At 57.6% G+C, this 127,084-nt stretch overlaps 5 protein-coding genes and 1 non-coding gene across 16 annotated transcripts in view; 1 reads left to right on the top strand and 5 right to left on the bottom strand.

Annotated features, from left to right (window-relative positions):
• Positions 1 to 13,724: 13,724 nt before the first annotated feature.
• Positions 13,725 to 20,099, top strand: OPRD1 (opioid receptor delta 1). Of its 3 annotated transcripts, none has more exons than XM_035562377.1 (3): positions 13,725 to 13,756; positions 18,503 to 18,852; positions 19,567 to 20,099. In XM_035562377.1, coding segments are annotated over exons 1-3 (885 nt in total). In that variant the 5' UTR covers positions 13,725 to 13,754. The 3 variants fall into 3 exon arrangements, with proteins under 3 accessions (XP_035418270.1, XP_035418268.1, XP_035418269.1); XM_035562375.1 differs by having other exon boundaries at positions 13,740 to 13,771; XM_035562376.1 differs by having other exon boundaries at positions 13,740 to 13,771; positions 18,503 to 18,873.
• An 8,293-nt stretch (positions 20,100 to 28,392) lies between these two features.
• Positions 28,393 to 36,636, bottom strand: RCC1 (regulator of chromosome condensation 1). Of its 3 annotated transcripts, XM_035562372.2 has the most exons (13): positions 36,600 to 36,636; positions 36,304 to 36,349; positions 35,854 to 35,899; positions 35,049 to 35,106; positions 32,581 to 32,665; positions 32,279 to 32,466; positions 31,778 to 31,957; positions 31,589 to 31,685; positions 30,870 to 30,992; positions 30,500 to 30,655; positions 30,043 to 30,162; positions 29,446 to 29,598; positions 28,393 to 28,867 (listed from the first exon to the last, which is right to left on the bottom strand). In XM_035562372.2, exons 5-13 carry the CDS (start codon positions 32,651 to 32,653, stop codon positions 28,692 to 28,694), a joined length of 1,266 nt encoding a protein of 421 aa, XP_035418265.1. In that variant the 5' UTR covers positions 32,654 to 32,665; positions 35,049 to 35,106; positions 35,854 to 35,899; positions 36,304 to 36,349; positions 36,600 to 36,636; the 3' UTR covers positions 28,393 to 28,691. The 3 variants fall into 3 exon arrangements, with proteins under 3 accessions (XP_035418265.1, XP_035418266.1, XP_035418264.1); XM_035562373.2 differs by lacking the exons at positions 35,049 to 35,106; positions 35,854 to 35,899; positions 36,304 to 36,349; positions 36,600 to 36,636 and adding an exon at positions 34,006 to 34,044; XM_035562371.2 differs by lacking the exons at positions 35,049 to 35,106; positions 35,854 to 35,899; positions 36,304 to 36,349; positions 36,600 to 36,636 and adding an exon at positions 33,264 to 33,325.
• On the bottom strand, positions 35,996 to 36,200 carry LOC118255852 (small nucleolar RNA SNORA73 family). The gene has a single exon (XR_004781044.1). It is a non-coding gene; the product is annotated as a small nucleolar RNA SNORA73 family (small nucleolar RNA).
• A 1,422-nt stretch (positions 36,637 to 38,058) lies between the features above and the next one.
• Positions 38,059 to 102,090, bottom strand: PHACTR4 (phosphatase and actin regulator 4). Of its 5 annotated transcripts, XM_035562362.2 has the most exons (16): positions 102,018 to 102,061; positions 84,565 to 84,712; positions 78,448 to 78,494; positions 78,136 to 78,337; positions 52,768 to 52,944; positions 52,242 to 52,322; positions 48,970 to 49,134; positions 48,482 to 48,841; positions 44,894 to 45,473; positions 44,015 to 44,238; positions 43,423 to 43,573; positions 42,736 to 42,791; positions 41,801 to 41,862; positions 40,877 to 41,014; positions 40,115 to 40,191; positions 38,084 to 39,544 (listed from the first exon to the last, which is right to left on the bottom strand). In XM_035562362.2, exons 5-16 carry the CDS (start codon positions 52,907 to 52,909, stop codon positions 39,529 to 39,531), a joined length of 2,052 nt encoding a protein of 683 aa, XP_035418255.1. In that variant the 5' UTR covers positions 52,910 to 52,944; positions 78,136 to 78,337; positions 78,448 to 78,494; positions 84,565 to 84,712; positions 102,018 to 102,061; the 3' UTR covers positions 38,084 to 39,528. The 5 variants fall into 5 exon arrangements, with proteins under 5 accessions (XP_035418253.1, XP_035418254.1, XP_035418252.1 ...); XM_050715165.1 differs by lacking the exon at positions 84,565 to 84,712; XM_035562360.2 differs by lacking the exons at positions 78,136 to 78,337; positions 84,565 to 84,712 and having other exon boundaries at positions 38,059 to 39,544; positions 102,018 to 102,090.
• An 8,045-nt stretch (positions 102,091 to 110,135) lies between these two features.
• Positions 110,136 to 124,153, bottom strand: SESN2 (sestrin 2). Its single transcript, XM_050715166.1, is given in 11 exon segments — positions 110,136 to 110,222; positions 110,311 to 110,455; positions 110,638 to 110,828; positions 111,043 to 111,158; positions 111,345 to 111,495; positions 111,735 to 111,944; positions 112,251 to 112,433; positions 112,846 to 113,043; positions 113,892 to 113,957; positions 123,574 to 124,134; positions 124,136 to 124,153. Coding segments are annotated over 11 exon segments (1,926 nt in total).
• A 2,036-nt stretch (positions 124,154 to 126,189) lies between these two features.
• Positions 126,190 to 127,084, bottom strand: part of FAM76A (family with sequence similarity 76 member A) — a 15,085-nt gene continuing 14,190 nt past the window's right edge. For 2 of the 3 annotated variants that reach the window (XM_035562366.2, XM_035562368.2), the window contains one exon: positions 126,190 to 127,084. This exon is cut by the window's right edge and continues 1,085 nt beyond it. The gene's annotated coding sequence lies outside the window, so the exon portion shown is untranslated. The other variant, XM_035562367.2, reaches the window with a different exon arrangement.

The raw sequence follows: 127,084 nt of genomic DNA, 5'->3' as shown, positions 1-127,084 counted from the left end.
ACACAGGCAAAGGATTTATTGAAAGGGCTCTGCCCAAAATTCCCGTGCGGAGGCACGAAGCGGGCTGTAAATAACCCCCGGGGCAGCTGCTCGGCCCCCAGGGAGCCGGGTGCTTTGTGAACAGGAGCAGGGCCAGCTGAGAGCACGGGGACCTGGGGTGTGCAGGGGGGAGCTGGGGACAGGGCTGGGGGGTCACTGGGGCTCTAGGGGGTATTGGGGGGGGTCTCTGGGGCAAGGGACGGTGGGGGTCCCTCTGGTTGCCTGCAGGGGTTGCAATGGGCTCTGGGTGGCTCCTGGGGACAGTCTCCAGGGCCGAGCCTCCGACCTGAGCCGGGGGATGCTGTAAGCACCTGGATGTGCTGGAAAAACCTGGTGCCCAAAGTGCTGCTCCGCAGACCGATGGCATTTGGGATCTGGCTGAGCCCAGGCAGGGTCCCTGTCACCAACCAAGCCCCCCTGGGGCCATGAGGTGACATCCCCAGGGCTTTCCCCTCTGCCCCCCACATCCCCCAGCCTGCTCAAGACAGGGGAGAAACCCCACAGCTCTGGGGGGACGGACGCTTCTGTTGCATTTTTATCAGGGCTTGAGGGGTGCAACCACTGCTTCAGGCATCAAATGCTTGTGCTTCCCCTGCCCTGCCCAGCTCACATTTTGGGGCACATCCTGGTGGAGCCAAAAACGCATCGAGTCCCGCCGAGGGCTGTACCGCCATGATGGGCATCGAGATCCCCAGAGGCAAGCGCGGCTCCAGAGAAGCACCGCTGCAGCACGTCCCGGCGGCGATGCTGCCCTTCTCCCCCGCATTTTTTCCAGCCTTGACAAAAAGAAAAGAGGAAAAAAAAAAAAAATCAGTGCTGGCGGTTTCCATGACAACCCCATCCCCGGTCCTCACGCCCGGTGGGTGCCCAGCCGCAGGGCTGGAGCTGAGAGGTGGGGAAATCTCGGCCAGGGCTTGCAGAGCACCCGGCTTCTTGGAAATGGGATGGAGAGGCTGGGGATGGGTCGTGTCTGGGTGCCCCTGCTCCTCTGGGAACGTCCCCGCCACCCCCTTGTCCCCTTTTTGGCTTTTCTCCCCTCCCCAGATGTTTTTCTGGAGAGGTTGTGCTGCAGCTTTGGGGTGGGGGCTCAGGGTGGCCATAAAACACACTGGGTGAGTTACGGCACCGCTCGGGTTTCAGAGTGGGGTGAGGACCTGGGGGCTGGCACCCAGTGGGGGGACAGCTCACGTGCCTTGGCATGGCTGGAATCCCCCCTGATATTTACCCGCAGCTCCATCAGCACTTGCATTTTCTCTCTCCTCGAAGGTCCGGAGGCTCTGCCTGGTGCTCCTGCCACGGCCCCACGGGCACTGCCCTGCCTTGTCCCCAGGACGGGGCAGAGCCACCGCTCCCCCTGCCCTCCTTGCCCTCGTGGTGGGGTGGGAGGAGAACGGCCCCAGAGCCCTACCTGTGCCTCAAAGTATCCCCCCCCAGAGGCTGCTTTGCTCCAGCCTGGGGGGGGAACAGGTTAAAGGGGTGTCCTGACGTGTCCACATGCTGTAGCCCACAGCAGAGGGAAAAGCTCTGCACCAAGAGCCTTGCACCAACAGCTGGGGGTGCACAAGAAGAGCAGACCCCAAAGCGCTGTCACCACCTCCTGAACCCCCTTTGTGGGGATGTCCCTCGTCCTTCCAGGGGACTCTTCTCCTGACTGTAGCCAGCAGGGATCACAGGTTTTATTTCCACATTGCCTGTGGCATCGCCTCCTGTTTTGTCCAAATTCCCCAGCTCTCCAGCAGGGCTGGGCTTTTCCCCACGGGTACCCGCGGACGTGCCCCGTCCCCGTGCCGAGCTGCTTCCTCGGCAAGCCGAGGGATCGATCCGTAATTACCCACCTGGCGCAGGTGCTGGCTGCCTCGCCAGCTCTCCGAAGCCACATGCAATATTTATCTGCACGGCCTCGCTGCTTGGCTGCTGTCAGGAGAAGGGATTTGTCTCTCCAGGGAAAACCATGCCGCTCCTGCCTTCGTGTCCCCAAGGGGATGCTCGGCAGTGCGGGGACTGTGTGTGCGAGGTGGAGACAGCCCAGCACACAGCTGCTCGGATGAGGAGTGGGCTTTTTTGCTTTAATTGCACCCAAAGCTCTATTTTCTCCAGCACAAGGTGCCTGCTGCCTGCGCTCTGGATTTGGGAGGTGGGGATTTGGCCTCGGCGGGGCTGGACCCATGGGCCCGGGGTGTCAAAGGTGCAGCAGGTCCCTAAATACCTGCCAGAGGGACATGGTGCAATCACACAGGACTTCCCAGGCACTGAAAAAATGCACAAATATGCATAAAGCAGGAAAAAAAAATCACTGAGCCTCCCTGTGCCTGCTCCAGCACTGGGCTGTGATGCAAGATGAGCAATTTCCCTTCTCCTTCATTGTTCTGCGCTGATTTTAGTGAATCAGCTGCTCCACGGCAGCTCCAAGAACAACACCATGATCACCCAAAGCAGCCCTGCTGGAGAGGCTCCACACCCCCGACCCCATTTTCTCCCCATTGCATGGCCCCCACAGCCCCAGCCAGGCGAGGGCAAAAGCAAAGCTCAGCCCTAAAAATCCCCAAAGGTCTCCACTTCCATCACCCAACCTTCGTGCTCAGCCCAGGGCTGGGTGCCCCAGCCCAAACCCATGGAGCAAAGCTGCTGACAGGGGCTGGAGGGCATTTCTTCTTCTTTTATTTTTATTGAAAAATATAGGAAAAAAACAACCAGTTTGTCACCTGCAACCTTTACAATCTACCAGAGGGAAATGGTTCGTTGAGCTGCAGGGATGCAGTGCCCTAAAATCACCCCCTGCCTCTCTGCAGGCCTTTTGGTGATTAAATGCATCAACTGAGACTAAACCAGACCCAAACCTTTGCTTCTAGGATGAAACAAGCTGCATGGAAAATTACAGGATACGACTTTTCCTGAAGACAACTCAGTGCCCTGTTATTTCCTAGCCAAGGTTTGCTGAGTCTGCAGAGCGCTTTGATCTCAGTCTTCCTAAAATCACAGCTCTTGGCAGGGATTTCTTTTCTTCCTCCTTCAGCTGAAGAGGCAGAGGAGGAGGAACCGAGCAGTGAGCCCCAGGAACAACCCAAAAAACACCCTGGAAATGAGCTGCTCCGCATCCCTCTGCAGCCATGCGCTCTTCCCTCCTGGGACCGCGGGGACGGAGGCGGCGGTGATGGAAACCGCTCTTGCTTCGAGTCCGTGGTCGTGCACGGTGGCTGTTTGTCCTGCAGGACCAGGACCAGCTTCTGCTCCCCTCCAAGTCCCAGCAGCAATGAGAGAAACACCCCAAGAAATCCCAAAATTAAGCAGATGCCCCTCGTCCTCCCCAGACAGCTCAATCCCCATCCCTGCACTCCCTGCACCAGTAAAACGACCTAAATAACAAAGGCAAAAACAAGCCCGTGGTGGCTTCTTCGCCTGACACTTGTTTTCCTCCCTGCCAGGAGCTCTCAGGCACTTGGCAATTACGAGTGGCAGATTAATCTTTAGTGATCTAATGAAGTGCCACGCAGCTCCCAGGAAGAGCAGGGGCTGGATGTGCGCTGAACTAGTGCCGTTTGCCCGGGGCCAGGCACTGGCTCGCGGGGCAGGAGCGGGGCAGGGGGGATGGAGCAGGGGCTGGGAGCATACCCCAAGGTTCCCACGCCCTGGTCCGCTGCGTCCCACCTGTCTGATAGCTCAGGGTTTGTGCTGCAGAAGAGAAATTATATTCGCACGTTTTCCAGCCTGGTTTGCCCATCTCCAGCATCCCCAAAGCATCCTTGCACCATCCCAGCACCTCCTGGCCACGCACAGGACCTGGCCAACCATCTCCTCCAGCACAAAGTACCCCAGGTTGTCCCCACAACTCCGTGCCCCTTTCCTCCAAGGTCCGAATGAGCCCAAAAGCCACAAGCAGCTGGCACACGAGGCCACATTCTTCCAGCAAGCTGCCTTGACTCGAGAAGTGGAAATATAAATAGCTCGTCCTGCAAGGCGGTGATTGCCCAGGAGCTGCGCCACCGCCGCCAGCCGCGCGCGGCAAAGCCATTACCCACAGCAGCCAATTTACTCCTGAGTCTGGCAGGGTCAGCGACCATCAGGGAAGCTAATGCTAATTAATTGCACTCTGCAAAGCAGCCTGGCCGTGCAGGGCATGTAATTAGTGAGTTAACTGCAGCCACTGCTGCTCAGGGATTGCGGCTGAAGGGGCGGCCGGGCTCCTGTTTGCTGCGGTAGGAAGGGACACGATCCAGCTCTGCTCGTGGCACTTGATGTGTCCATGAGCATCCCTCCGGTCCCTGCTTCAGCTGCTGGGGCAAGCAGCCAGCGCCACCAGGGGCTGTCCCCTGAGTCCTCTGCCCATTTGCTTGGCATTTTCTGGGGGCTGGAGAGCTGCCCTGAACATAAAAACTCCCGGTGAAGGGAGCTGCTGAGCCCCAAGGTCCCTGGAGGAATCGTGTGCTGATGCCCTCACATCGCTGCTGCTGCAGTGAGTCATCCCGGCCCTCCGAGGATGCGCTCGGATACAGAGGGAAGGAGAGGAACGAGGCGAGAGAAAAATTGCTCTGCTCATAAGGTATCTTGGCTACGGCAGGGGGAAAACGTCCCTTTGCCACCCGCCCACAGCTCCAGCCTCAAGGCCAGAGCGCTGCCGTGCCATGAATTCGGGGGGGCTGCGCTTGCTTCTTGGCGAGCAGCGAGGGAATCGCTTAGCGGAGCCCTGGGAGCAGGGGAACATTTCGAGCCGTTAATGGAGCACAATTATCAGCGGATTTATTCCCCTGGAAATGGGGCTGTGCATGCAGGGGGACGGGGCTGGCGGGTGCTGCCTCCTGGGAAGACGCTTGGATTCCCTTAATGCTGCCTGCTGTCATGGGGTCCCCAAAAATTGCTCCCTGGAGGCAGGTGGTCTCCAGGGGGCAAAACCAGTTGGAAAGGGGGGGGTCCTGGTGCCTCTCGTGAAGATGGGTTTGGTTAGGATCATATCTAGGTTGGACACAGCCTTCAGGATCACCACACCCAGCCCTCAGCCTGACCTGCTGCTGATGCCCCATCACAAAACCACCTCCCTCAGTGCCACATCCACACGTCCCCTGAACGCCTCCAGGGATGGAGACTCCACGTCCCGGTGCTTGACCACCCTCTCTGTGAAGAAATCCTTCCCGATGTCCAATTTAAACCTCCCCTGGAGCAATGTGAGACCTTTAATTTGAGCTGGGATCACGCTGGGGGAAAACACAGCGCCGTGGAGGTGGCTACGGGCTGGCACTGCCGTGCTCCAGCCATGGCATCGCTCCTGCCCGCGGTCATTCAGCCACACACACGTGGGCTCGGGTGCTTTGCAGGTTGCTGTGCGTGCCTCGTGCTATTGTAATTACTCCTGATTCCCGTCTTTGTCCCAGCAGCGTGGTTCCAAGCCTGCCATCGTGGTGCGGGGAGGGCTGAGAGACGTCTGCTGCTTTTGCTCCGGCCCTTCCCCAGTGCTCCTGCCACGGGGGTTGGCTCGGCTGTAAAATGCACCAGGAGCTAAAGCTGCCCTAGCACTGAGGCTGGAGTGAGGGTGAAGCCCAGGAGGGATGTTGGAGGGGGCCAGGAGCTTTGTCCCCCCCCCGCTGTTCCCTGTCCCCTGGCACCAAAGCCGGTGGTGGCAGCACGTGGGGCGAGGGTGCCGGGAGCACCCAAACCTGCAGCACCCCCTGTGTGCCCCATACCATGGGGAATGCCTGGCTGCCTTTCCATGGGAGAGGGGGGTTTAAAAAAAGACAACATGAAAAGCCTTAAATCAACATCATTTCAGCCAAGCCTGTGCCCTCCGTGGCCCACCCGCACTGCATGAGGCTGCTGGATGCGCCAGGACAGCTTCCACAGGGGAGGGAATTGCACACCAAACGCGAATCCAGCCCCAAAACAGAGCAGTCAGAAACTTGGGGGGGGGAATGTATATTCCCGGCCTGCTTTCCTCTCTTCAACAAATAAACACCTATCAGGAGAGCGCTTCCTCCAGGGCTTTAGGCATCGGTCATTTAATATGGCTTTTAAATACTTGTCTTTGGCTCTCAGCCACTTCACGTGGCAATTGGGCAGCTGGCTCTGAGCAGGGATGCTGGCATTTGGTGTTCAGAAAATATATGTCTATATTTAGGTGGATGGACGGATAGATGGGGAAGAAGAGATGCTCCAATCATTAAATCGCCGCTTTCAATTTTTCCTCATTACTATTCTTTATTTAAGTGCAGGCTGGGCTGGCCGACGGCTCCCTGGGGACCGGCCAGCTGGGACCTGCAGGCGTTCAGCCCCGCAAGGGCTCTCTAGAAAATAAAACCAACCCGATAAGTGCAGAATAAATCTCCCTTGCAAAAGCCTCCCCTGGGGCTGTGGCGTGCAGAGGAAGGGGATGGGGACAGGGACGGGGACAGGGCTGGGGATGGGGATGGGGACAGGGATGGGGACAGGGTTGGGGGGCTTGGGCATGAGTCTGTCTCCAGCTTGGTGCGGGGCTGGGATGGCCTTGGGGAGCAGGAGGGACGAAGGCTCTGCCCACCCGCAGGCTGGTGCCTCCTCTCCCTTGGGAAATACCAAAATACCAGTGCCAGCACCACTGGAGCTAAGCCCCAAGGAAGCCCCGTGGTGGAGGGAGCGGGGCCATGGCCCTAGAAGTGGAGCTTCCCACATTTCAGCTCCCCAGAAGGAGGCAGGGCCCCTCCAAAACCCCAAACACGCAGCAATTTTTGGGGAGACGCAGGCAGGGCTGGCACTGACGTCCCGATGCTCTCAGCCCTTGCTTGGGATCCGGCCAAGCCTGGCTCTGGATTCCAGCTCCCAGCCCCTCGGGGCTCGGTCTGAGTGCCGAGGGAAAACCCCAATGCTTTGCTGAGCTGTTCAGAGCGATCCTTTCCCCAGGAAAGGTGGGGGACAGGAGCCATGCAGGCGAGGGCTGCTGCAGCCCCGTTCCCTGCTGCAAGCACCAGAACTCCTCGCCCGAGCTCCCGGCATCTGCCACAGCCCCGAGCAGGGAGCAGGACCAGCCAGCTGGGAGCAGAGCCTGACTCAGCCCTATCAAGTGCCCTCTTAAGCACCAGCCGCTGCTCCCCTGACCTTCTCCACGTCTTGGCGCACTGCAGGGACTGCCTGGCACGAAGGCAGAGAGCCAGGAGCTCTTGGTGCGGCGCCTGATGCTGATGCCCCTGGCTCCCAGCCACGCGGCGCTCCATCCCGCAGCCCAAACACAAGCTGCAGCCAAACCTCTGGGGCTTTTCCACCCGAACACCGCACTTCTCCCCTTCCCAACCCCAACCGACTCACCCTGACTGTGCAGGGTAAACGTTTGGGGGCACAGGAATAAGTAAAGGGGAGAGCCGAGGTCTGCACCCAGAGCACGGAGACATCAAAGTGGGGCTGGGCTGAGCCCACTCAATTCGAGAGCAGCGGGATTTTATCTGGGTTAGCACTGACCTGGATTCCCAGCATCAAAGCCAACATCCCCTCCTTCCCCGGGAGAGCTCGGTGGGCACACGGGCTGAGGTTGGAGCAGGGCTGGGTGTCCCCGTGCTGGCCGTGTCTTGGCCGGGGGGACCAAGAAGCCGCCTGGGAGGGGACAGGAACAGGTTCCCAGCAAGGGGTGACCAGGGGCTGTGGGGACAAAGCTGAGCATCCTGCTGCCTGGGCAGTGTGGGCAGAAGGTGCAAAGCTGCAGAAAAAGGAAATTCTTTGTGTGCTGAGATGGAAAATTGCCTCCTCAGTGACCAGGACGGGGTGACCCAGGGATCTGACAGGATCCTGCCCCAGCGCGCAGCAAGGGGCACCCGCAAATCCCCCGTGGAGCCATAGGGAGACGGACAAACAGACCCCATTCCCTTTGGGACCCCGGCCATAAAACCCCTCCCCACCCCTGGGCTGTGCAGCATGTGCCTGCACACATGCACACAGGTCCCTCGTCCCTCCGGCGTGCCACAGGGTGCCAGGAGGGGCAGTCCCCATGTCACAGCCACCGCGCACCCCAGGGGACCTGGTCCCCATGAAAAAAAAAAAATCTCGGGGCCCTCCTGCGAGCTGGGGGCTCCTGTTCCCACCAGTCCCCCCTCCAGCCCTCATTTCTCCATCCTGGCAGCGTCTGGAAGCAGCATCCTGCCCTGGACCCCCCCTCCCCGGGGTGCTGCATCGAGGCGCTGACTCACTGGTTGTTAACGCTCCCGACGCGCCGCCGATGGAAAGCGAAGCGGCGACGCGAGTGCGAGCGGGGGGAGGACAGCCCGGGCCCCCCGAAACCCAGGCAGACGCTGCCAGTTTCCAATCAATGCTCCATTGTCAGCCGCAGGCGGCTCTGGGTGGGTGTGGGGGGGTGAAAATACCTAAATATGCAACAATCAGGAAAAAAATAAAAGGCTCCCGTGGGGATTGAAGGGTTCTGCAGTGCTGTGAGTGATGAGCCAGGCGCTGGCTGGGTCCCCAGCCCCGCTATGGGGCCAGGCATGGGGCTGGTGAAGGAAAAGGGGACGGTGGCCCCTCCAAAAAAGCAATCAGCTGCATTTCAAGCCAACCCACAGAGGCATTTTTTTAAGGAAAGTGTTTGTAAGGGTGGCTCACCCAATGCACCCAGCATCTGCAAGCTCTGGGTGGGAGCAGGGGGCTCTGGGCTGGCACCGTCACTGAGAGCCGACAACTCGGGGACACCGGGGGCATCGGAGACAGCACTGAGCTCTGCAGCAGCCTGGGGGATCAGCGCCGAGCGAGGGGTTCCCAAATCATCCCCTGGCCCCATCTCCAGCCCCACCGCTGTGCAGACCCCAGGCTCGGCTCGGAGGAGGAGCGCTGCAGAAATCCCTCCGGCCACGCAGCCGAGCGCAGCGGCGAGGCAGGGAAGGAGCTCATCTAATTTTAACTCCCCTGGCGGGCGGGCTTTGTTCTTTCCCAGCAGCTGCCCCGCAAGGTATGAAAACACTCGGCGCTGTTGACGTGGGAATACAAAGCACACCAACCTGCCTGCTTTCCTCTCCGAGGCACATTTACCTGGTGCTGCCGGCACCGGGAGGGGAAGGGCTGAGCCCTGGGGAGCAGCGCTGGGTTCATCTGTGCTCGTGGGGCATCTGGCTCGGTCAGCCCCGTTCTTGCAAATCCCGAATTCCCCTCTGAGACCTGCAGGGCGATGTGCTGCCCATCCCGCTGTAGTGCTGCCCTTCCTCGAGGTGTGATCCTGCTCCTGTCCCAGGTCGGACCTCTAACGAGTGAAGCTGGGGGCAAACGGAGCCCCCCAAAAGGGGCTTCACCAGCAGCAGGGATCTGAGTGCCTCCATCCCACCGACCTCTTGGGTTTCTTATGAAATGAGAGGAACAGAGAAGCCCCGAGCACATCCTACAGCCTGCCTGAAGTGGCCAAACCCTCTGGGTTCCCAGCCTTGTCAGCGTCCAGGTCCTGCCTCGAGCCTCCCATCTTTGCCCTGCAAAACCCGTGGCTCGCCTAACACATCTGCCTTGCGCCTGATGTTCCCCAGCTCCTTTGTCTCCTCTCATCACTCTTCCTGCTATTTTTAGGGCTTGCCACAGACCCCACAATGTGCCCGTGCCCTTGGGGGCAGACAGCTTTGCTGAGCAGAAGGGGAAGGAGCTGGTGGGCTCGACAGGAGCCGGTGCCGCGCTCGCCTCCTTCCCTGCAGGAGGGGTTGCGCCTGCCGCGAGCAGCAGAGCTGCCAGGACCACGTCCCTCTCTTGGCAGGGTGCAGATGAAACATTCGGGAAACTTCCCAAACAGCATCTTGTTCGGACTTGTGGTGCTGTGGGTGTGCTGAGGGTCGGAGCCGTTTGCTGCTGCCGTGGAGCTGCATTTGCCCCTCTCGAGCTCAGGCACCCAGGGCTGCTGCGCTCCATCAGCCAACATGTTGCTGAGCACCACGAAATGCTCTCAGGGCACGTGGGAAAGCAGACAAAGACAGAAAAAGCTTAAGGAAAAGGCCATCGGATACCTGTGCATGCCGATGTGCCCCTGCCTGTGGGTACCACCCAGCACAGGCTCATGCCAGGGCTTTGGGAAGGATCACGGCGAGCCACGGGGCCAGGTCACAGCACCCGCAGCGGTGTCACCGTCGGTCCCTGTCCCTGCAGCATCGATCGTGGATGCTGAGCCCCGGGTCCGAGCGACATTTGCCTTAGCAGCAAAACACAAACCTGCCTGTGCAACACTGGGAGGCGAGGCAGCAGCACGCAAACTGAAGGAAAAGCCAGGGAGAGGCCGTGCATCGAGCGGTGCCATCTCACCAAAAGCAGCTCTCGGCCAAACTGCGCGCCATGGCGCCCAGCTGCCCCAGCAGCACTTACAATTTGGGGCAGAAATCCAGCAAAGAGGGATGTCGAGTGCTGGGGAGAGTGAAGAGGCGAGGCGATAAAAAGGAGAGCGAGCTTCCTGTGCATCACAGCCACAAATTGTCGCAAGCAGGACTGAAGCTGGCTGCCACGCCGGGGTTTAGGTCGTTATGTGGATGCGAGTGGCTGTGCTGCTCTGGTGACCTGGGGACATCGGTGCAGGACGCAGCCATCGTGGCACTGCCCAAGCCATCGTGCGAGGCTGAGCTCCAGCAGGGATCTGGCGAGAGCTGGGGGTGCAGCGGGGCCCCCCAGGCTGGGAACCCTTTGAGGAGAGAAACCTTTTTTGCTCCCAGCACCCTGCCTCTGGCACTGAGGCTGAGCGATGCCCACGGCTTTGGGCTGGAGCCCTGCCAGAGCAGATTCACAGCCCCCGCGCGCTTTGTTTATTGCCTTTTTAATGAAAACCAATAAATTCCGGAGGGGAAGAGGGTCTTCACGTGGTGAAATACACTTTGTCAAGATTGCAACCTCGGAGTAAATCAAAGCACCGCCGCCAGCAGTCGTGGCTGTAAATTCCCCCGGATGGACCCCAGCTCGCCCAGCAGATGAGCACCATGAATTTTCCTCAGCCGCTGCTTGACAGCCCCAGGCACCGCCTCCCCCATGCCAGTTTGATTTTCACTTTGATTTTCAGCCCCCAAAGCAGGGGCTGTTCGGAGGGGACACAGAAGCAGCATCCCGGTGTTATCCAGGGGAGAAAACAGGAGCTAAGGCGATGCCACAGAAAACATCCTAAGAGGAGCAATCTCTGTATGAGAGCAGGATTTGACCCAGGACAAAGTGACACCCCTACAAATCAGAGTGGGGAGAGCAGCGGTGCGTGGGGTCTGCGGGGACGGACCAGCACCAGCAGCAGGGTCAGGACTCACACCAGAACTCATTCCCTTCACATGCACAGTCCTCGTGCTCCATGTGTGGTGACAGCCAGGCTGTGATGTCCCCTCCAACGTGCCCTTTCTGCCTCAGTTTCCCCACTTTTGGAGACCACAGCTGTGGCACGTGCCCAGCCTGCGTGGTGCTCAGCCAGCAGAGCAGCAACAGCCGAAGCTGGGCGGATGAGCAGTAAAGCCCTTTAAAGATTTTCAATTTGTTTTATGTATCCGCTGGGTTTATTTTTAACATTCCAGCTGAAAAATAAAAATGCCTGAGCTGAGCCAGGAGGACGCATTTGCTTGAACCTGCCAGGATGATTATTCTCTTGCAGAGAACCCCCTGGAAGAGGGTCAGCACCGGGTCTCCAGCCACGCAGAGAGCCAAGCAAAGGGACGAGCCCTCTTCCGAAGCACTTCTCAGTCCCTTGAAGCCACGCTAAAAGCAGTTTCACACTCCCTGACCTGGTGTTTTCCTCTTGCTGGGACAGATCGGGAGCTGAACTGCGTCAGAGCCATGCACATCAGGGCCTTGCTGCACTGCTCTGGGGCCAGGAGGCTGCTTTAGCTCCGGGAAGGCGCCCAAACACCACGTCCCAGGGGAGCTGCACGGGCAGGACGTATCCCTCTGCCCTGCCTGGGCTTTCGGTGCCCCCTGGCAAAACCCTCCCAGGGATGGAAGCACCCAAGGGGTTGGTGCATCCCTGCGACCCTCACTGCTGGGATGCGAAGCGCAGGACCCGGCGAGGAAGCAAAGATTGCATCCAGGCTGCTCGTGAGCACCCAATTCCGCCCGTGCCCATGGCAGCAGCATGCAGGTGACACCGCTGCCACCCCACCACGACAGCAGGGACACGCCACACGGGGCTGCCTCCCCGGTCAGTGGCCCCAAGGAGCTATTTATTTCCCGTCCGAACCGTGGGGTGAATGAGAAGCTGTTTATTCCCTCCCAGGTGTTTTTGGGAAGCTTTGGCTGAAACGGCTGGGTGCTTTGGCACCGCTGGAGCTTTGTGCTCGCGGAGAGCTACCCAGAATGAAAACCCATCCCCGGGGCTGGAGCAGCTGCCGGCGGTACCAGGCTTTCCCTCCACGTCCTGCATCCCCCGTGCCAGCCCTCCCGAGCCAAACCCACCCCAAACTGCAGCACACTGCCTTCCCTGCCCGAGCAGCTCCCTCCCTGGGCACCGAATGAATCCAGCCCCAAAGCAGAGAGACAACGGAGGCACCCCAAGCACCCCACAGCCCCCGCAGCTGCTGGGTCTCCAGGAAGCACAGGGCTCCTGCCCCCTGCTTTGCAGACGTTTGCCCCCCACCTTCCAGCACCCCCCCCCCCCAAATGTGCCCCATAGCATCCTCCAAGTCCCACCCTCAGCCACCCCCAAGCCCCCACCCCGCTGCATCCCTCCCAAATTGCCCTGCAGCATCCTCCAAACCCTTCTGCACCCCCAAAACCCCCACGCAGCCTCCCCCAGACCCCTCATATCTCAGAAAACAGGGGGAGGGAAGATGGGGGGGGGATCAGGGAGCCCCCAGCTTCACTATGGGGCAGGGGGCTGTTTGCCCCCCCTCCTTTGCCTTCTTCCAAACAAAGGAAAACTGAAGCAGCCCCTCAGGTCACACAGCACGGGGGGCGGCAGGGATCTGGGGGGGGCAAAACCGGGGGGTGAATGCAAGGACCGGGGGGGCAGCAAGAGCTGCGGGGTGCAACAAGGAGCGGGGTGGGGGGGAGCATGGATCGGTTTCGGGGAGGAAAGGACCCAGAGGGGGGCAGCAGGGACAGGGAGGGGGGCAGCAAGAGCTGGGGGATGTAATATGGACCGGGGAGGGGGGGCAGCAAGGACGGGGGGGGGGGGGGGGCAGCAAGAACTGGAGGGGGGAACAAGGACCGGGGGGAGCGGGGGCAGCAAGGATTGGGGGGGGTGCAACAAGGATTGGGGGGGAGATCAAGGACCGGGGGGGGGGAGCAAGAACTGGGGGGGTGTAAGAGGGACCGGGGGGGGGGGGGGCAGCAAGGACCGGGGGCTGTAACAAGGACCCGGGGAGGGGGCAGCAAGGACCGGGGTGGAAGGAGCAAGGACAGAGGCGGGGTCGACGGGGGGGGGGGTCGGGATTCAGGCAGGAGCCGTGCAGGGGAGGGGGGTGGGGGGGGGGGGGTGGGGGGGTCGGCCCTGCCCGCCCCCGTCCCCACGTGGCTCGGGGCCGTTTATAGGCAGCCCCCGGCCGCCGCGCGGCTGCGGGAGGCGGCTGCGCTGCCCGGGAGCGGGGCTCGAACCCGCGGCGCTCGGATGCGCGCTGCGGGCACGGCGGGGCCGCGGTCGCCCGTGGGCCATGGAGCTGCCCACGGAGCTGCCCACGGAGCTGCCCACGGCCTGGGCCAACGGCACCTCCTGGGTCCCCCTCCCCGGCCCCGGAGGCAACGGCACGGGGCAGCCGCGGGCCAAGGACGCCACCTCCATCCTCATCGCCATCGTCATCACGGCGCTGTACTCCGTGGTGTGCGTGGTGGGGCTGCTGGGCAACGTCCTGGTCATGTACGGCATCGTCCGGTGAGAGCGGGGGGCGTGCAAGGGCTGCGGGGGGGCAGCGTGCACCGGGGGCGTGCATGCACCGGGGGTGTGCGTGCACCAGGAGTGAGCGTGCACCAGGAGTGAGCGTGCACGGTGAAAGGGATGGCCACAGGAGCAAGTGTGCACCAGGGCTGGGTGTGCACCACGTGTGAGAGAACCAGGAGCGAGTGTGCATGGGGAGTGAGGGTGCATCGGGGGTGTGCATGCACCAGGAGCAAGTGTGCACCAAGAGTGAGCGTGCATGGTGAAAGGGATGGCCACAGGAGCAAGTGTGCACCAGGGCTGGGTGTGCACCACGTGTGAGAGAACCAGGAGCGAGTGTGCATGGGGAGTGAGCATGCACCAGGGGTGAGCGTGCACAGGGTGTGTGCGCACTAGGGGTGTGCACGAGCACCAGGAGTGAGGGTGGGTGTGCCCCGGGTGCTGTTTGCATGGCTTATCCCCCTGCCCAGGTAGCACTGAGCTGGGTGTGTCCAGCAGGGACGGGTGTGACGTGTGTGTGAGCACGTGTGAGCACACACGCGTGCGTGGGGTGCCTGGGTGAGGGGGAGCAGTGCGTGTGCCCGATGCCGTGCGAGAGGCAGAACCACGGTGTGTGCACAAAGCAGGACGGGGGATGTGGGAGCCGGTGTCTTGGGGGGACGCACCCAGACGCTGCCCCCACCCCAACCACAGCCCCACCCCGGTGCCAGATCCCCTGCCCACACCAAAGGCCCCTTTGTCCAAGAGGAGCTGCTCAGGGCCAGATCCAGATGCTCTCACTCCATCAGCAAACTCCTCGGGGGGCACTGCTGGTGGGGAGGGACCCCAGGGAAAAGCCACGAGCGCACCAAGGGCCCCGCACGCCCCTTCCCTCCCTGCTGGGGAGCAGCCCTGCACTGATCCTGCCTGGGTACCAGGGGTTAATGCAGCCACAGCTGCAGTTTATAAGGAATGAGAACCACAAGACCACTGGGGCTTGCATGAAATTCCCCGTTTTTTCCCCATTTCCCCCCACCAGCACTCCCAGCACAGTCACCATTACACAGGTCAGCGGCTGGTACCCTCCCCCCTGGCTCCTGGGCAGGTTTCCACCCCAAAATCAGGTGTGCAGCAGGCACCCACGTTCCAAACCCCATACAAAACTAAAGGGAACGGCTCTGGGAGCGAGGAAGGATGGCAGCGAGCAGGCTCAGCACGCGGGCGAGCTGCAGGAGGTGCGGAGCATCCTCACCTGCGGAACAAAGCCAGCTCCCGCCAGCTCCGCGCTCCTCGGGCGCCTCCGCTGCCTCTTTGCATACCTCGAGCTGGGGAGGGAGGACGGAGCGCTGGGGACCTGGCCCCAGCAGGGATTTTTCATCCACTAAAATCAGCCCTGGCCAGAAAAAGCAAATTACGGTAATTGTTGCAGGGACACACGGCACGGACAGTGTCAGGGTGAAGGATGCGTGCCGTCAGACCCCCTCCAGCCAGCTCAGCGCAGCAAGGGGAGGGAAGGCGTCTGCAAATGGAGAAGCCTTTAATGTGCAAACACCATCCTCTGTCATTTAACTCGCGAAGTAACCTGATTGCTGCACACGCTCACGGAGCCTGACTCACGTAGGGACCCCATCTCCATGGTTTCTGGCCCCCCCACTCGCCGCCCTGGCAGCTGACGCTGCAGTTCAGGACGACTCCGAGGGGATGAACCATCGCCATCCTCCGAGCCCCTCGGCTGCTGCTCGCGTGCCTGGGCCCTCGTGGGGTTTCTGCGGGGCTCGTCTGCATGAGACCCATTTTCTGAAAGCCGAGGTGGGCGCTCGGCCTCCCAAAATCAAAGGTCTCAGAGCTCCTGGCCGTTTGTGTGCGTGCAGCAGAGAGCGGAGGAAGGACGGAGCAGCTCGCTACACAAGCAGAGTTGCGCCCTGCTTGGGGGGTTTCCCTGGGACTGTGTTCCCCCGCTGAAGCCCACCCAATGTCCTGCAGGATCAGGCCATAAGATAGGATCATAGGCACGGCTCAGGATCAGACCCCGGTGCTAAGAGGATTTGTGCTCCTGGGGACACCTCCCCAAGCCCCTGCAGGCACAGCTGGAGGGCATCCCATGGGGCTTGGGGACCTGGGGACCCAGAGAACAGCACGCACAGCATCTCCTTCCCTCCACCCCACTGCACACCCCAAGAACCCAGCCCGGCCAAAAAATCAGACTGCTTCTTGCCCAGGGCAGCCAAAATGAGCTCAGAGCCAGCTCCAAGCCTACCCGGCACCCTCCGACAGCTCGCCTGGATTGCAATTAGCACCGCATTGTCAGGGCTTTTAAAAATACCCCTGGACGTCATTTGCAGCTGCACGCTCAGTGCGAGTGCCCGGAGCCGAGCAGTGGGACGGCAGCCTGCCTGCTGCCAGAGCATCCCTTTGCTGGGCACAGGCTTCCTAAAACCAGGCTCTTTCAGCCAGCAGTTTTACAAGTGGTTTATTTTACTTAGGTGTTTGGAGAGGTTTGGGGAGCTCGGGGGGAAAGCCGGGAGCGCAGACACCGTCTTGCTCCTGCGGTACGGCCGCTGCCATGCTGCGCCGCGCTCGCTTCAGCCCCTTGCGCCTCACACAAGCCTCCTGTCTCCCTCCAGCCCTTCCAGATTGCTTCTTTCAAGTGCCTAACTTCCCAATCAAGGCACTCGCTTAATTGCGATGGGTTTGGCAGCCCCGGGAGCTCCATCAGCACAGGCAGCTGCTTCACAGCACCGCGCTCTGCCGCAGGGACGGAGCTCCCGCCTGGAGCACCCGTGTCATGGGCAGCCCAGGGAGGGGGCACCACGATGGACCCCTGGTGGGTCCCAAGATGAAACCTGTCCCCAAATCCCAGCTCTGGGGTCCTTTCGAGTCCCCCGTTTTCTGCTTTGCCTCACCAGCACAGCCCCCTGTGCCTGGGGAGGGGGCCCGGGCCCTGGCCCCCCCGGCACATCTGGCAGTGGGCTGCAGAAGCGCTGACCCAGCGCTGCTGAGTGCGCCTGGCAGAGCACGGCACCGACAACGGATTTTCCACTTCACGCAGAAAGCAGAGATCAAAGAAGTGTGAATCTACCTGAAACAGCTATTTTTAACCTAGGTGAGCCAAAAAAAAACAACACCTGACAACGACAAAAATGCTCAGGTTTTTGTTTAACCTGGAATGAAACTTTGCTAAAAGATGCATTCACACACACACACACACACAAAAGACCCCAGGAAATAATACTGAAAAGGACTTTTCAAGGAAATTTCAAATTCGTGTTGCATTTAAAAAACAAATTCAAATCAGATGTTTCCCCCCTTGGGCGGGGGGGCGGCGGCCACACGTGCTCGATGCTGTTTTCCGCCAGACCCACTCCTGCAGCTCCTGGCTCTGCTGACAGCAGAACTGGGGGCCCGCAGCCCCCCCAGTGGGCTCCCCTCACCCCGCTGAGCTGCTGGGATGGAGCATGGGGAAGAGCCCTGGGTCGGGATGTTACGGAGGGGACAGAGCCCCCCGCAGCAGAGCAAACCAAAGCCCTGCTGATCCTCCACGCAGCAAGCCGGTGTGCTGCTCTCCAGCCGAGCAGCATCCGAAGGAGATGAAGCCCTTCAACCCCCCCTCAGCCCCCAAATTTGCTCCACATACCCCAAAACACACGGTGGGGCCATTCTACAAGCTGAGCCTGACACACGCTCACCCAGCACCATCTTCCCCCTGCGCACCAGACCCGAATTCGCTCCGGGGTTGCTGCAGTGCCGCAGCCCCCCCCTTGCTCTCAGACAGCCCCCCCCGTGCCTGCTGCAGGCAGGTCACCCATGCACAGAGATGCTGGCATCCAGGCCAACACTTTTGTTAATTAATTAGGCTGCATCTAAATGAGCCGGGGGCAGCGGAGGATGCTCCGAGCCATGGGGCTTGCTGCAAGGGAGCACGCGGGAAGGGCTGGAGCCGCTGGCGCAGCACTGACCCCAGCACCCCACAAACAACCGGGGGGCTCCCGATGAGCTGCCCCGACCCAGCCCCAGTGCGCTGACCCCTGGTGACCTTCAGATTTTGGGGACCTCCGGGTCTTGGCACCCAGCACCGGGTGTTTCTCCTACCACAGTGTGACGAGGATCGGGGCTGGCACCCAGCAAAAGGCGCAGGCAGCGAATGGCCCCGCATCGCCCGGCTGGGCACGGCCCGATGCAGCCAGGCTTCCCCCAAAAAGCTCCCGCCGAGCAGCTCCAGTCGGGCTCACGGCGCTGCTTCCAGATGGCCTCTTTTCCGGGGGTAATCGATCCAATTTCTGCAAGTAAACTCAACAGGGAAACAAGCTAGATAATCACGATTTACTGGGTGGAAAATCAGATAAAAGAGGTTTCGGGAGGTAAAGGACATTGTGCAACTGATTCAGGGAAATGGAGTAAATTGATTTAATTGGAAAAGAGACTTCTCTGAAAAGCTATCCAGATTTTTTATTTTTTTTTGAACTCCTGTCACCTCCCTGGCCAGGTAATGGCTTGCATAGGAAGGGCTTCCCTTGGCTTCACCCAATGCGGCAGCGAGTCCCTCACCCTTCCCAAAATGGGCACATTTGCTCAGCGATACTTTTTGTTTTCACTTCCTATTGAATTTGGAAGGGACAGAAAGTATTTGTGGTTTCTAAAGCTTTTGGGATGGACAGCTGGCAACATCTCATCCTTAAGAGCATTGGGTGCACACCCAAGCCTTGCGAGCCAGCCCCAACCCCCTGTAAGCTCCCGTCTCTGCCACCGCAGGTACACCAAGATGAAGACGGCCACCAACATCTACATCTTCAACCTGGCCCTGGCGGACGCGCTGGCCACCAGCACGCTGCCCTTCCAGAGCGCCAAGTACCTGATGGAGACGTGGCCCTTTGGGGAGCTGCTCTGCAAGGTGGTGCTCTCCATTGACTACTACAACATGTTCACCAGCATCTTCACCCTCACCATGATGAGCGTGGACCGCTACGTTGCCGTTTGCCACCCGGTCAAGGCCTTGGATTTCCGCACGCCGACCAAGGCCAAGGTCATCAACGTCTGCATCTGGGTGCTCTCCTCCGTCATCGGGGTGCCCATCATGGTCATGGCAGTCACCAAGTCGAAAGGCAAGTGGCTTCGGGGGAAAGGTCCACTCCTGTGCCGTCTGTCCTGGCAAACCCAAGCCGCCTGGTCCCGTCCCCAGTTTGGGCTCAGTGAAGGTCACCCCTCCATGGGACCAGGAGCGTGCCCTGCCATGGAAAATCATCATGGTATCACTTCCCAGCTTGGCTGGGAAATGGGAAAAGAGGTTGGAAACAGCCCCAGAAACTGTCCTCCCCCTTCCCCACCTCCAGTCCCTCCAGTGCCTCTCCCCAGCTCCCGCTTCTGGGGTGCAAATCAGATGCCTAAGCCCATGCCAGGGCTCAGAATTTGTTGCAAAGTCCCCGGCTGGCCCACATCACGCTCGGCAGCTCCTGTTTGGTGGGGCCAGACCCTGGCTGCTAGGAAAGCTCTGAGCAGCTTGAGGAAGGGGGGAGGTTTCAGTAGGTGGCACGGGGACGTGTCCAGTGCAGTGGTTGGGAGGAGACAGCGTGGGGATGGCCCAGGAGGCTCTGCAGGGAACGGGTCCCTGGTACCTGCTGCATCCCTTGGGCACCCTAAGGGCTGGTGGCACAGCTCCCGGGGAACCTCTGTGACGAGCTGGCAGGTGGGCACACATCTCCTTGTGTTTCACCAAGGATGGAGATGCTCAGCCACGACAGCTGAAAGCAGACTATTCACAGCAGACACTGTTTGCTCTCTTTTTTAACCCCTCTTTGACATCGTCCTCTCTCCCGCAGACGGGATGGTGCTGTGCACACTGCAGTTTCCTGATCCTCCCATCTACTGGGACACCGTGACCAAGATCTGCGTCTTCATCTTTGCCTTCATGGTCCCCATCCTGGTCATCACCATCTGCTACGGGCTGATGATCCTGCGCCTGAAGAGCGTCCGCCTCCTCTCGGGCTCCAAGGAGAAGGACCGCAACCTGCGGCGCATCACACGCATGGTGCTGGTGGTCGTGGCAGCCTTCATCATCTGCTGGACGCCCATCCACATCTTCGTCATCGTCTGGACGCTGGTGGACATAGACAAGAAGAACCCCTACGTGGTGGCCAGCCTGCATTTCTGCATCGCCCTGGGCTACACCAACAGCAGCCTCAACCCCGTCCTTTACGCTTTCCTGGATGAAAACTTCAAGAGGTGTTTCCGAGAGTTTTGCCTGCCCTTCCGAGCCCGCGTGGAGCAGAACAGCTTCTCCCGAGCCCGAAACACTATGCGGGAGCAGGTCTCCACATGCACCCCCTCCGAGGCCCGCACCAAGCCGGCATGACTAGCCGTGGGCAGCCAGTGGCGGGGTGGCAGGGGGGACGACCTGCGCTCCGAAGTGACCCAGGTGACCACCACGGAGCTGTAGCAGCGTGGCGGCCCCAGCGTTGCTCGATGCTGCTGAGACTGAAAGCAATTCGCTGCAAAGAATTATTTTTAACCCAAGATGGGGGAATGGGGACTCACTGAGCAGCAAGGAGCCATCCGCTGCGTGTGTGGAAGCGTTTGGGATTTCTTTCTGCCATCACCAGCCGGTGGGAATGGCAAAAGGAAAACCCACTGGTGAGCAGTGGTTTACTGGAGTCCTCCAAACCAGGACTGGCCATGGAGGATGACTGTTGACTGTTAATATTATTGCTGTATTATTCTGAGATTTCCAAGAGCAGCCAGGGCAGTCCTGCACACGGATGAGATGCCGACAGCACCAGGGGCCAGAGTGGAACACGCTCCCTGCCACCATCACTGGTGCCAAATTCCCCAGCCCCGCATCCAGCAGGGTGATGGGGTACTGCTCCTCATCTGTCTGCCTCCAAAGACATTAAGCCCAAGAAAGATTTAATTACAGGAGCAATTCATGGGAGTTCCTCACAGCACTAACGCGATTAGGATGGATGAGCGGTGCTGGTGCGCAGCTGGGGAGCGCGCAGCATCCAGCCTCTCATCCTCCCCAGCCCTTATAAACTCCCCAGCAGTTTATAAACCCACAGATACACAAGGCAGAGTTTAGGATTTGCCACCTGCCTTCGCTGTGCTGAAAAATAACCCTGGGGCAGACCAGAAGCAAAGATTTTGCCATTTCATGCTCGGCACTCGCCCGGATCTCCGTCCCGCTCTCCCAGCAGCCTGCAGCAGCTCGAAGGGCGCACATCCTGCGGCGGCACTGGCCCGGGGGCTCTGGACTGCATTTCCACTGCTAAATGCTTACAGATGGGTCCCTGGGAGCTGCAACCCTTCCTTCCTCTCACCTTCCCACAGCCACGTCTGCGCCCATGAGGTCAAACGGCCCACAAAGGACGGGGCTCATGAGGAACGGTAATAGCTTTTATTGGGCAAATTGATGCTGCTGGAGGAAGCAGGCGAGCACCCGGCTGCACCTGGGGCTCGTGGGCTGGAAGGAGAGGCTGGCTTGTGTCTCTGTTTTTTCCAGTTGCATCAATTTAGCCTAATAAAGGCCATTACCTCCCCGTACCAGCCTTACCTTGCTGCAGAGCTGGTGCAAATTGCAGCCTCCCCGTTTGGAAGGCAGAGCCGACGAGACAGCCGAAGCAAATTTGTTTTTCAAAGGACCAAATGGGGCAAAATTGCCCATTTGGATCTCAGATCAAGGCTCTCTGGGGCACGCAAGCAATCCGTCTCCTCTGCAATGCATCCCTCCCTGCCTGAGGAAAAGGCTCTCACACCTCCCACAAGGGTGAGCCTCAGCTCCACGAGAGGAGATGCTGAGCTGTCCAGAAGCGGTTGCAGATTGCCAGCTTCAGCTCTCCACCTCCTCCCCCCTTGGGGGAAGAAGCCTCAGCCCCATCTGGTGAAAAAGGCTCCTGGTGGGGAGCTGCTTCGTGCTGAGGTCCCTGCAGGAGGGAGATGTTCTGCAGAACGGGCATCTCAGCGTAAGCTCCAGGATAAGGCTAAAATCCAACTTGAGAGCTCAATTTGGGGATACTCCCAAAAAAATCAGATGACCCCATATCACCTTAGCCAGTGCCTCAGTGTCCCCTGAAGATGCCAATGCCAAGAGCAGAGTTCCCAACACAGCAGTGGCTGCACAGTGATGAGACACTGGGTGCTGCGGCACGGGGAGGTGACCATGCTGGGGAACCATTTCCCACCCCCATGGGGCTTTCTTCCCATCTGGGGAGCCCTGCCAAACTCAGCCTGCTGGAAAACATTCTGCGATGGCCTTAAAGCAGGTTAAAAGGCTTGTGGTCATTACTTTTTAAACTCACCCACGCTCTGGCAGAGCCGGAGCCAGGACGCAGCGAGAGCAGGGCGGTGCAGGAGCACGAGGAGAAATGGAAAGCAGAGGAAAATCTTAACCCCGTTTCCACCCCAGGAGCTGGGAACTGAAAACCCAAGATGCTTACAGGGAAAGGCAGAGGCTGTTGGTGTAAATTTGCTGGTAGCTTGATGTGTGCCAAGGTTTTGTCCCGGATTAGTGAAGGCTCCCCGTAATGCCCCAGCTCCCGCAGTCAGGCAGTTGCAGGGGGGTCGTGGCTTTTCTCAATTTAGGTTTTGCTGAATAAAAAAGGACATCTGTGGGAAAAAGGGACCACTGATAGCAAATGCTGCACGTGAGACTTGGGAGTGACACGGACCTGGAGCACCAACCAGCTGCACTTCTCAGCAGCGCCCTGCAGGCACCCGAGGGCTGATCCTGCTTCTCCCCGCAGTGACGCCTGCCCAAAAAACAGCCCGGGAAAGTGGGGCCCAATCCTGCCCCCGCTGGGCGCTCGGAGGGCACTCTGCATACTTATACATACCTATGTACCTGTACACCTCTCTCTGTCTATAGGTGCACGGAACTGAAGCGGCTCTGCGCCCCCCAGCCCTGTCCCCTCTGCCCCAGCTGCGTGGTGGGGACGGCGCCGGGTCCCCTGCCCGGACCTCGACCTGCTTGAGCCACCGCCCCCAGTCCTCGTGATTTGCTGGCATTGCTGTATAGGATCCATGCTTTCTAAATAATAAAAAAAAAAAGAGAGAAAATGAGGTTCCAGCTCTCCTTTAATTCTTGGATGCTGAAAATGAGTGGGGATGTGTTTGGGGGGGGGGTTGATGGTCGGGGAGGGGCTGTGCTCCCCATGGCACCCTTGTGGGGAGGAAAACCAGCAGCAGGGGGGCAGGGTGGGGTGCTCACCCCAATTATTTCATTTCCAGTAGTGGAAGGCAAGTGTAAATGAGACAACGCTTGAAGGGAGCTCATACAACAGCTTCCCAGAGATGAATCCCCATCCTGCATCTCCCAGCCAGGCTGCCAAGCTCAAACAAAGCAGGATTTCTCTCTTTTCTGGGAGTGCAGGGCCAGTGCCACATTGCCACATCCTCTGTCCTGCTGTGAACCAAGGCATCGCTGCAGTTCCATCTCCAAGGTCTGAAAAACTCTCCCATGCTGGGAAAACGCAGCCCTGCTCCGCACCGAACCGGCGGCGCTCGAGGCGGCTCTCTGTGGCCGCCGCAGGTCATCAAGATACAGTTCTAGTTTAATAGCCCAGCCGCTCAAAGCCTGGCCCAAATGACATTTGTAATTTAAATGCAAATGAGGATTTAGTGCAAATGCAACAGAAAGGGGCGTTGGAGCCTGTAACTCTCATGCCGCTTAATGAGACTTTGGGTTTTAGGGTGTTTATCGCTTCTGGCACGGCACCTTGGGAAGCGCAGGGACGGGAGCGCGCGGGGCTGGAGCAGAGCATCCGTGGGACCTTGGCCAGGGAAGGGGAAGCTCGTGAAGGTCAAAATGCTCATGCGAGAAACCAGAGGGCAGGCAGGAGGGGGAGCCCGGTCCCCTGCATCCAGGACCCTTGGAAAATGAGCCCCATCCCCGGCTCCAGCAATTTCACAGCCCAGAGAACAGAACAGGCGGCGGTGCCAGCCGCGCTTCCACGCGGCCCCTGCTCACGTGCACCTCACAGAAAGTTTCAGGGAACACATTTGCAATCCTAGAAGACATTTGCTGCTGCAGAGAACATTCCTCTTTTTTTAATCAGTCCACAAAATAATGAACCCTAATGTAACGCGCTTGATTCTTACACGTGTGATTAATTACGCAGCCGCCTGTTTCTTTGCACCACGGGTCTAGACTGACTTCATAATTGCATTATTATGCATAAGGAAATGACTAAGTCTGCCTGTCGTGGCGAGGACACGGAGATATCTTCCACCACCCTTTCTGCAGAGGAGCCTGGGATGCGTTGAGGCTCTCAGGCCTGAAGAGATGCTTCTTGACTTGTGATTTATCATTTAAAAAGCAAAAAACAACCCGCCATGAATAATTACCAGGGCTTTTTTTTTTTCCCCCCCTTCCCCTCCTCTCAGTTACGAACCCTGCTCAACTCGTGCCTTCATGCCAAAGCTAAAAGCAGCTGAGCCCTGTGTGAGCAGCACAGACCCAATGCACTCCAGTGCACAGCCCCGTTATACTGGGACGTACTGGGATGTACTGCCCGCACTCCTGCTCAGCGCTGCCCTTACCGAGTGCGGTGGGACCAGGCGGGGCAGGTGCCCGGCCCTCTCATTTGGCTGCAGACTCATCCTTTAGGTCTGACGATGTTCCACAGGGCGGTTTAATTAGCCAGCTCCCAGAGCCCAGGGAAAAAAGGCTTCCGTTGTGAACGCTATTTGATGGGAGGATTTGGCGACGTAGGTGTTGGGTGGGGGTCATAATTAGGGTTAGGGTTTGGAGAGAGAGAAAGCACAGAGCCCCGGTGTGCGTGGGGCTGTGTAAAGGCTGCCAAAGGCCGCTCAGGTCTCCCAAAAGGACGCCAGCAGGAAACTTTGCAATAATTAAAGCTCATTTCCTCTTCAAGGCAGGAAAAGGAGGCCAAGAAATCAACTCAGCAGCCCCCAGACCGCCTTGAAGACAGACGTGCCTCCCTCCCGGGGGTCCCTGGGGAGCGCTGCACAGGTAGCTGCTCTGCATCCGAGAACGCAACCGGAACAACAGAACAACAATCGCTCAGCGCGCGCAGCGAGACCAAAGAGCCTCACAACGCTCATCCTCCGCAGATGCTAAAAGCCCCAAATCCACGCTGCGATCGTATTTTTCCCGTAAACCGAACACTTCTTGCACACTCCGAACCGTAGCGCATGAGGACCGGGAGCACGGGATTTGTGCAAGCCGGTGGTGGTGAGGATCAGGCAGAGGGAGCTGGGGGCCTGGGGGCTCTGGGGGGCTTGGTGCCTGGTGAAGGCAGCACCGAGCTCCTTCTGGCCCCAGCTCCTGAGCAGTGCCGGGCGCGCTGATCGCAGCCGTTCGGCCATCCGGAGCCGTTTGTCACGCTGAGCCACAGGGAAGGTGACAAGAGCCACCCCTCAGCAGTGCAGAAAGCCCCAGCCGTGCACTAAGTCCTGCACCCCACAGCTGTTGTGGGGATGGGGCAGGGCTTGTCCCCCCCCGTCCCACCACAGGGCCCAAATTCCTCCTCTTCATCCCCAAAATGCCCCCGCCTCCCCCCACAACCAACCTGCCAGTGCAGAGCCACGTTAATGAGACGTTTCCCTTTCCTCAGTTGTTTTCCTTCCCACCCCTGTCCTCAGGGGCTTCATCCTTCCCCAAATTTGGAGCAACCTCCCCCTGAAGCGTCACTCCGGCTCCCAAGACAACGCGAGCTGATTCATCAAGGCAGATAATTTTAATCTCCATTGTTTGTGTGATTGATCTCCCCAGCCACGTTTTCCCCTCTTTCTTGAAAAGCCGCCTCGCTCTGCAGAGCTCCAGCAGGCTCCTCACCCGCGTGGGGATGGTTTCTGCTCCCAGAAGCGGGGCAGGTGGGTGCTGGGGTGATCGGGGTTGTGTTCCCAACCAGCTGCACCAGCTCCGGGCTGGGGATGAGGCTGGGGGAGCTGTGTAGGATGGTGCCATGCTGCAAAAACTGGCCCGAAATGGGGGGTCGGGGCTCAGCAATGGGCTGAGCTCAAGCCCTTACCTTTTGTTCTTCCTAAAGACGTTTTCCACGGAGTTTTGAACGAGCCATCACCTTTACAGAGGCCTTACCCTCTTCAGGAGGCACTCGCACCACCCAAGAACTGCCCCAAACCCCCCACCTCAAACCCAGACCCCAAACCCAGCCCCACCGGCCATTTAATCCCTCCGCATCCAAGCCAGCCCCAACCCCACCAGGGCTGGAGATGCGGCGGAGCGAGCAGCCGCTCCTGCAGCCCCCGCGGCCGAGGCAGCTTGTCAGCATCGCCCCGTCCGCACGCCGCCAGAGGATCCCCACGTCTCCCAGGATTAAGGCTCTCCGCACTTATTAGCTCTAAATAGGTCGGAGCGAGGCGCGTGCAGACGCGCATCGCACCGGAGCCGCCCAAGTTCAGAGCCCTGCGTCACGGCGCCGTTGGTGGGCGCTGAAAAGGGCTGCAAAGGAAAAGGGGGGGGAGCTGGTTTGTTTTCCCTGGAAGGGGTATAAAAATAACCACGCTGGTTTTGGAGAAACAGGCATTAATGCTGAGCTTGTCCCCAGGAATCAGGCCCCGGAGCAATTTCCCTCTCGGGTGTGGAGGAGTTGGAGTGGGGGCGAGGGTCCCAGGGAGCAGCATCAGGTTGTGGTGGGCACTTGCCCAAGGCTCAGCGCACGCTGATGGTGAATTACAGGGAACGGGCAATGAAAGATGCTCCCCAGGTCCACATCCCAACGTCACGCTTACACGGAAAATAAAGGAGCTGTTTGGGAGCCCAGCACTGCGGCCACCCAACACAGCTCTTTAGTGGAGATTTTCTCTCTTTTTTTTCCCCTTTTTTTCTTTTTTTTCTTCTTCCTCCTGCTCAGCACCCCCGTCCAGCTGCATGCTTAGATCGTCCCCAAATGCACCTCAGAGCTTGTCCCGGCCGAGCCCAAAACACGCAGGAGCCGTGGAGCTGAGGCTGTCCATAGCCCAGCTCCTTGTAACCCAAGTAACCACGCGCCCAAGCCCAAATCCCCAGCTGGAGGCTCATTAAGGAACCCGCTCCCAAGCCAGTTAATGAGGAACAGACAGCGGAGGCTCCAGGATGCGATCGATGTGCCTCGGCGCTCCAGCTGCAGTGCAAATGTGCTCCCACCAGCGAGCCCGAGCTCCCTGGTGGTGCCGGGGGCAGGACGGGGCTGGCCCCCACCCCACAGCTGGCCCCCGCTGCCGGGAGGGCGACGGGGCGAGCAGGACCCCCTAGGAGCCACCCCCTCCTCGCCCCGCTCCCCTGCACCCTGCCGCCCCCAGCGCCTCCTCCTGCTGCCATCCTGCGGCCGCGTCCCCACGCTGCACACGTGCACAGGCGTGCGGCACCGGGTGCGGGCACGGGCAGCACCCCAGGGTGTCCCTGCACCCACGGAAAGCGTCCTGCCACCCGCACCCAGCCCTCGCCTCGCACAGACACCAAACCTCAGCCCCTGCAGCACCGCCGGGGTTGAGAGACGTGAGCCTGGCACAAGCGCTGTGCCCACGGAGGTGCTGCCCGCCCCCCCCCCAAACCGAGGGGAAAGCCCAGGGTTTACCAAAACTCAGTTTATTCCAAACATTAAAAGATTACTTTTTCTTTTTTTCCTCTCTTCCTCAATCAACCAAAATACTTTACATTTTCTTTAAAAAATTTGACCTAAGCCGTTGTACAACCCCCAGCCCCCCACCCCCCTGCCCTGCACACACACCCACCGCTTCCCCCGTCGCTATAACTTAACACGTAAAAATCTGTCCTTGGAGCCCCCCCCCTCAGTCCAGGTACCTGGAAGGCAGCACGGAAAGAAAAACCGGGGCAGGCCGGGCACAGGGAGCGAGACCAGCTGGAGCAAGAACCGGAGACGACGGGGAGAGTCCCGTCGGTTGGAGGGATTAGGTGCATAGCTGCGTTTGGTTTCTGTCTTCTCAGCGTGGCCTTAACAGCAAATGAGGCTCCTTCCTCACCAGACGGAGGAGAAAATTAAACAGAGAAAATTAGAAGAACTAAGTCCCCTCCGTGGCATTGGCTTTGCTGGGTTTCCCAAGGTGATGGGAGCAAAGAGCAAGAGTGGAAGAGATTGTAGAAAAGAGATGGAGGGAGGGAGGTTGGGAAACGTTTGATCCTGCTCCTGGCCTCGCTTCTTGTGGGATTTTGGCTCAGACTCAGAAGTGAAGGTTGGAGGGAGGAGCCCACCTTCTCCAGCAGCAGGAGTCCCACTCGCAGCACCTGCTCCACGTGTAACGGGCAGCATCCAGCTGCAGTCCCCCTCCCCAGGCTGCAACACCCACCGTGGGGCACACGAATCCATCCAGGCCAACCCTCAGCACCTCTGCGCCACTGCGAGGTGTGTGTGTGTGAGAGGGAAACAAAACGAGAGCTCCCTCCGCAAGTCCTCGCCGCACGGGAATGTTTCTGCTGGACTGAGACGTCACCCAACCAAGCCCAGGGGGCTTTGGTGAGTGGCAGCAGACAAATCTGTAACAGGAGAGACCTGCGCACAGAGGTAAAAGATGTTCAGGTGAAGGGGATGGGGGGAGCACCTGGAGACTTTGGAACAAGGGAACCTCAGGAAGCCTGATGCCCAAACCCTTCTGTAAGTGAAGCACAAGGCACTCAGCTTTGCTGGGCCAGGAAATACCAGAAAAAAAAAAAAAAAAAAGGTGGAAAACCCATCTAGTCACAGCACTGAGATCAGTTTAGGACCAAGCTGAACTGGAGGAGCTGACAGAGCACCCGGTACCACGGGAAGACAGACACTTGCAGACAGAAAACACGAGCATCCCTGCAGATCCCTGCTCCAGCCACGCAGACACCGCCAGGACCCCTCGGGGCCCGGCTCCAGGGGCCCTCCTGCCTTCCCTGACGTGGTCTGCGAGAGAGCAGAGCTGGGAACCAGCCTCCCAAAAAGAGACCAAGGGCAGAAGGTGGGTGTGTGCGCGGGCCCCGCGATCCCGCTGTGCTCCAGCCGCTTCATCAACTCTGCTCCTTGTCCTTGACCAGCAAGACAGTGTGTTGGCCTCCGCTGGACACGGCCAGGACCACGCGGTTTTCCAGCTGCTTGCCCGTCATCTGCACGGGGCTCCAGACGTCGTCCTCCTCCCCGGTGCCCAGCTGGTAGTTGGTGCCCATGCCCCAGGCAAACGCTCGCCCTGCAAGAGAGGCGAGACGAGTTTGGGTTCTGGGTGAAGTTCTGAAATCCCCAAGCAAGGGGCAACCGAAGGGTGCCAGAGAAGCAGGCGGGGGTAGGAGAAGGGAGGTGTTTTGGCCTCCCTCAAAGCAGTTTTTCATCACACAGCCTGCTCCCAGGCCAGGTTTCCCCCCCCATCCATCGACACGCTGCCTGTTCTCGCGTGATGGCAAATCCTTCCCACAGCTGCGGGCTGCACGTGTTCCAGGCAAGCCAACACAGCGCCGGAGCACACAGAGCTCTCGCAGCAGCCGAGTTCACAGCTCGGAGAAGGGACCAGCAGGTCAGCGACCCCCTCCCGGGTCAACACTCTTCCCCAAACCTTGCCGCCAAGTGCCCACAAAAATATCTGAGCAGCTGCTGCTCTGCTCCCGCGGGCTGGGTGCTTGGCAGGGGCTGCAAGCACTGGGACCCGGCTCAAATCCTGCCCCAGCAGCATGTGATGAAGCCCCGGGGGGGCTGAGTTGGTTGGGCAGCACCCCAGGAGGGACAGACGAGGGGCGGGCAGCGCTCCGTGGGCAGGGAGTGCCTGCCACTCACCGTCACTGCTGACAGCGTAGCCGACCGACGCGCCGCACGCCACGGAAGAGATGCTGGGGAGGTCGGGGATGACGGTGGGTGTGCTCTTCTCTTCTGCCCCTTCCCCGAGGCCTAACCGGCCGTACTCGGCCCGGCCCAGGCTGTAGGCTTTACCTGGGGCACGAGAGACGTGCAGGAGGTGACTCGAAGCGGAGGGAAGCCCGCTGTAGGCAGACCTTTCCTCCCCCAGAGCTGATCCCAGAGGAGCTGGGAGCACCGCTCCTCCCTGCCACGTCCCGCAGCACGCCCCAGATCCCAACGCGGGGCCCCCAAGCTGCACAGTGGGGGACAGGACCCTACGTGGGTTGCTGTTATCACCCCGGTCTCTGCTTCAAATCCATGCCACTTTTTCAACCGGGCTGTGCTTCTGGAAGAGCCAAACAGCCCCTTCACGGCTCACCCACACGGACGCTGCAGCCACGCTGCCCTGAACACCAGGGACTCAGAGGGATTCAGCGTTTCCCCCGCGCCCCAACACCTCCCCAGCTGGGGCGAGACCCACGGGAGCCCTGCTGCGCTCGGCACAGCTCCCAGCCCCCCCGACCCACTGGGGCTCACCCTCCGAGTCCACGCAGACGGTGTGGTGCTGCCCGCCGGAGAACCCGAGCCAGGACTTGGTGGAGTTCTTGAAGGACGTCAGGTTCTGCGGGGAGAAGCAGGGCTCGGTGCCCTGGGTCCCTGCGGGGCGGGACGCACAAACCCCGGCACGTCAGGAACACGGGCACGGACAGCCCAGGCCAGGCACCGGCACTGCGCCATCCGCCCGGGGCTCACCCCACTAACAGCCCAGCTCCCCCAGTCCCAGCGCTGAAGGGTATCGCGTTTCTGCTCAAATCCACGGGCTGTGAGGGCTGGGACCTAAACCCAGAGCTATGCAGGGTGATCCCCCGACTCGTTTCCAGCTCCAGTCCGTCCTACACCGGGCACTGGGAGCGCACGGTGAGTTCAAGATGTTCTGGATCCCCACCAAAGCCACCGAGAAGGCAGGAGATCTGGAGGGACCAAGTAAACTCACCCAGCTGGTGGTAGTTGGAGAGGCCGAACCCGTAGATGTGTCCTTCCTGCGTGACGGCAAAGGTGAAGTAAGCCCCGCAGAAGGCGTCCTGGAAGCGCATCTTGCCTTTGTTGCCTCTGCCTCTGACAGGGACACGCTGCGGGACCAGCAGGCGCTCTGGGGACAAGAAACAAGGCGCGGTATGAGAACTAGTGCTTTACACCCTTTGCATCTCCCCTTAGATCACCGAATTCAAGCAACTGATTTACAAATGAGCCCCTGAGCTGCTGGGGAAGGGACAGGGTGGGTGGGTCTCTGCTCAGCGCTGGAGCCCAAGCACGCGGCCCGCCCGCCGCAGCCACGAGTGTCCCCGAGCACCAAAGCCACTCACGCAGCCCTTTCCGCCCTCCTCGGTTGGCGAAGAGCTCCGGCACTCTCCCCAGCTGGCCCTGCTCGCCGCAGCCGCACGTGAACAGGTCGCCGTCCATCGTCAGCATCACCAAGTGGTCGTTCCCTGCGAGGAGACGTGGGAGGTGAGCGAGCAGCAGCCACTGTCCAGACCCTCGAGGACCCCAGCAAGACCCAGGGGTCACAGGAAAACCCCAGCTGTCCAAGCCTTCTAGAATTCGGTGGGGTTTGCTGCTTCTTGGAACACTTGAAACACCAAGATCTCTCTTCCTGATCCCATTTCCCCATTTGAAACTCCACAGAACTTTCACTGGGACGGTTTACAGGCACAGGCGCCCCCCAACCTCACCTGGGCCCTGGATGAATTCCCTGGCTGCTCTGCCAGGGAAAATCCAGAGAGGGTGAGCGCCTCAACCCCACGGGCTGACAGTTAGGGCACTAACTGTAAAGCATTTCAGACCAGCCGTAAACTAACTGTACAGCTAAACTGTAAAACATGTTAATATTTGACCCAACCTGATTTAAAAACAACACTGGGGCTAGCAGAGACACGAGGTCTGCCCTCTCAGGAGCCAGAAGGGAGCAAGCAGACCCTTGTACCCAGGAAAAAGGGCATGGACCCTCTGGACCCTCACCCCCCAGCCAAGGCTGAAACAGCCTCGTTCAGCAGCCTGACCCGTGCACACCCAGGATCTGGCTCACCTGAGACAATTTTAACGACAGGTGAGCTGAGCTGGAGGAGCACAGGGACAGAGCTTGTCTTCATAGGCTCCAGCAGGCCTATCACCCCGTTGTTATCCTGGGTGAGGAGACACACGCCCAAATGAGTCACTGAAGCAGCCCAGCAACCCCCAGCAGAGCTTCCAGAGATTTTCTAAGAAATCGACGTACCCGGAAAGAGCCCCAGACAAAAACCCTGCCGTCATCCGTCAGCGCCGCTGTGTGGCTGTCCCCCGCTGAGACCTGCACCACCTTCTCCTGCAGCTCCACCAGCCCCGGCGTGGTCTCAGACCCTTCTGCCGAGGTGTCGCGCCCGAGGGCGCCTTCGTCGTTGCAGCCAAAGGTGTAGATCTGCAGACAGAGCGAGCCGGTCGGGAAGGGACACAGAAGTCAGCAGGACGTGCGTGAAGCCAGGGGACGGAGCCCCACCAGGCTCAATTATCCCTCTGCACCCCAAAAACTTTGAGGTCTGTGGCACAGACACCATCCAGGAGCTGGAGCAAGGGACACCTGCAAGCTGCCACCCCGCAGCTACACGGGGGCGGAGCGGGGTCCGATCCCGACCCTGCCCCAGGATACGAGGACCTCCCCGAGCTTGCGGGGGGTCGCAGCTCAGCCTCCCCCATGTCCCCACGCTGCCCCCTCCACCCCAGCCTGAAATGCCGCACTCACCTTGCCCGTCTCGCTGAGGCACACGGTGTGCATCCCTCCTGCCTCCGCCTGCACGATCATCTCCGGCAGCTGCACCAAGGCTGGCTTCTTCCTCTCCATCACGCCCTCGCCCAGGCCCAGCTGGCCGACGTCCCCCTGCCCCAGCGAAAGCACCAGGCCGGGCTGCGTCCGGTGGGACGGGTGGCTGACTGCATCGCGGGGCAGAAAGGAGGCATGCGGAGTGCTGCCGGGGTAGGGGGGGGGTTCCCCTTCCAGCACAGCTGCGCAGGGAATTCGGGGGCTCCCGGGGGGAGTTTGCTTACCTTTAAGCTTCTTCCTGGCGGGAGACTCGTCTTCTGGCACAGGGCTTTTCTTTGCAGTGCGTTTTCCCGGCATGGTGGCTCAGACCTAAACAAACAAAGACACCGTGAGGGGATCACCCAGCTGGGAGCTTGCCGGGAAGCCGCAGCGCAGCTGTCAGGATTTTTCTCCGAAGACGATCCCCGGGCCTCCCCTCTGATCGCTGCAGCCTCCATCTCCTCAGGGTCTGAGGACAGCGAGTTAGGATTCGAGCACCAACCTCCACCCCAGTTCGAAACCCCCAGATTTTCGGTTTTCTTGCGCGTTTCGCCCACCGCGTGCTCCCGCTGCCGAGCCTCCTGCAACTCTGCCCTCCCCACCAAAACCCTCCGCTTTCAAACACCCCGCGACCGTCCCAAGGGGAAGGCGGGGACCCTGGGCCCCCCCCCCAGCCCCTTATCCCGAGGATCCCCGTTTGAATCTCCCGCCCGCCCGCCCGCCCTTCCCCGCCACCCCCCTCCGGTTCCGCCGCTCCCCGGCCTTCCCCAGCCCAACACCGAGCTGGGGGGGGGGGCAAAGCTGCGGCCCCCGTGCGGAGCAGTAGGTCCCGGGCCCCCCCCCCGCCCGGTGCCCGTCCCCGTCCCTTCTCCCCCCCGCCCCTCCCCGTCCCCGCTCGGTGCCCCCGGCCCCGGGGCCGCGCTCCCACCTCCGCCGCGCCGCCGCCGCCGCGCTCCCGGCCCCGAGCATGCGCGGGGACGGCCTCGGGGGGGGGGACAACGGGGACCGGGGGGGGGACCGGCGCCCTCTGGTGGTGGCTGCGGGGGGGCCCGGGCCTGGCCCCGGCGCACCGGGCACGGGGGGAGCCCCCCGGGACAGCTGCACCCCCCCCCCCGGAGAGGCTGGGGCAGTGCGGAGGGGGGGGGGGGGAAGCGGCCGGCAGGGACCTGGAGCCCCCCCCGTGGGGTCCTTTGGGGGGGGGGAGGAGCCCCAGAGCGGGGGGATCCCCCCCGGACACTGGACACAAACGGGGGGCTCCCCGTAAGCCCCTCCGCCGTCATTCTTTGCCCCGTGAACGATGGGGATCGCGGCCGGGAGCCCAACAGCCCCGGAGCGCCCCCCCCCCCCCCGAAAAAAAAACCACGAAAGCCGCCTGCCCCAGCCCCCGGAGCAATTTCCAGCCCCGTTTTAGCAAATTCTTTCCCCAAACCGAGCGGCGCAACTCGCTCGGCCTCACGAGCTCTGCCCCCTGAAGCTCAGCGCCCCCCCCCCCCCCGCCCCCCCCTTTAGTTTTCCTCCAGGGCAGTTCCTGCCCACCCCCCAGCCCCGGGCACCCCCTTTCCTTCTCCCTCGCCAGCTCCAAGAGGCCCCGCAGCCCAGCCCGGGCAGCCGCCCCTCTTCTCCTGCTCAGAGCACCCCCAGCCCTGGGGACGGCGCCACACACTACTTACAGGCAGGGTCAAAGATCCCCCAGTGTTCAGAGGTCCCCCAGGAATGAAAGCAGCTCCAAGCCCTTCACTTAACAGAGGGGAAAGACGCCGAAGTACGGTTACCCGCATGGTAACAGCCCTAAAGCCAGAGGTACAACCCCCCAGCCCCCCACCCCAGAACTTCCGACGGCTCTAAGGGTTACAAGACTTTCATGAGTGGTATCCGCACCAGTAATACCCAGTAGCGGTCATGTTGAGCTACAACCTCCCAGTCCCAGGAGCTGAGACCGCTGGAAATGAGGGCAGGCTGAACGCCATCCAAGGGGGGTAGAACCCAACTACACAAAGTGTTCACTTGGGGCTTCCTGAGCTCCATTCAGAGAACAAACCCATGGCTAGCAGTCATGCCAGAGAGAACAGCCACACGACACCATTTCAAAGTACTTTATTTGTCAGGCACAGCATCACAGGTCCCAGAACATTCACAGAAGCCGCCAACTTCCCAGATGGACACTGACCACCAGCTGTACACCGTACCATGACTTCCATACCATACTCCCACTCTCACCCTCTTCCCCAGCACCAGGCAGCCTCCCCTCACAGCCACAACAGTTCCCACTGCCTCGCTTCACTTCTTGGGCTCCTTTTCAGGTGCAGGACCAGGAGGTGGTGCTCAGACACGTGCTCTCCCAAGCTGGGAGATGAGGCATGGAAACCCACCAGAGCCCCCAGCTCTGTGTTCCTCAGGGTGCAGCTCACCCACAGGAGTTCAGCCCCTGCTTCATTTCATGTGCCACCTCACGCAGCAGCTACACAACCCCCCGCAGCCTCTGGGTGCTCTGGTACAGCAGAGAACTGCTCTGGAGGTCGCTTTGGGCAGAGAAATGCAGGCCCCCAGCACGAAGCACGTGCTCCGAGAAGGTCACCACATGTAGGCACCTCCTCCCATTTCCAGCCCGCTCTGAACTCTGCAGAGGCTCGGACTGCACACCCTGCAGGAACCGAACCTTGGCCACCACCTCTGCTCAGCGTTTGGGCTGGAGCTGTGCTCAGGGCATACTCACCCTCAGTGGGCACGCAGACTGCTGTTGGTAGCACTCAATCACAGGCTTTCACCAGTGTCTGCAACAACAACAAAAATAATCAAGAAAGCTTATTACTTGTGTTCCACGTGGATTTTCCTACTTATAATCTGGCAGGAAGCACAATCCATTTTGCTAGTCCATCACATACATGACCAGGGACAGTACAGCCACGTGCTCCCAGCCCTCATTACGCAAACCACATGCCGCACATGCCTTCCATTTCCCTTCTCCCCAGTAAGGGCCCAGTGCTTCTGCACCCACATTACTGACACATTTTTCCCCGAGTAGAAACAAATGCCTGCTTTGCTTTGGGACTGATTAACATGAAGTCCGGGTGAGTGCACACAGGCTGTTCCTGTCCAGATGAGGCTGAGACAACAAAATGGCTGAGCTGGGTCAGGTTTCACAAGGGCAAGGGTCTAAGCCAGGGCCTCCATGACTCCGCACAAATTTGGTTCTGCTCTTTCCCAAATCCACATAATAAAGCCTCAGAAGCCAATTAAGCATCATTCACCTTCACAAACAAAAGTTTTTTCCCCTTTTTTCTAATATTCAGGAGCAGGCCTCTCATATCCTCATATCAGTCCAACAAAAGCTCAGAACCTAAGGAACACGCAAACTAAGCTTTTGCTGTTAAACACCACTATTGGTATTTCATTATTTCAAACCCCTGATCCGTTTCAGTTTGCATAAGCCAGTTAAAAGCAAATACCTGGAACTTATTCAAAGGGGAAACTATCGAGATGACAAGGTAACTACACCACATTTGTACACAATCACTCACCTTCCAAAGCAGCGCCCCCCCCACATCAAATTTTTCAAGTTAGAAGCTGCAAACAAACAAAGGGCGTTAAGTAACTGCTCTCAGACTGTCCGACCTGCACCCCCCCCCCCCCCCATGTCCCGGAACGAAGCCCCCCTGTGTAATTTGTTTCCTGCATGGTTTATCTCCTCTGTAACGGCCCGGGGGCTCAGAGAAGCAGTAGGAATATGCAGGCTGCAGACTCGAGGCCCGGCTCGTTCTCCAACGTTGTGGAAGGGGACTGTACGTCACAGGCCCGAGGGCCTACGCTCCCGTGCGCCACACGGACAGAGCCATGAGAGAGCTACTTCTCCGGGTGTCCACGTTGGGGCCTGCCCCCCCACACCCCCTTACACCCCCCCCCCAAGCCTCCCCTCACCCCGTTACACCCCCCCGGTCCCCCCTCTCCCCGCTCCGCAGGCGGACACTCACTCGGGGAGCAGGCAGGCCGAGGCCGGACCGAGCACCAGGAACGAACCTGAGGGAAGGGAAAGGAGGCGCTGAGGGGCGGCGCTGCCCAGAGCGACCCCCCCTCCCCCCCCCCGGGGCACGGCCGCCCCCTCAGCGCAGGGAGGCCGCGGTGGGCCTGGGGCTGGCTGCAAGCAGCACCGCCCTTCGCAGCCCTCAAAAAGCTCACCGGCTCCATACGCCGCAGCAAGGAGAATGGGAAAAAAACGAGAATCGGAAAAAAGAGTGAATAAAAAAAAGGGGGGGGAGGTCATACTCACCTTCCACACTCGCCACCCGCCGCCGGGGAAAGAGGAGGAGAGGCTGCGCGCCGCGGTATTTATAGAGCGTCCCGGGGGGCGGGGCCTGGGCGCTCATGCGCGGAGAACAAGAGGGAGGGCCGAGCGGCTCGTGTGCAAAAGGGGCGCTTTGGCGGGAAAGGGGCCGGGCGCAGCGGGAGCGGGGGGAGCATGCGCAGTGGGAAGGCGGGAAGGGGGCTGAGGGGGGAGATTTGAATCCTGGAATCACTGGGGTTGGAAAAGCCCTCAGGGATCGTCTGGTGTAACCGCCCCCTACCACCACCGCCACCCACTGACCATGTCCCCAAGCACCACGTCCAACCTCTCCTTGAACACCCCCAGGGACGGTGACTCCACCACCTCCCTGGGCAACCCGTCCCAACGCCCGACCGCTCTTTCTGAGGAGAAATGTCTCCTCATTTCCAGCCTGAACGCACTAATCAGTGAGCCTTGTCTGTAAGGCCACACAGGATGGGATCCCAGTTGTGTCCCCAAAACAGGACAGGGGAGGGGGGCAAGATGACCTAGGCCTGGGGGGTGTAACTGTAAAGAATAGGTGAGAAAGTCCTGGTGTGCACGTGTCCTCACGTGTAAATCACTTAATTTAGTATGCACGCCTAAACTGAAATGAGCTAAAGAACGAGATGGCCTGAGCATGCACAAGACCTGGGTTTAAGCAGCAAACACAGTGAGGAAGACTACCGACGGCCACCAGATTCCCCCCCAAAACCACCAGTGGGAACAATTGTGCCCGCATCGGGGACATTTGCATATTTTAATGAGTTATGGGAAACTGTATGTATGTGTTGGTTATTCCTTGGAAACCTAATGGATATGCACGTTTTGATTGTATGTAACCGCTGTAGCCTAGATAACTGGGCACACACACTGGGTGGAATGATCCCGTGTGTCTGGCACCACAATTAAAGAACGTCTGCTTTCTAAAACCCAAATTGAGCCTTAGAGAGTTTATTTGACTGACTTTTAGGGTAACAGTTCAGCCCAGAGCAGAGCAGGCTGAGGAGAGGCCTCATGGCGGCCTGCAGCTCCCTCACGAGGGGAGTGGAGGGGCAGGTGCTGAGCTCTGCTCTCTGGGGACAGCGACAGGACCCGAGGGAACGGCATGGAGCTGGGACAGGGGAGGGTCAGGCTGGGTGTTAGGGAAAGGTTCTGCACCCAGAGGTGGTCGGGCACTGGGACAGGCTGCCCAGGGACGTGGGCACAGCCCCGAGCCTGGTGGAGCTCAAGAAGTATTTGGACAATGCTCTCAGACACATGGTCTGGTTTTGGGGTGGTGCTGTGTGGAGCCAGGAGTTGGACCCGGTGATCCCTGTGGGTCCGTTACACCTCACGATGTTCTCTGATTCTGGGGAGCAGAGACCTTTGAACCCCCAACCCCCTCCAATAGGAGCCATTTAAAACACAACCAGAGCAGCAGTTTAAAAAAAAATCCTAAAATACTTTTATTCAATAATTAAAATCTGTTGATGAGGAGACAGATATACAATGCAATGATTTAGTCTACAGCCGTACTGTACACGGGGAAGCTGTGAGGGACGCGCACCCCCCACGGGCGAAGGCAGCGCCGGGCGCAGGGCCCGAGCCTTGGCATGGCGCGGAGGCAGCGCAGCGAGGCCTGGCCTGCCATGGGGCTCCCAAAACAGCCCGAGCACCACGCCGGCAGGTCTGCGAACAAGGCGAGCCCTCCTCTTCATTCCCACAACCTGCAGGCCTGTGATACTCCCTTCATGGCTAGTGGCATCTCACACGTGGGTTAGTTCTGTGCATGATACAGCAGCGCGCCCATACCAGATTTTAAACCCAAAGTTCCGGAAGAACCAACTTGAGATTCTCAGAAGAGCAAGAGTATCTATTTTAAGGTCACTTTTTTAAACCCCTTCTCCTCCCCGCACCTTCCACCCACACAGTGAAATTATCAAGTTTCCAGTAGGTTTTGCTGTAAAAATGAGAAAAGGCAAGTTTCACCCTGATTTGGGAGAGTAAAAAAAACATCTGAGAGGAAGCGACGGTAAAAAGAATTTACTACTACCACAGCTTCCCCAAATTAAAAAGTTTTAAAAAGGCAACAGTCATTTCCTGGTTCTGTAATTTGTTAAACAAGCCTAGATATTCTCAAGACAAGATCCATTAACATCACCGCAAGTGTGAGAGAGCAGGGAGGGAATGCTTTATACATTTGTGTTTTGTTTTTTGCCTTTTTTTCTGTTTTTAAGTTCTTTTGTTTTGATTTTTTTTACAAAAAAGATGCAGCATATGTTAATATCTATACAATTCCCTTCCAGGACAACAAACCGTTGGTCAGTAGTGATTCAGGACATTAAAGATATGACAGACGCGAGCAAATCCAAAAAATTACGAGTCACATGTCAGTTGTCTGCCAGGTCAGCACCTGCACAGGGTTCTCTGTACACAGCTAATATACACGCGTGCTTCCTAGCACATCCACTCTCCATTCCTCAGCTCTCCAACACCAGAGCTGCCAAGTTTTTCCTCCTCTAGGTAAGGAGGAGGAAACTAAGGGTTTGCACCCAAAAGGAGTATGTACAGCTGAGAACCGGGCCCGTCACGACAGAAAGGGAGCTGGGGAACGAGCTGCTCGTTCACACGTGTGTGGACTCCTGGCAGGGATGCTGGCGGCGGAGGAGAGGCGTATTGCTGAGCTGCGCGAGGTATAGTGTTCAGTTCCAGCCTGATGGCACTCGAGACGTGTTTGTTCCAGTGAAATGCTACATTCAGACAGGATTCCCCCTTCCCTGGCCAAAAGCCCTTTTCTGGATATGTTTTGAAGGCAAATCTTGGAAGAGGCGAGGTTCTACCCTTGCTGTATTGCCCAGGAGAGGGACGCAGAGAACTTCCAGTCCTCTTGGGTCTCTTGCTCCTTCTTGGAAGATTATGGTCGATGGTACCTAAAAGCCAAGTGAAAAAAAAACCAACAAAGTGTCATCCTTGGAACTTGGGTTAAACAGCTACTGAACTGAATCATTTCTGAATTCTCAGCCCTCAGTGAAGCTGTTCACAGTTTCACCTCTGCCTTAGAAAGCATTTGTGCTCTGCAAACACTCAGCCACACAGCTTGGGGGCGGGGGGAAGAATCACTCGCGCCATGATGCACAGGTTACTGCATGGGTCACATCAGAGCTAACTACCAGTGCGCTTTGTGGCTGTGGCTTCTGCCGTATGTCTCTAGCCCCAGAAGAGCACACTCTGGCTGCAGCCTCACACAGGTTTCAGAAACACCCTAAACCAGCCACTGGCCATTTTGAGTTTCCAGGATCTAAGCCCCAGTTTAGCGAAGAACACCTCTTCATGTCAGGTACCCCTCCTGTCACCCAACAACACCAAGGTGGAAAGGGATGTTAAATCCGCAAGTGCTGCACAGGTCGTTTTTCCTATGGATTTAATGCTCTGCCTCCCAGCAGCACCCCTGCAACACAGCTCTCCCAACAGCACAGACTACGCGAGCGCTGTGGTCTCACCGTGTGAACTGTTTGCTCTCCTCGTGGACTTCCATTTCACAGCTCTTAAACTCGTTTAGCTCCTTCCGGATGGCAGCCTGCGTGAAAAGGGAGAGATCTTTATCTCCTGCTGGGGCATATGACCCTCTATCCCCCATTTCAAGTGAGCTCAGACACGGCAAGAAGGTGTTGTGGCTCCAACACTCCTGCTCAGAGCTGATTTCTATCACCTTTCAGTGGTGAAGCGAAGAGTAAGAGCAGTTTTTAAACATAAGCCTGAATCCCGCAGCTCCTTTTGGTAGAGGAAGGAGCTGACTGCAGCAGCCACCTCAGCTTTCACAGATCCTTCGCACCAGGCAGAATTTAATCTGCCCCACCTCCTCCACACCAAGGCCGGGCAGTCCCCCCAAGTGGCCAGGGAAGATGAGAACAGGCGTCTTCCCCGCCAGCTTGCCTAAGCCTGCCTCAGCCTGTGAAAAACCGCACTCCCCCAACCACCGCCCCGTGCCTTGCACCCTTTTATACCACCCAGAAGCCGAGACAGGTCACGCTGCAGTGCAGCCAGTGCCCGTGTGGGCTCCGTGTCACCGTGGAGGGGGCAGGAACAGGGCTGGGTACAGCACACGTGGGTGAAGCACACTGGTGGTGCTTGGTGGGGTGGCAGAGGGAAAGACGCAGAGGTTAAAAAAAAGAAGAAAGAGCAATTCTTGGCTCTCAGCCTTTTGCTTGGGACACCCTGACCTAGCTCCCTGCCCCACCTGGGAACAGGACGCTCCCTGTTACCTTGTCAGCCGGTGTAAGCTTTGTCCACGGCTTATCTGCTCGCCGGTCGTAGTCTTGAGCATCTGTCACTTCCACATATTCGTTAAACCTCAGGATCTTCCTGGCCTGCAGCTCTGCCACTGTAGGCCTTTGGCTAAGCTGAATGCAAGAAGAAAAAGTTAGCGTGTGCCTTGTCCCCAGAGCTGCTCAGGAGCTGCCATCCCAGGAGAAACAGAGACCAGCTCCCTCACTGGGACACTGAGGTCCTGCTCACAATGCAGCCTGCAAGGGACCAGGCAAATCCTCTCACAGACGATTTACCTCTAATGGGTCTTGTTTGGATCACGAGGCCACAAGGGCAGAACCGAGGCCACACTCCCAGGAAGAGAGAACGAGGGGCTTGGGAACAACCACTGCAGGGTGGCCCCACATGACACCCCTGAACCAAGCCCATTTTCTGCTTCAGCTACAGCAGAACTCACATTTCGTACCTGCAGGCCCTTGGGAAGATATTTTCCCCAGCAATGTGTAACAGCGAGTAACCTGGGCATCACAGCTAAAAGCAGCTCTGCTCGGCTTCTCCCGAGCTGTTCCTTGTGAAATGAATTTTGGGGAGCATGGTGTGAATGTCGTGGCCACTGAAGTACTGCTGTAACAGGCCAGCACGGGCAAAACTTTCAAGTGCCAGGTGCCAAACAGATCTCACCTAGCTTGTTACACCTGATGCCAGCTCAGATCTGTCAGCGCCAAAACCGGCTGCGGTGCCAAGGGCTGGCGTGGCTGACAGACCACATTCTGCAGTCCCCGCAGTCAGAGGGCACCGGGGACAATTACACAACAGCCCCGTGACTTCACCCTCAGCAAGGCGCCTACGACGTGCTCAGAGCCACCACCGTCCACGACAGCTCTGCCAGATGGCAGTCGCAGCACGACGGCCAGCAGTACCTTTCTGGTGAGCCTGCGTTTGATCTCTCGCTTCTCGGCTTGACGGTCAGCTTCATTTTTCGCTGCCAAGGGGAAAAAAAAAAAAAAAAGAAACAATTTTTTTCCCTGTAAGCATCACAGGTTTTGAAAAGCGCCTTCTGGACTTGAACAGAGAAGAATGTCGAGCTTTATCAGACTGACTACGTATCTGCACTCACTACAGGCAGAGAGAGCAGCCCAACTCCATACCCTTACCCACCGAGCGCTCCACTGAGTGACAGTGGTAACGTGGGCCTTAACATGGCACGCGTGAGTCATTCTCTCCAGCTGCATGTATGTTAAAGATTAATGGCCATGCTGTCAAAATACATCCGAACCTCTTTGCAGATCGCTCTTCCCCAAAGCTATTATACTAATAGTTTAAAGAGAACAGCAGTGCAGATAAATATTTTAAATGGAAACTTCCTGAACTGACATTTCCCCAAGATGTTTAAAACTGTTGCAGAACAAGGTATGGCCAAGAGAAACACCGCTCACTGAACAATGAGCTGCTGCTTTCTGGATTGTATAGTACAATGCTGTGATGTCTGGACCACAAATAAAAGTCCAGCCCAAACAAAAACCTGTAACAGTCCTTGCTGTGTAACTTCAGAGCAGAGTCTTAACCAGTTCACATATTTTGCCCTGGGGTTTCAGGCAGGGGACTGGTAGTGCTTCCACAATATGATGCTTTGAACTATATTGCTTGGTGCCACCACTGAGGGCCTGATTTTATCCAGGTTCTAATGGTAACAAAGTACTGGGAAAAGTCAGCAGAACTGCCTTCCTACAGTGATGTAACCAAAGCATCTCCATCTGTACATTTCAGGCAGACTCCACGTATCCATGTACTAAAATGTGAGATGGGAAACACGGCAGCTTTTATTACTTAGGACCACCAGAGGAGCATTACTCACGTTGAAGTATGTTCCTCTGCTCCAGTTCTTCTGCTGTCGGTCTCTGACTCAGTCGTCTAAAGAAAAGCAGAACACATTACGCGCTTGTCATCTGGTCATCCATCAGCAGGGGATGAAGAACACCACTGCTTTTGTGGTCTGAGTGCTCTCAAACCTCCTCAGCGCTGCTCAGTCACCAGTGGAGATCACTGCTGCCCTGTCTGGGGCTCTCCTCCCCTCCACTCAAGCAAGCAGCTCAGCCCCAGGCCCAGGTTAGGGAAGCGCTGTGCCCCCCAGAAGCTCAGGGGAAACTTCTTAGGGCAGATGAGCAGAGACTGGAATATCAGCAGCCCCAGCTTCACCCACCACCATCAGCACTCCGCCTGCATCTGTTCTCGTCTTTATAGGCCATCTGTATTTTACGGCAGTAATGCTTCTGTAGTCCTTGAGATTTTCCCCTCCCAAACCATTTAACATCTGGAATCAGGGGCCTGTTCGGAGATATTGCTCAATGCCAGGAGAAAATTCCAGCCTTTATAACGCAGGGGGGAAAGCAACACTTGGCCTCCCAGCCCTGATCCAGCAGCACTGCCCCAACCAACCGTGGTGTTCCAGCAGAGGCTGCTTAGAGAAGACACCAGCTTTGTCCAGTCCCACCCCTCAGGCCGTATCAACGCTTCACACGCAACCCTCCTCTGCCTGTGGTACCTGGTCAGTGTCGACCCGATCTGGTTCCGAATTTGGTTCCACTCCTCCTTGCTCTTCCGAGGAAAGACAAACTTTTCTTCCTGCACCGCGGTTGTGTTCCCCAGCTTCATGGCTAGCGTGTCTTTCCTCTTCACTTTGTTAGCCAGCGTGCCTGCGGGGAGAGCGATGGGATGTGACTGAGGACGGTGGTGCCTGAGCACAGCCCCTGGCAGTTGTGCTCTCCCCCGGGGTTTGCTTTCCCAGCTCAGCACTACAGCACCCAGCCGAGCCAGAACTGGTCACTACAGCAGCAGCCAGCATCCCTGCGCGATGCCAGCAGCTCAGCTGATGCCACCCCACCTGAAGGGGTGGGACAGCACAGGCTACTGCATTAACCATCTGCAGCTGGAGGGAGAGCATCTCACCAGATGAACGTGCAAGTTTGGCTGCTGCAGGCTTTGAAAAGGCAGGGGAGAGGACGTGGTACAGCGTGAAACCAAGAGCCAGCAGCTTTGAAGCACTGCATGAACCAGCTCTTTGATACAGATCTCAATACAGCCAGGACTGAGTTCATCAGGGGCGAGGAGGGAGAGCTGCAATGTCAAAGCCTTACTGTTATGGCTTTCATCTTCTTCCTCATCCTCGTCATCTTTGTACAGGATGGGCCCCTCCGAGTCAGAGTCGCTCATCCCTTCGTCTCCCTCCTGCTCCTCTGGCAGGACCTGGGGTACCAGCTTTGGGATGACCGTTACAGACGGCACATCTCCAATATACACACGAGGGCCCGGAGGCTGCTCTTCTTCCTGGTCTTCATCTTCCTCTTCCTCATCGTCTGGACTAACGAGAAGCACACTATTACATCTCAACACATCCCACGGGGGCTGGGGAATACCCTGGACATGAAGCCCTGTTAGCTGTGCTCAGCCCATAGAAGGCAGGTCTGTGGGAGCCCCGTAACCAGAGACGGAAGAGCCCCGTGACCCTGCTCCGTCCCCTCTCCCCAAAACACAGGGAGCTCTGGGGGGAAATGCCAGAGACAGGTTCGCTGCAGAAACAAGCAATCCTCTTGCCACCCTGCGCTGGGACTTTCAGGTTCAGCTCTGGTACCACACGAGACAGCCCCTTTCCCACTTCCCTTTGCAAAAGGCAAGGTTAAGCAGGCCACGACTGGATGAAATCCAGAACCTCGTTTTGTCCTAGTGCAATTAAGGACAGGCCAGATTCCTGGCACCAGCCTGCATTTGTACTCCAGAACACATTTCCCTTGGAGTGACAAATTCGCAGAACTGGGTTTAACTTCACGGGGAAGATGCACCGGGCCCCTAAGAGGCTGAAAGGTTCAGCCAACGGGCAAAACGGTTTCCGGAGTGTTGCAAAGAGCAAAGAAACCAGGGCTGCTCTCTTTGCCGTCAGAACCTGGCTGCGAGAAGCAGGGGGTGCAACTCCAGCATGCCGGGGAAGCGTTACCGGAGGTAACGGGGGAGGTACTCACACTTTCAGCATCTCGATGGTGACCGGCAGGGACCTCGTCCTGCCCAGCGTGCCGCTGTCCTCCCCGAAGGCGTCGTTCTCAAAGAGCAGCGAGTGGGCTCTGTGCGAGCCGTCGGCAGGCGGCGTGACGGGCAGGGGGCTGGCCAGCGCCTGCTGGATCCGGATGTGCAGCGGGACCTGGGGCAGCCGCGGCAGCGCGTGAGGCTCGCCGAAGCCTTGCTCCGCCGTCCTCTTCGCCGCCTCGGGGGGCCTGAAGTCCTCAGGAGGAGGGGGGGGCTCTTTGGGCAGGTCCAGGGAGCGCGGAGGGTCCAGGACGGGGGTGGAGGTGGGCAAGGGCACGCGGGGAGGCTCCGGCGGTACGTGCGTGGGCAGCGGCGGCGATGGCGAGGGCGGCGGGTACGCGGGGGCCATGTGCATGGGTATCAGCACGGGGCGGCTTGCCGTCACCGTCCTGTCGCTCGGGGGCTTGGAAGCGAGAGCTGCCTCTGACGTGGTGCTAGGCAGGAGGCCTCTCTTCGGTGGGAGAGGAGGGGAAGGCTTGGACAAGCCCGTTCCGCTGTTCATCGCTTGAGAAAGTTCAGCTGGAAACCAAAGGAACACAACAGTTAACGGGGCGTTTGCCAGGTGCGCTTCACCAGTGTGGAATAAGCAGCAAAGGACTCAGAACCTCGGCCCAAACCGTCCCAACTGCTCTTCTGCTACGAGGTGCCAGCAATAAGCAGCTTGCAAGCCTCCAGTGCGCCCTTCCTGCAGCAAAGGTAAGAGCTGGGAGAGCAGCCAGACGCACGCGGGCTGGGAGAGGTCTGCGCGCCCTGCTGCTGCGGGGGGACACAGCCCCAGCCCTCAGATGGCAGCAGATGGAGCTCACCCAGAGCCAGCACGCAGCCAAGGAAGGCAGGGATGGAGGGCGCTTCACGGCTGTATTTACAGCATCCCTTCGCAAAGGAATCCGAGGCATGCAGGGCACCCCAGACTCCGGTTGTGTTGACGGTTCCCTTGCACGTTAAAAAAAGAAATAAATTGGGGGTAGTCTCATTTGGAGGTAAAAGGCAGCAGAGCTGCAGGCAGCAGCGTGCCTTCCCCTTCCCCTTCCCCTGCCAGCCCAGCCCAAGGACACCTTGCTGCTGGCAGCTCCTGCCTGAGGACGAGCTTTTGCTCTGCTCCAGAAAAAGTACTAACGCTTCCAAAACTAAAGAGCCTTGAATCTTCATCGGATTTGTCTGGGTGATGGAGGAGACGGGAAGAAACTGGAATCACATCGTATTAAGGAAAACAGCCGCAGGAGGAAATCTCTTTAGGTTCCTAGAACACCCTTTAGGCCCTAGCGAAGAAGTTGCACCCGTGAAGACCGCTCCGCTCTTGCTGTAGGAGCCTGTAACCTTCAGCATCCATATTCTGATGACCTGTGGGGCTTGGAGAGGTTTTGCTCACCTGCTGGAAGCGGAGCAGAAGACGGCCACGCAGCCGGGCCCCACCAGGGAGCTGGAGGAGTCGCGCACCACAAGAGGGTGCTGCGAGCAGGGAGCGCCCCGCCAAGATAAGGGCGCATAACTGCAGAGAGGTGGGCACATTTCTGGGATGTTTAGCATTTTTAGACTTTCCCCTCGTAGATTAAGAGCCAGATTGTGGAAAACACCGAGTGCCCTCAGCTCCCATCAGCGCCAGCCCGGAAGGGTCGCAGTGTCCCCTCAGCAGCGCTCGAAGCCTGGCGGGACCAGGCTGGGGTCACCTTTGGGTAACAGCAGACAGATTTTGAAAGGGACCGAGCAGTTGGCAGGAGAAAGAGGAGACAAGAGGGCTGGGCACCACTTAAAGCATCCTCCCGAGCCAGCCAGCACTTCAGCGTGATAAGGAGGGAAGCCAGTGAGTGCCGCTGCGGCCGGATCCACTGCTCCAGCCCTGACCAGATCCCAGCTGCTGCTCCTGGACCCCCCCCCCCAGCACCACGCAGCGGGGCCGCGCCGAGCTCCCAGCCGTCCGGAGGGCACCGTGTGCCCTGCTTTCTTTTTCAAGCTGATGCTGATTAAAATCCCAGCCCCCAAGAGCAAGCGTTTCCTTAGCCTTATTTTCAGCTGCTGCCTCAGACAGCAGGACTGCTCGCAGAACGAGCACAATGAACGGCTTCACGAGGGGACAAACGGGCGGTCTGCACGCTGACAGCTCTCCCTGCCTGGGTTACAACAGCAGCAGCACAACAGCTAAAACATGCCCGGAGACAGAGCACGCACCAGAGACCTCATGAAGCCAGTTCCACTGCTGCTGTTTATCCACAGCAGCAAAACGAGGCTCGTGCAGCAGTGATGGCACGCACAGCTCCGTCGTGCCTCTGCTCTCTCCTCCAGGAAACGAGGGGCTGGCTGCTCTCCTCCCTTCTCCTCCACACCCCTGCAGCCACAGGTGCACCCAGCTCCAGATTTTGGGCAGGCTGGGTCCAAACACACGTTGGACAGACTGTCTTCAGCCACATTTTTTGTTCCACAAGTACCTCCTGCGATTAGTGCTGGGGCATTTCAAATACCATCTGCGACGTGTGCAAGCAGCTTAAAGAAAACAAGAAAGTATTTCATCGGGCGCTCAGGCATGGTCGGACTAATCAAGCTGGTCTGGCATACAGGAGTGTTTAATACCATACCAAGGTCACTTGCAAAACCTGCTAGGGCAAGGAGAAGCCCCAAACCGAGCAGAGGGATGCAGTCTGCACTGAAAGCAGGGGCCCAGGCTAGTTCAGATGGTAACTTGCACACAATCTCGGCTTCTACCGCTGCCTCCCAAACCACACCTGCGTAACGCCTCCGCTTTGAGATACCAACACAGACCTGTCCCATTGATCTTCCCAGGAACCTCCCTCCTGACCTGTACCAGCCTCTGCTGGCCCAATGCAAAGATTAGCAGGTGACCTGAGAAATACGAACAGGCTAGGGACTGAAGTGGTCTCATTTTCCCCAGCAGTGCTCCTGAAAGTCCTGAACAGGGCAGGATCTCAGCTTTAAGAAACTCTTCCCAGATCATCTGCTTAGAAACAGAGCTAAGACACTTAATTCTTTCCCTAAGTGTGAAGATTCAGCTCAAATCACACCAGAGTATTCGTCCACGGGACAAGACATAAGGACACAAGACTAACGCAGCAATATCCTGGCCTCAGACCTTGGAGAAGGTGCCTGGGTATAACCAAGTCTCATCCACCATCCACGATCCCAGGTGTCCGTGGCTGAATCCCAGCTCTCCGCGAAGCATCGACATTCAGACAGCCGTGCAGTTGACACAGAACTGCCTTGCCCTCTCCTTGCACCACTCCCACCCCTGCCAGAAGCAGGCAGGGTCCCCTCCTGCAGGTAGGAAACGTGCCCGTCCGACAGAGGGGGTGACTTAGGGCAGAGCACTCCAGGAATTGCTCTCAGCACACGGATGCCCGGGCTAAACACTGGCAGATCCTTTAAGCCCAAACTGGGCTGTTTTCAGCAGAAACTATCAAACATTTGTGATACGATATTCTCTAAATCACACTAAAACACAGCCTCTCCCCTTTGTAAGGGAATACCAGAGCGAGGGCTCCAGAACACCCACCAAGGCAGCTTGCAGAGGCACTTACCTATCACCGAGTTGCTGTTTCTGTTGACAGGCTTGGGCGGCGGGACGGGAGGCTGCTTGGCAGGAGCTGCGCTGGTTGTGCTCACGGGAGCAGTAGTGTTGGCACCGGCAGGAGCAGGGGGCAGAGTCCTGGGGGCTGGGGAGGGGGCAGCTGTGGCACTGACTGTCTTCGCTGCGACAGGGGCTGTGGTGGTGGGTGCGGTTTTTGCAGCGCTGCTGGCAGGTGCAGGATCCTTTGCTTGCACCTCGTTTGCCTCCTGGGACGTGGAGGGAGGTCTTTTTGGAGGAAGAAGAGGCTGCCTGGGAACGTGGGGCTCCTGCGGTGGCTCCGATTCGGGACCCGGTTGGCTGCTGGACGAGCCTGCAAGGTGAGACAGCTCCGTTTAAGAGGCTGGAAGGCCCAGAGGGGGGAGGAAGAATCAGATGAGAATTCAAAGCTGGTCCTATCAGAATCTGAAGCAACCAATTCTGCACACTCTGGTTTCTTACCTTGTCTTTTCTTTGGTTCCTCAGCTGGAACAGGCTTCCTAAGGCTGGATGACTCTGGGGCCTCTTCCTCCTGGCTGGCCGGGTTACCGGCCCCGGGACCACCGATGGGGACCGTGTGGCCATTCTTCAGTGCCGGCGGGTTCAGCTTCTCTGGTTCCTCACCATCTGCACGGGGATGGGAGGAGAGAAACAACAGAAAACGCTCAGAAAGCACGAGAGAGAAGAGACGTGGCTGAGCTGCCATCAATCTGCACCGATTTCTCTCTGGCTTCCAAAAGAGCTGATCTTCTGCCTCCCTCCTGCAGAGGAGAGCACAGCAAAACCAACTCTAGCTCGGGCTGAGAGCTCTCGATTTCATTATCAACAAGCAAATACCACAGCACTGGATCCCATCAAGTGTTTTTCTTCTTCAGCAGCCTCTTGATCTACCACCTTATTTAGAAAGAATGCTGACACGTTTTAAAACATAAGACTGGTGTGCCCAACGAAGCTGCGGTCACGGTTAGCCTCCAGCAGCTTCCTCATCCCCTCACCACTACAGAGTAATCACATTTTCTGCTGCAACACAAAATCCAGCACTAGCCAAGTCTTCTACTGGACATGAAATGATAGATTTTGATAACTCCTTAAAATTAGCTGGAGCACCTCTATTTTCCTTGTGTTTCTACCCTGAATTGGGCAGAAAGATCACTGCTGTGCCCGCAGTGCAGCTTTCCTCACTTTTCACCTTTGTTTTAGTCAGAGGTAACAATGCATCTTCATCAGTCTGGCGTAGCTCAGCCTGACAATCTCTGCTTTTGTAGATGCCAGCATGGAGTCTCCCGAATGTCAGAAGCAGGACCTCTTCTGGAGTAAATAAATAAATTAAATCTTTTCAGCCCTGCTTGATCCTGATGCTTTTGAGAGCACTTAAAGCTCTACCAATGGCTGAAATCCTCAACCAATCTCTGCCTCCTAAACTGCCTTGACAGGACGACCTCTTAATATTATCATTCCCAGATTCAGGCTTCACATCCCTTTTAAGGGGCAGTGCCTGTTCTGACTGCTTTCCATCTCAAGAAAACTTGAGCATGTACATCACCCGTTTTATTCACAATCCTTACCATCTTCAGCCTAGCATCTCTCAGGCAATTCATGTACAGCATCACGAGCCTGCCAGGTGTTCTAGCACGTTCTGCTGCTCCAATTTTTGGTGATTTATCCCACTGCCCTCTTCTCCCCAACCCGAGATGCTCTCTCCCCTCCTCTAGGGGAACACAGCCTTATGCAGAAGTGCCCTGGTGTTATGCAGAAGCTGAAAGCAAAGGTGCCAAGCTGAAATCTCCCCAGGCTTTCTTTTCTGCAAAATAAAATTAGCCTTGGTTCCTGCAAGGAGATGGAAAACAGCTCTGCCCTTCCCTGAAATGCAGGAAGTGCAGACAGCAGCAAGAGGGAGTTTCCTCCCCAGCCAGGGCTGAAACTCAAGAGATGAGCTGGGAGCTTTTTATAGCAGCAATCGCCTCTGGCTAGCTGGAGTTTTCAGCCAGGGAGGCAGGAACAGTACGATCTTGCTTTTCCTTAGTCATTCACACCTGGCGTGCCCTTCTCTGGCAGGGAGCTGCAGCACACTGCTGCCGGCTCCTCGCTGCTCCGGCCTCCAGCTCCCGCGGCCTCCTCCAAGGTCAAGGCCAGCAGCACGACCTCCCGGCCTCCCCAGGGAGCAGCAGCGCCTCGTCCCCTGCCAGCTGCATGGGGTTCAAAAAGCCTCTGCTATTCCTCTTCCCTACCTCCTTGCTCACTCAGGGGTTTCCAGATTTATTTATTTTTTTTGCTAGGGACTTGCCTAAGAAAATTAGCTGACCCTGTAAGAGCAGGTCTTAAAAATGCAAGGAAATACAGAAACCTACCACCACCATCTCATTACCCTTCCAGTGCCTTAAAAATCATAGAAGCAAGGGATTTAGATAATGTGCTTTCTAATCTAACCCTCCTGACAATACCGATTGCTCCCTTGTCCCTTGAGCTTGCACTTTGTCCAGGTTATAACCATCTCCTGCTCCTTAAGCGAGATCAGATGACTTAAAGCAGAAAATAATTCCACCTCTCAGCCACGCTTCTGGTTCAGCCTTACCATTTGGAAGACCTCTCCTCTGTCACCTCCAGTGGGAAGTTTGCTACATGAAGCCTTTGATCTCCTCCACAGTTTCATCCTGTGACCTCCTACACTTGTGTACCACGGCGAATTCTTCCTCCAGCCCAGCACTCACACCTCAGGTGGTTGTACGCAGCTTTTATTACAGGGCAGCTGCAAACAACCCTGGGTAGCTTTTACTTCGCAGTTTAGCTTTCAGTGGTTGGCTCTGAAAACCACTTTTTTATTTTTTACTTTTTACCTCCACTTTTCCACTTGGTACCTTTCTTAGAAGAACCCTAAGAAGAACCACCCACCCTTAGAAGAACCAGCGTGGGCTTAGCCAAAGCCCACGCTGCTGCCCAAGCGGGTGGGCTGCTCTGCCACCGCTCCTGCCCTCTCCCTTTTACATCCAAGGGTGAACTGAGCTGGCCAAAGGGTTATTTTGGCAGGTTGACCCCAACTCAGACAGCAGGGATGACAAAGTAGGAGAATCACGGAATATCCGAGTTGGAAGCGACCCACAAATATCATCGAGTCCAACTCCTGGGTCCCCAAAGGGCCACCCCAAAAAAAAGCTTCAATAAGCCACAATATGGCCAAATATAATGCCATACCATGAGGCAACCCGTCTCTAACTCCTCGAGGAAATCCCCCTACCCCAGGGCAGCTCAAAGTCGTCACTTGTCTCCTTTTTCCACGCCTAAAGCCTTCAAACCTGAACTCCACGGTTAGCGCCTCTCCTGCGATGGTCAGAGCGCGATGGGAACAAGCCAGAGGTGCTGAGCCAAAGTGTGCCGGAGGAGCTTGACAGGACAAGACAGGGTGGCTGGACAAGGACACGCACACGAGGGACAGGGTGGGGAGTGACAGGCAGGATGCCCGTTGGCAGCAGGCAGGAAGAAGTCCAAGCCAGGCGCTGCTCTTTCTTTGGGACATCTTCCTAACCGGGCAGGCGGGCTGCCTTCCCCGCCAGGTGCAACAGTCAGGCAGGAGAGCACAGCGAGGAGGGCAAGACAAACAGACAAGAACCACATCAGCAAGTAAGAGCCCTTAAATTTGCCTCCCCGAGAAGAACGGCTGCAAGGGGGGGGTGTTGCCAGAGGAAGGTCGGCTACACAGAACACAGACAGGTGGAGGAGAAGCTCAGGTGCAGACTCACCCTGCTCAGGGTCTTCCAACAGAACCCCTCTTTTTACCAGCTCCTCTCTTGGCTTTCGCATAGAAATCTTTCGCTCTAAAACTGATAATTAAATTGAAAAAAAAAAAAGCACTCAGAAAACAGGGTAAGCTAGAAGTTCAAGACGATACTTTTGTTTTTTTAAAGTCCTCTGGAAGAAGTAAAAGGGCTTCGAATTTCACTGCATTGCACGGATTAATAAGAGGGCGGGGGGACTGCATGCCCAGGCCTGCGCCTCGCGCTAGATTGGTGATCACGGAGCAAACCCTCCCTCCCCGCGGCTGCCTCGGGAGCTGCCTTCCAAGAAGGAATTTGCTCATCTGTGAGCACTGCTCCGCGGCAAGGTGTTTCTGGAGAGCTCGCATGTGCCAGCCCATCGCCCAAGTCACGCTTTGGCTCTCACGCGTGCCGGCGCTCGGGCTCGTGGCCGTGAGCCGCCCTCACCAGCCAGCGGGCTCAGCGCAGCTTTCCCAGCTGGAGGAAGGGCTTCCCACCCTGCCCCCCTTACCTTCCGAAGTCTCCTTAAATTTATCACTGCTTTTCTTTTTCCTCCACTTCCAGGGCTTGAAGATCTTGCCGAAGCTCGAGAACTTGCTTTTTCTCTTGGTGGGAGGCGTGGTGTCGCCCGATTCCAGAACATCTACCCCCATGCCGGCATCGCTCGGGGGGTGATCCACCTCTTCAGCTGCACGGGAAAGAACACAGAGGGAGTTTTACTTTCGTGCTGCAGAGGACAGCTGCCATCTCCCGCCAGCCAGCCCCTCGCACCCTGTGAAACGGCGACGCACGCTCATGCAAAGGAGGCAGCAAGACTCCACGCCTTCATGTAACCCGCCGGCATTTCGCTCGGGGAGACGAGGGGAGTGGGGTTCCAAAGTTAACAGTGCAAAGGGTAACTGCTAAGAGGCTTCCTGATGAACCGGGGATTAGTTGGAGTTTGCAGTGCCACAGCTTCACCCAAGGAACACAAATCACCGCTGCGGTTTCTCATCTGCAGCTGGAAGCGACTGGTGCCAGACCCACATAACGACACGAACACGCAGCCCCCCCAGCCTGCAGAGCCCCTTTTCACGACCGTCTACACACAGCACAATTACCAGACCCGTGCTAGAGCTCAGTCTCGCTGATTTTTCCTCTATAAATAAGGCCGGCATCGCCAGCCAAGAGCAACAACCACACAGGAAAGCAACACAATACGGGCCCGCGCTCCACCTACTGCACTCCAGGTCTCTGGAGAACAACACAAGAAGGACACGGAGGCGGGAAGGGACGCGCGAAAAAAAAGAGCCAGACTTAGCGCAACAAAGTTCATAAAGGAACAACTTGGGAAGCACAACCAGAGCATAAAACCCTACGCTGGTGACTTTCAGTTCTGGCCTGCCTGGCGTTGCCGGTTCCTGGGTATGGGAGGAAACACAAGAAACATAAGGGAACGCTTATAAGGGAACACTTACAGTCAGCAGAATCCAGCAGAGCCTGCAGAAAAAAAAAAATCTGAGTGCGCACAACCTAAGTGAAGGCAGCTGGTGGGCTGTTCATGGTCTTCGCCTGCAGGCTGCGAATCCTTGGCTTCGGCACGGGGTAAGACGAGAGCACCCCAGCCCCATGAGAACACAAACCATGGGCAACAGCCTCGAGACTTCCTCTGGTCCTACAAAGGTCCTGCCCAACACCACGTGCCGGGCTGAGGTGCTGCCTTACACATCGCGCTTGTGCACCTCATTTTTGAGCCTTTAAGTCAAGTGCTGTGGAGTCTGCAAGCCTCCTGGGATCCCGAGAGGCCTTTTAGTCGGTCTCAGGCAAGCCCGTCTGACGCGCCTGCAGAAAAGACAATACCCCCTGGGCCAGGCGGTGAGTTCAGCCAAGAATCCCATCTCCTGGGGCGAAGAGATTGGGAAAGGAATTTTAGGGGAAAGCCATTTCGCACATAGGACAAAGAGCTAACAACATACCTGTTACATCACACAAACACCCACCGAAGTTAGCAGACTCAGATGCATAAAAGCAGACTCCTGTCAACGTGGGCAAGAGCAGAGGATGGGAAATAAACCAAGAAAACCCCAGCTGCTGACTTTTGGTGGAGCTCTACATGCGGTGCTGCCCGGTGTGGGATGTCGGAGCCCCGGGAGGCTTGGGGCAGCTGGGTGAGCACCAGGGGTCACGGCACAGCAGGATCCCAGCTTCTTGCTCTTAGCACAAGCAAAACGAAGACCAGTGCACAGCAGGGAAGAGAAGAGCGCTCACAGCGCAAGGAAAAATGGAGAATATTTCAGAAAGAGGATCCAGATCCCGTGTCAGAAGTGTGGTCTTTAAGCAGCGATGGAGGAAGAGGAAAACCAGCACAGGACGCAGGTTTGCAAGGGGTTGGAGTGGCAGGGAAGTGACCTGCTGCTGTGCTAGCTAGCAGGGAAAAAACCTATTTGCAGAGCTGATTGTGGCCATTTCAGACTTCCCCTAAAACGCACGATCCTTCCAGTGCTGCACAGGTTTCTCTCCTCCCGCTCACTGGTCTCCAGATTTCATGCAGTGATGGTTGAGAGGATCGGAGTGGATGTATTTTTTATTTTTTTAACATAAAATCAGCCCCCCTAACAGAAAGCTCACTCAGAGCCAGTGAAAAACTGATGCCAGTCCACGTTTATTTGAAAAAAAGGATGATAATTCAGCGTCTGAGCTGCTTCTTTAAAAAGCTGGCTTCGTAACAGGAGAGCATCTGGGTGGAACGTAGCATCCGAGATGTCAGCACCGACCTGTGATCTTCTGCGGCTCTATTCTGTGATTTTCTGCTGGGAGGGAGGGTGGGAGGAAGCAGGGACACACAAAATGGCATTTCGAGCTCCCAGAAACCCGAGCTGAATTGTCTGGATGCTCAGAGGCGCTTTCTTCAGAGAGCAGCACATTAGCCCCCGAGTCGTACATGCAATTTGAAAAAGCAGTATTCACTTTGCTCAGCAGAGCGTTCCCAAAGCTTGCCAGGCAGGCGACACTGCTCGCCAGGCACAAGCTGTGTGCTGAATTTGGATCCCAAGAGCCACACAAGGCACTTCTGAGCCTACGTTCGGTGCCCCACACCTCTCTGAAGAGCAGCATCAGCACCGAAGACGGCCGTACCGAGCTTATTTCACATATATGTGCGCGTCCCTTCTTTGAATTGCTCTTAGGAATGTAACCTATGTGCCGCCTGCCACCCGAGCTGTCGGAGCGCTGCGCTAAGCAGAACGAGTTATTAAAAGAAAACTCAACGGTCAGGTCCGCGGATTAATGAAGGGAGACCTCGGCGAGCTGTGGTGTCTCCGCTTGCAATTAGAGGGAGAAGGACGAGCATTCCCCCGCCGGCCACCTCCGAGCAGCCGGGGAGAAGGGACAGACACAGAAGGATGAGCCGGGACCGTCGGGGACCCGCGATGTCCCCAAACCAGGCGCAGCTGGAAGCAGCAGGCTGGGGGAAAGCCCACGTGCGAGCTTTATCCCACGGGGAAGGAGCTGTTTCACCAGCTCCTGCAGCCCGGGTCTGGCTGTCGAACCGAATACCATCTCGGGGTGGAGTTTCGCACCAGGTGCCTGGCTGCCATTACCTGCAAGCAGGCAGGTTAATACAAAAGCTTGGTTTCGTCATGACATTTGCCATCGATATCTAATAACTCGGTGATGGCTCCTCTGCCACGCCGCCCCAGCAGCGGTGCTAGCAGCTGCTCGTAGCCTTGTGCCGTGAATCAGGTCTGGACCAACATGAAAACAGTCGGTTTTGGTGTTTTAAACACCCGGTTTTGGTGTTTTATAATCAGTTCTGTCCAAAAACAGCCATGCAAGGGGGGCGGGGGGGAGCAGGCACACTACGCACCCTCCCCTAGCACCCAGCCCCAATTCAAGTTGTTTTCACCACCCCATGCTCCCAGCAGAACAAAACCCACGTGTTGATGCCACGAGAGCAGTTCCCCACCCCACACACCCAGGGGCTCCAGCTCCGCAGGGCAGGCTGCTCGCAGGAGGGCCCGGGGTGCCCCGATCCCTGCCGTGACACTCTTCCCCTTTCCACCCCGTAATTACCGCGTGGACACAGACATTTAAAATAGCCTGCTCTGATGTAATTACGAATTGCCTTTACTGCTAATTAGCAGGTGGCTCGGCATCTGTAGGTGTGCTCTTAGGGAGCTGTACCTTCAACACCCTCCTTGTGCGGTGACTGCTCACGTTGGATGGTGCTCATGCGCCCCTGGAAAAGGAGCTTTCCTCCGACCACGGCCTGTTTCCACCTCAAATTTCCACAAAGCATGGCTCAGAGAGGGCACCTCACTGTGAAAGGAGCCCTGGCAAGGCAAATTTCTCCGTGCCTCTCCTTGCTGTGCTCTGCGAGGTGCAGGAGGGTCCGAGGCTGTGGCTCATACCCAGGGCAGCTGCGGAGGAAGCACCGGGGATGCTCGGGGAAGGCAGCGGGGCCGAGAGAGGAACCAGACCCAGAGGGAAGGGTGAGAAGCATCAGGAGCTGATGCCCTCGCCCTGCTCAGCACCCAGGCTGCTGACCTGCGTGGCAAGTCTGTGCCCAGGGAGCCAGCCTCACCTGCGCTGCGGTCCCAGGCTGGAAAACACATTTTAAATTTATGGGGAAAGGTTGAACGAGGTCGCGTGGGCCCGGGTGAAGCCAGGGGGGTCATGAGAAGGTCAAGAGCTTTCCAGTAAGCAGGTCTCAGTGTGTCCCCGTGCCAGAGAATGAGCTGCTCAGCCCTTCCACCAAAGCCACGCGAAGCGCCCGTCGCAGCCAAGTGGCCCTGGAGCGGGGGGAGCCATCAGAGCGCACCCCGACACCCACAGCCCTCACCCAGCCCCGCTGCAGAGCCCTGGTCGAGGAAAACTCCGTGATAAAACACCTGCTGAGACTTCAGTGCATTGCTGCCATGCCTCGGACAGACCCCGTGGATCTGGGGACGGAGCCGTGCCCCGGCTGCTGCCTCCCGGCTTCCCTACCCGAAGCCGCTGCAGATCTCTCCGAAACGCTCAACGCGTGCCCTGATCCCGCTCCACCAAAACAAGGAGGTGAATTTGAGCTGTTTAAGCAGCAGACCCGCGTTAACCCAACGTGTTTAGGCTGCAGCAGTCTCGGGAAGCGTCACACGATTGGCACAGGCTGGAGACGCGAGGAGGCAGAAAGCTGGGGCGGTGCCAGCAGCGAGGGACGCAGCTCTCCATCGGCACGCAGCGAGTCCAAGAGCCGCCTGGCCAGCTGGTCTTCCAAAACCCTCCTTCTGCAGCCTGCTACGCGTTTACGCTCCCATCTCACCACTAAAACCTAGGCAGAAATAAAGCTCTTCTCCCACCGCACCCTGTAAGCAAGGGCACGGGGGGCGTGCGGCCGCTGCTGCGATGTTATCCCAGAGAAGGTGGGAGAGGCTGGAGACGCACAGTTGGTCCCCAAGCTCGTCACCCTCAGCAAGTGGCTGTGGCACGGCATGTGTCATCTGCTCCCAAAGCTTCCGCCAGGCCTGGGGCAGCCGTTCCTATTAAAGGTGGCAGAGCTTTCACTGCTCGCCTCGGCTCTCCGGGGTCAGACCGGCAGAGCTGGGATCTGCGGGGGCAGAGGAACGCCACGCTTGTTCTCATGGGACGCAACAGCAAGCAGCTATCTAGCCGGCCTGCAGGAATGACCAGCACATACATATATTGGTCTAATACCCCCGCTGCGGTCCTAGGCAGGAGAAGCTGTCACAAGAGCAAATACAGTCGATCCTCACCCTTCAACCCCCAAAAAATCCTTCTGTGCAGTGCGTTACCAGCCAAGGAAAACGCACCGCAGAGGTTTCAGGCACCAACATGAACAAAAATCCTTTACTTCATTACGGGCCATCTCTCCTAGGGCAGATACCTGCAACAGAACACGAGACAGCTGGACCTCTGGGGGCAAAGTATTCAAGAATTAAAATCAGAGCCAAGCTGCACCGAGTGCAGGTCACTGCAGAATTGGTCCTGGTGAATTTTGAAACCATTTAAACTCAGGCCACACACCATCAAAAGCCAGCACGGCTATGGAGAAGTTTATTTTGTTTTGGACTGACACACCATTGCATAAACTGAAAATCACTTCAAGGCCCAAGTTAGGGACCCTAACAAAGCAAGAAGGATGTGAAGAAATCAAAGCAGCGGCTCCCAGACGCTGACAATTCATATTCTATTCCTAAATGCCTGGGAGGGAAACTACTAATTTCCAGTGCTCATGAACAGGGTGGCACAACCCTCCTTTAAGGAGGAAGGGTCAGCGAGCCCCAGGACAGGACAAAAGCTGTTAGGAAAAGATGAGAACTTGCTGCTTTTCTCCCCCAAATCTCTCTGCAGGCACCTCTCTGTCCCCATCCAGAGATGGGAGAGCTCTTTAATTCCGTCCTTATGGACAGAGAGCCTCACAAAGAACACGCTGATGCTTTCTCATTTCCTTCTGTAGAGGACTCACAGTGTGTAAATCGTGAGCTCCGGAGCCAGATTGCTACCGTCGACAAACCACATTCCACCCAGAACCCATCTCTTACTGCAGCAGTGACTGGTAGCACTGGAGTGGTAACCGGTAATTAGCACAAGTTCCAGGATTTCTGTTCACGAGGAGCTCACCGGGCACTTCTGCCTCAGCCGTGTCCTCGAGGCTCGCTGCCGTAGGTCCGTCAGTGCACGAGGCCATGCTACGGCGTGAGCACTTTGCCGAAAGCCAGATGTCGCCGGGACAAATTAGGCACTCGACACCACAGCAGCAGCTCCCAGCACCTCAATCACCTCCGTTTCCCGAGCGCGCCTGCAGTTGTGCTGTCCCCAGGCCCGCAGGTGCATCGGGAGCATTTTGCTGAGCGCGGCTGCTCATTATAACCCCGACGTTACCGCACCTCGGGAGCGCGTTTTGCAGAAGAGCCTGGACCTAAGGCGACAGCGAGAGCGCCTTGCAAAGCCCAGCCCGTGCGCTCACGCCGTGGCACTGCAACAAACGCTCCCGTTGCCAAAACAGCGCCGGTGCACGGGCTGCAGAATAACTCGGCTTCGTTGTGCCAGGCTGAGCAGCTCAGAATGCAAAAAGCTTTCAAGCACACAGCTACGACCCAACAAGCAAACAAAGACTCTTTTGATGGAAATGCTGTTCAGGTTAGAGCATCAGAAAAGCGCTGGAAGTAAACGTTTCTAGCTTCCTATAGCAGCTTCAGAAACCTCACGCGCGCTTCCTGAATGGTCCGGGGAAGACACAAATCCTGACCTTAAAGCAAGAGAAGGCTGCGATCACAAAGCAGCCTCAAAGAGTCCCAACCCCCAGCTTTTGTACGTTGTTGATCACCATAACCTTCTCCAGACCTTCCTTTTCAGCAGCATCCTGCCAAAATTAATGCACGAGCCACCTCTCCAAAGTCCCAATTTGTTCAGGAGGAGCCACGCAAGCAGTACCACGAGCAAAGACCCCAGACCAGCTGCAGGAACCCCCGGGCTGCTGGCCTCCAGCCTCGGGCACGGCGCAGCATCATCGTGCCGGTGACCCCACTCCTCTCGAAGTTGCCCACATCTCTGGTGCCCGGTGAGAGATGAGGCTGAGACGGGACAGATCCGTCTTCTACCAGCCCCTAGACCCAAGGAGACGCTGCCCATCGCTACCGACAGCGTGGAGAAGGATGAAGTTTTCTTCTTCCTTCCACCCTCTCTCAATACCACTTATTTTTAGCAGCTCTTGAACAAGACCAGCCAGAGCGAACTGGGGGTGGGGAGCAAAGTCACTGGTTTAATCTGAGCCCTAAAAACGCTCGGTAGGTTCAAAGTCATACAAGCGAAAAAGGATGAGAAAATCATCTGTCCCTCGGGGAGCTTGCTGTGCGCGGTGTCAAGTGTTTCTGTAAAAATCAGCTAATTTGGTGCACGGAGAGGGCAGCTCGGGCCAGGCAGCTGCCAGCCGTCGGGACGCGATAGCAGAAGCGGGGCACGCGCGAAGCCTCCTTGTTTCCAGCGCATCCCAGTCCCGGGCACGGCACTGAGAGGCGTTTGGGAAGCAGCGCTGCCCCCAGAGCCTCAAACAAGGGAGGATCGGCTCTCCCTGTCCACCAAATCCCATCAGCTAAAACTCAGACCTAGAGCTACTTGGCAGAGGAGAGAGAAAACAAGCAGACAGGCGACTGCCAAGCCCCAAAAGCGGGGTGCTGCGCACACGAGGCGGCAGCTCCGGGCAGCCCGCGGGGCTGACTCCCAGCCCAGGCAGGGCAGTTTTATTTCTGAAGCTCGCGCCCCTACAGCCACCCCTAAAAACCTCGGCTCGGAGCCTGCCCGCGGACCAGCAGAACGCAGCACCGCGCGGGACGTAGGAGAAAGGAAGGAAATGGAGTTATTCCTCCGGTTTCTCCTCCCGGCTCCGTGCCGGGCGCAGGTTACACAAGCCCCGCGTTGCATTCCTCCCCTCCCGACTCCTCCGTTTCACCTGCGGTCCTGCCCCGCCGCGGCCCCGCCATCTCCCCCGGCCGTCTCTCCCTTGCCCTCCATTACTCACCGAAAGCAGCCGGACTGACCGGTCTGGAGAAGTGCGGCTGCCCCATCAGACTCCTTCCCAAGCGGCTCTCCGGGAGGCAGCGGGAAGGGAGAGAAAAACCAGCCGGGACCCCGGGAGAGCTCCGGAGCCCTCGGAAATGGTAAATCCACGCCCGCGGCCGGGCAAGGCTCCAGCGCCGGGCGAGCGAGGCGGCTGCGGGCGGCGAGGCGGTGGCAGGGTGTGCGGTGCGGGTCCTGTCCCCCGGAGCCCAGGCACTTGATTCTCATAAATAGGCGCCCATGCCAGCTCCCCTGGCGCAGGAATGCCTGTCATTCCAGAGCCGCGCTGGCTGGGGCTGAAGCTCAGGAAGGGGAGGAGACAGCCGAGGCTCCAGCCACTGAGCTGCACAACCCAAATCATCAACACCCCTCGGTCCTTCCTCGCACCCAGCCCAGAAAAAGCTGGGAGCCAGGAGGGAGAGCGGAGGGGCGGTGAGAGCCTACCTGAGCCACGGCACCGATGTGGGTGAGAAAGCCCCGTGCTGCAACACGGCCCCGAGGTTAAAGGGAATAGCAAGGAGTGCCCCAGCTACTGTGCACCGAGCCAGGTGCACGACAGAAGTACAATTTAACGACAATTCCCCTCTCCGCTAAAGTTACCGGGAAGATAGGAGGGGCAGGGAGAGTGTCTTCCCCTTTAAATTAAACAAAGAGGCTTCAATAAGGGAAATAAAAGTTTATTTTTGATGCATGCATCTCATCTCGATGGCTATGGTTACAAACGTCCCTCTCAGCATTTGCATCACAACAGAATTTAAATACTCCCACTTGGATTCTGTTCTTTTCCACCAAAGTTTGTGTTAGGGCTTCGGTGTCCTACAGACCGAACCGCAGCGGGATGGGGCAATGCTGAAGCATTCGGCAGCTTCATCTTAGCCGAGAGGAAACAGAACATTTTCAAAAACACACAGGAATTCGCAGAAGTGACTAATCTGAAATCCGAACCCATCTGACACATCCAGGTTTCTCCTGGAAACGGTTTCAAACACCAGGGTTTGCTGCAGCCCTCGAGGTCCCTGCTTCTGCCAGGCCAGCAGCCGCGCTGCTTCAGTGTCTGAATATCAGCCAGGACGAGCTCAAGACGAGCTCTCTGCTGCAGCAGTCCCAGTAGTGAAACACACAGACAAAAAAAAAAAGCTTCTATTCTGGGAAACAACAAAATCCGAGATTATCAACTGGGGCTGGTCCAGCTGGGAGCAATGCATGCTGCGCATCGGTGGAACAGCACCGAAACGAGAGCGCCACGCAGCGCCGCACGCAGGGGCAGGAGCCAGCTCTGCAGCCACACCGGAGTGGGCAGGGGCCGTTGTGAAGCCTAATAAAACTGCACCAAAGTCACAAAGACACCTGGAAGATGCTGATGCCCTCGGTCCCTCCACTGACACACCAAACATCCAGCAGACAGCTCGCAAATTTCTCCCCTCGCCTCCGAAGCACAGCTGCAAAAACACAGGGGGAAGCGGGTCTGCCTCTGCGCGGCGTGGCCAGCAGGACGGATGGACGGACGGACGGACAGCAGGAGCAGGTGGAGGAGCACGGATCAGCAGACACGAGGGGGTGGACGAGCAAATGCCACTCTCCTCCCTCGCGCAGGACACGCGCGCTGCCCTGGAAGCGCTGCTCTTCTCACCCTCCCACCACCGGTCCCTGCTCAGCCGCAGTCCGCAGTCTTGGAAGCACTTTCCATTTTCCTTGTGGGCAATTAACGCGCTGATTACAGGCATGCTCCACCTCATTTCAGGCTCTTTGCTTCGAAACAAAAGAAAAAGCCATTTTAAACTCATTTAAATAGGTGGCCATCTGGCAGACACCCACAAAGTTTGGAGAGATGACTTCCAGCCTCTATCTAAGTCTGTGCATCAGCTGTCCAGCTTGGAAGGAGGCCTGGAAAAACCATCCGAGGGCTGCAGAGCGCTGCACACTTGCTCCGTACCTGCCTGACTTCCCAGGAGACCGAAGCCGTCGCAATTTACGTCGCATTTGCTGTGAATTAAGAGCACACAAAGCTGTGCTGCAGGACAGAAGACGCGTGGCAGGTTGTTAAAGCACAGCAGCGCAATCCTGTGCCTGACCCTCTGTTTCTTCATTAGTGGAACAGGAACCATTAGTTTGAGTTTCGGTGAGGGAGGTTTAAACCGATGCATTGCACCTTGCAGCAGCTGCACTCCCCAAGGACGCACAGCGACAGCTTCTCAGGCTCCAGTGCCGCACAGCAACACACCGGGCTGCGAAATCACAAGCTGCAATAAAGCGCTTCCTCGTTTCTGTACCACCGATTAGGGCTAATGAACCTTCCTGAGGGGAATCTACAAGACTACTTGACAAAGGCGCTCGTGTTAAAATGTGTAGAAGCGTACGAAACGCAGGGCTGAGCTGCTCGAGGAGCAAAGAACTGCAGATCTGCACGTCACATCGCAGCCGGGCTTGGATTTCAGACGCTCTTTAGGAATATCAGCAGCAGCTCTTCTCGTTGAGGGGGGGGGGAAGAACAAACACCCCTCCAGAGGGGGAACGACAAAACACAGAGAACAGCAGAAATCCAGACCCGAATTAACACCGACATTACCTTCAAGGTGGAGGAAAAACCCGCCAGCCCATCTCACCTCCATCTCTAGGGGCAAAAAAAAAAAAAAAAAAAAAAAAAAGGCACAAGTTCTGTACCAGCGGACCCAACGCAAAGCACGTCCCTGCCTCGGCTCCAGCCCGAGGACAGCCCCTCACCGTGCTGCGAAGTGACCCTCTTCCATCCGCAGTGCCTCCTGTTTCACAGCTGGAGAGAAATACGGGAAAAAGCCACGGACCCAAGCCATTTGGCCAGCAGCATACAAGGAGCACAGCACCCCAACGCTCGGGGCTCAGCACGCAGCTGGCCAAGGCGGCTCCAGCTCCACGAACAGCAGCCGGGGGGCAAAACCTCAGCCCCCAGCCAAGTGCACATCTAGGCTAAAGGAAAATCCACGTTTCAAGCAAGGACAAGTAGCAAATGCCCAAAATCCCCAGCACGGCGCAGGAGGGCCATCTGACATTGCCGCGCGGGAGAAACCGGAGTACTGCCGTTACTCCTCGGGGACAGGCGAAGGCCTCCACGAGAAGGAAGAGCTCGAAATAGCAAATAGCTTTCTTCAGGAAAGCAAAAGGGGTCACCGGCTGATAGTCAGTCCCTTTGACGTTTCCTTCTGAAAATTTAGTAACCAAGAAACGCCGCTTGCAGGAAAATGTTCTGGGGTTTCAGGAGAGCCAGCGGGTGACACGAGGTGAGAGGAGCGGTTACGGGCAGCAGACGCCCGCAGCAAGCAGCGGGGCACGTCGCACACCAAAGCTCGCCTCTGAAGTTTCATTTCCTCTCCATCCAGGCCGGCATCCCATTAAAAACCTGGCGTTCAAGTGGCACTGCCTGCTTGCACACACTGTAAAAGGAGCCCTCCTGGACTGTTTCACTTCAGAACCTAATGAACCCCATAATGAGTATGAGCTGCGCTAATAAAGCCACTGTTGTTGGCACCTCGGCTCACGCCGACGTGAAACACCGCATTCATCCGCGGTGACTCAGACGTTTGTGCTCCGTGATTCAGCCGCGGGGACATGAGAAAGGACTCCTGAGTTATCCCCTCCCCGCAGAGCGGGCTGCGCCCAACCGGCGATACCGGGCGTTCTCCTGCCCAGGAAGTCCAGGGCTCCGTCCTCGACAAAAATGCACCCACTTGACACACACACACAAGCCCACGGTACCATTTTACCAGGGCTGAAATGAGAAAAAAGGCGGTAACAGCACTAATCCGGACAGACTCCATCACGATTCCTTCGCTAGCAATCCTCAGCAGCTTCAACAGAAAAGGGAGAGCGTAAAAAAACCCTACGGCAGCTCCGGCTGCCTACAAAACCGTCCATTTGTGGGCTCGGAAGGAGCACGTGGAAGTTATTCATGACAGCAGCAGCCCAGCACAAGGAAGCCGGGCAGTCCATCTGGGAGGTCGCGAGCCAACACACCGTGACGCTCTTCCTTCCCCCGGCGCGGTATTACGAGCCAGCCCGATACCCGGCGTGGAAACGGAAAGCGGTTTATTTATAAGGCAGCTGGCACCGCATTGTTTAGGTCGGGTGCACTTTGATGAAAGCGCGCTGGTTCGGATGAGAGCGCAGTGAGGTAAGCGCTCCCGAACCGCGTGATTTCCTCGGTGCTTCCCGTGACATTTCCAAGCGGGAAACTCCCATTTCCCAGTGCATTCCAGTCCCCACCAGTCCGCCCAGCCAGGCGGCGGCGGCCACCGGGACATCGCGGTGCCGAGCGGGGCCGAGCACGGCTGGAGGATGAGCATGAGGCTCAACCTCTGCAGCCTGCCTCGCACCAAGGAAGGAAAAGCAAAGCAGAGCACACACCATTGGGAAGTATTATGGGCAAAGAGGGTGGCCAGGAGGAAAGGAGTTGCTTAATTGGAGGACCAAGCGAAAGGAGGCCGTGCAGAGGGTCTCAGGGCCGGGTTTGAGACCACGGTACCCCATAGCTTTGTTTCCCAGTGGAGGAAACGCAGCTTTCATTGAGAGTCATTTCAGCTGGCGCTGAAACCACATCACCTGCAGCGCCTCCTCGCCCTTCGCTGTCATCCTTCACCACACAGGAGGGAGATTTTCCTGTTTACAGGTGAGGGAACGCGAAGGAATGCAATCCTGAAAATTAAAGATTCGGTCACAACTTGGCTAGGTCGGTGGCTGCGGTGACTCACGGCTATGCCATCTTCAGGCAAGGGAACCTCCAGCGCCGACAAGCTGCTTGCTGGAGCACCTTGGAGCGGCGTTAAAGCAGCACTGGTCAGAAGCCAAAGGAAGCACAGACACAGGCCGCATTCCAGCAGAGCATCAGGCAGCAGCAAAGCGACAGCATATTCCCAACAGTGAGGCACTCAGAGGCAGGATGCCCATCTGTCACCTCCAGCTACATTACTAGGAAAACATTAAGCAAAAGCACGGAGAAAATTACATTAATTATTCCATTGTTTGGGGAAGAGACAAACACGACATTTAGCTTCGCTCTTCTTTCACCTATTTACAACTGCTCTCTCCCCCAGACAACAGAACTGGGGTATTCAGAGGAGAACCTGTAACCCAAGGTTGCAAAACGCTGGAGATAAAGAACGAGGAGATGAGCAGAGCTCCAGCACAAGCCCACCAAACGTCCCTCTCCTCTCCAGCCCCGAGCAGGCACTGGTTTAGGACCGGCACAGCACAAGCACTCGGTGCCCTTCCTTTGGGTGCCCCGCTCCTAAAGACCTGTCAGCTTTACACAAACATTATTGAAATAACTGAGCCCTTTAGCAGGGAGGTCTGTCCTTCCGTGCCACCTGTAAAATGGTGGGAGAAGCTCTGTAAAGCACCACATCGGAGGCTGCAAATTCACAGCAAGAACAACCCCTGCTCTGATTCATCCAGCTCATGGTCCCAAATCTCTCTTCCTATCTCTAATCCTTCAAGCCTGCAGACTCTCCAGAGCTGAAAGCCCCCCGCCCACGTGCTCGCCGGGACGAAGGGCAGGACGAGCTCTATAAAAGTAGTTTCCTCTTTTTAACGTTTCACAAAAATCTCGGCGAGCGCACGTGCTCCCCATCCCAAAACCCGAAACTGCAGCAGCACTTTTCCGCGTTTCCTCTGCCACCTCAAAGGGCCCATTGCAGGCACAGCGCACCAAGAAGCCAAATTAAGCCAAATTACCCTTCGACACCTAGGGCGCCTCAGTCCCCAGTTACATTTTTTCCAAAGTCCTGCACAAAGCCGGCCAGTGCCAGGGCATCCTACCATCCTTCCCTCGCTTGGCTCCGGCCAGGGAGACGTACAAAAGCGCCTTGGTTTAGCTTTTTGGGGAACACCCAACTTCCACCGCACCTGCTCTGCTTTAATTATTGACTAGGCTAGAAGCTCCTCATTAACATGCAAGGCGAGCTTGGCACACAATCTCAGCTCCTGATCATCTCGAGCAGATACGGTTGGAAAAGAAACCCAAGCTCCCTGCCACGGCGCAGCGTTTAAAAGGAACGGCAGGCAGCTTTGGCTCCAGCCCCTTAAATTTCACCACGAAATGCTTCTTGCACCCGTGCGCTTCAGAACTGGTGGAAAGTTTGCAGTTTTTAACCACAGCTTCAGAATGGCACACAAACACCGGGGTTTAAAAGCTTCCTTCAAGCGCGGAGTGTTTCCAGCGCCACTTCGAGCAGCGCGAATCCAGCAGGTAATTACAGGTTTGACCTCCGTCTTGCACAAATATGCCTTTTGAAACAATGCGAATAAATATTTGCTCAATACGAGCAGACAGCTCCAAGAGGAACCATTCCAGTTTATCAACTTTGTGATTCATGTTGATACAAGCTTTATTCTCTATTTAAGGAACCAGATAACGCTTAGGAAGTTCGTCTAGCCAAATACGTTTCGTGGAGCCACCGGGGACCACCCCGGGCAGCGGCACGTCCAGCCCACGGGTCCCACCCAGCCAGCAGCAGCCTCTGCTCTCCTGATATTTGCTGTTGCTCAACCTCCGAGGTGTCCCCGGGCAGCAGCAGGGCGAGAGATTGACACAGGCAGAGCGAGAGATGGCTGCTGGCGTGGTCAAAGCAAAGCTTAGGGTTGGGATGGGGACCGTCCCCTTCCTTAACCTTTTTGAGCCCCTGTTTTTGCTTGGGAGAGAATTGTGAAAAGGCTCAGAGGAGCAGGAGCCCAATGTGAGCTCTCTCCTCCCAAAACTTCATCCCCTGCCCTCATACAGCGCCCTTCTGCCAACCCAAAAAAGGTCCCGTGAAAGCAAAACGGGGCAGGTGCCCACGGCAGGAGCCGAGCAGCGCGCGAGGAGCAGAGGCGACCACGGCCGGCAGGCAGCTCACGGCACTCGCTGCCCCCAGACCTGTCCCCACACCAAACGCCGCCTGTGCGCCGCGCCTGACTCACGAGCTGCAAAGACAATGCCACGGCGATTGTTTACCGTGTCAAGGACGTTTCGTATAATTAAAGGAAATGTCACAAGATGAGATAATGCTGACAGGTCGGGAGGCGCAGCTCATGGTAGCCTTGCAAGAAGCTGGCCCTCCCAGAGGTTGTTTCCCCCATTGCAGACACGACCCCTTGCTCATTGCCAGGAGCCTCCTTTCACCCAAATTCACCCACATCCCTGGCCCCGCCGGCTGCCCACTTGCTGAGTTTGCAGAGCACTACGGTGACCCTGCCTGGCGTCCCCAAAAAGAGCCGCCACCCTAAATCCCTTCCGAGCCTACCAGACAGCACTCCTGCCTGCTCACGCTTGGCACGGTGCACGTGGGGCTGCAGACAGCCTCCGAGCACCACTGCAGGCAGGGCCCAAAGGACACACGGCTAAATGGAAACGGCAGAGCCGTGACCACAGCCTGACGCAGCCACCACAGCCCTTCAGGACTGGCTTTGGGACCACCAGCATCCACGAGCTCTGCAGGGGCCAGCTGCTCCGATATTTGCTCACCTCCTCAAATTTTGCAGCATAAGAGCTACAGCACACTAGTATTTCAAGCGTGTAAGCCAACAAGCCTACAGCCAACCCTGGCAGGCTTACACGAGCCGTACTCGCACCTTCAGCCCCCAAAAGTCAGCGGGCTAGGCAGCGCAGCCGGCCCACCTGGCTCCTGCCCACGGCAGCCCTGGCAAGCCTCACGTCTATGTCAGACACCTCGAGACAGGGGCTGGGATCGAAAAACGCAGCCCCGCAGGCACTGCGGACCAGGGGGAAGACCCCACGGGCGAGCATCGGTACGAAATCCCCAGCACAGCATCCATCGAAGAGCTCCCTCCTGGAGATGCCCAGCATGAGACCAGCAGCACCAAGACGCGAGTTCAGGGGCTTCAGCTCACGGGGAGAGTCGCTGAGAATCACCTTTAAGGGGTCCAAAAGAAGCCACTGAGGAGAGCAGGCACATTTCAATTAACTAATCCTGAGGATCCGTACTTCCCATCAAAAGCTCTTCAAAGGCGCACAAATGAGACTGAAAACCACGGCTCCAGTACAAAACACACTGCCCAAACAGTACTTATAGCCAGGACGCATTAGAGAAGACATTTGAATGGGTACGCAAAATGTTGGGTGAGCAAATGTGAACATCAAACCCTTCTCCGTGCCCTTTCACCCCTCCTTCCAAAGCAATCCTCAGAACAAATCCTCACCTTTTTCAAGGGAAGACAAAAAAGCCTCCAAAAAAATCTGTGGTTCTGACTGAGATTCGGATCGGCTTTAACAAAAACACAAGAATAAATCAACCCGGGAAACTAAAAGGTGACTGACCCTTATTAATGGAACTTTCCCACATTTATGGAAATTCCTGGTCTGGCACAAAAACATCTGCTCATTTAGTGGGTATTGTCAAAAACACTTCTTGACTCTAGCGATGCTGAAAGAAAGAGGCTCGCTTCGTTGTTCATTGAGCTTCTGGCTACAGAGGAGAGAAAAATGTTTTCCTGGCTTTGAAACTCAACTCGAAGCTAAACCTCGCGGGGGTGCACATCTTTACCTCCCGTAAGGCACGCGGCAGTCCGAGTCCTGTCCGTAACTGAGGCAGAGCCACAGGTCACCACGTTTTGCCCTGCTGCAGCCACGGACTTGACCTGACAGCGACCGCCCCATTGCTCCAGCTGGTGACAAACCCTGCCTAAAACTCAGGCCGCCAAGACGTGGAGGTCCGTGGGGCTGTCAGGAAAGCATCATGTCTGTAATGAACCTCAGCGAGCCACTGGATGTGCAGCAGGGCTTTTCTCCTCTCCCCCCTGCCGGATCATCTCGGTTCTTGTCTCGCTCCTGACATCGGCTGAGCAGCAATTTCTCAGACTGGTGGCTAGAAGAACACCCTCAAGACAATCATTTGAAAAATGCCACCGGCTACTTTTGCCTAGAACAATTGCTACAGGCTATCGGGGACGCAAGATGATGCTCTCAAAGCAGAGCTGATGGCACTCGGTGCATACGATGGCTCGGGAACAGTCTCCAGAACAGGAGCTCACTGACCTGCAGACGCTCGATGCCAGGACGGCGTGACGAAGGAAGGCTCAGTTCACACTCGTCCTTGCTCTTCAGCTCTTTTCCTAGACCTTTATTTAGGGATGAACTCGAGGGATCTTTGCTGTGGAGGAAGGAATCGCCTCATAAGGCAACGGGGTGCTCTTTATCAAACTAATTTTATAAAAAAAAATCCGTCAGTACCAGAAAACAGTGCCCCAGACACCATCCCCCAAAACTACCTGTGGGGAGACTGATCGATACCGTACCCCGAGCAGGAAAATAAGAAAAAACCCTGAACAGACAGGGAATGTCAAGGGTGCCAGACTCACTAGAATAATCCCATTACAGAGTTATCCAGAGCAAGCAGTTTCCTCAATATTTGCAAGATAACAGGATTAGCTTCATGTTCAACATCATTTCAGCCTAATAATTGCAGAATCACTCCTAAGGCCCTAATGTCATTGATTCAACAGGGGATTCCCATCAACCCTCCCCAACAGCCCCAGCTTTGAAAGGCCGTTCATTAGCGTCAGCATCTTAAGTTAATTACTTTGAGAGATTTTCCTTTCCTCCCCAAAGCCAACCGTAACTTAACCCCTGCAGTACACAATGCCCGGGCAGAACAAAATTCTGCCTTCTTATGGGAAGGAGCAGCGTTTACCTTGCTGATCACCACTAAGGCCTCTGAGATTTAATGCTAAAATCAGAGGGCTGGGGGCAGCTTTCCCAACGCGGCAGCTGAACCCCAGTGCAAGTCCTGGGGGGCTGGCTGCAGTGCCCCAGCTCTCAGGCAGGCACCGAGGCTGACCCCAGACGATGTCGTCCCTGAAAGGGATCACCGCCTGGCCTGCAGGACATGCATTCCTCGCCGAGCTGTCCGAGGCATGCCGTGCCCTAGGAGCCCAGGGAAACACAAAGCAAACGGCACGCAGAGCAGCTCCTAGCCCACGGGAGAGAGGCCTTGGTTTTCTACAGGACTTGGAGCACAAAACCCTGAAATCCCACCTTTCCCCAGCACAGGGGTGGCTCATTTCAACACGCTGCTCCCATTAAGCCTCCCTTGATCCTTCCGTCCCTCTCCCACAGTGCTCAGCGTGCCACCGAGCCACCCAGGGCTCCCTGCAGCTCGCCGCCAGCAGAACGCAGCCCTACAGCCACCGGGTGCCTGCTTCTCCCCGCTGCTTCCCCCCAGCACAGAGCTCTGAGGGGTCCTGGGGCATCCCCCAACCCCCCCAGCACAGAGCTCTGCAGGGCCCCAGGGCAACCCCCAGGACCTCCCTAGCACAGAGTTCTGCAGCCTCGGGGTGCCTCCCAAGACCCCCCTCAGCATGGAGCTCCACAGGGCCCCGGTGCTCCCCAAAACCCCCCAGCACAGAGCTCTGCAGCCTCGGGGCGCCCCCCAGGACCCCCACCCCCAGCACAGAGCTCCACGGGGCTCCAGGTCACCCCCAAGCCCCCCCCAGCACAGAGCTCCACAGGGCCCTGGGGCTCCCCAAATCCCCCCAGTGCAGAGCTCCACAGTCTCAGGATGCCCCCAAGACAACCCCCCAGCTCGGAGCCCCACGGGGCCCCGGAGTGCCCCCCAAAACCCCCAGCAGAGGGACCCACGGGGCCCTGGGGTGCCCCCCAAGCCCCCCCCAAGCTCGGAGCTCCGCAGCCCCGGTCACGATCGCCCCCTGGCGGCCGCGCCTCGCAGCGCCCCAAGCTCGGCGCCGGCAGCAGCAGCCGGGGGGCTTCGGGGGGCGCCGGGGGGCTTCGGGGGGGGCTGTGCCCAGCTTTGGGCACCGGTCCCGGCCTCCTTACAGGCCCTTAGGGCACTTTGCTTCTAGTTCCAGCGCAGGCTGAACGGCTCGAGGGGAATTAGTAACTTTTATATTGTTTTTAATGTGCAGAGGAGTACAAATCCATCGTAACCCCGCTGCTTAGGGCCTTTAGAAACCCTAAAACCTGTGCTTGTTGAAGCAGGGCAAAGCCAGGCTGGGCTGAAGCATCCTTTTCCTTAATTGCTCCTCAAGCTGACCATGCCGTGCTCATCACTGGTCGCACCACAGCCGGCTCGGTCCCACACCTGCAGGAAAGCCACGCCAGGTATCGGGGGTTTTGTTGCATTCGAGCGTTTCGGGAGACAAAAGGCACCTTCAGAAATGAGAGCTGGGGTAAAAGCAGCGATAAGGCAGCGGTGACAACATGCGACTGTTCAACCCGACCAGCCCCTGGCTCAGCTAACACCCTTTACAACTCGCAAGGGCAGCAACACCACTGAGAACTGGTGTTTGGGGTTTTTTTCCAAGCCAGCTTTACCATCCAGCACAGACACATTGCCGCTGTGCGACCCAAGAGAAACAGTCATAATAAAAATCACTTCATTTAAACTAAACCCACTTACCTCTGGTTCCAGGCAGGCTTCTCCTATCCCCAGCCCCAATAAAACGCGCTGCTGAAGTCTCCCGAGGACTCACAGAAAACAATGTTCCAGAGGGCAAGGTGAATTTAAGGTCCAGGCTGAAAATGAAAACTAGGAACTCTCGCAATCTAACACTTCTGCTCGGTGCCCTACTTACTGAACCACAATACCTCCACATTCACTATTTCACAGCGAGTCGGCCTGAATCATCCAGAGGATTGATTACATGCCCTACAAGGTCTTATCTCTTAATACCAGGAGTAAGACTGCTCAGCTCCATCGCAGAGCGCTCCAGCGGGTCCAGCATTTCTCACCCGGCACCAGCCTTCGCCCCTATCTCGCTCCAGCCAGCCCTTAAGCCAAAGGATCTCCCTCCCAGCACATCCGCAGCTTGGACCCCAAACCAGAAAACCACCAAAATTAATGCTGCTTTCCTCCAGGCAGAGCTATCTGTAGAAGCCACGTGCCCGTTTACTACAACAGCTTTAGAAGCCACTCAAAATGGGGTGCCAGAGTTCCGAGGTCTCCGGACGGTCAGCAAAAAATCTGTGAAACTCTTGGCTTGGAGTCGCAGAGAGATGAGGCAAGAGTCTGGGATCCTCTGATTGTTCAGAGGGGGAATTCCTGGGCATATTTTTTTATTATTATTATTAATAATAATTTTTAAGTGCCAAGCCAACCAGGAGACGGATAGCTGATCTGAATCACTTGCAAACGCAGGAGGCAGAACAGCACCAGCACGGCACGAATTGCCCCAGGCACCCTGACAGCACTCAGCACCTGATTTGCACTAAGAACCTGAATGTCCATTGCAAATTCAAGAACAAAAGAGTGTCAGGATTGTGTCCCAAAGGACTTTCCTAACGTGTCAAGTGCACTCCTTACTTAGGATAATGCTCTCGGGTAGGTTAGAGAGTGCACCTTGCTTAGAAGTCCAGTGGTCTCCAGCGAGACCAGTGCAGCCCTCCAGTAAATCTGGCTAAAGACCAGCAGGACTCTGCCTTTCTTGCACTGCTTGCAGCACAGCCTCCTTCCGTTGCAGTTAGATGTTTAATCTTGTTTAATCCCAGCCGCTCTGACCGCTGTCTCTTCTACTGTACTGCACAAGACAGTTACGTCGCTGTATATATAATTTGTAGGATCTCATGGGGGAATCGTAGCTCATGCGTCTTCCTGGAAGAAAATCTGCTCTTTTGCTGTGAAACAGACATTACAAAGACATTTCCACTGGCTAGTTAGCATTAACTGGTTTTCTCTGGCAGTCCTCAGAGCTCTGACAGGGAAGCACTAACACTGCAACGCTCTGTGCTCGACTCTGCAGATTGAAACCAGAAAAAAACCAAATGCTGCCTCCAGCAGCCTCGTTTAAACTAAGAACCACGTCACCAAATCACTTTAGTTCAACACAAAAGCGTACATTTGACAAATTTTTCCCTAAATGCTACCAAGCAGCTAGTTAAACGCCTGTCCTGGTGGCAGCCTCGAAGCAGCTCGGCTCCAGCTGAGGCTTCGTCACCACGAGAGGTTTCCCACCCAGCCGCTCCCCAGCCCTGCTCTGAGTCCTTCAGAGGCTGCAAAGGACACCGAGTGCCCTGCCTGCCCCCGCGTGGACCGTTCCCTTCTGGAAAGGCACCCAAGGGACCGGAGCGGGCACCCTGGAGCTCTGAAGCCTTGCCCTGTTTCTGCAGAACAGAAGGCACCGACGGCAGCGGGCATTTCCCTCAGCCCCAGCCCTACAGCAGCCGGCCCCGCTCAGGGCTGCGGGTTTAGGGCCCGGCCCCGCTCAGGGCTGCGGGTTTAGGGCCCGGCCCATGCAGGCAGCTCCACCTGCAGCTGGCAAAGTCCTCGCCTCTGCCGCCAGCCGCTGATCCGTGCCAGAGTCGCCAGGTGGGGACTCACGCTCACGATCTCTCTCCCTGGATTCAAACTGAGCCCACAAGGAAAACATTTTCCATCCCAGCAGCCACTCCCTCGGCTGTGCTGCTAAAAACAAAAGGCTTCATAAACAAAGGAACGGCGAGGAGAACGCCGCTTGGCGGACACCTTTGGCGCGGAAGCAGAAAACTGGTTTTCCCAAGCAGGTTTTGTTTTCCCGAGCAGGTTTTGCTTTCCCTGAGCAGACTTTACCAGGCAGAAGCCTTCTGCTCACTCCCAGGTCCCCACTGGGAGGAGATGCCCAGCTCCTTGGGCCAGGGACGAGCAGCAGCAGGGGGACGGGGCAGGAGGGAACCCACACGTCCCAGGTATGAAAGCAAAGGGTTGTTTCAGATCCCAGTGCAGCAGGCTGCTGGAAGACGGTGCTTAAAGCGTCTTGGGACAGGCTCCCAGCAGCAAACCTTTACCAAAGCATCCACCACTTCTGAGCATCAAAGACAGCAGTGCCAGAACCCGCTCGGGCGATGCAGCCCCGGGATAGCTTGACGCTTGGTTTTGATCTCAAGCTGCTTCTGATACAGCTGGGCTGCTAAAAGTTGGCAGCAATGGATGTACCCTACTACAAAGCACTGCTTCCACAGGCGTGCTTGGGATCAGAAGCGATCTAAAAACCTGTTACCTATGCACGTGCAATGATCACGCACTCGTTTCCATCAGGGCTGTGAACCTCAGAGTATCCGATGGCATTGCTCTCGTTTTTAGGGATAAAAATGGGAATTGGGAAGCCAGCCACGCATTCTGTCAGGACCAAGCAGCAAAGCTAGTGCAATAGAAATATTCACATTTCGAGCCCCCCTTCCTTTCCTCAGGCTATATTTGGAGTCTGAGTGTCCAAAAGTAGCAGATTCGTGTCACACTGGTTTCCTTATGAGGCATGTAGCCCAGAAGTCAGCTTAGACGCTAAAACAAATTACTTCTTTGTTTGCACAGAGGTTAAGGACTTGAAGAGTATTTCCTATTTTTAGTAGGAAAAGAATTGGGAAAAAGTAGCACAGCAGGAGATAAGGTGATGAAAGTCAACCTTGAATAAAGAAATAACTGCAGAAGACTCTTAAGGCATCCATAAATTTAATATCTCAAGTGTCATTCTATAATAGAAGCAGCTTTGGGCAGGAGCCTGTGGGTGCAGAAGGCTGCTCCGCTGGTTCCCAGGACTCTTCACAGTTGTCCCACACAGATTTCAGACCTTTTAGGGAACCCAGCACAAGGTTTATCCCAGTACCTGCAGACGAAGTCAGCGGCCACGAGCAGAAATTGTAAAGGGAGCACTGAAGCACAGGAGCTAAAGGGACCCAAGAGCAAAAGCTTGCTATGGAAAAAGGCAGTGCCGTGCTCCCCGATGGCAGCTCAGGAATGCTCAGCTCAGACATCACGAGTGAGCTGCAGGCCCCTTTCTTCGTCAGGTTGCTCCAACACCTCTGCTTTCAAGGAACCACGGGCATAAGGTGAGGCTTGTCCCGCCAGGCACGAAGTTTCCACTTCAATATTTGCTTTTTAAGCTCTCACGACTTACAGGCATGTGGGATGCTGCCTCTGAAGATGATCCCTCCACTAAGAAACAGGCTGAAGCTCAGTTCACGGCAGCCTAAGAGCAGAGCAGTCTCCAGGAGGGGTCTGGGCAGCGTGGGCAGTGAATGCAACAGCAGAAACGCGCTCCGAAAATAGAGCCTGATCCTTCACCCTCACCACTCCGACAGGAAGGATCTGAACGGGGTGCAATGTTCCAGGGATATTTCCCTTCAGCAGATCACTTGCGTAGGTGGGACCTCAGAAAGAGGAGAAACGGCCGACACATGGCGTCTATTTAGAACTCATTTATTCCTCTCGCCGACCTCCGTCCTCCCACCGCCCGCAGGGCTGGGGGCAGCACGCTGCCCCGCTGTGCCCCGACTTCACGCTGCCACCGACCCCCCCGCCACCACCTCCCCGCTCCTACCACTCCAACATTTCTTCTGCCTCCAGCGGGTCTCACAGCACTGCTCGGTAGCTGGAGGCTCAGGCCGATAACCTACGTAGTTCATGCATCCGCTTAGCCGGTGCCAGTCACACAGGCGCAGCCGACAGCGAAGTAATTTCATTTCGCTTAGTCCAGCACAAGAGACAAACTCAGCCACCTGATGCTGCCCTGGCTGCACAACGCATGCACATCCACATTACTGACGTGGTAACAAACTCTAGGCAGCTGCTCAGGGCCACGGCCCGAGGCTTGCAAGAAGTTTCTGTACGTTCTTCTCTCTACTTGGAGAAGTAACCCGCGGCTGGGTTGAGAGCAAATTTTTAAGTCGCATGCCTGCTCTAAAATAACTGTGTGTAAACAAGCTCTGAAACTTCACTGCAGCTGCCTGGAGACCATGCTCCTACTAGTCTTCAGGGATGAGCATGAATTAAAGTCTGAAGACAACAGCAAATTTCATTTTTAATTAGCCAGGGCAGCCAGCCAAGGAGGAGCTCCCCCACCCACCCATGGCTAGTGAAGCCTGACAGCTAAAAAGGATTTATGCTCGACTGTGCAGTCCCAGTGGCCATTCGAAGCACACCAGCTCTGAACACGCGCCAATGCAGTTAAAACAAAAGCCAGCCATGCAGCATTGTGAGTGCAGTTAATATACAACCAGTTAAGGACAGCAATACATCAAAAAGCACCAGGCTTTGAAGGAACAAAGGGCATGGACTTGAGCGCAGCTCCTGCACGCAGCTCCGCCTTACCTCATCTCCAGCCTCAGTGCCCGGAACAAGCCAGGAGTCCTGAGCTTAGCAGCACTTGGAGAATGAGCATCCTTAAAAGCAAAGTAATTTAAAAAAAATAGTAATAAGAGACCCATCTGTTTCTATTGCCTTTAACGTGGGGCTCTTAGCTCCCAGCACTAACACCACCAAGCTCCACAGCCAGCTGTGCGAGGTGTCTGTGCGTGCAAAGACCAAGCACAGATGCTCCATCCTCAACCCTCACAGCTGAATTCAGAGGGAGAGGGGAGGCAGCTCTACTTCAGCTGGCACGATGCGAACAGGACACGAGGCCTTTCCCATCCCAGGCCACCAGCGCTGCTCAAATCAGGAGTCAGAGCTCCCAGGAACCTCGAGAGGCTCCAACCCCACGTCCTGGGGTTGAGCGGGGAGCTGTCATCTCCGCAGCCGCTGCTTTGGCTGCCAGCACCGTGCTCCCTTCACCCACCTCCCCCAGTAAGGCAGCAGCTGGGCTTAGTTTGCCACAAGCAAACCATAAAAGAAAAGCAATCACCACAAATTGAATGTGCACCTTCCAGGCTAACAATTAGAGGCCACAGCAGCAATTCCTGCCACCAGGATTATAAGCCTGACGTGTTTTTATGCACATGCACTTGGCTCGGAGCTGTTGTGTGAGTCAAAACCGAGCCTTCAGCGGACAGGCTGGCAGACCTGCCACGCTGAGCACACCACGCTGCTGACGAGTACGTCAATTCTCACGTTTTAAGGATGGCATCACCTGACTGCAGAGGAGTAATCTAGAAATAATAGTTGTGGTCACGCAGCTGCACTTCCTCACAAGTCAGGTAGGTTTCACCAACTGCCCCAGCGTGGTCCCCAAGATGCAAGGTTAACACGCTGCATGGAGACCGGCTTCCCACGGGGCAGGCAAGGGCTTTCATGCAAATCCCACTTCAATGGTAGAGGAAAAAACGGCTGTATAATCAGTGCCTTCCACCGCCACGTTAGGCAAACAGTCGGAAAAGTCATTGAAGCATTCTTTAAGCCAAAACTCCACCAGTTTTAGTTGCAACTAAATGCTTGCTTGCATCAGTTACGCCTCACAGCAAGGAGTTTGCTTGCCTCAGGTCAAGTAGTAGGCAGTGCCTGAAGCAAGAGCTTTAAAGCCAAATTTTAATTTAAAAAATCTCACATCTTCTGCAAGACAGAGCAGCCTAGGGAAATAAATTCAGAAAGAAATCAGGAACTACCGTGAGCTGAGCCTTCTTTCTGGCTTGCCACGTGCCTCGCTCAAATCACATACCAACTCAGAACTTCTAGCCTCCTACCTATTCAGAAAGGGGATGTTATTTGTTTTCAAGAGCTCGGGATATTCAAGAAACTTGTATTCCAGCTTTCACAGATGGGAGATTTCAAAAAAGATCTTCCAGATGTACAGTACGCAGCTTTGATCGGTTCTGATCCGCACCATAACTGCAGTAGAGTTGCAACTGATGCATCTGCCAAACGATCTCATTTTCTAATCATCGTCTACATTTGAATTAAAGACATGAAGTTTAAAATAACAAGCTTCATTACAGTACTTAGCAAACGAAGAAAGAACAGGTCAACAACCGATGGTAAGACACCTAAGTACTCACCGGTGTTCTCTTCCATTCCTCTTGCACACTAGCTTTCTGAGCAATTCCTGCAAAAACAGGAAACAAAATTGAGACAAATTAAATTTCCAAGCGTGACCAAAGCCTGGGTTTCATTTCACTTCCCTACCAGCTCTGCTCAGCCCACATGTAACTGACAGGCAGAGAACCCACAGCAGAAATCCTGCCCCAGCAAACTAGGAACAAGAGCGTGGTGCCTTCACCCCTCTCTGAAGACGTCAGCAGCCTCTGAGCATGCATGTAGTAAATGGGAAAGAAAAGTGAAACAAAGTCAAGGTGTGACATCTGCAAAGCATCAAACCTTCCCTCCCAGGGAAAAAAAAAATCACGTCTGCCTCCTCGAAAGGACGTGTGCTTCCCGTAAAAGGGAACAAGCTAATGCTTATCTAGCAAAAACAGAACAGCACGTGCACGGAAGCATTGCAGAGCTCATGTAATGTCAAGACAGATCTGAATGTACTGGGGAAAGAGGCTAAGAAGGAGGAACCAGGGTTAGTAGCAAACCCAGCTTTTCTTTGGAGAAACTTCTGAAATGAGGTGCAAGAGGAACTAATTTTGGGGAAATCAGGAGACATCTCGATTCTGATATACGTGTGCAGCACCATAAAAACACATTCAGCATTTCAGAAAGAGGGAGCTCCTGTCCTGGGGAGCCTGACACTCAAATTAAGACGACAAAAACAAGAAACGTCAACAGGCGCAGCACGGGGGGCTTGGGAAAGAGCTCTGTCCGTAGCCTCTTTCAGCCACCACGAAGCCCAGGAGGGCTCAGCACCTTGGCACGTCCCCGCTGCTGGAGCTAACGGGCTGGAGTCACCTCCAGCCGATAACCAGCCGAGCTCCCAGCACGTGCTGGCTCCCACGGCGGCGGTGGCAGAGGAGACAACCCCAGCACGGCCCCGCTGGAGGTGCCTCTGAACAAGCCAGCGCCAGCAGGGCTTTGGGGCTTCGCTCTGCTGAGCTGCGTGGGCGAGAGGCTTCTTTTGATCAGGCAGCCGCGCTCCGGGCTACTTCTCTGCTGCAGCCGGAACAGCATTCTGCGACGGGGAGAGCGCCTCGATATTAATTAATTAATGCTCAAAACGTCGCTGGCAAGCACAGCTTTTGAACAGCTTTGCAAGGAGAAGCGCTGTCTGTGCGGAGAGGGGCAGTGAGTCGGGCACCCAAGAACATCAGATGGTCACTTCGGAGGTGGGTTGTGCTGAAGTTCCTCGGGAAACACCCTGAAAATCCCTAAAGCTTAACCCATTAACACCATTAAAATAGGGCTAACTCATGTGTTATGGATAACACCTATCCTAAAGCCCGCATCAACAAGGACACCACGTGCAAAAACCAGACCGAAGGCTCCCCGCCGAAGGCAGAAGAGCACAAAGGTTTTTGCAGATATCAAACCAGCACCTGCACACAGACCAACCCCCCCCCCCCTTAGAGCAGCTCCACCGCACGGGGTGTTTGCAGGTCAGGTCTCCCTCCCTGCCCCATCAGGAAGGGAAAGCACGAGAGAAACAAAAACAGACACCTCAAAGCCTACGTTAACCTCAGCGCAGATGACGGCAGCCCTCCTACTGCCCCGAAGCCACCAGGGAGTTCGCTTTAATTTGCCTTTCAAGGGCATTCCTGCACAGGCTGCGCTGAGCTTTGCATATTACAAGGGGCATGTTTGTGCCTGGAATACTAATGCTGGCAGCCCGCTCGCCGCTGGACACCGGCTGTACGCACCAAGGACATCTGTCATCGCCTGCCAGCGCAGCTGCAAGCACCTCTGCCCGTACCGGGAGGGATGCTCTCAGCACAGCGCTGCAGCCAGTCAGCTGCTTATTAATAGCACCAGCTTAAAAGGCGCAGCAGAGTCACAGCGCGAGGCTAGAGCGAGCGGCGGCAGGGCTCCCAGCGTTTCCACGAGGCTGCCAAAGCAGGGACACGCGGCTCTGCCTCGCTAGGGAACGGGCGCTTGCCCACCCGAGCCACGGAGCAAGCAGCGCACGCCCTGCTGCCGGCGCTAACCAGCAGAGGCCAATTCGGGAACTGCTCTTCAACAGGCGTCTGAGACGCACCGCCTGCAGAACACAAAACCGCTGCTAGCCCCTACTGTCAGACGTTCCCCTCCTCCCCGAATGTATGTAAGCCCGAGGAAACCTGGATTGTGCAGTTCTTTGAGCACCGCCGGTGGTACAGGTCCACTGATTGTTCGTGTTCTCGAGCGCTCGGCTGTTCCCTCGGCAGCTGCGTGAGGTTCCCCTGCCCCAGCGAGCCACGTGCTCCCAGCACAGCTCCTGCCACTGCTGTCGATGCCCGCGCTGCTTCGCCTGCCCCTCGGCACCCCGGCCAGCAGGAGCACAGCCTTTGTCTGGCTCGCTAGTTCAAACACATTGCCCTTTTTTTTTTTTCTTTAGCTCTTTGTACCAACCTAAGAATATATTCTTGTTCCATTGACCCATCTCTGAACTTGCAACAGCAAGGCGATGGCTTTTTTCCAGCTCAGCAGCTAATCCCCACACAATAGAGGAGGACGGCTTCGCAGCCGTACTGCGGAGCTTTCTGAGCCGTTCTCTGCCCCATTTCTTCTTGGAAAAGCAGGGAACGGGGCCGGCCCCAGCTCTGCCCCCAGGCTCAGCTCCATCGCGTGCAGTCCCGCAGCAGTGCGGGGTGCGGATCTCCGTGCGTGTCGCTGCTCCTTGCTCCAGCTGCCCTGCACGCAGGCAGAGCCGACCCAGGTGCAAACCAAACCGCCCACAGGAGCGCACCACGGGCTGGGGCAGGACCCTGACAGCCCCGGCTCCGGACCCCGAGTCGCTGCCAAGCTGCACGCCGCTGCACCGCGTTCTTCCAGCCTCGGGCGAGCCAGGCAGGGCGGCTTTGCTGATCACAGCTCACCCACTTTGTGTTCCCATTTGCAGCAAGCCTTGCCCAGAGCCCTCGGCCGCTGCGCGCTTTCGGATGCCTTCGCAGCGAAGCTCATTAGCTGCACCGCTCCCCTCCCAGGCCTTTCTGATCTAGTGCTGCCCGTCTCCTCCACTAACACCAAATGCCTTCTTTCAGACGACGACGGGATGTTTCAACAAGTCCAACTAAAACCAAGCCAGCGTGGGCTGCTTTCCCCCCCCCCGGCTAAAGTACAGAACTGACAGCTCCTCCAACGCGAAGTGGCACGCTGCCTCTCCGCGGCGCCTCCCAGCAGGCTCGCCTTGGGCGTGCGAAGCCAGTTTCCGTGCTGGCTCAGCTCTAAATCACCAGTCCTCAGCCCAGACAGCAGCTGGGCAGCTACCACAGGGCTCTGACTGTAATGAGACAAAACCAGAGGCTGCTTGGAAAAAGAAAAGAAAAAAAAAAAGGGTGTGGGGGAGGGACAGGACGCTCTCCTAACGGTCCTGAGCTGTCCCCATTAGCAGGGGAGAGGGAAAGGGAGGTGTTAATAAGCACCAACTAGCCTGAGGACCAGGGTCTGGCATTAGCACAGCCCATTAGCTAGCGCCCACGAAACGAACCCAAGCTCGCCCGCCGACCTCCCAGAAGACGCTTTCTTGTGACCCGGTGTGCTGCTGGAAAAAGTCAGGCAATACATGAAACATGAGCTGGACTCAGAACGCCAGCTCCGTCCCTGCTTCGCGGCCGTGTCTGTGACACGTGCACTGCAGAGCGGGTCCCCCTGGACCCGAGGACAGCCGAGACCCGCAGGGGACTCGCAGGAGCTGACAGACAGACGGACACGGGGACACCAAGCACAGCGCTGGCCGGCAGACTGAGGCTGGCACCGAGCAGCCTGCTCATCAGTCCGGGCAGGTTCTGAGCCTCAGACCCTGGCTCAGGAAATTTGACTCAAACCACGCCACCAGAAGGACTTTTTTCAGCGCATCGAGCCCGGCCTTTCAGAAATGTCTGTGGCCGGGCTCACATCAAAACCTTACCAACTGCACCACCAGATCTGGTCGTCCATCCCTTTTCATAAATGCACTGAAAAAGCCAACATTTTATTCTCTCATCCATCAATTACTCGTTCCGGGAAGACAGATGAGAGCATTTTTGCAAAGCTGAGATAACTCCACCTAATACTACGGGTATGCTGCCCGTGAAGCCCCATGAAGTCCTCAGAGGAAGGGCTAACGTGACTCAATTTATCCGCCAGCCGTAAGATTAAGAGCATGGTAAACAACATTAAAATTCTTTTCTACAAAGCAAAATAACTCAACTGTACAGAACGGTTCTCCCAAGGGGCAGCTTATAGCACGGGTGCAGAAGAGTTTAAATATCACAAGGGAAATTCTTCTGGCACACAGTTTCTGCATGCCAGCAAAAAAAAAAAACAAAACCAAACAGATCAAGCACACCAAGTGCACTATTAAAAATTAAAGCCAAGGTGTGAGGGGAGCTCCAACCTCTTGTTGGACCAAGCAGGACAGACAGGAGGAGATGCACGAGCCCTTCTACAGGTCAGGGGAAGCCAAAACGCTCGTCTATTTTTCTGACTTCATCTAGTAACAAATTATCTCCACCTACAAAACCTCCTGCTTTGCTCATGTCCTTCAATTATCATCGTTTCAACACCATTTGCTACAAAACGCTGCTTTCAAAATCCTCCGAGCAGCCTCTGCTGACCCAGTTTGTTCCACGCAAATCGCAGACAGAGCAGAGGGGAGGTCAACTCCTCTGCATCCCGGAGGTAAATCAGAATATTCCCACTCAATAAAGTGACACAGATTAAACCAAGTTGTTCTCACAGCCCGAGCTGGCAACGCGTCAACCGGCACGGTTCATTGCTCCAATAATTAGCAGTCCTGCAGCTTCCCTGGCTTCACAAGGGTCCCAGCTCTGCGACCTGGAGCACGGCGTGCATCTCTCCGCTTGCTGAAAAGCGAAACACGGCGGCTGCTGAGCAGAAGGAAAAGATTTTGTAGAAGAAGTGACGAGCATAACGGGAAGAGAGGGAAAATTCGGAGGTATAACAACTGTAAATGCAATTTAAATAGAATACTCGAATAACTAGTTTTGTGAAATCTAAGTAGAGCAGGCGACACAGCAAATGAAACCAGCAGCTTTCCATCGCAGATACTGCATTTAATAACGGGTTCCCCAAGTAAACAGCAAATATTTTTCCGCAGCGTGGCAGCTGCCTGTGGGTGGCACAGTAATATAACATTACCAGGGTGGATTTTGGAAGGGAAGGGAGCTGAGTCCTCTGTGGCTGCGAGGTGTGCTCGGCCAGGAGCTTTTTTCACCTCTTTCATCACTTTTACAGCTCACTTCGTGAACCCTCACGCTCATCGGCACGCTGTGCAGAGCACTGAGCACTTGCAGCTCTGCTGCAGAACAGCGCTCAGCCTCAGACAAGGCGTTTGTCTGCCTGTGCCTCAGTTTCCCTTTCTTCAAGACAGGATAATTTCCATCATAAAGCACGTCAAAAAGAAACGAAAACTCCCAAACAGGACTCCCACCTGGCCAGCCTACTCAGCTAACATGCCAAACGGCCCATTTTTTCCATTGTTCTACTCAAAACAGCTCACAAACTCTCAAAAAAGCCTCCTCCAGCCTCTCCCAGGCGTCTCAGTTCACCGAGCAAGCCATGTTTACCAAACCTGAAACAAAAAGCCAGGAGCCTGTAAGAACGCATGGCACCGAGTCGAACGCGGTATTACTTCCAAGCCAGCTCCCAGTGACAAATGCTATTTCTATTTAGCTAGCAGAACAGCAAACACCGATTCGCCTCCAGACCTCCTGGCAGCCGATCAGCAGCTCTGGAGGTGCGGATGCACTCGGGGGAAAAAGCCTGCAGCAGGAACAGAGCAGAGCAGCTTCCCCGCGCGCTGTCCTTGAAGCAGCTGAAGGGCTCGCCTCGACCAAAATTATCTCCCTGACAAAGGCAGTGTAAAATTAAAGCAGAATGGCTGATTAGCGCAGAGGGAAGATGCTCTCATTCCTGCACGAGCGCCCATACGTACTGGGGAAGCCGACAGAGGAATGAGAGCATCCAAAGGGAGGCAGCAAGGCATGGTTATTCCTTGATCGACCTCCCCAAAAACGCAAGCCCTAAGCCACCGAGAGCAAGAGAGTGTCCCCTCTGGATTCCTGGCTGACAGCTGAGCTGTAAAACTTTAGCTTTACCTCTGCCGTTGAGTAGATGTGGAAGTCTCCCTAGAAGGCTTGATGGATGCGCTCATCACCTGCAGGTCACCACACGTCTGTGTGCAGCTGATATGTAGTGCCCCGTCCCCTCTGTCCAACGTTTAGCAATACAGCTTGGAGAAGTTTCCTAAAAGACAAGGTTCTGGCTGGCGGGCACACCTAGCACTTAACCACGTCGCTCAGAAGCTGCCCCACGGCCGCAGAACAGTCCTACTACAAAAACCTCTTCCATAAATTAGAGGAAGACGTACACACAATCATGGCAGACTGAACAAGATGACCCATTTGCAGAGACCTGAGATGGGAACTAAAGGCAACCCGGAGCAGAAATGTATAAGAAAAAAGCCAGGGGACCAAGCTTGATATAATTAAAAGCAGGATATCGAAGACGTTCTGGTCATCCACAACACCATCACCCAGGACTTAAATCTACCAACACACACAAATTAGCAAAATGTGTGTTAATAAATTTGGACGGTGAAGATTGCAATTCTCACATTCTGCTCGCACCCCGAAAGGAGAGGAGGAGAAGAGCCGAGGTGTTCAGAGCAGTTCCCACAGCGGACCCTGGTTCTCCAGCTGCCCGACTCACTTTTGCAGTGGGGCTGAAGGAAATGAACCCACTCACCAGCACCTGCCTCAGCATGCTGCAGGCAAAAGCCAATAAATATTTCAAATACAGCTGATTTGCCCCAAACCTAGGCCGTACATACTATTTCTTTCGGCTTTTCAAAACATGCAAGATGACATACTGAATTCTCAAGTACAGCAGTCCCATATCAGGAGCAATATCATCACTGCTTGAGCTAGCATAGCATGCCTCAATAGCTCCAAAAATACCAGCCTCGGTTTCTGCAGCAGAGCAAGGCCTGTATAAATTTAATTAGTGCAGTAATAGGAAGCACATGGGAGACCGGGAAATGCCTGGCATCCCATTCATCTTTCAGAGGGGGCTACACCAGCGTAAAGGAAAGGCATTCAGGAGCACAGTCCCTATGCCTCAGGCCTGTGGATATTCAGAACCAAGTCTTGAATTTCCTCCCCCCCCCCCCCCCCCGAAAACGTATAAGCCAACACGCAGCATAAACATCGAGCATTTCGGTTTCACACCCAAAAGGCAGGGTTCAGCCTGACCGCCCTAAACCACCCTAAACACCGGCCACCAACACAAGCCTTCTTTTTCTCCCAGATCTTTCCCAGCTCGTTGCATTCCCCAAACCACCAACCCGGCTTTTTGGGGGAGCAGACGTGGTGCAGACGTGGCTGGAGGAGGGCTTCAGCCCCTGCTCGTCCTGCAGCTGGGTTCAGCTCGCACCTTCCCATCGTGTCCTAATGCACAACCCGTCCCGGCACAGCAGGGCCCAACAAATTAAAATTCCTTCGTGACCAGTGCATACCTGCTCACGCTGCACCTCCTTCTCCTACCTCACCTCGCAGGGTAACGCCGATTTACTCTAAAAAGCACGGATCTACGTTATCCTTAGAGAAGTGCAGATGCAACTGGAAGTGACAGGAGTCCTGCCTGCGAGGTGAGGAGCCTGCACAGCCCACAAGCCTGGGACAGCCCACGGGGAGCTAGACCCGATACCACAAAGCAGACTTGTGACAGCGACTTTGTGATAGAAATAAATGTACCTGCCGCCCAAACGTATTATAGAATATCCTGAGTTGGAGGGGACCCACAGGGATCACCAAGTCCAACTCCTAACGAATGAACTGTGCGTGAAGTCCCATTTTCCCCTGTTTTTAACATCTCCCACTCGGCTTTCTGAATCTGCACAGGGACCAACGAAGAACCTCAGCCCCTGCTGCAGAAGACAAAGCAGCGATACCCATCACGTCCACTCGGGCTCGGCGCTGCATGCAGCACGGATTCAGCAAAAAGGTTTCCCTGTTCCCGAGGAAGCCTGCAGCTCTCCAAGCAGCAAGAGCTGCTCTTACAGCCCAGCAGGGCCTCCTCAAAGAACCCAGTCAACAAAACCCATTTTAAACTGACAAACGCTACCAAAAGCACGAATCCAGCTCCCTGCTTGCAGTTGCTGGCCACAGAGCACAGGGGAGAGCCTGTTGGGATGTCGGAGCAAGGCAAGCCTCCCGTCACGGTGTGCAGCCGAGGGCCTGCCCTCGTCGTGCACACCACTAGGACACGCACCCAAAAGGCACGTAATGAGGGGTTACTTACCCCTGGCTTCTGGGATACAATATAAATCACCTTTGCCTTAGTTCTGTGGTTTCCATTTTCGTCAAGCCCTCAGTGAAAACAAAGTAGCTGAGCACAAGCTAATGCTGCGGTAATGCCCCCGTAATTATGACTGGGTAGGAGATTTCATTTGCAACCACCATTTCCTCCCTGAAATGAGGCTGTTCTTCAGCTCAGCCATCGCAAGGCTAGCTCGCGAAGTGTTTCTTTTTGCCTGAGAAGCAACTGGAATTAGTTTAGCCACTGCCAAGCTCTCACATAAATGTCAGCAAGCAGAGACGCAGCCCCAAAGCTGAAGCCTGATGCTCCCTGCCGGCATCCTGCATCGTATCAGGGAAGGAGCAGTGCTGGGACCCTGAAAAGAAAGACTAAACACTGAGGAGCATCTCCCCTTTCCCAAGCAGCTCACCTGAGCTTCAAAAAAAGCCAGCATTCGAGTCAGGAGCTGCTGCCGGGCATTTGCTAATGCCAAATCTTCCCCGAGGCACTGCAAGCACCCTCACCACCACCGCACACCCGACTGCATTCCAGGAAAAGCAACCCACGGGGTGCTGGTGAAACCCTGAGCTTCCACCGGTGAGCAATCAAGAACACAAGAGAGGCACCTCTAAACAAATTCTGCACTGAAAGACGACGTTTGCACTTCTTGAAAAAAAAAAATGCACCCAAAACCTGCACTGTGTAGGTATCTTCACTGATTTTAACATCGAGTCAGTGCTCCTGACCTGGACACAGCTCAGCTGCTTGGGATCGAACCCCTGCCTTCTGCACAGGCACTCTGCAATCACATCGCCACCACGTCTGCAGCAACCTTAAATCACATTTTTTGGCTCAGTGTTTTAAACAGTTCAGGTGGAGTTTGTAGTTCAGCTGCAGCCTTCTTTTTCCTTCCCAATCTCAATACAACAATTCGATTATTTCTGATTTAATTATCTGATTATAGAATTTAATTATTTCTGATTAAGAGACGACATTTCCTTACAGAAGCCCTCCCCACATAATTTATTCTGCTTGTGTTCCACAGCTCCAGCTTCAATAAAAGGTGCCCCAACCATAACAGACGAATTCCCATTACTGATCTGGCAAACTCTTTAAAACACCAGTACGGGCAGGAAGGCATCCCATCGTGAAAATAAGCCCATAAAGTTTCTGAGCAGGAACATTCCCTTTAAAAAAATTCATTTGCCATTCTCACCACTGTGCACAAAGTTTAGGAAGCACTAATGACATTTACATGAGGACTGTGCTAATTACGTGCCCTGAGCTGATGGGGAGAAGCGGTGCCTTTCGTAGCGCTCCTCCAAGCAGCCTCGGAAAGGGATCAACCCCGCTGCTAATTCACACTCGGCCATTCTCCTTCCAGACCTGCTGCAGGTTTTGGCCTGATACGTTCACCAAGGCTCGGGACAGTTGCAGAATTGACGCACAGAAGCAGCGACACTCTCCCGAAACCCCCCTGCGAACAGGAACGCTTCCTCCTGCTGCCACTTCACCCACCCCAGCTCAGAAAGGCCAACTTCCAGCCGTTTAGCTGCGGTAAAAGCTCAAGCAAACTAACCACTGCTTCTTCTCGGCCACAAAAGGACCTTCCACCGTAACAAGGGCTACAAACCCACGCCGATCCCAGGCGGTGCCTGCAGGCAGGAGCCCGGTGGAGGCACAGGACTGCCCCGCACACCCGGCTGGCTCACCTCACCTCGGCGAGATCCAAGAGCTGAGCGAGAATTACGTACGCCTCTCACGGTGGGCACGAGTCAACGTCGGTGACTGCATGTCGGGAGTTTCATGCAAGAGTTAAAATCCAGATCTATACGGGGAAAAATCCTTAAAAATGAGCTGGAAGCTGTGCCTTTCTGGTGACCTCTCTCATACGCCGGGTTCAGCCTTTTTGTTCTGTTCGAATGCTGCGTCCTTGGACATCGGAGCAGGTTCGTTAACACGCTGCCCCCCCACACACACTCCCCAGCACAGCTATCAGCCAGCCCAGAAACTGCTGGTTTGCTCAACAAACAAGGCCTCTTGATAGGTGCCGGCACGAGGAATGGTTGCACAAGTACCCCAACCCCTCCGCCTCCAGCAGCGCTCCCGACGAGTATCAAGAAGGGAAGAGACTCGGTCTATCAGTGCAATCCAATATGTAAAAAAGGAGTGAAATTGTAAAAAAAAAGGAGTGAAATTGAAGGATGTGGCCACTCAATATGCCTCTTCCATACTGCATTTTGTAAGAGATGCTAACCCTAGTGGGACCTAAATCCGTGCTGACCCATACAAACTAGAGAAACTAAACCCACTTTACTCCGCTTTCAAGACTTCAAAGGCAGCTCAGAGCGAGCTCCAGGAGGTAGAAAGCTGCATGCGTATCTGGAAGTCACACGTATAAACTGAGAGCGTTTCCAGAAACGTAAAAAGATGCTGAAATCGAGTTAGGATTGCGTCCTTACGTACAGCTGGGAAATGGCTCCATTTTAATTGAAAGCTGACATTACTCCTGCAAAACACACCTCTTGGGGTCAGTTCTAGCAGAAGGCAGCAGGTGGTGAAATTTCCCATTTGAAAAAGCAGAAAGATGTTTCAGCACGGCCCATGCTTCCGAGGCGATGCTCTTAGCTCCGGGGAGGTAGCACAGCATGTCCTGCTCGTGTGCAGCACCGCCGGACGTACGTGGGGCTCAGCACCTCTCCATCCCTACCCCGGCCCCGTGCCCTTCTAAGGAACAGATCCCAGCGCCTGGCTGCCGGCAGCCCTCTCCCACACGTACACCGGCCCTGGCACACGCGCCAGGGCACACATTCAGCAGCCTTGCCGCATAGCTCTGCTATGTGAGATAAGCGGCTCGGTCCAGGCCCTCCCAGCTCACCAGCCTTGCTGCCTTCAACACCCAGCACATCGCTCCCAGCTTCCAAACACAGAGCCAAGCTGTGCTGAAAGGACACGGACAAAAAACGGTTGCATTTGCACAGATTACACCAACCTACGGCTACAGGTTTGTTAAAGGGAAGCTCAGTCTGCAGTAAGAACAGGTCATCGAGGACTGGCTATCTCGCTGTAAAAAGGAACTGCAGCTTGATCCATCCTGAGCCTCCTTCACAGGCCTCCTCTGTCAATTACTGACGCTCACAGCAGCCTTCAGGACTGGTCGGTATCCTTCCTCTGACATCAGCCGGACAGATGATGCAATTCACTTGAGGCCAGAGGGTGCTTGTCAGCCAGCTCCGGGGTTTGCCTATACATGGACATTTCCTAAATGACTCTGTGCGGGGAACACTCCGGTGCTTAAAGAGGTGTCTACAAACAGCAGTGTTTGGACACCCAGCTTACAGCCAGCAGCTGGGTAACAGCACCGCGCAGCCACTCCGGAATCGGGTGAGCTGTAAAACACCCACACCCAAAGGAACACAAACCTACCGTGGCTTTCATTGGGACCCAAGCTAACACGCGTGCACTCGCACATCCCAGCAGCCAGCACGCAGGTCTGTGGGGACAGCTACCAGGCACACGCTCTGCGGGCGATGTAGGGCCATTTGCTGGGGCCTGGAACCGCTCCTGTATGGCCTCACCTGTCCCTGGGTTGGGTGATGGAGCCGCAGGGATGAGCTCAGGCTGCTCGACTGCGACACCTCCCCAGCTCCATCCTCATTTTAACAACCAAAGGGAATCAAGTGGCCAATTTCTTCATTTGGTTCCCGTTTGGTCTCGGTTAGCTCTGGATTTTAACCACCTTGCTGCAGAGTCAAGCTGCAGGCAGCTTTTGCCACAGCACAAACTAAGGAGGTCTTTGTGTCCCATTCCTGTATCTGCAGCAAAGAGCCACTGCAAGAGCCAAAGCACCCCAACTTCTCTGATGTCTTGATAATGTAACATACTACTGAATTTGGGACAAAATAAGCTTTTTGACAGGAGGAAGCATTCACCTGCGTGACCCAAAGCAAAGAACAGGCTTCCCACAAGAACTACCAGCCCCGAGGAGCCCCCATAGCCAACCACCTGAACTCTACAGAGTTCAGCTCAGCTCCTCCATGCCTGCAGCATCACGGACTGCCAGTCAGCTTGAGCTCAAAACAAAGCTGGAGAAACAACTGAACACAAAAGCTTCTTTGAGGGAGCAGCACGAGTCAATATGCAAGCACCAGGTGAGGACAACCAGGCACAGCCAAAAACAGGCCAGAGAAACCACACCTGAACCCCCCCAATGCCTCATGCAGAGGGAGCCGTGGTGTCAGACTCGGCTGCAGGGAGCAGCTCTGCCCGCCCTCCTCTCCACTGGCATCAGGAAGCTCACGGAGCAGCTGACCCCAGCCGAAACCAGCCTGCTGAAGAAACAGCTGGTTTTAATCCAATTCAGTTCCTCAATTTGTTTGTCACATGGCCCACAAACACTTGTTCCAGTATAAGGGAAAGGAGTGAATACACAGGGTCTCTTCTTCTCTACGTGGAGCAGTTTTAGGTGTTTACACAGCTGCAGCCCAAAACAGAGGTCTGGCACTGAAGCGTGCCACTTGCGGTCCCAGAGAAGGGATAAGACCAAGGCAGGAGGGCAGCAAGGCTCCCAGCACCACAAACAGGCTCGAAAAAACCTGCTGTGAACCATCGGATCCTGCCTGCTCCTCCATTCACCCTTTCTGCATCAAGGTGCCAGCCCTACCTTTCCGAGCCATTTGCGCCACCCAGACCAAGCCGTGCCTGTCGAAGCTGGATACCCCCGAGCATCCACAATTTTGACAAAACAGGATTTGTTTGCTCACGTTTATAAGATGATTTGAGGTCCCTGCTACAAAGCTATACCATTAAACCCTCCCAGTGTGCTGCGGAGCAAAACCCTGCGGTGCCGACCGATGCCAGCCCCAGGTTTTGAAACGCTTCCCTGAGCAAGCTCCCAGCCCAAGGCCAGCAGGACTGGGATTCCAGTTCAACCAGTTCCTTCTGCCCCTCATTGCTCCCATTTCCTCGGAGCAGCCAGCAACAAAACCCCACTCTACGCTGGAATAAACGGCGGTGGAAAAGCCACCTGCTACCCTCACAATTAAAGGCATTTCCAGATTCCAGCCGTCCGGCCGGCAGCACCATGCAGGAGCCCCGCTCCGCTTCCAGCACAGCCTTTGTCCCGCAGAGGCTGGGGACACACAGCCTCACGGCAGAGCCTGCCTAACAAAACCATGTTGATAAGGGACCACAACATACATCAGCAGTGCTCCAGCCCCAAAACAGCTCGAACACACAGGGCAATTAAACTCCCATCCCCTAACACCCCTCTGGCTGCGGGGCCTGTGGCTGACGGATCAGGTCCGGGTCGGGCTGATGTGCGACCTGCCCCCGACACCCCCACAGGCCGTCACTTTCTTGTGTGCCCTCCTCCCATCCAACACCACAGCACAGGAAGGAAATAAGCCCTTCGCAAAGGAAGCGATAGCCCTGAGAATGGGCAATAAAGCACTGAAGTGGGGGCCGGCCTCCTGCCTCCCTCACAGCCACCAGCGCAGGCCCCACGGCCTGCAGGGATTCATGGCAGGGCCTGCTGGCTTTGCTGAGGGGAAAAGTCATCGCAGGAGGAGATTCCTGGTGTGCTTTGCCACAAACACCGAGTACAATAAGCACCAGAGGCTGGGAAATCTTCCTCATTCTGCTTGTGGCCCCCTACGTGCTCTTCAGGGTAGACTCGCTCCTACGAATCACACACATCGTTACTACTTCATCCCATCAAAACAGCAGTGTCTCACCTGACTGAACCACCCCGGGCTCACAAAATCTACCCAATCTGCTTAAAAGCCAGAAGAATGTTGAATGAAACTGTTTGCCAAGCTCCCTAAATGACAGCAAACATTGAACCCCGCGCCGGCTACTTTAAACGCAGGCAAATGGCCACTGCTACACACGACAGCCCTATTAGAGGCTTCCCGAAGTACAGCTTTCTAGCAAGTAATTATTCTTGAAGACAGAGCTTGTTGGGATGCTGAATTTAAGACTCAAGCCTGCACTGTGAGAAAGCTCCACAAATGCAGTTTTAGAAGATCTCATGCCCCAACTACTACAAGCAGAACTCAAAGTGAGGTTCTCCCTTCAACACAATCGGAACAGGCAAGTAAACCGGGACCTCCACGTTACCTGCAACGCCTCCGAGCAGTGGGCAAAGCCTCTCTGCACCTGAAACCGCAAGGAACAGGCATGGAAGGCTGCCCACAGCCACTCCACAAAGGGAAACAGTGAGCAGCCTGCTGGCACGCACCTCCCCATGTGCCAAATACCCCGACGGCTTTGCCGGCGCTTACAAACAGCCGTTTAACCCAATACACCCATGGGACACGGGCAAAAGTCAGCCTGCCGCCGGTGAACCTTGCATGCGGTTGAGCACCAGGATTTTTAACCAGCGTCTCTGGCAGACTCTTGACAATTCACCGGTTCTGATTCACACAGACACAAATCCTCTCCCAACACGTGCCCATTTCAGCTGCCTTCGCTGTCAGAGGCAAGTTCCATGCCACTTCAGAACCTGAAGTTGGGACCAGAAGGCTCCATTTGTTTGCTTCTACGGCACCCAAGCTCAAAAGGGAAGCGAGGATGCACAGAGTGGACAGTGGTGCAGGCAAACAACAGCACAAGCTGTCATGCTTCCTCCAGAGTGACTGCTAATGCCAGCTTCAAGACGAGGTTTTCACAGAATTCATAGAAGTTTTAAATTAGCAATTTTTTGTTGAAGCCTGACTCGCTGCTAGCATGGCCAGCCGGCTCCTGAGGACACATTTGGCTAAAGCACTTCTCCCGGACCAACACTGCAATATAAACTCCACAACGCACCATATTTTGCCAGGACACAAGAGCAAGACGACGCACAGCTTTAAATATACAGAGAAACCCTATCCTCCACATTATCTTGATTATGCAAACCAAAATCCTTGCTCCTAGCACTAAGAATGAAGGCTTGAATTGCCTTCACAGCAAAGTCACCTTGGGAACACCTAGGAGTTTGAGGTTTTCAGGAAGGTGGGGTTAAACAGCAGTTGTAAAGAGTGCCCTGACAGCGCATGAGCCAACAGAAGGGACTGCATAATGCCAAAGCCCGAAGGAACAATTTGTGGGGAGTGCTGGAAGGACACGGCACCATCCACCCACGTGTGATCCAGCGGTTCTGCTACCTTGACTGATAATCAGAAGGTGGGAAGCCAAACTTATCACACCAACAGAAGGAATCCTCCTCCTGCATTTCCTTAGCAAGGCAGCGCAGTACAAAAAGTGAAGAAATGCTTGTGCTTAACGCACCACGAACACAGAACATCCTACACCATTAGTCCTATAAAAATCACCGATCAGCAGAAACCTTCCACGAATCAGCCACAATATTCACCCAAAACCTGCAATGAACTGCAAGTGAACTCCACCCTCTCGTTAAAGATTTCACCGCTATAGAAACCGTGATTAAACACACAGGGCCATGAATCAGCTACCTGAAACAAAGGTACGCCTCGGCCGACACGGAAGCGCCCAGCAGCGGGGCGCAGACCGGCGTTGCAGGCGCTGGGAGCAGTCCACGGGACCCCCAGCATCGTGGGCCAAAACCGCAGCAGCTGTGGACCTGCAGCTTTACTGAGATCCCACAAACCTTTAACTTTCCTCGCCTTCTGGGCTGCTTGGTTTAAGGGCCATAGGAAGGCTGGGGGAAGACGGCCTGGCTTACCAGCAGGTCCCAGTCTAAGGGCTGAACAAAGTGGATTTAAAAAGAGGTTTAATTTTCCCCAGAGACTGCTGCTCTCAAATCAGAATAAAGCCTCCAAAAGAAGAGATTACCCATAAATTTGCTAGTTAGAAATGTTAATATATCCAGTGCTTATTCAAGGACTGCTGCTCTCTCCATGCAAGAGCATCACCTACACCATTTATACGAAAGGAAAACAGATGTCTTGTAGTTTCTCCCGCCACCTCCCTTTCCACACTGAAACACAGCACAACAGTTTTATAAATACCACTTTGCGCGAGTAGCAATAATTTACAGAAGAATCAAGGCAAACTTGCTCTTATTACACTAGCAAAGCTCTGAAAAATCCTCCCCCGTAAAGAAACAACACAGAAAACAATACCCACGGGCAGATAAGTCCGGTGTGAAACCTGGCAAAGCGTTCAAATAAAGAAAAAAAAAAAAAGCACAGAGCTCAAACTTTAAAAGCACGTTCCCAATGGCCAACACGCATTTGGACACGGTGCAGACGAAGAAGCAACTGCTCGAACGCCGCTGATTCAGCCAAACCACAGCAGCAGTTACCCATCCACGTTGCCGGACTTACCCAACACGGACGTGCAACGCTCAGATAAAGGCTTCCTCCTGTTACTCACGTTCTCCTTCCTAAAGGCCGCATCTACACACTGCGCAACACGTAAGAGATGGGACCCAGACCAGTATAACCTGGCTGCTAATTACGGCCCTTAAGGCTGAGATGCAATTAATATTTCCCTCTAGCTACGAACAAGAATATGACTACGCCCTCGCTAAGCACTTTTAATCTTGCGGAGGATGAAACAGGTACAGGAAAGTGTGGCTTGCCTGACATCAAACAGCAAGGCAGCGGCACAGCTGGGAGCTAAATTAGGCCTCCTGTCCACCCAAACATCCTTATTTTCCCCGTGCTCAGAGATTAGTTGACGGGTACAGAACCCAGCCATTAGGATTCAGATTGAAGGCTTCGTTCTGAAGCTAAAAGCAGATGAGAACTACTGATTAACGTAATCACCAGCGTCAAACTGATTCTGGAGATGCAGCAGTCTCGCAGCGCTCCCTCGCTCTGCTTTCCAAACCTGATGCGTTCACACAGCGACCTCCCTGCCTCACGGACAGCTTCCGAACGCACTGCAGCGTGGCCAAGACAGCCCAAAAAGCCTGCTTGGTGAATTCACCTTGAACGTTTCCCACCTCCTCTCCACCAACGCCCCCAGCAGACACGGCGAGGCTGTCACTTGGGTGCGTTCCGAGACGAGGTGCAGAAGGAGCCAGCCTGAATCCCGGCGTCAGGCAGAGCAGCTGAGCAGCCCACGCGTGAGCAGAGTTTTCCAGCCTGGGCACTTCCCTTCCTGCAAACCCTATTTATCTTCAAATCCAGAAAAAAAAAACAACCACACCAGTATTTATGAGACAAATGAAACAGAACAATAACAGCAGCAAAACCCACTCCTTATAATATCAGGTGCCAGGCTGAGTAATCAGGTATGAATTTTGCTCAAGTTTCTCCACTCCATCAGTGCTGGTCCTCTTAACTATCTTCGCTTTGCACCAAGCAGGTAGGAGAAAAGCCAGATGGCCTAAAACCGCAGCTAATTTCAAAACTGCTGTAAAACAGCACAAGCCAAGACAGCCCAACAGCACTCATTTGACAATTCCACCCCAAAGGTTGATATTGCTCTAAAAAGGCGCAGCTGAGCCAAGAGAAATCATGTTTAAACATGCCTGCAATCTCACTGTTGGCTTTTTTTTGTCAATAATTACGGGACTGTACGTTAAAAGCTGATTTGGAAGCACAAGATGAAAAATTCTGTGACCTTGCTCACCTGTGGGCCTGATCCACAGCCAGGAGGAACAGGATCCAGGTCAAGTTAAAGCAGGATATGAGCACTAATTTACCTCTCAGCACAAATGAAGCCTCGGTGACCCTACAGGGAACGTGCCCCTTTCTCTCCTGCTACTAATCAAAGATCCAAAGGACAAAGAGTTTGCTTCTAATTATTTGTTCTCTTTTGGCACCAAACTCCCTTTACAAGGGAACGAACCCCAGTGGACTTTTCCTACTTCTGCCATTTCCTACCCAACAGTAAATTACACCTGGTTTGCACCAGACAGGCTACACGTAATACCCCCAACAAGACCAACGTTGGCAGCACAAATCAGTTGGCATAGCCCTGCCTGCCCCTTAGTACCCTCTCCTAGGTCCCAGCTGACGAAGACACCCCAGGGTGCCCTGTGCACGGATCAGCAACCGAAGTTCTGCGGGTCCCACAATTGCTGCTGCCCACATTGCGATGGAGCAGCTTGGAAACGGGTTCCCAGAGAACCCGAGGCAGCCAGCTCAGCCAGAGCCCAATCCAAATTCTCTATTCCCCGTGGAGACCCACTGAAGTTTCCCACACCAGGACGCGCAGGCTCACCGGCGATACCTGCAAACCCGCTTCCTGCGGATCCTGACAACACGCCAAAGCAGCAAAAACTTTTGAGCAGCTTTGGAGATCGGAGTAATCAATAACATCCCACCAGCAGCCCCTCTGTGTATCTGCAGGGTGGTCTTGCCGAGACAGAAATAGTATCGATAGAAATTAGGCTTCCATCAGGCGCTGCTCGTACAGACGATTACCCCCAGCCTGTTATCAGTGACTTTTACTTGGCAACACAAAAATTCCTGATTTGACTTTGTGAGTAGGAGAGGGAGAATTAGACAGGAGAACAACCGTCGCAAAGGCATGTGAGTACAGCAGATGCCAAAGTCCCCTTAAAATTGGCTCAGACACAGCTGCACGCTTTGGTCAAAGCTCATTCCCCGAAGGCGACGACCTTTGGCTTTTCCCCCATCCATAAGCACCTCTGGAAGCTTCACGTCCACGAGCAGCCTCTGTGAAGCCACAGGCACCAGAGCAAGTGGCAGAGCGCTGGCTTGCAATCCTTACCTCCTAGGGTCGCGGACAGCCAGAACCTTTTTCCTTTTCCACTGGGACCCCCCCACAACATGGGGTTTGTGGCAGCGGAGCCCTGAGCAAGCCCTGGTGCTAAACACTGTGCCGGTACGGAACAAGACAATGCCTCTCAAACCGTGAGCCAAGTTTACAAATCAAAGCTTCTCAGCAGGATTTGGGCCAATTTTTTCTTGCTTACGCCCTTGCAAGCTTACTGTCTGCAGGGCAGAAAAGCAGACACCTTCACAAGGATGCGCCCCTCCCGCAGACAGGCAGTCAATGAAGGAAGCCCTCCCGGACCTCTTAGGAGGCTGCTTCCAGCTTAAAATCGATGGCGGGGATTAATCTCGATCGATTTTAGACAAGTCCATGGCAGCACATCTCGAAGGGGGCCACTTTCGTGGATTAGTTAGCTATAGGGAAACCGGGCCGTCAGTGCCCAGCGTATCTGCCAGGGGGTCCATACTGTCAGCAGCAGCCTCCGGGAGCCCGCAAGGTGAGAAGGTTCAGACCCCCTAGCTCACGTCCCGTTCAGCTTCACCGAAGTCCAACGATCTTCCCCAAATCTGCTTCAAAAGGCAGGCAGCTGGAGCAGTCAGGCTCGGAGCTCGGCGCAGGGGGTAGGGAAGTGCCAGGCTTGCACAAACCGACCTCGTCGGCACGCACCTCCCCTGCCCCATGACATCCAGCAGACACGGTTAATTACCTGGTGACAGTGCATCGCCCGGCTCCACTTCGGAGCTCAGCCCCGCAGCTGGCAGGTAAGCCATCCCTAACTGTTTCGTAATCAGCATGCCGAAAGCACAAACACAAAAGAATAAAGTTAACAATCTGTTTACCCCCTCCCTCCTCCTCTAGCTGCTGCTAGCCAACGGATTGGGGGGGGGGAAAAAATAAATAAATCTATTTCCAGGGTTCAGCAGAGAACGCTCGTTTGGACCGCTCTCAATTTTCATATCTTCGGCACTGGTGCTTGATGTTACTTCACACAATCAATTCATTCAGCTACGAGCCGAAGCCCGTTCCTTCGGCTAATAGCATTAAAAGCCTCTCTCTGGAGATAATTAGTCCTCCCTCCCCCACCCCGGCCCCAGTGCGACGTGGAAAGAGCACACAGTCCTCGGTAAACAAAGAAATTCAACCAGCGTGCCAGCCGGGCTGGAGCTGGGTAGGAAGGCTGCCTCTCACCTCCCTATCTCAGCACCGCTGATAACCAGAACCCAGCCGACACCACGAGCACCGGGACGAGCAGCACACCGAGCAGCACGCGGCACCTTCAGACTGACGTCCTCCTCCATCGCTTAAGCGTCACCGAGACGATTCCCTATTTGCGAGGAGCAGAAGCACCAAGGAATAATGAGTCACCCTGAGAGGTTTTGCGTGGTCACCCTCCGACCACGAGAGATCGGGACGGGAGGAAACCTGCAGCCTTTCCACCCCCCCGATCCCAAACCCATCCCGCAGCCATCAGTGAATCACACCCATCCCCTTACAGATACAAAACTCCTCCGGGGCACAGAAAAGTTAAGGACGGTGAAAGCCCAGAAAAAGCCCTCTGAGACCCTCAAAGAGCTGTGTGTCCCAGCTGTCCCATCTCCACGGCGCTGCCTCACCTGAGAGGCACGCCAGGAATGCGCCCTTTGCTTTGGGGGCACGCTTCGGGGGGCGCCCAGGGCCCCCGGCCGCAGGTGTGACTGCCGGCTGACGGACGCGTGACCCCGCGCGCAGAGGAGAACTGGGAACAGCTCTCACCGCGGCACCGACAAGTCAGCAAGAGCCACTAATTAAATGACAAAAATAGATCTCTGAAAGGACTGCTTTTTTTCCCCCCCTCGACACAAAGCCTAACGCTGCCATGGCAGCGCATCCATCAGCTTTGCATGGGCTCCCATCCCACGGGCAGGAGAGCTTTCCCACATCTGCAAAAAAAAACAAAAAAAACCACAAAAAACCACACAGCACATGTACGTGGGACATCCCAACCAAACAAAAACTGACTCGGTGTGACCGTGACGTGGAGCACCCCTTCCCTAAGCTCGCCGTACTCCCACCATCACCCGCGGCAGCAGCGAGATGCCGACATCGCCCCACCGGCCGCACCACGTCCTTGCGCTCCCTGCAGCCCCCCCCCCAAAAAACTGAAAAATGAACATGTCGAGGTGACCACGGGGATATCTGCCAACTTGCTTCGTGCCCAGCGACAAAAAAATATATTATCGGTGCAACTTCCACGGCGGCACGGCTCGAAGCCCCGCCGCCCCCCCTGCTCCCTGCCAGACCCAGGTTTTGCACAGCTCGTAAGTGAATATTCATCACCGGCTAACAGACCTACAGGAGCTGCGGTGTCAGCGATTTTTAACGCACGTGATATCCCAACACATGCCAAACACAATGAAATTTGATCAAAATAGAAGCCATTTGTTTAAATACAAGTGATTTGGCTCTCAAAACTGTCATCAAATTAATCTGGAAATCAAATTAGCCAGTGACTGAATGAAGTAGAAGGCCGTATAATCACAGATTACCGATCCAGTGGCACGAAAACAAGGAAGCAATCACATCCCCCTTGTTGGTGGCAGCCTCTCTGCCCCGTACCCCAGCAGGACTGACCCTCCCCATCTTTTAAGGCCTTTTAGGGCCATCCAGCTGTTTCCTGGTAGTCCAGGAGGGAAAATTCCCTTACAAAAGCACCCTCCGAGGCATCACCTGAGAGCAGAGCAAGCCCTGCGAAAGCACAAGCAGACACGCTCAAAACCACATTAATTTAGGACAGATCAGTCACTTGTGGTGCTGTCGGAAAGGACAAGTTTAAACCAACTCTGAACAAGAAAAAGGATTTGTTGCTGTCACCATCCAAGGTATTAATTTAAATTGGCATAACCGCGTGCCAACAAGATTCCATCATAACTGGCCTTCTTCTGGCTTTATTCCCCCCACTCTCATTTAAGAAGGAATTTAAGCTATGTAAGATTACAGTTTTAGGTCTTGTCTACTCTTAAGGGTAATTTGGATTAATTTAAATAGTGCGTTTGAAGAGCAACAGGCTTTTACACTGAAATCATAGCAGGCAGAGGACTTTAATTACACTTGTGGGCAACTCCTACAGCACTAGCACGTCAGGCTAACTCAGCTGAACCGATCCTGTTACCTGCCAAGGCAGCACCACACTAAACCTCACGATTCCCCTTGCAACAAGACTCTGCCCGGGACTCGATGATGTTTTCCAAAGGCAACTTTCAAGTTTACGACTCAGTCGTTCCTACCCAAGTCGAGGTTTCTTTACACACTGGAGCACAGGAGCAATCACAGGCATTCACGTTTCTCTTCCTAGTTTGTGGGAACAACACCGAGGATGGAGAAGGGCTTTGAATTTGGCCTGGCACGCAGCTCCTGCAGCCCTAACACCTCCTGGCCCTGCTGCCAGCCCGGAGGGGCACCGAGACCTCACCTACCTCCACCTGGACAAACACAGCCGGGCGCGGGACGAAGAGGGGAATAAGTCAGGAGGAAAGAATTAAACGAGCGCAGCGGGGGCGTTTCAAGTTCCACGCACCATTGGGACGGGACGGAGCAAACAAAGAAACGGCACCGGGGCTGCCGCAGAGGGCAGAAGTCGAGGCGCAAGCTGCGACCACACCGGGACGGCACAGCCGGGGGCTTGGCACTGAATGGCCCCAGCTGGAGGAGACCCAGGGATGTAACAGCCCCCGGGCACACAATGGGGCACGGACCCCAGGATTGGGCCCAGCACTGGCGCAGGAGGAGCAGGACTCCCACCTCAACCCCAAAATAAACCCCCCAGACCCACATAAACCCCCCCAAGCCCCTCATAACGCAGCCTCACCCCCTCCTAACCTCCCTCACAACTCCCCAGCCCCTCCTAAACCCCCTCGCCCCCCTCATAACCCCCGCACCCCTACCCAGCTCCCCTCACAACCCCCCCCCCCCGCCCCTCCTAGGTTAGGGAAGGGGGTGCCCTTCCTAAACCCCCCTCATCCCCTCCTAACCCCCCTCCTAACACCCCCAGCCCCTCCTAACCCTCTTCAATCCCCTCCTAAACCCCCTCACTCCTTCATAAGTCCCCCACTCCTACATAACCCCCCCACAACCCCCCACTCCCTCCTAACCCCCTTCAACCCCCTCCTAAACCCCCTCATCCCCTCACAACCCCCTTCCTAACCCCCCCCAGCCCCTCCTAAATCCCCTCACCCCCCTTCGAAACCCCCTAATAACCCCCCCGAGGCTCTCCTAACCCCCCTCACAACCCCCCCAGCCCCTCCTAACTCCCCCCTGCCCCTTCTAACTCCCCCTCACACCCGCATAACCCCCCCACCCCTACAGAACCCCACTCCTAATCCCCCCCAGCCCCTCCTAACTCCCCCCTCACAGCCCCCCCAGCCCCTCCTAAACCCCCTCACAACCCCCCCAGCGCCTCATAACTCCCCCTACCCCTACAGAACCCCCTCCTAACACCCCCCCCAGCCCCTCACACCCCCCCAGCCCCTCACAACCCCCCTCACAGCCCCCCCCGAGGGCCCCGCTCGCAGCAGCCGCCACCCCCCCCACTTCGCCCCGGCCGCCCGCCCGCCCTCACCTGCCGCCCGCCGCCGCTCCCCCGGGCCGGCCCCGCCGGAAGCCGGGAGGGGAGGGGAAGGGGGGAGCGCGGAGCATGCCGGGAGTTGTAGTCCGCCCCGCAGCACGGGGCACGGCCCGCGGGGGAGGGGCAGTGGGAGGGGACTGGGGGGTAAAGGTGGGGGTATAGAGGGTTTTGGGGTGCTGGGGGGGTTTGGGGTGCTGGGGGCTTGGGGTGGGTGATGGGAGGCTAAAGGGGTTTGGGGGTGATGGGGAGCTAAAGGGGTTTGGGGGGTGCTGGGGGTTTGGGGTGCTGGGGGTTTGGGGTGGGTGATGGGGGGCTAAAGGGGATTTGGAAAGGGTGATGGGGGTTATGGGGTTTGGGGGGTGCTGAGGTGTGGGGGGCTTGGGGTGGGTCATCAGGGGGCTGTGGAGTTTGGGGGGGATTGGGTCAGGAGGTGCCGGGGGTTGAGGGGGCTGTGGGGGGTGTAAGAAGGGTCCATGGGGTTTGGGGGCCTGGGAGGGTAGATGAGGGGGTCTGTGTGGTTGGGGGCGGATTGGGTTGGAGGGTGCTGGGGGCTGGGTTGGGGGCTGAGGGAGTTACGGGGTTGGGGTGGAGGATGGGGTCGGGGGGCTGGGGTGGTGAGTAAGGGGGGCTGAGGGGGTTGGGGTGGGGAATGGGGTCGGGGGGGGGGGGCTTGGGGTGAGGCTTTTAAGCTGCGACACTGCTGCTGCCTGGGGGTGGGTGCCCCCGTTTGCCATGTCCGAGCCCCCCTAACCCCAATCCCTGCGGGGTTTCTGCTCCAGCCACCACCAAATCCCGCTCCCCACGCGAAGGTTGGGGTCTGCCCACGGGAGGGACGGGACACGGGGCACCGGAGAGGCTTTTCCTTTGGGAAAATGCAGTTTTCAGGGGTGCAAACCCTGCTGGCGTCCCCCGGCTCCTCTGTCTGACCCCATTAATCGCTGGCCTCGAGCCGCCCAGCAGATAAATCCTGGGAGGCTCTGGGGGGGGGGGGGGGTTTCTGGGGGGGGAGCTGTGCTGCGGCAGCTCCCCGTGGTGCTGCGGACCCCTGCTGGGTGCTCCTGGCACCTCGGGGTGCCCACAGGGGGTCCCCCGGGGCTGCAGCTCTTCCCCACCCCATTTTGGGCTGTTTCTCCCCCCGATAAATCCGTTTAATTCTCTTCTGCCGCCTCCGTGACGCGCGAAGCCTCCTTCCATCGCTCCGCTTGGAGGCAGCCTCCCGTGCGCGTGCAGACGGCCACGACCCCAAACGGTGCCCACCACGGCCTCCCCGTCCCCGCGCGCCTCGTGGCCAAGCCCCCCGACCCCGCACGGGAGCTGGGCGAGGCGACGAGCCCACCCCAGGGGGCACAACCCCCCTGCAGCCCCCCCCCCGAGACGCGGGCACGAATCCAGAGCTGAAATTTTGGGTCGTGGCTTCAGCGAGGTGCAGCCTGCCCCCCCCCCCCCCAAAAAAAAAAAAGAGCTCCCGATAGTGCGGCCGCTTGGCCCCAATCTGGACACAGCCCCCTGTCCCCAAAAACCCTGTCCCCAAAGCTCCCACACCCGGAGATCTCTCTGCGGTGTCAGGAAATAAGAGGGAAATAAGAGGGAAAGGGGCTGCAGAGAGCGCGGGGGCTGCAGCGGGGGGCTCCCCCCACAGGCTCGGGGCCCCTCCGTGTCCCCGCGCAGCACCCCGGCCCCGTGCCCAGCAGGATGGGACATTTTGCTTGTGCCCCCGTGCTCGGAGCAGCCTCGGGTGCCCACCCCCGGGTTTGCTCCGCTCCCGGCTTCGCGCAACGTCTGCAGCAGGGGCGGTGCTGGGGATGGGGTGGAAACCCCAAAAACTGCCCCCGCACCGCAGGCGGGCGGGCAGCTCCTGCTGCTTGTGCCAGGGGAGGCTCCAAACCCCGCGGGGGAGAGGGCAGCAGGCAGCATGAGTCCTGGGACGCGCGGGGGCTTCGGTGCCTGGGGCTTTCCTGGCGGATCGGGGGCGCGGAGGTGGCAGTGGGGCCAGCAGCAGGGCTGGGGGAAGGTCTGCAGCAGGGATCCAGGGCAGGCCGGCAGTGAGGACGCGGGAAGAGTTTGAAGCGGGGACGTGGGGACGGTTTGCAGCAGGGACGAAGGAAGATATTTGCCGTGAGGAAGGTTTGCGGCAGGGACGCGGGGGTGATTTGTGGGGGGGATGCGGGGATAGCTTGCTGCAGGGCTGGTAGGCAGCAGGAACCCAGGGCGGGTCTGCAGGGGGGATGCAGGGCGGCTTTGCAGCAGGGACAGAGGGCAGCAGGGACACGGGACAGCCTTGCAGCAGGGACAGAGGGCAGCAGGGACACGGGACAGCCTTGCAGCAGGGACACGAGGCGGCTCCACAGCAGGGCAGCTTTGCAGCGCTCCAGCAGCCCTGCCGCAGGTCCCCAGCGAGTGGCGCTGCCGACCCGGCAAAGCCCCGAGCCGCCGGGGAGCTGCAGCCGGGCAGCGCAGCCCCAGCTCCCGGGGGCGCTCAGCAACAACCCCCCCACCCCCCCACCCCCCCCCCCGCCCCAAAGCAGCGGCTGATGCAACAGCAGCGGTGCCAAGCGGTGCTTCCAGCCTCAAACACGACGGCAGGCAAAGAAGTGCAGATTGCAGCAGCCCCTCCGAAGCTAAAATCCCAGCCTTATGCTATTTGTTTGCTTTGGACGTGATGGGGATCGTCTGGCACCCGTCGGGTTGCCTCGCCCCTGGCTGGCGTGGAGCTGGGGACGTGAGGGGGGGGGGGGGGTGCACCCAAAATGTGGGGGTCACAGCAGCCCGGTGAGACCACATCAATCACAGCCCTCCCCCCCCCCGGATGGCTGCCATGGCATCGATCCTGCCTGGCTGCTTGTCAGCGCCTGAAATGCTCCAGCAGCTCTCCGGGATTTACAGCTCCCGGTGCCCGGAGCACGCTGTTCCCCCGGGATTAGCCCAGTTTGTCCCCAGCGAGGACAGCGCCTCGGCTTCCCGGTGACAGGCAGCTTGTCACCCCCCAAACCCACGGCAAGCAGCTCGTTACCTGCTGCGAAGAGCAGAGGGCTGAGCGCTGACTGACCCCGCAAAGCTTCCCCTCTGTGCCTGCAAGGGTGGAGCTGGTTTCGGAGGCTCTGCTCCCCCTTGCAGAGGGGCCCTGACTCCCACCCACCGTCGGGACGGCTCCTGCTGCTCAGGGGACACAAAGGTGCCCGCCCCAAGCTGCCCCTGGTGCACGGGCTGGGTACGAAGCTGCTTTCCTGGGTAAAAAACCCACCTGCAAAAGCGGTGCTCAGTGTGCTGGAAAAGTGATGCCTCGCATGCGCCCTGCCGCCCACCTCCTGTCCCACGGCAGTGACCTGGCCTCATGGACGCACGCAGCGCCGGCACGGCCAGGTGATGATGCAGGACATGCAGGGCTGGCACGAGGCACTGGGGGTGCCACGGGGATATTTGGGGCCGCGGGGGCAGGACACGTTCAGTTCCCGTGAGCGAAAGCAGCACCAGGGCCAGTCCCTATCCCCCTGCCCCTCGCCGTGCCCCCAGCACCCCACAAAATCCAACCGCGTGCTCAAACCAAAGCTCTGCCTCCCCCTCTCCACCACACAGCCGCTTTGCTTCTGCCCCAAATTCATCACCTCGACCCAAGGAGCGCCTTCGGGTGGCTGCTCACCGGGACGACGCGAGGGCTGCAGACATTCCCACTCGCCTCCACAGCCCCCCACAGGGCGATCCCTCTCCTGGTTCACTCCCAGCCTGGGGAATCCCTCGGGACGCTCAGGATCCCCCCCGGGTGCCGTGCTCAGCAATGAGGACGGTGCCGAGGGCAGCTCAGCGCACGGCTCGCCTCCGGTAACGCGCATTTTGCGGAGCATTTCAGGCTCCATCAGCCTGAAACCCCTCATTCAGCACAGCCCGCAATTATTATTATTATTTTCCCATCGCATTGCTGCATTTTAAACACCATTAACATGCCGCGGCTTTAAATTGAGGGCAATCGTACGCAATTTCGGCGCCGCATTCAGATCCCAACCATCAGCCACAGGTAGGGAGGTTATTAACACGCCTTCTGCCCTGCGAGGCAGACAATGAGAGCTGCCAATAAATTGCACGCACGCACACAAATTGCAGGCCTCCGTTAGGCGCCGGGTGAGGAATTTATTAGTTTATAATCATGAACATCTGAAAAAAATAAAGGAAGTGGTTAAAGCGATACAATGAGCCCGGCGATGAGTTAAAGGAGGCCCACGGCACCTGCTCGCCCCTGGCTTCGTTGGTGCTGAAGGTGGAAAGTGGAAAAGAATAAAGGAAGGGGCCGGATCCTTCCTAGGTGCCCTCGGGGCCGTCCCTGGGGAGAAGCAGGGGAAACGCTGGGTGCCAGCGGAGCCTGTGGTAAATCCTCGCTGGGTTTAAAATAAACAGGGGGGAGGATTCAGAGCCCGAACGAGGACTTGGTGCTGAGACCGAGTTTTGCAGGATGTGGGGGAACAAAAGGGATTGATTACACCCGGCCACGCAGCGGGGCCTGGCAGCGAACCGGGGGTGCCCGAGGGGCACAGCACCACGATCCAGCCCTTCTGGGTCCCTCTGCCGGAGCCAGCAGCTTGCAGGCACCACCAGGGACCGGCAGAAATTACGGAAAGCATCACAAAAGGGGGTTTTCCCTTTCCTTGCTGTGGGATGGGCAAGGGAGTTTGCCGTGGGGATCAGGCTGCAAAACCTCTCCCGGGGAGAAATCCTCGGCGCTGCCGGGTGGTGCGGAGGGGTGCTGGCGCTCAGGCTGCTGCCAGCCACCCCAAATATGCCTGTGCGTATAGATACGCCATGTGTAATACAGATTTTTTTGTATATAATGCATATTATTAAGCACAGGATGTGTTTTTAAGAGCCGACCCAAGCTCACCACCTCTGCCCACCGGGCCTCAGCAGGCACCGGCCACACACCGGCCGCGTGTTTACAGCCGCCGCGGGTTTGCCATAGCTGAGATATCACCGGGGCTCCAAAATTCACCCAGGCTCAGCTCACAGGGCTCCAGCTCGGCTGTCCGGCGCCGGGCACGTCGCTGCCGGGGCCCTGCGGGGCTCGCTCCCGTCCCGGACACCCGATAGCGCTGGCAGCAGCACCCGGCTGGCTCTGCCAGAAGCTGGAGCGAAGGAGGTTTAATTTTATTTTTTTCTTTCTCTAAAGGCTCGGCCCCTCTTGGCTCCGTGATCAGAAGCGGCACTTTCGGAGGATTTTCTCCCGTTTGAACAAAGTGCTTCGGCTCCCTCAAAGAGCGGAGGAGAGCTCCCCGCTCAGAATCCCCCCCAGCGTGACCTTTTTCTGATGGTTGCCATTGATTTCCTGAGCTGCTCCAGCTCCCGAAAAGAGGAGATTTTTTTTTTCTCGTTTCTTTTCAAAAACCAACGAGCAAACGCAATTCTTTGCAGCTGAAATGCTGCCCCCCCACCCCCCCAGCTGAGGCTGGGCTGGCCACAACCAGAGCAATAGGGGGACCCCGGGGACGTGCCCGTGGTCCCCCCACTTGGTGCCAAGCCCCGCGGGTCCCAGCACCCCAGGGTGCTCCGTGTTGTCCCCAGGGGGGGGCCCTGATGGAAACACAGCACCTGGGGGGGTGGATTTGCATTCCTGTCCCCAGCCCAGAGGCAGCTGTCAGCAGCTCAGCCTCTGAGCGCAGCCCCGGCCAGGGCTGGAAAAACTCCGGGAGGAATTTGGAGGCGGTGAGTCAGCGCCGCACGGCTCAGCCCCAGCTGGCTCCCTGCACAAACACGGCTCCGTGTCCCCCCCTTGGCCGCCCCCCCCAGCTGCTCTCTGGGCTCTGCCTGCACCCCTTTCCCCCAAGCTGGATGCGGCTCCCTCCGAGCCACCCCCTGTGTCCATTGGGGCAGCACCCGGGCAGGATGAGGCCCCTCTGCAGGATGCCCCTGGACCTGCAGGCACGGGGTAGGTGCAGGATTCAGCCCCCCCCGGGGCTGTTATCGGTGGCTGCCAGGGGCTGCTGCCTGCACCCTGATAAGCACCGGGCTCCGTGCTGGGGTGCTCCCAGTGCTGCCCCCCCCCCCAGACACCCACACATGGGCGAGCATCAGTACCCCGAGGCTTGGATTTTGTGTGCAAGGAGGGTGCCCTTGGAGCACAGGGGGTGCTCTTCCCCCCCCACTTGTCAACCAGGGCTGCTCCGAGCACCCCAGGAGCCCCCCACCCCGTATCACATCAGCCTGGGGCCCTGAGCAAGGGGAAAGGGAAAATGTTTCTCCACATTTTGGTTCTCTGCACACCCCTAACCCCCCCCCCCCCCCCCAGGGCAAGAGCATCCCTCTGAGGCAGTTAGAAAACACAAAACAACAAAAAAAAGAACAATTTTATTTTTCAAACGAGATCTGTAGCAAAGTCACAGTGGCACTTCCATGCCCGGTCAGGAGTAAATACACCCAAAAAAAAAAAAAAAGAAATAACTTAACTGGAGCTACGGTGGAGCAGGGACAAGCCAACAGGCGATGCTGGGAGCAGAAGGGGGAGCAGGGGGCTCTCCCCCCCGCCCCAGGCACCCCCCGGGCGACCCGCGCCCCTGGGAAATGCCCCGGCACATCTGGGTGAAGGCACGGCCCCCCCACCTCCCCCCCCAGCTGCATGAGCCCCTTCCACAGGGAACCCCCCCCCCGGAGGAAGGGGCTGTGCAATAAAGTGCAGGAGGGGAGAGGGGGGCGTTGGGGGTCCCTGCTGGAGGAGGAGGAGGAGGGAGGAAGGAGAGGGGTGTGGGGGAGCTGCAGGACATGGGGGGGGTGGGGGGGTGTTCCAGCCCTGACCCTCTACAAAACCTTCCCCCCGCCCCCCCCAAGCTCAGCCCTACTCGCCCTTCCCTCTTCTCAAAAGCCCCCCCAGATTTATGCCCTGTGCAGGAGTGACAGGCAGGCACTGCCCCTTGCCTTGGGGGGGGGGGGGGGGGCACACGTGGCTCTGAGCCAGGCTGCCCAAAAGGGACCTGGGGGGTGGCAGCAGCGTCCCCCCCACCTCCTCCAAAGAGGGAATTATTGCCTTAAAACAGCGCACCCCATGCACCAGGAGCAGCCCCCCCAAAGCAAGCAGGGGTTGAGGGCACCCCATGCACGAGCCAGGTGTGGGGGGGCAGCAGGATGTGGCCCCCCCTTGCAGCAGCAGGGTGGATTTTGCACCCGTTGAGCACCCCCAGGGTGACACCCAACAACTCAACCCCAAGCAGGACAAGGTCACGGGGGGCGATGCAGCTCACCTCCTGCCAAAAAGCTCAGCGGGGGGGGGGGGGGGGGGGGTCACACAGGGACAGGACCCGCAGGGATGGGGGTGCTGGGGGCATGGAGACACAGGGCAGGGGGAGCAAGGCTCCAGCTCTGTCCCGGCAGCAAGCAGAGAGAGGGAGCAGGAGGGGAACAGGAGGCATTCGAGGTTTCTTCACAGTTTCCCAATGCTGCTGCAGAGGGGGGGGCAGCCCCAGCAGCAGCCCCCACCCCACCCCACCGAGCGGGCAGAGAGGTGCCAGAAGGGCACGAGGACGGGGTAAAGGCACCGCGGGCTCTGCTACCCCTCGCCTTGCTCCATGCACGGGACCCCGTTTCAGAGGCACTTCCAGCCCCAAATGTCGGGGGCCACAGGCAGGGCCCTGGAAGGAGCCCCCCCAGGCACCAAGGGGACGCCCCCAGGACACCAAAGGCAGGGGGAAACACCGGGGTCTTCCTGCTCTGGGTGCGCCCCGGTGGCTTTTGGCAGGAGGACAGCGCCCACGGCAGCAGCACGGCCCTACACCCGGCGGGGCTGGGGGTGAAGGCAGCCCCCCAGGGAGCATGGTTCAGCTTCATCAGGGTTTGGCTTCATCGGGGTTCGCCCCAAGCAAGGCACGGAGTGGTCGAGCACCCCCAGCACCTCCACCAAGCCCCAGGGGGGGCACACAGGCACGGCCGGGCTCTTCCCAGCACCGGCAGCTTCGTGGGGGTCCCCCCAGTCCTGGGATAAGGGGCAGGGGAAGGGGACGTCCCCCCCTTTTTCCTTCCCCAGCTCCACGCCCCGTAAGGCAGGAGGCGATGCAGCAGCAAAGTCTTTAAGGCCCCGGCTCCCCCCCGTCCCCCCCCCCGGCGGTGGGGGCAGGAGGAGGAAGAGGAGGGAGCGGGGGGCCGTCAGGTCATGTAGCGGGTGACGGCGCGCAGGGCGTAGAGCAGAGCCGCCTGCATGCGAGCCTCCAGCAGCAGCAGGTTGATGTGAACCTGGGGGGGGGGGGGGGGACAGCGGGGTCAGGGCTGGGGGCTCAGCACCCCCCCAGCCCCGCGGGAGGGAAAGGGGACGGGGCAGCACCTTCTCCGAGTGTTTGAAGTGCCTCCAGAACTGCGCGTACATCCGCTTGGTCGTCTTCTCCGGGTAGCAGGCCACCGTCTTGATGTAGATCTTGAGGCTGCGCTCCAGGAGCTGGTTCACCTCCCCGTAGTCGTAGTCATCGTACCTTGGGGGTGGGGGGGGACACAGAGGAGGGCACGTCACCCCAGCCCCCACACGTCTGCGCACCCAGGACCTTCCCCGGACCCCCGTCCCCTACCGGCACGGCGTTTCGTTAGCCTCATCCTGCACGGTGGGAGAGGTGCGGGGCTCAGCCCAGCGCACACCGGGGGCTCCTCGGGGACCTACCGGATGCCGAAGACGCAGTGGACGTAGTTCCAGATGGCCCGGCGCAGCATGGAGGTGTCCACGCCGCAGTGCATGGCGATGGTGTTGTAGGTGAGGTTGTAAACCACCTGGAACTTCTCGTCCAGGAGCTGCCCCACGTCGGGGTACAGGCGGTTGATGAGCGAGTAGCCGTGGTCCTCCCAGGTGTAATCCTGCCGGAGAAAGGATGCTGGGCTAGGTGCTTCATGGGGGATAAAATCAGGTCACGATCCCCCCCATTTCGCTGAGGTCCCCCCAAATCTTAGCAGCTGGTGGCTGCTAAGCCGAGGTGGCTCCAGCCCGGTCCCAGCCCCGTGCACCGGCGGTGCCGGGACCCCGCCGCACCCCCATGGGACGAGCAGGAGCCGCCACCCCACGCCCACCCACCTGCGCACGGAAAGTGGGGGGCGCCTGCTCGCCCCGCCGCGTGAAGTCCTTGTAGCCGAACTCGGGGTCCTCCACGAAGCACAGGACGCTGGACTGCAGCGAGTGGTCGGCGAGGTCTGCAAGGCACGGCCGTGAGCCGCGGGGCGCACCCGGACAGAGCCAGCCCCCAGCATCCTGCACCCACCTGGGGCCGCATCCCGCACCCACCGTGGGGACCCCAGCGCCTGCCCCCCCCCCCCCGAGCTCCCCAGCCCGCAGGGACCCCCGCTCCCGGCCAGCTGCATGTCCTTGCACCTCCTCACCCGAGGGAGCCACCAGCAAGCTCTCCGTCTTCTCCAGCTCAAAGCGCGTGGCCATCTCCTCTTGCGTGACGCCCTCCTCCTCCTGCTGGCTCTCCTGCAGCAGCTTCATTCGCTCCATCAGCGCCTCCACCTCCTGCAGGGCGTCCTTGCCCTGGGGTGGGCAAGAGCAGAACGAACACTGCTTGAAGCCCAGCGAGGTTGCAGGGGGGTTGCAAGCACAGTGTCCCCCCCACACACACACCTTGCAAAGGGCTGGCCCCACAGTGCAGGGCAGACGGAGCTGCTCCGGTGACGGCACCAGGGGACATCCACCGCCCTGCAGGGGACACGCTCCAGCCCCCCTACCACGCCGTCCCCTTCCCTCTCCACGCAGGGAAGCCCCCCCCTTACCCCCGAGCACCCCATGCTGTCCTCAGAGGCAGGGCTGCTGTCGCCGTGGGGCGAGGGGGGCCTGCCGCTGTGCCCCCCGTCCTGCTCCGCCTCGGGGTTGATGCCGCAGCCGAACACGAAGGAGGCGAGCGAGTGGTAGTGGGTGAGGAGCACCAGGGCTTGCACCAGCTCCGCCAGCGACCAGCTGTGCTCCCCCGTCTTCAGCAGAGCCTGCGGGGAGGGGATGCAAACGGGGTCAGGCTCGGTCCCCCCAACACCCCACAGCCAGGATAAGCAGGGGGGCGGGAGGGCGTTTGGGATGTGCCCCCCAAAAACCAGGGGATCTCAGCAGGAGGACAGCCCCCAGCCAGGTGGGACAAGCCACCCCTTCCCCATCCACCCAGCGCAGCACAGACCCTGCCCTCCAGCTTATGGATTTTCCTCCCCACCCCCCGGCCCTGAAAGGGCCATACCCTGGGACGTGGCCCCAAATGCCACGTGTTTTGGGGGCGTTGAGCCCTCGGCACCCGCTCTCACCTCGATGTGCTCCTTGGTGATGAGCCAGGGCCGGTGTGCCAGCAGCTTGTTGATCTCGTTGAGGTTCCTGAGCTTCTGGGGGGCGCAGTGCAGCCCCTGCAGCCACGCCGGGTTGCCCCCCACCTGCAGGAACTCCCCCATGTGCAGACCCACCAGGTAGGAGCACTGGTGCCGGGCTGCTGCCTGCGGGGAGATCCAAGCAGTCAAGCCCCCCCACCCCAGTACAGCCCAGGGCCCCCCCAACCCCGCTACAAGCCCTTGGAGAAGCCACCCCCCCCCCCCCCCATCACCCACAGGGGGCTTCTCTGGGGATGAGGATCTGGACAGGGGGCTCTGCCCCTCCCCCCCCAAACCAGTCCCCAGCTGCCCTGGGGACAAGGGGTGCTGGCACCCCTGGACGTGCACCCCAGGACCAACCCTAAAAGGGGCTTTCGAGCTTTTGGGACCACCGCCCAGAGGGGTGCCCACCCGTGGGGTCCCACACACCCCTACCTCCAAACAGGACCCCAGCGGAGCTGCTGGGACCGCACAAATCCCCCCGGGACCCCATGGGACCCCCCCCCTCCCCACAGGCCGTGCCCGGCCCCGTGCTCACCATGATGGCGATGTAGTGGCGCTTGTGGTAGGGCAGGGGCCCGTCCATGCGCAGCAGGAGGTACTGGGTCTTCCAGAAGCTGCTGAGGTACTGGGGGTGCAGCCCCATGACCATGGTGATGTTGTCCACCCGCCCCGCCGAGACGAAGGCTTCGATCAGGAGCTGCCGCCGGCTGCTCTCCACGCCTTCCTGCAGGATCTGCGGGGCACGGGGTGAGGACAGGACCCCTCCGCCACCACCCCCAAAACATCCGACACCCCCACGGGGCAGCGCCCAGCGGCGGTGCCCACGCACCGAGGAGCACCCAGACCCCTGGTGGGGGGGGGGGGGGGGGACACTCACCCCTCCGGCTGTGCCCAGCCGCCTGCCCGCCGCCCGGTACGGGCACCCTTGGGTGCCCCCAGACCCTACAGCCGTCCCCCCGGCCCCATGGGGCAGGTGGCCAGTGGGGGTCCCCATGGCGGCCCCGCTCAGCGCAGCGGCGGCGGGTTGTTTATTTGGTGGGGAGGAGATGGGGCTCGGCCCCCCACCCCCCCCCGCCTCGCGGTGACGAAACCCCGGCGTTATCTCTGCCCGAGGAGGAACCATCTGGGACAGCGGCCCCGGGAGCTGAGATAGGGCTGCGGGGGAGAGCAGGGGGTTTGGGGCACAGCCCCCCGATGGGTGGGGGGCGGGAGGAGGGTGGAGCCCTCTTGGGAGGGGGGTGGAGAACACGGCTGCGCTTGGACGAGCGGGGAAACTGAGGCACGGGCAGGAAGACACCGGGGTGAGGCAACAGAGCTGCTCTCCCAGTCCTAAAGAGCCTCGCCCCCAAACTGGGTGACCCTTCCCCATCACACTCCCCCTCATCACACCCCCCCACCCCCCCCCCCCACTCCCTCCCCAGCACCCCACCCTTGGGTGCCAGCCCCCCGGGGGCGCAAACCACCAGTTAACCCCCCCCCCAAACCCACTGGGCTGCCACCATGTCCCCTCCAGCTGCTCCCCCCCAGCGCAGGGACCCCACACCCCAAAAGCGACCAACGTCCCCCCCCCCCCCCCCTTACCTCCTCCACGGGGATGAAGGCGCTGGGCCCCCTCCCCAGCTGCCGGGGGACTTTGATCCCTCTGTCCTAGGGAGGAAGAAGCGGTGGCATCAGCGCCGTGCCGCCGAGTGGCCCCGTGGGACGCGGGGCTGGCCCCGGAAGGGTGACTCAGACCCGTGGGACACGGCGAGCCGGCCGGGCACCCCGTAGCCATCGCCCCTGGGCTGTTGCATCAGTCCCGGCGGTGCCTGATGAAATCCTGCCGGGGTGTTGCTCTGCCACCCCCCGGCACGGCGGCGGAGCCCGAGGTGTGACACGGGGTGACGGCACCGGGACGCAGGCGGCGTGGCTGCCCCGCGGCTCCGTCTGCCGCCCCGGCGTTAATAAATAATAAAAATAAAATCAGAGCCCCGGGGACAGCGGCAGGCCCCAGGCACAGCACGGCAGTGCCGCGTCCCGGGTGTTGGGGTTTGCAATTAGTGCAAATTCAGCGCCCCGGGGGGGTTCCTGCTCCCACCCCCAGCACAAAATGCCAATAAACATCTGCACAGCCTTCACCCCGCCCCGCCCCCCCCCCGTTAAACCAGGAGCAAGCCACCAGCTCGGCTGCTTTCCCGAGCCCAGCTCCTTTTTAAAGCCCCCTGGTTTAAGACTGCACCCCCAGCACATTTCACCCATGCCACATTTTCCCCAAACCCCAATTTTTTCTGCTCTGCTCGTCCCTAGGTGCAGGGGGGGGGGGGGGGAAATGCACACATCCAGCTGCACCCCACCTGCACAACGGGACCAGGACCCCCCCCCAGCCCTCCTGCTGGAACCCCCGGAGGTGGAAGACGGGGATGGAGCCGAGCCTGACCCCCCCCATCCCAGCCCCACACCACCGGGCTGTGTCCCCCACCCCCCCCCTTGCAATCACAGCAACACCCATGGGTGCCAACCACAACCCGGGGGGGGGGGGGGGGGGGGGGGGGGGCACAGCGCCTGGCCCCGGGCTCATCCCGCTGCAGGATCTGCATTTGGGAAGAGGACGGGAAATTATGGGATGTGCCCGGGGACCTGCGGGAAGGAAGCTGCAGAGGAAAACCACAAAGCTAAACCAACCCATTCCCCACTTAGGATTTCAACTCCCTCCAAACAGATCCCTTGAAGAACACTAAAATAACCCCCCCCCCAAAAAAAAAAAAACCAAAAAACCTACAGAAAGCCCACAGCCAGGTCTGGGAGAAAGGGGGATGGAAGAAACAAGGTGAAACACGGGGCAAGGCACAGGGTGGGCAGCACCGGGACCTGAGCGCGCTTCGCTGCGCTACAAGAGCTGAGCAGGGGATGGGGCACTGCCCTGCCAACGCAGGGAAGGGGAACGGCCCTGGCTTGGGTTAGGGCCGGGCAGGGCAGCAGCAGCTCAGAGCAGAAAGGGGCGCTCAGCAGATCAGCACCAGCAGCGTTTCCTCCGACCCATGCTGCGGATGCAGGCGCTGGCAGCACCTGCGTGTGGGCACGGCCGCTGCCCCGGCAGGGAAGCACCAACATCCCCTTCCCTGCAGAAATCCCCCAGCTCTGGGGTCCCCTGGGTCCCTCAGCCAGCGGGACCCGGGGTGGCACCGAGCTGCTGGGACCTGCTCCTGGCCGCAGGGCTGCTCCCGGTCACCTCCCCTGGGACTCTGAGCAGGAGCCCAGCTCTGCTGCCCAAAGCCGGGGGCAGCACCGCGGTGCCTCGGCCCCCAGCCCTTGCCCATCGCATCCCGGCCACCCCGGGCAAACGGCACGCGGTGCTTGGCCACCGAAGCCCAGCTCCTGCCAACCCCACGCATCCCCTGCCTGCGAGCTCCGGAGTCCATCCCTGTGCGGCACCGTGCTCAAAATAGCCGCGTCCCGTTTTGGTGACAGCAAGGGGGGGGGGGTCACAGCACAGGGCTGGGTGCCCCCGCCCCAGGGGCACCTCTGGGCACAGCTGCTGCGGGCAAACGCAGCCCCAGCCCGAGCAAAGCCTCAAGGCACGCCTGGCCGCCCGCCAGCCTCCACAGCCCGAAATAAACGGCTCGTGGAGGGGGGCAGCGGGGTGCTGTCAGCACCCTCCTTGGGAGGGAAGCAGGGGCCCCAGGGCTGTGGGGAGCTGCCTCTGCTCACAGGGCAGCCCCGGGCTGCGGGGCAAAAGCACTGAGCTGGGAGCTGCAGCAGGGACCAGCGGCACGGCTGCTGCTCCTGGGCACGGGGTGAAGGCACGGCCCTTGTTTTGTTGCATTCCTCTCTCCTGGAACCACACAGAAATCCTCTCCCCATCCCAACTGCCCCATTCTCCCTTCCCAACCCCACATCCCTCCACCCCTGGATAATTCAAAGGCTCCCCGGGGTGGGCAGGGCACGGCCAACGCAGCGCCGTGGCTGGGCGAGAGGCAGGAAACGTGCAGCACCAGCGCAAGAAAAGCAAGCGCATCACTCAGCGCCATCCTCCAAAGCCAAGAAGCCTCCAGGGAGGCAGGCACGCTCCTTGCAGCCCACCAACACGAGGGAAACTCGAAGCGCAGCTCTGCCCCCGGCCCCGCGCTCAGCAGCCAGCACCACGCCTGGCACAAAGCACGTGGCCCCGTGCAAGCGTATTCACCTGCAGGACACGGGACATGGCACGGCACGACGAGGGTGCTGGGACAGGCGGGGATGCTGACGGCAGGGCAGCACGTCCCACCCTCAGTGGGTGGCCAGGAGCTTCCCCGGGCTCTTCTTGGAGGTGCCCAGCAAAGGGAAGAGCCCCGTGGCCGCCTCCTGGCTCCCCCGGGGAGAGGCTCGGGCACGAGCGCCGCTCCCGCCGGCTGCCCCCACAGCACTAGGGAGGCGGTGGGCGGCCGCGGGGCACCCCAAGCCGAGCGGGGATGGGGCGTGGGGTGGCACGAGGTGGGCAGGCAGCAGCTGTCAGCGCGGCCACGCGCTCCCCACGTGATGGGCAGCAAGGCTCCGGGGGCTCCGACGGCTGCACCTGGCCAGGGCTGTGACCAGCACAGCCCCACGGGCACCCCAGCGGCACCCGCGTCCCCGCGGTGCTGAGCGCACGGGATGGCCCTGCCCTGAGTCACCGCAGGGTGACGGCAAGACCAGGCTCGTGCCATCGCTGCCGCGGGTGCTGAGGTGGCCGCTCTGACTCACGGCTGCCAGACCTGTGGGGAAAGAGCTGCTTCGGTGCTCCGAGAGGCTGCCCGGGATGGGGAGCAAAGGAAAAACCTCACAAACAAAGCTGCGGGACCCCAAAGGCTTCAAACGCTGAAAGCAGCAGGGAGCCGGAGAGCGCAAGCCATCCCGCTGCGTTTTGGTGACAGCCCAGGGTGACCTTTGAAGGTGCATTTTAATCATTGCTGCGCGGAGGCTTGTAATGTTTTGCTGCATTAAGCAATCCTTTAGGGGCACTGCGCTTAACCCTCGCTGCGCTGCCGCAAAACAGCAGCTCACCGCCCGCTTCTGCCGCTGGGGAAACTGAGGCACGGCTCCGATGCTTGATCCCGTGGCAGTCCCACAGCCCGCTGCCGGGCAGTGGTGGGCACGGGGTGGCCGGAGGGTCTCCAGCCCCGAGCAAGCGGCCAGGGAAGGAGTTAATGCCCCGGGAGCGGGAGGACGTGGTGCCAAGCAGAGCCCTGGCGCTTGTGCCAGTGCTTAGTCAGGTGTTGGAAAATCGTTCCCGATAAGGAGAGGTTAAACAAACACCAGCGCAGATGCCCCACAGAGCGGGTTCGCTCCTCCAAAAACCGTCGCTCGGCCCCGAGGCCATCCCAGGCTGTACCGGGGGGCGAGAACAGCGCCGGGTCCCGGCCCCGCTGACGCACGGAGCCGACACACGAGTGCAACCCCCGGGCACCAAGGGCAGCGGCTGCCCCACCGGCACCGGCCCCTGCCGCACCCCCAAAACGAGCCCTACTAATAGGGGTAACTCCAAGCTTGTTGGCAGATGCAGCAGGGGAGTCCTGCAGAGCCCCACAGACATCCCACTGGCCTCCCAGCGCAAAAACCCTGGAGCTGTGCAAGACCTTCCCCAGGCCTCCGGGTGGACAGGGAGCTCAGAGAGGTCCCAAACCCAGCCACGCAGGACCCGGCGCATTGGTGCCCTGCCCTAGAGACTGCTCGCGGCTGTCCCCATCTACACGGTGGCCCAGACCCCTGGGGCAGGGACCGAGCACTTTGTGCTGGTGCAACCCACCAGGGAGCACGACACAGGCTGGGTCCCCAACTCATTCCCAGCCCTGCTCCAAAACCCGCTCCTGCCCCAAACTCCAGCAGGAGCAGCCCCACGGGCTGCCTGGCTGAGTGCAGGCACCGCGGTTATTTATTGCCCCCCCCCCCCCACCTTCCTGACGGGCTGCCGGGGGGGCACAGCAGCCAAACGGGGCCAAGAACTCCAAATTCAGCTCTGAAACGCTACAAGACCGACCCGCAGAGCCACCAGAGAACTGCAGCACAGGCAGAACAACGGGACAGACCCACAAGACCCCACAGCTGCCCACCCAGGAGGCACAGGCACGTTCCCCCCCCCCGCCTCAGTTTCCCCTCGGTTCCCCCCCAGGCCTGGGGGCAGGGCGCCCACCCCACTGCGCACCCGCTCCCGGAGGGTGCTGGAGACCCCAAAACCGCCCTGTGCGGCCACCCCAACACCCCCTACCAGGGCAGGGCCACCCCACCCACAGGCGCTCCCCACACCCCCCTCTCCTCCCCCTTGGCCAAGCAACCCCATAAACACCCCCGAGAGCCGCGCAAGCACCCGGGGGGCCCCAGACCCCCACCCCTGCAGGACCCCGCAGCGCAGCCACCCGCACAAACAGGGCGGGCAGGGGGGCAGCAGCACGGCCCCACAGCCCAGCGGCGTTCTCACCCTGCCGGCCCCATCCCCGAGGGCGGCGAGCCCGGCTCTTACCTCCTCGCCCCGCAGCGCCCCGCACCCCAAACGCTCCTCCAGCCCCGAGGGGCAGCGCTGCGAGCCGGCCACCAGCATGGCACCGGGATGGGGGCACGGGCACGGGGCTAGGCGGCTGCCATGGCTGCGGGATCGGGCCCCGGGGGGGGGGGTGGGCGCGGGATCGGGCCCCGGGGGGCTGCGGGATCAGGATCGGGCCCCGGGGGCTGCGGGAGCCGGGCGCGCCCCGGGCGCTCCGTTCATAAAGCCGGGAGCGTGGGAAGCGGCCCCGCCCCGCCCCTCGCCTCCGCCAATGGGGCCGCGGGGGTGTGGCCACCGCCCGCCCGCCCAGCCAATTAGGGAGGGGAGGCGCGCGGGGGATGCTGGGGGGTGTAGTTTTTGTTAACGGGGGGGTGAGCGGAGAGGGGCTCGGGAAAGGGGTTCGGGGCTCAAAGGGGTGGCGCTGGGGCCAGGGAGGAAATATAAAATAAAGTAAAATGAAGTAAATAAAGTAAAATAAAGTAAATAAACTAAACAGAATAAAATAAAGAAAAGAAAATACAAAATAAAACAAAGTAGAGTGAAATAAAATAAAATAAAAATAAAATAAACTGTTTATGGGCAGTGGTGTTTGTCCGAAGCTGCTGCCCCCCTCCCACCGTGGCTCGGTGCCACCACCAGCAGTCCCTGGGTTCCCCCCTCCCGTGCCCCTGCCTCTGCACAGGGCAGGTGGATTTAACGGGGTGCAGAGACGCAACAGGAGCTGCGGGAGCAGCTTTTTTCTCCCTTTCCCTGCGAGGCATGGCCTCCTGTCCCACCAGAGCGCCAGCTCCCAGCCACCCCAGCACCAAACCCTTGCAAGAAAAGAAGGGAAAATAAGCCAAAAAAAAAAAAAAAAAAAAAAAGCCAAACACAACCCGAGCCCCAGCAGCCCCAGACAGCGGCGCTGATAACAATCTGGTGCTGCTTGACAGCCCGCACATGGCAAAGTCCAGCAAACAGCAGTCCCTGCACAAACAACTCAGGGTTTGCCTGGCAACAGCCTCCTCCGGCTCAGTTCTGCGCTGCTGCCAGTGAAGCCACCGTGTCCGCAGCCTCGCCAGCACGGTGCCGGTGGCACAGCCACAGCCCGCTCACCACGGCACGCTCGCTGCCGTGCCAGCCCCAAGGAGGACGAGGTTTGAAGCTCTCGGCTGCTCCCTTCCCCGGGCACGGGGCTCCGCAGACACCCCCAGCTGTTTTTAGGGGTGTTTTGGAAGTGCGGCTCTGCAGCAGGGCTGCGGGGTCTGGGCGGTGTTCGGGGCGAGGACGTCGTCTCCTTCTTGCCCACCTCCCTGGGCAAAGCTGCTGGCTCTGGGTTCGCACTGGTGTGATTTGGGAGGGGGTTTGGGTTTTTAGTTGTGCCTGATCTGAGCCCTGAGCCAACACCCAGGCTGTGCCTGCTCTGAGTGGAACCCGGCCCCACAAGCCCCCCCCAGGGCCCGGTGTTGCCATTTCAGCCCCCCTCACCCAGCTCTAAATGGCTACAGAGGGGAGCCTGCCCCACCAGCCGCGGGGGAACTGCAGCACTTTTTGGGGTACAGGGTGCTGGGGATGTTGCAGGGCCACAGAGGGGCAACCCCCGGCTCCCCAAATCTTCATCATCCACCCAGGGGAGCCACCGGTTCCCGATTTACCCCGGCTGCTCACAGGGAGGTCCACCTGGGGTTCGTCCACCCCAGCGGCAGGGCTGGAGGTCAGGGGCCGAATTCTGCTCCGGCTCAGCTCTCTGCTGGGAGCGGCAGCAACAGCTTGCCGAGCAGCTGGGCATCGGGACGTGGCAGTAATCAGCATGGGGCCGAGCACTCGGGGGCTCAGCGGGGCCGGATATAACCTGGGGTGCTCCCGCTCCCCACCCTGGTAATGAGCACCTGGTGCCGTGGGTGTTTGGGGGAAAGCAGGGCACTAATAGCCCAAAGCCCCTCTTCTCCCCCAGAACTGCCCCGTGAGTGTCAGCTGGGAGCCTGGCCTGGGTCACCCCCATGGCAGAGCCCCCATCCCGTTACCAGCCCCAAATCCACAGGATGGCAGCCGGGGAGGGGATGCGTGTGCGGCCCCGAGGCGGGAGCGCAGGAGCCAAGAGCGCAGCCCCGGTGGCCACAGGTGTCTTCGAGCCAGGGCGGTGTCATTTCAGGTGGACACACGCACAGCACAGCCCCGGCAGGTTTGCCCCATTTCGGGGGCCGAGGGGGGCAGAAGGAAACGATCCCCGGGTGAGCCCCAGCACCCAGTCCAGCTCCAACACCCGCTCCTGCGGCTGGAAAGTGCCAAGACGCTGCCGGGTGCCCAGCGGGGGCCACCTGAGGCCACGAGCTCTGGTTTGCTCCGAGTACATCAGCCCGGAGCTGAAATCCACCCCTTGCTCTGCAGCACGGCGGGGGGCTGCATCTGAAACCCCTCTGTGCCCCCCAGCAAGCTCGGGACATGAGGGACCAGAGGCTGAGATGCGCCTGGGCACCCCAGGGCTGCAACCCCGGGGCTAGTGATGCTGCCAGGCATTTAATATAAAAACACCCCACCAGAAGGCACCGAGGGCTGTGCCAGGAGGATGTTCACCCAGGGCTTGGCCAGCGCCGTGCCCTGCGTGAGAGGAGGGCAGGAGGGGCTGCGTGCGGCCGGCTGTGCACTCGCTCGGCAATAAGGAGCGGCACGCGATTCCCCCATCTGCTCCGCAGCCCCAGGTCAGCCGACCCCGGACGATTAGAGGCGCGTTACCTGCAGCCTCAGCACTTTTCCTGGCCTGTTTGCAGTGCTCCTTCCCACGTAGCAGCCGGCTTGGGCTGTCAGCAGCTTTTCCCCCGCCTCGAGAGCAGCCTGGCAGAAGGAGGTGACCTGCCGCCACCTCTGAGCCGTGAGGGGCCGGTACCCGCTGTGCCCGGTACCCGCTGTGCCTGGTGCTGGTGTGAGCTGGCTCCAAAGATTTCTCCAGCCCCTTCCCATTGCAAATCCCTTCTATCCACACCCTTTTGTGCTTATTCTGTAGGAAAAATGAAAAAAAAAATACAAAACATCCAAAAATACCCCCGGAGCCCGTGCATTTGGTTAAGCATCCCACTCTCCTTAGCCAGGATGAAATTTCCCAGGTTAGAAAAGTCAGGAAACCCTCGGCAGCTTCTCTCTGCTTGCTGCCTTTCGCACTCCAGCACGCTGCAGGAGCTCGGGGCTGTGCCAAAAACCCACCACCACGCTCAGGCTGACTTCACCCAGGTTATCCCAGCTCCAGCAGGTTGCCCAGGAGGGGAGCCTGGCCCCAGGGCTGCTTCTGGAGCCGAGCATCCCCAGGAGGAAGCAGCGGAGCCAGAAGCGAACCCGGGTGATCCTGGGCGGTGCCCAAGCAGGCTGCAGCACCTCGAGTCCTTTCATCCTGCGAGCCTCATCCAAGAGCACTTGAGGTGTTATGTTTTGCCCCAGTTTGAGCATATTAATGCTAGGAAATAAAATGCAACAGGGGTTTTTCCCTGTGCTAATAACACACGTGTACCTGGCTGCACAGAGACTCGTTACGATATTCATTGGAAAAAGGGTGGCAAAGGAGAGGCAACATTTCCTCGAGGGGAAACCCAGAGCAGAACCCAAACACCCTGTTTCCAGAAGCCCCGATCATGGGAAACATGCAACGGCTCACTAATTATTCAGGGAGCGAGAGCGCCCTAGTTAACGAGATGCTGACTGTACAAGTCTGTTGATTTAGTTCCACGGCGCGCGGTAAGAAAGCTAAACAGGAAGGCAGCCGGATTGCTCAAGATAAGTCACCTTAGAGCAAACAGCGAGTTTGTCTGGGGTGAGCCGCTGCCTTGCCTGGCCCCTGGGACCCCGTTGGCCTGGTGTCCAGCCGGGCCAAACCCCAAGGACGAAGGCAGGCACCGCGGGACCGTGCAGGGGGCTGCTGGGGCACCTGGTGAACCCGTTCGTGTTCCCTCTGCGCTTTGCTCCTGTCCAGAGACTGGTACCCCGAGCATCTGGCCTTGATGGGATGCAGTAAGGGTGCCCGGCCTCTTTATGGGGTGCAGGGAATTTCCCTGCCAGAGGAAATGGAGCCTGACAGAGATTGGGTTGCTTGGAGCACGGAGGGGAGCTAAGCCAGAGCATGGTCCTCAGCTCTGCAGCACCACCCGCACCAGCAGGAGCTGCAGGCGCTCGGGACCTGCACGGCACACAGGTGGACGTAGCTCCAGCAGCACGAACACAACAGGAACAGTGGCTTGCACTGGTTTGTACTGGCGAAGGGCTCCTCGTGGCTCTGGAGCCTTCTCCAGCAGCAGGGGGGAGGAGGAGAGCCCTGACGTGCCGCAGCAGCGGGTACCAAATCCTGCAGACCGCTCTGGCACTGGCGAGGGCTGGGGCTGCAGCCAAAACGCCTTTGGACTCCTGGCCCTGCAGAGATTTCCTTGGGCAGGAGGCAAAGGGCAGCCGAGCCTCCTGTGCAGACACCTCTCACGGCACCATCCCAAGGCCATGCCGGACCTTCCCCACCCCGAAGCCCCCGAACCACTCCCGGAGCAGCCCCCGCTCCCCGCTCTGGCCTCTTCAGCCCGCTCGTGTCGCTGCTCCGACCAGCGGGGCGTGCTGCCTTCCTCCCCTCCCCTCCAAAACAAGGCTGGTGCTCACCTCTCCTGGACCAGCTACAAAACAAGTTCCTGACGCTTTGAAGGATTCTAAGAGCCTTAGTTGTTTTCTTTTAAGGCACTACAGCCCAAACCTGCTGCCCCTAGGGCATGCCACGTGAGCCAGCACCCCCAGAAAGCCCCAGCAATTAGGTGAGGAGGGGAAGGGAGCGCGTTTCTGGGTAATTACGGGCTGGTTACGTCGGTTTATTTCTGCTGTGGTTTTACTGCTGCTGCAGGTACACGCTGTCAGGCTGCAAAAGAGTTTATTCATTCACATATTAAAGCCCCAGCTCCTTGCCAAGGGGCCTGTAAGTTTGGAGAGCAGACATTTATTCAAGTAATTACTTTAAAAAAAAACACACACGCAACTAATCCTCTCGGTTAGTAGATCTCAAGAAATGCTTTGCAAGAGGTTTTCACTGTGCCCTGAAGACCCAGCCACCTTCAGCTGCCCAGGTCAGCACTCCTGAAACTGCAGCCTTTGAGCTTCGGGATCCTCGGGACGGGGAGAGGTTCCTGCCAGAGGCAGGTGAGGGGCAGCCAAACACGAGCTCACCTGAAGCTGGTGGAGCGGGGAGCAGCACCGACCTGGAAGTCTCATTTTTGACCCCAGTTTCAGGTGGCTGAGATCAGTACGTAACGCCGTTTTCAAGCGCATTCAACTGCTGTCAAAATCGTATTTTCCTAAAGCTTTGAAATAGAAATGGAGTAATCACAACCCCAAATAATAAATGTATGTATAGAGAGAGATATCCTTCTGCAAACATTCAAACTGCTTTAGAAGCAGTGGATAAACCGCAGAGAGAAGGAAGTGTGTGCTAGCAGATAAAGGCAGGAGCCAGTCACTTCTCACCCAAGGCCTGGCTGGGAATTGCAAAAATTGCCCGCAACCCACTCAAAATCCTCCCTGCAGCTCCACCAGGGCGGACTCGAGGTGGCCCCTTGGAGACGCAGAGCAAGGGCTGGGGGCTCTTAGAGCGGCCCCAGCTCTCCCCGCGGACTCGGAGCCGAGCCTTGGGCAAATCAGCCCTTATCTGCCTCCCTACCTGCTGTAAACGGGGATAATTGGGCACGCTCAAGGATACAGCAGCGAGGTTTGCGCTGCCCTCAGCAGAGATAAGGCGCCGTGCGAACGCTCCGTCCTACTGGCACACTTCTGCGGCGCTGCCCCGGCGAGGGCTGAGAGCTCGCCTCCTCGCACGGGAACGGCCTTTGGCTCGGCAGTCGCGGCAGCTTGCGACTTTGGCACCTTTGGTGGAAAGCAAAGCTGAGGAGGAGGAGGAAGCAGGAGCTGCTGAAGGCTGGGGATGCAGAGCCCAGGAAGGCTCCCAGCCACGGGGCGCAGGGCGCAGAGGACGCACCGAAGGAGCCGTGCTCTGGTTTTGCTCCCTCTCCCCAAGCATCTCCTGTGGCTGCTGCCCTTTCTGCCTTGATGGGGCTCCAGGCTCACCCAGCGTGCTGGAGCCCAGCAGACTGGGGGAGAAACCCCCAATTCAGGTGGGAAACCACACCCGGAGAAAACAGCGGGAGCCTTCCCCAAAGAGAGGGAAAGAACGCTTCTGTCCGGTCTTCTCTCTGTCCCTGAAACTAACACAAACCGGATCACACGCCGGGAAGGTGCTGGGACGAGCACATGATGAGGACGGTGGGACAGGACCCACAGGTGCCGCTCTCCAGAGCTGCCGCAACAATTCCTGAGGGCGTCAAGCCAGAAGGAGCAAGAGCAAGCCGAAAAGAGCAAGCCGAAACCCATCCTCGCCCTCCTTCCACAAGCACCTGGCTGCACGCAGCCTCTCCCCTCTCAGGCAGCGGAAGCCAAAGAGCTTGGAAGAGTAACAGCCATTGAAAGGATGTAACTCCCATGCAAAACCTTCTACAGAAACCGTTTTTCTTCCCCGTGTTTAACTAAGAATTAGGGCATTTGCCACCAGTAATGAATCCCAGACAAGCGGTCATTTTCTGTGTGCAACTCTGGGCTTTGAAAAATCTGACGCGGAAAGAGGATTTCGAGTGGGAAAAGCCTTTGCAGTGCTCCAGCAGAGCCAGCGCTTGCATTTTCCCACTGCCTACTGCAGGCAGCGCCCTGGGAAGAGACACTCACAGCCAGGACAGCTCCCCGGCCCCGCAGGAGGGGAGCGGGGCGCAGCACAGGGCTGCTCGTCCCCCGGGGAGCGGCGCTGCCAGGAGGCGAGGGACACCCGACAGCCCCAACTGCGGCTCCCTCGAGGGTCAGGGTTGCTTCCACGTGGGAATCGGCTTCGGCTACCAATTTCTGCTGGAGAAGTAGAAGCTTTTTTTAATAAAAACCAATCTGTTTTCCCTTCCAAACAGCCCCACTCACCGCTGAGGTAAGGGGAAGACAGAACTGGTGCTTACTGGTGTCGTTTGCGCCTGTACGTTGAAGGGAAGAACCCCCTTATCCTCTCATCTCTTTGTTCCCTATCGGGACCGCGTGGTTTCTGCGCTCTGCCTCCGGTCGCGTGGCTGGGGAAGAAAACCGAGAGATCTGCTCCGACAGAGGCAGAGCGGTCCTGGGAAGCGGGATGTAACCAAGGAACGCGGATCCTAGCAACAGGCCGGGCTGGGAGGATTTAAAGATAGAAACAAAAGTCGGAGCGAGGCAAACAATGGCGAGCGCCGGCACCAGAGCCGGGGCTGCACCGCAGCCCTTGGAGCAGGCGGGTGCCGAGAGGGGACGAGCCAGGGCCAGGCAGGGACGGGGGTGGGTTTTTTTTCCCTCTTTCAGGCAAATAAAAAGTATCAGGCACACACAGAGGAGTTTTTGTGTTTTTTTTTTTTTTTTAAACACTTTAACATTTGTCAGAGTTTTTGTACAAATCAAAGCAACCCTTTTAAAATCTCCCTTATTACAAACATACAAAGGAACAATGTTATTACTACAAATTATCAGCTACTCAACTTTGTCACAATTAAAAAAAACCTTAACGGTATATACAGGGCTTTTCTCCCTCTGTTTGTTTCTGTAGCTTGAGGGAAGCAAAAAAAGCAAAGCCCCCGTTTAAAAAAAATCCCACCAATGCACCTCAGTTTCTAAAAACGTGTGAAGTATAAAATTAGGTGAGTATTTTCCTGCTGTCACACTGGCAAAGTGTAACACTTTTTTTTTTTCCTCACATCAGAAGTATCTTTAAAAAAAAAAGAACAAAAAAAGAACAAAAAAAAAGATGTGGCAGAGTGTCTGATGCTGCAGCATGCTCCTTCCATGCCGGAAGCCAACATCAAAAAAGTGCCTTTGAGTAAAAGTCATCTTTAGCAACAAAAAAGGAGAAAAAAAACCTCACAATGTCTAGTTAAAAGCTTAATAAAACCCCTGACAGAGCAGCCAGGCCTGCCTCGGAAGGGCAGCTTTTCTCCTTTCCACCACCTACTGTCAGCGCCCCTCCAGGCTAAGGTGTCGTCCCCTCCTCCTCCGCCCCGCGGGTCTCCGAACCCTGAGATGTTTCCGCAGGCCCTGAATCGATGCCCAGGAGCGCTCGTGCAGCTCGGAGCTGCTTTCCCCCGGTGCCAAGTGCTTTTTGTCCCCCCCCCAGGAGACGTGGGGAGCCTGGGGAGCGCCCACCCCGGGCGGCCTGGCTGGCTCTGGGGGCTCTGCTGCGGCTCTCCAGCTGTTTCTGAGAAGCGCATCCCTGGTGCAGGGAACTTTCGTAGCCCTTTTATTCTGCTGGCTTTTAATCAGC

Source organism: Cygnus atratus, chromosome 23, assembly GCF_013377495.2.
Source record: "Cygnus atratus isolate AKBS03 ecotype Queensland, Australia chromosome 23, CAtr_DNAZoo_HiC_assembly, whole genome shotgun sequence".
In the NCBI taxonomy this organism is placed as follows: domain Eukaryota; kingdom Metazoa; phylum Chordata; class Aves; order Anseriformes; family Anatidae; genus Cygnus; species Cygnus atratus.
This window is presented reverse-complemented; position numbering and strand designations above follow the sequence as displayed.

Bases quoted from the DNA above. Each gene is read 5' to 3' on its own strand.
- OPRD1 (XM_035562376.1), top strand. The intron at 18,874-19,566 runs GTCCACTCCTGT...TCTCTCCCGCAG, and splicing joins CAAGTGGCTTCGGGGGAAAG to ACGGGATGGTGCTGTGCACA.
- RCC1 (XM_035562372.2), bottom strand. From the start codon at position 32,653: ATGCCGGGAAAACGCACTGCAAAGAAAAGCCCTGTGCCAGAAGACGAG. The intron at 31,958-32,278 runs GTGAGTGCGGCA...CTCTGTCTGCAG, and splicing joins GCCTCAGCGAGACGGGCAAG to ATCTACACCTTTGGCTGCAA. The intron at 30,163-30,499 runs GTGAGTTTACTT...CCCGCCCCGCAG, and splicing joins CTCCAACTACCACCAGCTGG to GGACCCAGGGCACCGAGCCC.
- PHACTR4 (XM_035562359.2), bottom strand. From the start codon at position 60,796: ATGGGGCAGCCGCACTTCTCCAGACCGGTCAGTCCGGCTGCTTTCG. The intron at 52,945-60,750 runs GTGAGTAATGGA...TTTCCCGTGCAG, and splicing joins GGTCAGTCCGGCTGCTTTCG to CTGAAGAGGTGGATCACCCC. The intron at 41,015-41,800 runs GTACTGCTGGCC...TCTTGCATTCAG, and splicing joins AACGCAGGCTCACCAGAAAG to CTTAGCCAAAGGCCTACAGT.